Source organism: Platalea leucorodia (assembly GCF_965183815.1).
Source record: "Platalea leucorodia genome assembly, chromosome: 16".
NCBI lineage: Eukaryota > Metazoa > Chordata > Aves > Pelecaniformes > Threskiornithidae > Platalea > Platalea leucorodia.
Window position 1 is genome coordinate 12,593,891 of NC_138838.1, and position 122,916 is coordinate 12,716,806.

Below are 122,916 nucleotides of genomic sequence, written 5' to 3' on the forward strand. Positions count from 1 at the left end.
TGCAGTTATTCGTAGCTCCACAGCACAGATATTTACTCCTGCAGCGATGCACACCGCTGCCCTTGCTGCCAGTCCTTAGATAAGCAGTAAATCCCAGCATCTCCCAGTTCCATCCTGCTACTTGCTTTTTCTTCAGCCTGTTAGTTTAGTAGTATTTCAACCACCTCTTTTCCATCTTTTGTCCAGTTTTAAGTCATATACGATTGATTTATACCAAACCCCACATTCCATGAAATCAGCTTTCAGCTCCCTTTTCTCTGCTTGCAAATAAGCAAATGGGTGCAAGGGCTTTCGGAGGTAATCGTGGCTGTGCCGGCCAGCTGCTCTCCGATCCAGAAAATCAAGAGCACAGCCTGTTTCCTGTTAAATTTTGCTGGTCACATTGATTTACATTGTTTGTCTCATGTTTTACGGCTTCCAAGCTGATGTTGCGTTAAGCTGGCTGGAGTTGAGGCAAGAAATCAAATGCAGGCGCTGGCAGGCTTCCCCAAATGCATTCATGAGGGCTGATCGCAGAGTCACATTTTCTTAGTCACCGGAGGAGAAACAGAGCTGCCCCGCTTGCGTCCCGGCCGGGTTGCATCCATCCTGTGCTGGTAAGAGGCACGTGTTCGACGCTTTTGGAAACTCAAAGCGCGGGACAACGCAGGCGGCGGAGGGGCTGCGTCCCCTGCGCCATGGCTGGGTGCTCCTCCAGCCGCCGGAGCGCTGCTTTGGGGGACGTGGGCCGTCTCCCGTCTTTTTGTCATCTTACCTGCTCCCCTGTCCTGTTGAGGGGAGTGAGGGAGCGGCTGGGTGGGTGCCCGGCAGCCAGTCAAGGCTACCCCACCAAAACCAGGGACTGGGGCAGAAATTCTCCTATATATGTATATAGAATCATAGAATATCTCAAGTTGGAAGGGACCCGTAAGGATCATCGAGTCCAACTCCCTGCTCCTCACAGGACTACCTAAAACTAAACCAGATGACTACGAGCATCGTCCAGACGCTCCTTGAACTCTGACAGGCTTGGTGCCGTGGCCACTTCCCTGGGGAGCCTCTTCCAGCGTATGTATGTGCATTATATATATATGTAACAGCATTTTAGGCAAAGCAGGATGAGGTTCTCGCGCCCTTGCTTAGGGCATGCCCCTGCGACTCCGCGACTGCGTGTCGCTGCTGCTGGCGGCTGCAGGTCAGCGCTTTGCCGGGCCGGCAGCGCGCAGGCGGCGGGGAGGAGAGAGCTGCCTTTCGCCCCGGGCGGCGCGGGGACGTCGTTCATATGGGTGCATTTGATTTGAGGTGGCACCTTGCAGATCTGGGTCCCCGCTGGTTTGCTACCATTGTCCCTGCTGGCTCTCGGCCGGTCTGTGCAAGGAGCTGTGGATGCATCCACAAAAAACCAAACCCCAGACCGACTGCTTTCCACCCATCTCGGGTTAGTCAGAGGCTGTCTGCAGAGCCAGGCAGGGATTTCTGCCCAAAGGAACCCAAAGTATTTGGAATCAAAAGCCCTGATCTAAGGACAAAAGCTTCTCGCCGGCCACACGAGTGAAGAAAGTTTCTTATTTCATTTTACAAGCGTCAGCAGCACGTTGGCTAGGGAGTTCTGCCCTTTTTGCTCCGTTTCTGGCAGAGAAAGTCTCATTTTTCCTTAGGAAAACAAGGAATAGAATATTCTTATAGGATTGAATGCAGGAGAACGTGCAGAAGTTAATATTAGGGAAGACACCTCCAGAATTCAGCAGGTTCCTGTGGCAATAGGTCGAACAGCATTTAGCATTAACTGTAAATTGTCTGTGTGTGTGTGTGTGTATTTGGAAATAAGGGAGAAGCCGTGCGGGGGGGTTGAGGCAGGATGGGCCGAGCGAGTCCTGATTTTGCCGTTTCTGTTCATAGAATCATAGAATCACAGAGTCGTTAAGGCTGGAAAAGACCCTTAAGATCATCGCGTCCAGCCGTTAACCCAGCACTGCCAAGCACTGTTCCCTCTCTCTCCGTCGCAGTCTGGAAAATCGGTGTATTGACGGCTGCTCTCCTTTATTGATTTAAAAGCACTATTGCAGGAAGATGGGGTCATTCTTTGCCTCTGCTGGTGCAATTTTGGTTTTCTTACGAAAAAGAGATTGGTTCTTTTTGTGCCCTAGGCTTTTTGCATAAAGGTGCAGAAGCGCAGCAGATTATTTCTTTGGTGCATTTTATTCCCTGTGCTGCTTTTTAAATTTAACATCTGTTCTATGGTTGAGAGAGATGTTATGTGGTGATCAGAGCAGGGGACGGGGAGAAAGGAGGTCTGGATTTCGTAGCTTGTCTACAACGAATTTATAGTTTCATATAGGCCATTCTTTGGCGGGTGCAGATTTCAGATGTCTTCACACCCTCAGGTTCTCAGCGGGGTCTCAGCGCTCCCATCACCTCTCTAGCAAAGGTGCCGCTCCTATTTTCCATCAGGGCGATTTCCCCTCCCTGTAGCAAACCCAGCAGCGTCTCAGCGAGCTCAGAGAACGCATTAAATGCCGCGTTCCTGTTTCGAAAGGCCGCCATAAAAATAACTGATTGATGGAGACCAAACAAGAAGGGGAGCTCTGCAGAAGGGACCGCTCCTCCTCCCCTGTTTGCTCTTCTCCCAGACTTTGGCCCAGGGGCTCCGCCTTCACCTGTTTCACAACGTGCCTCGCTCAAGACCTAAAGATCCGGCCTCGGGAACAAAAAATAGGTCTAAACCAAGGTTTTTCAAGCAACAGCCCGAGCCGAGCTCTTCAGCTACTGCCAATGAGGATAAAAAACCCAACACTGCCAGGGTAGGGTGCTGGATCCCGCAAGTGAGCCTGGCCCCCAAAGCAGTGGGATTCTATTCATTATTTTTTTAGGGCCTCGCATTACCCTCCTCATCCCCCCGGGTAAGGCGCCAAACTCCAGCCGCTGAACCGACGCTGGCTGGCGATGAGCCTGAGGGCAGCGGGGCCCCACGCAGCCCCCGTGGAGGGAGAATGAGGGTTTAATTCCGTTTCTCTTAGCTGACAACTCAAGCTCAGCCATAAGGGAGGCAGGGGAGGATGAAAATAATGCAAGTCTGGAACAAGAAACCGTGGCGGGGATGGGATTTAAATTGTGTCTTGTCTCATCTTTAATAGTGTGAATTTTAACAGCACTTGTAAGAAGCTCAAAGACAAGGGCTGCACCACGCACGATTTCATTAGCAGCATTAACGGTGTTCCTTCAGAGCTTTATGTAATTTTAAAACTGTTTACACTTCTATAGCTGCTTGCCAGCTGGCCAGCTAACGAAGGGACGCGTGACGGGCCCGCTGGGCGCTCGCTGCACAGTCACGGCTTTCAAAACGCCCGCGCCTTGCGCGCGACGGAGATGCCAACGTATTGAGACGACGGGATATTTTTGTTTTCAGAACCGCCGCGGTTGTGAGAGCCGAGTCCTGCAAGACCAGCCGTGCCGCCCGCCCTGCTCTGGAGACACTCATCACACGCGCCGCAGCCGAGCGCCGGGCACGGCGTGTGCGGCCAAGGCATTTCACCGCTGCCTCACTGCTGCTTTTTCTCCCTTTCCCCCGCAGACGCCCGTGAAGGTGATGAACAAGCGTGCTGCGGACGGGCGGTGCGGGCGCAAGGCGGCTCTGAGGAGCATCGCTCCTCGCTGGCGGATGAAAGCCCGGCGCTTTGCTCCCTGCCTCCATGACCGGCCACGCAGGGCAGCTCGGCAAAAGCAGCGAGAGCATCGCCCACCGCTCCAAGCAAGCGCCTTCAGCAGCGTGGTACTGATCATACGAGACTTTATAAGAGCTCCAGCTTAGCCGGTCGCTGTGATATCGGATTATTTTTAAGTTTTTTTTTTTTAGGGAAACCTAAAGGAGGGGAAGGAATTAGGCAATGGCTTGTTCTCGGATGTTCCTGTGCCGGAGATGAGCGCTCCGCCTGCACACGTCCGTCGTGCCACATAGGCAGCTGTCCGCAAGCCAAGAACACGGGAAGATGCCTATAAATGTAAAAGAGGAGAGTATTCACTCCTGCTTTCTGACTGGAAAAACAGCTACTTCTATATTTATTGGATGGCTAGGACTGCCTACCAGCTGGAAAAACCCGAAGACTCTGCACCTCCAGAGGCTCCTACAGCTGGGGAAAAAATCTCCCCGTGAAATAAATACATCTGATGCCTAAAATGCCTCGCCTGCAAGAACAGGGACGAGGACTGCATGGAGATATTCCTAGCCCCATAATTATTTCTCCAGGCACGTGGAAAGATCAGTTCTGAGCTGTCACATTTAGAAAGCAGCAGACACGAGATCAGACAGAGACGGGGGAATATGGAGCTATTTATCACACAGAGCTGCTTTACGGGGTCGGAGCTGAAAGCGCCTCGGTCCTCTTTGAGCTGCAAGCGGGTTAAGGTCGGGTTGCAGCTACCTAAAGAAAAGTCCGTGTTCTCCTGACTTCGATAATCTCGGTTTAAACCCTCCTGAAATGGTGCTTCAGCAGAAAAACCAGCCCTGCCTGGCGATGGAGCGTGGTCCTGCTGGGATTAGGGAAATAAGGGGTCAAAGCTGGGGCTGGAGCTGGCGGGGAGGTGGCTTTCTCGGGCTGCAGCACCCGGGTGGTTGGAGCCGGGAGGGTCTGGCTCCGCCACCGGGCCCAGACCACTGACAGGGATGATGCTGTGTGTGCAGGTTTGGTGGATCCCTGTGCTGGCAGCTGAGGCTTTTTGCAGGCAAACACCGAGAACAGCACCTTTCTGGTCCCGCAGTGATTCCCAGGGCTTCGTTTTGCTGGCTTTGGCTGTGAAATACAAATTGTGGGGCTATTGAAAATGCCCAGCGGGACCCCAGCACGTTGGTGCATGCACCACATCTGCTCCGGCATCCCCTGGGGCAAGCTTTGCACTGCTAACATGATCGATACGCGAGGCAGCCGGGTCGGAAAAATAATAGCAGTAGCAGAGAAAAGCAATAAAAATGAGCGTGCCTCTGGGAAACGCAGAGAGAGACATTAGCATCCTTCCAAGTTAAAGGGTGTCCTCGCTGGGATCGCAGCTGACAGGTTTGCTCTGCTCATAAGACAGACTGCGTTAAGTGCAAGGCGTGATTCTGGATGCAGAAACATCTATTCAGCAGAAATATCTTATTCTCCTGCTGTGAGGGGATGCAGAGGAATGTCATCAGCTTAATGTCTTGTGGGGCTTGTTTTCCCTAAACTCGGAGGCTCGTGGACACAGTCCTTGGATGTTCTCCTCCTCTGGGGATCGTAAGTCTTCCCTGAATGCCTAGGCTAGGTTTCTTTGGTTCAGTCTGCACTTACAGACACCGCTGGGATCCCTTTGTGGTGCTGGGTGCCAGCTGCCCCCGTTGCTCCCCATCCCGCCACGATGTGCAGCCAGGAGCAGGGTGTTTCTGTCCCCTGCCCCTGCTTCTGGGGTCTGGAATAGCCCCAGCCCAAGACAGGCTCAGGGCATCTCAGAGGCCGGGACGCGGCGGGCGATGCTGCCCCGCAGCCCTCCCCGACCAAGGCACCAGCCCAGGGCTTGACGTCCGTGCAGGTTTAACTGTCAGCAGTTTACTTTGCCGGTAAGGTGTTAAGTCCATCCTTTTCCCTAGTCAGAGGGCAGTTCGTATCCATAAAGGCAGAGATAACAGGATTGCCTTAAGCAATCTGTGCCTTTGACACAGAGCCAACTCAGCACTTAAGCGGGGTTGCCTGGGGAGGAAGGGTGCCCGGCCGTGCTGCTCACAGGCACACGCGGGGCTTGGGATTTCTCAGTTACTTCTACCTGAAGGCCAAATGAATTTCCCAGATGCACAGGACAAGCTAAATCCAACTGAGTTTCTTTGTGCTTTATCGAATCAGTATCCTCCTCCAAATTCCTCTGTTCCCTCAGTCCCTTCTCTAATGGATCTATCGATATATAACCTTCTGTAACGGAGGTGACCGGGAGATTTTTTGAGGCAGAAGTGACAGCGCAGCCTCTCGCCCCGCTGGCTTTCAAAGCCGCCTTTAGTGAGCATGGGGACGAAAGCCACAAGCACCAGCCCTCCTCCATCTGCCTCTCAGCGAAGGAGAGAGCCTCCCCGTGCGAGATGGCCAGCGAGAAGCCGGGTTGTGCAATCGCTGCTGAGGCATTCGAGGAAAAAGAATATTATTTAACAGTTCTGGCAAGAACGTGCATAAGCCAGCAAGCGCAGCTCTCCTCGCTCTGGGCCGGGGAGTGAGCTGGGCAGAGCCAGAGCGGAATTCTTTACATTCTTAGGAGGAATTAAGGTAAAATACTCCTGGATGAAGGCCAGGATATCTGGACCAGCAAGCTTTCTCTTGCTATTAAGCATCACACTCGAATTGTATTCAGGACTACTTTTGGGGTGGAGTTGGCGTCAGGAAAAGCATTGTATTGGATGTCCAGGGAGGGGAAAAGAGAAGACCCATTTTTGTCCCCGAACGTGCCAGGTCTGCAGCTAGCAGAGGCCAGGGCAGCGCGCTGGGGACTGCACTCGCTCGCGCGCTGGCCCGGCGACTCGCGCGCTGCGGTAGGAGAGCTGCCGCTGCCCGGCAGGCCGTGGGGCAGGGTAAGGCGGCAGAGCCTGTCACTGCTGCTGGATCTGTGACAGCCCGCGTTGCCCACGGCTATGCGGGACGACTCCTGGCTCCTCCAGCGTGCCCTGGCCCCTGACGTGCCTGGACCCGATGCGCAGAGGGAGCGTGGGCACAGCCACCGGGCTCGGTCCCTCCAGGCGATGTCGTATGGCTGGTCTCTGCCATAGCAGTGATTTGGATCAAAAAGTTGGGTTTATCTTGTGGCTCACATTCGGAAATAACATGAAAAAAACTTTAATGTCTCCTGAATAGCACCAGCTTTCAGGACTCAGGGCTGCTCTTCCCTCCTCCTCCTCCCACCAGTGGTCCCAGACGCACCGTGTGGCACGGCTAGAGCTCAAAGCACGGGAACAACCGCAAGCCGTGCCGCTGCCAAGGGAAAACCAGGCAGAAAGCAGCACAGCCACCAGGACCCGCTCCGTTTCTGTTAGAGCTCGGCAAGCCCTGGGCTGCGGCCCCGCAGCAGCAGCCCCGCTCCCCCCAGCGCTGCGGCTGCGGGCCTGGGCTCATCCTTCATCCCACGCGCGCGGCTGAGCCCCCGGCGAGGAGGAATTATTTCCCAGCTTTAAGGAACAAAACAGGAACAAGCCAACAAGGAGCAGCCAATGCAACTGTCAAATAATGAGCAATTAAATGCTATTGCTTCTGGTAGTGTTTATCCACCGGCAACAGCAACTTCACAGCTGAGAGTTGCGCCCTGCCCGTACCAAGGCTTTGCGTGATGCAATATTTGATGGGTTATTTGAGCCGTGGCTCTCAGACGAACGCAGATTAAAGAAGGGCCCAGCGTGGGGCACCCGCTATGCACAGTAGCTCCGTCTGCTTCGTACAGCAGCGTCGTGCTTTTCCCCTTTCCCTTGGAGAACGGCATTTTTTCCCCCCTGGAGGCACTGTTTGATTGCCACAGATTGGAAGCCTTTAAAAGGGAAGATCTGTGTGAGTCACAGTTAAAGCCATAAAAGAAAAAACCAATAAAGCGATCTGAAAAGTGCTGTTTAATGGATTGAGGCAAACTTACTGGAAACAGGATACAGACTGTTTCATCTTTAAATCATTACTTCAAATCCAGCTGCATTTGGGAGCAAATAACATTTATTCCCCATCAATAGCTGTCAGAGAAAAGAAATTTGAAAGGAATTTTACCATCTGAAAGGAGCTGCTGGTTTCTCTGCGCTCCCAGCGGCTCCCTGAGCACGCCCGAAAGCCGTACAGACGTTAGGTACTCTTCAAGCTCAGGCCTTACAGGGCAGAGCCTTTCCCGACATGAAGATACTTGTCCTGCATGTAGGACATACCTGCTCACACGGCTGCTTTCGCTTCATTTTCTTAGCAAATAAAACACGCGTGAGCCACACCACGTTCGCCCCACTCGATAGCGACGCTTCTCCGTCCCCTCGGTGAAGCAGAACAGGCGCTCGTCCGTATCGGCTCTCCGGGCAGCGCCGCGGCGAGCGTTGGCTCTTCGGTATCGGTGGAAACCACGTCCTGACAGGCTCATAAGAGTTTTATGATAGGTGCTTTGCAAGGGCTATCAGACAGGAGGTAATGGGCTGTGATTAATTCTTGCATCCTGGCGGTATCGCTGTCAGCTCAGGCACCGTCGCCCCGCATCTCGTGAGGCTGGGGCGGCGGCAGAGCCCAGCTGGTTATCTCCCCAGCCGCGCAGGATTTGTACCGTGTCTCCAGGAGATGGGACAGTGACTCAGACCCCATTTTAGGGCTTTCGGGATTAAAAGGGGTTGTTCTCCCACATAGCGGTTTCCATCATTTTTATACCAAGGTCTCACTGCTGGTGCTGTCCCCCAGCCCGGTGTCCCCGGCCAGCCGAGCCCTCACCGACGCCGGTGGCACCGAATCGGTGGTGGCCCTCGTTAGCTGCCAGCCCCCGTGCCGCGCTGCCGTGCTGCAGCGACGGCGGAGGCGATGCCCCAGCCGCAGCAGGGCTGGGAGGCAGAGGGCACAGGGCACAAACACCCCTCGGGGCTGAGCAGGGATGAGTGCCGATTACCGCTGCTCGTTGCAGAGGCGGCTTTTCCCAGGCTGAATTTTGGGTGGCATCATGTTAGAGGCATAAATCCCTTTAGCTGATTTCCTTCCCCCCCATTTAGCAAGCAACACGAATTTGGGGATGTCCCATGGGATTGTTCTCTTTGACAGGACCCTGAAGCAGCACCGACTCTTCCATGGGCTGTTTGCCTGCACGCAGTGATGGCAGCTGGGCCAGAGCTCCTGTATGGAAAGAAGTAGTATGTTTTCAGTTTGATTCAGCCTTTATGTATCAGTATGTTAATGTTAACAAGTCAAATCCCACCTATTTTCCCGCTCCTTAGGGATAAAAGCTGTCTTTCTGCATAGAGCACTGAGAAGGAAGGGGTTAGGATGGCCTAGGGCCAGTCTTTGTTAGAGGGGCGTTAACCTATAGATGGGAGTCTCCTGGTACAGCTGCACCTCCAGGGGCAAAGTGCTGGCGCAAATCACCCTCGCTTCACCCAGCTGCGGGTCAGAGGAGCTGGGGGCTTGTGCTCCAGCCTGACGCTACTCCAGATGTTTCCACAGCTGCACACGGGGTGGGCACACGGCTTGTGCTTCCCCGCTGCCGCAAAGCAGGTGCGCGAGGGCAGAGGACGCCGGCGCCCCGAGCCGGGCGGTGCTCCCGGCTGCCCTGCGCTCTCACGCCTCGCGCCTATGGCAAGGTTTACCTGTAGCTTTGCTCAATTTATAGGACACTCGCAGCGCCGCACCTAAAACCCGTTTGCCCAGGTGTTTTGGATGGTTTCACCCGCAAGGCCGACCTCCGAAAGCCAAGCCAGTGGGCAGCGTTCGGCAAAGAGTTTTCTTGTCAAAACGTTCTTCCAGTTCAAGCCGTTACCCTTCTGCCTTAGCAACGGCGGCGTGCGTGCGGAGCGAGCCGCGACAAAATCCAGCTGTTCCCGGCTATCAACATCTGTCCGGCACAGCTGTCCAGACGGGGGTGCACACGGGCTCCTCCAGATGCTCACGTGGCGCCACCGCCCAGATGCGCGCCCCGCCCGCGCCAGCTGTGCGCTCCAGCTGTTTCCCGCCGCGCCCGCAGGGGTTAACGGCCCCACTCCCGCCGTCCGGTCCCGCCCCTTCAGCTGTCAATCTTCAGCGCCGGCCCAACCGCGTCCCGCGACACATCGAGGCCCGCGACCAATCAGGGCGTGGTTGTGATTTCCATGGCAGCCGCAGCCGCGCGGCTGAGGGGAGGCGGCGGCGGCGCAGCCGGTCCCGGCCCCGATCGCGATCGCGATCCCGATCGCGATCCCGGTCCCGGTCCCGGCCCACTGCGATGGTGCCTGAGGGGAGCCGCGGCGGAGGAGGGGCAGCGGTGCTGCTGCTGCGCGGCTCCAGCCCGGCCCTGGCAGCGGCCGCCGCGGCGCGGGGGCGGCGGCAGCGCAGGTGAGGAGCCGCTGCGCGCCGCGCACCTGAGGCGAGGGGCCGCGGCGGGGCGGGGCGGGGCGGGGCGGGCCGCCGCCGTTCTTCCCCCCCCTCACCGCCCGCGCAGCCCCGGCGGCGGCCGCTGTGCTCCGCCCTGCCCCGCCCGGCGCTGGGGCGGCTGCGGTGCCGCCGGAGCCGTTGCTTTTGTCGGCCGGGCTGGGGGGCGGCCGCGGCCTGAGGCGGCGGGGAGGGGGTCGGCGCTGTGGCCGTCGGGTGCCCGCGCCCCTCAGGCGCCGGGGCGGCCGGGCCGGGCCGGGCCGTGCTGCCCGGGGCGCTCGGCTGTGCGGGCACCGCCGCGGGTCCCGTAGCCGCAGCCGGGAGCGGCCGAGGATGCGCGGCGGGAGCGGCGCGCTGCTGCTGCCGTGGCGGGCTGCGAGGCGGATCCGAGCCGGGTAAGGGGAAAGTTTCCGTGCGGGCGGGCTGACTTGCTTCAAGGAGCTCCCAGCGCTCCTGGTGCCTTTGTTCAGCGCCGAGATGGGTCGGGAGGCTGGCGGCAGGGTTCCCAGCGCTGCCTTTGGCGCCGCGAACGCGACCTGCGATAGTCGCGACCTGCGATAGTCACGGCCTGCGCAGGCAGCTTAGCAATCGTTTTATAGCGGTCGACCTAAGGCGTCTCTTAGCTGGAAGGGGTTTTGCTGGTGGTATTGCTGGAAGAAGCCATTTGCATGTGTTATTGTGAACGTGATGTGCACGGTTGTTTGTAGGTCCATCCCTTTTTAGTGTTATTAAGCAGTTTGATTCTTTGAAGTGCCTTATTGCAGTACAAAGTGCTGAAATCCCTCTTAGGAGGCACAGTACACCTGAAACTGCACAGAACAGTAGCTCATCTGCTATTAGTGTGCTACTGACTTTTTCCTCTGTTTTTCCTTAAAGAAAGAAAAAAATTAAAGAGCTAGAAATCTATGTGTGTTGCCAGTAAAATTCCTTTTGTTGAATTGTTCTCCAGCGGTAACTGTAGTACTTCACAAACACTCTATTCTTGCATAACTGGTAGCATGCTGGTAACTCTTTTTTGACCGTTCAATATGCAAATCCAGATAATTTGCTGTGCGTATTATATATGTAGGTAGAGCAGAATATGTGGAGTTCTTTGCTTTCATTTGAGGCAGAACACTTTAGTTAGCTGTACTTCAAACTCATTGTAGAAGTCTTAAGTGTTGAAAAACCTAGAAGTATTGAGTTTTGAGTGCTTTGGTAACCTCATTAGCTGTTTTGGATCTGGTATGGTTTTTTCTTTACTTGTTAAGAAAGCTTGTAAGCATTAGTAGATCCAGAGGAAGGACAAATGTTTCTGAATTTCTCTTTACGCACAGACAGACAGACAGACACACACACACACTCTCTCATGTGTGTATCTATATATCTGTCTAGTATAGGATTATGAAAAAAGCTGCTTTTTGGGGGGGGGGGGTGTTAACTGGTAAAAGGAAAGGGTACAGCTTGCTTCATCTTTTACCTATTGATTATATGAGGGAAATGCATAAATATGAGAACTTTTTTTTTCTATTCCTTGTAATGTGGTTGTATTAGAAATTGTGCAATTATTACATAGTTGTATGCAGTCTTCCCCAACATGGAAGCTTTTTGGGTTCAGCAGTGGTCTATTGCTGTGAAGGTCAATTTGGCCTTTACAATTTTTCAGAGCTTTAGATTAAAAAAAAAAAAGTGTCGGTTCAAGGGAATGCAAATGTGTGAACGTTTCTATAGTTCCTACAGTGTGAACTGTAAGGGAATGTTGTTCACACGTACGCATTTCCTTATACTAATTTTGTCCAACTTCGTCTCTGCGTGAGGATAGGCTTCGCTAGGTCTGGCTCTCTTTCATCCCAGATGCTTTCTGCCAGGTGACCTACTGCTTATTTCTTTGTGGAGGTGAATAAAAATTGCTCTTTCTGCTTTATCATCCTTTTTTACTGTATAACTAATGGGGGGACAAATCTAGAGAAAACAGCTGCAGGGCTTGAGAGCCATGACGACTTAAAAAGCTAAAGATGGAGTTGGTACTCGAGGCTTCTTGATTTTTATTTCTAGCTTTGCTGAGTGTTTTGCTTGGGGTTTGCTTGCTTGTGCTGTACTTTGGCATTCCTCTCTCAGATTCTGTTACGTGACTGGTGGTAATACATGGTATCCGGTCTTTGGGGAAATCATTAAGGTGATTGAGCAAATGCCGCTTTGAAGGCGTAAAAATGCTTCCCGAATACTTAAATGATTTTTGGAATGATCTTCTAAATGAGCCTGTGACGGTTTGGATAGCTTCTTGAAGTGGCGTGCTGTGAATATTTCAGTCGTGTTCCTTGGTGTTGTGCTATACCATTATCATGTAACTGTCGGCTTTCCTATGCAATCTTCTTTGTGGTAAACAAACACAAACGACCAGAAACAAACCAGTTCATTGAAGGAAAGGGTTTCCGGAATTCCTTTCTTGAACTTTAATTTAGGAATGCTGAAAGACTAACATTGTATGCAAGGGCTTCTTACTTGGACTATTTGATGAGTTTAATATAGAACTTCCTCTAAGAAATACATTGTCTCCAGTCTTCTAAATGTATATTGTTTTGAAGAGGATTCTTGAGGCTTCTCGGTATCTGCTGCCTTTCCAGTATTTATTTTTGCAGAGGAAAAGTAGAGGTGCAAGAACAGGCAAGGAAGATACTGACAGGGTTGATGTTTGCTTCTTTAAGTCCTAGCAGCATTTTTATTTCTCCTACAGTCAAGAGCAGAGAGTGACAATGGATAGCAACAGTTTAGGATTTTTTACCATTCAACTTGGCTACCTTGCCACTGTAAAATTAATTTCCCCTGCAGATTTACACCACAAGCTTTGGGTGCAGGAGTCAGATTGTGGCTGCGCATCTGAAAGCATCTCTGAACTGTGAGAATCCTCTGTTTCTGGAGTCCGTATTTTGGAGTCTGCTGCATAAAGCCTTTGGGGGGTGTCATAGCCCCAGAGACTAAGGGATTGAGTAGACCTCCTAAGTAGGGGAAGAAAATCATAAGAACATGGTAGGAGGACATGAGGGTAAACCGTAAGAGGAGTGTGAGGGGAAAGACAACTTTCCAATAGTATGAACGCTAGCACTCTTCCCCTCACCTCTGTCTTGCTCCTGCTTTCCAGCGCAGGTGGGAGGGCACGGCGTTTTGAGAAGGATGCCTGTGAAGCCTGATGGCCTGTTGACACAGAGCTGAGTGTGATCTTTCCTCCCAGCGAAGTTCTCCAGTAGTGTTGAGGTCAAACACTGCAATGAACACTTGGGCAGATGCAGGAACAAGATATACTCCACAAAAATCCAAGCAGTATGCTTGTTCTGCTATGCTTGTTCTTTCTAGAAAGAGGTCTGGTTATCAGAATCTGAGCCAGAAGTTCAAGAGATGGAAGCAGAGGACAAGCTAATCACTGGAAAATATTTTTTATATATATGTTGGGTTTGGTTTTGGTTTTTTTGTTGTTGTTGGTTTGTTTGTTGTTTGTTTTTTTTTTTTTTTTTTTGGATGGATAATGCCAGTGTAGCTGTCCTGTTAATTTAGCCTTGGAAAAAGCTGCCTGGTTGAACATGAGAAGGGAGGTGGTGATGCTTTCTAGCCTCTGAAGTGAAAGTCTGAGCTCTCGAGTTTGAGGGTTGCTTATTACTGGGTGGTAATGGATCATCTTTTTTCCCCTGGCAGGGAATGCTTTAAATGACAAAACCTAAACTGTTCTAACATAAAATGCAAATGAATTGCCTTTTGCCTGAGCTAAAAATCTTCAACATTTTTTGGATGAACTTGAGGAGAAAAGGTCTTGACCTGCTGCATGTAGGGGGAGGGAAGGAGGGAGGGAGAACCAGTGTGTGCCGAAGGAGGGAACAAAGCAGTCATTTTTGCTTTGCTAACATCATCTCGTGGCTGACTCATAGGTCTGACTTCTCTGGGAATAAAATTCAGTTACATACACTTCTGCTTAGCTGCACTTTCTCATGGTGAAATTTGTAGATCCTAACTCTGTCTTTTTTTGAGTTGCACTTGAATTTTTCTAGGAATTCATCTTAGTCTGTCATTTGAAACTGTTGCTGCTAAAGGCCTTCGCTATCATTGTAGTCATCTTCAGCTTCTGACTGTGTTGTCTGGGGGATGTCTGTGTTTGTTTTGGATGTTTGGGTGGGTTTTTTTTGGTGGCTTGGGTTTTTTTAGTTTTTTTAATTTTTTGTTGTTTTGTTTCGGATTTTTTTTATTAAGAATTTCCTGTGTTTTAGGTGGAGTGGCAGTTTGCTCTTCTCAGGTTACAGTGGGTAAAAACACAATTTTTCAAAGCTCTACGTGAATGCTGACAAGGGATTGCTGATTGTCTTGCTGTGATTTTTAAATGCTGCCAATTAAGTTACTATTAACAGCAGAACAGTAATGACTTGTAATAATCCTTCAGGTTGACAGATGTGATCCAGAGCGCTTACTCATGTAGAGGAGGGAGAAGGTGGGTTTTGTTTGCAAGCTGCTGGAAGGGCGGTAACCTCCACGCGTCATGCTTGTCCCAAAGAGCTTTACATGTAACTTCAGGCACAGAAGGGAGTTTGCTGGCTTGTGGAAAGGATCAGCTTGCTGAGAGGTGCTATTTCTGACCGCTCCTCTGTTGGTGTCCTGACGTACAGAGCCCTGGTCTTGCCACAGTTGATGGCAGTTGCCTGCTCCAGGTATTGCTTCCAGGCAAGAAAACAGTGAGCGCAGAAGGTTGTAGGACAGCTTAACACCAGCTCTTATGGTCTTTCAGCCTTTGGCATCTTTGAACTTCTCAAAAAAGTTACTGCATCAAATGAAAGTATTTGTGGTTGATTGGTGGGGGGTTTTTCAGTCATGTGGATGGGATTTTTGTTTTTGTACATGAGCGATCAATACTTACAGCAACTTAGGAAACGTGCTCTTAGACTGCAGTGTATTTGCATTCACAGCTGGAGTTGTGCTGAGAGTGAGTCATCATTCTGCTTTACCCAACCCGTGAAGTGAGGATTTCAGCCTTCAGTCAACAGGCTTTCCTCTGATGCTGCCTGTTCTTCAGCTTGGTTTGGAAAGCTGGTGCTGGTTTTCATTTATTGTTTTTGGTTTGATTTTTAAAGTGCTATCCTAATACAAATGATCAGAGTAAAACAGTTGATGCACTTGGTCTTCATATGTTTTTCTCTAGTGATCAGCTACCTAACTCTTGCATCTGTAGAACATCAGTGTCTTCAAGGACTAGTTTTTAGTTTGGAAGGTGAAGATTTTTGTGGAGGGTTTGTGGGGTTTATTGGTTTGTTTGCTTGGTTCTTTTTGGGTTGGTGGTTGTTTTTTTTTTTTTTTGAGGAAATGAGTTTTACAGAATTACTCAAACTGAATAAGGTTAGGGATTGTATGAAGTGTAAATATTTGCAGGTCTTATGTGCTCTGTGGCAAAATACTGTTTCTGTTGTGTTAACTCTCCTCTCAAATGAGTACTGACTTTTAACTAAATCTTTACTGTACCTAAAGCATTTAAAGAGATTGTGTACTAGTTGCTAGTTTTAAGCAGAGCAGTTTCCCAATTGAAAGTTAAGTGTTCATGCGGAATCTGTTCAGGGGAGAGGCTCTCTGCTTTTTGGTGCTATGGAAGTATTTACTGAATGATTTTTTTTTTTTTGGAGCATTGTTCAGATGCCCTGCACTTAAATTTCTGGGATTTTGTTCCTTTTAATGTCCAGATATTTTAGGTACAGTTAAAGCCAGCTCTTCAGCAAGGAGAGGTATGTAAGTAGAATGAAACTTGTTACAGAGGATGAACTGATTATAACAGAGTGGTGTTCTGGTAAGAGTTACAGTTCTTAGGTTATGATTCCAATTTAATTTTGGAAATAAAAACTATGAAGCTCAACTTTGAGTGTAGTATTGTGACAGCCGTTGGTTGGAATAAGCTTTGTTAGTGTGAAGGGGGCAAGACGTTCTCTCACAGCTTGGCGACCGGCTCTCTTGGATGCGGTGCAAGAGAAATACCGCCGTGACAGATGCCTGCACGAGGAATTCCCTTCCTCCCTTCTGCCCCTGCGCTGTTATGGCACGAAGTGGGAATTCTGTCCTCTGCCTGGCTGCTGCTGTCTGGTTGCGCAGCCTCATAAAACAGGGACTGCCAAGTGCGAGGCACTTGCCTGCCTGCCCAGAGTTGCAGCAGAATCTGCAGGGCAGCCTGCCTGCCACCGCTGACCAGTTTGGGACTCCCGGGCAGGCCCGGAGAGTCTTGCTCGGATGGTGACTTGAGAATTTCTGAGTTGGAGGCTGGATTTGCGTGGAGGAAAAGGTTAAATGGATAATGCTTTGGAGAGGGGGTAGAGAGCAGGCATAAGCATGTTCTTCATTCAGGGATGTGTCATGCATTGCTGACAGAGATGGAAAAGCTTTGAGGAAGCCAGTCATTTAAAATGTTGGCGGTACCTCAGTACTCGGAGCTCCTTTTGAATTAGAAGCATCTGTGATTCATGCTGTTTGGTAAGTTATTTCAGCTCTGAGAAGCAAGCTCTTATTTAAAATTTCAATGAGAGTACCAATTTCATTTGAATTTTGAGAGGCAGAGTCAGTTTTCAGCCTACCTTATCTGAAAATCCAAAGCTATTGAACTACAGAATACGGGTAAAACAATTGTCTATACACTAACTGTTATGAATTGAAAAAATAAAAGACACAGCGTACAGGGTGGCGTGAACAGATGAAGTCATCTGGGCGGCAGAGCAGCAAATGTATCTAAGCCAGTGTTGAATATAACTCGCTGGTATTCACTGTAAGTCATGGCGTGTTCTTAGTCCTTCTTGTAAGCGTCCACGTTGGAATTCAGCAGACAGATGTTTTTTTCTATCTACAAGTCTTGTTCGGACTCACATGCGTGTCTAGAAATCATCTAATATAGTCTTTGTTTTTCTTCTCATCTGTAAAAATGAAAATTACTTCAAAATAATGCAATTCTAAGAATCCTAAATGAAAAAAAAAATTAAAACCTTGGTTTTATTTTGTGTATCTTGGAGTTTCAGACTTAATCTCTCATTACAGCTTGGATAAATAACTTTTATATACCCCCTTTTTTCAATTCTAAAATACTTAGCAGTAGATGTGTTAGCTGTGCAAACCCTTGATTCTAATAAATGTCTAATTTGTTTTCAAATACTGAATTATACTATCATTGTAGAGAATAGTACCATACCTATTTGAAAAAAAACTTTCAGGAGAAAAGCGGTGGCTCTTGGTGGTAAAATTAACTTTGTTCAAACAGTAGTCATACTGAAAAATCATTCTGTCACAGAGTAATCATCACTGCTTAAATTGTAGATTAGAAAGTGGAATGAAAGCCATATTCTTGATACCTCACAAAATAGATGAGTGGTTGTCCTTGATTAGCCTTTTTTTTTTTTCGTAGTAGTTGTAAGGGTTTAAAATGGACTGATTAATTTAAATGTGATATTGTAGAATCAGAAGGAAGATTATGCTATGACATAAGTTACATTTTTTTACAGTATAGATTTCTATTCCAGGCTGTAAATACGAAATGACTATAACCATAGGCTTCATTAACGTGGGCTGCCTTGATGCTTTATAAAGCATAGTTGTCTTACTGTTCTTGTCAGTTGACTTTGGATTTGCTACATGGGTTCCTGCCATAAACCTTTCTGTGTAGTAACCACGTATTCAGATTCCTAACTCTGAAGTCTTATGTTTTATCTTGGAGGGGGAAGACCCTTGCTGCCATACCAGCAAAAATGCAGACTTACCTAAGATGAAGTAGAAGAGACTAAAAGAAAGAGCAAGCTTACCAGCACTGCTTAAAAGGAATGCAAACCTTCTTATTTGAAGGTAGAATGCAGTATATGCTTTATTCTGGCAATGCTTTATTACATGACTCAAAATTATGCAAGGCTTTAACTCTCTTCCCTGGGGTGCTGGTTGCGAACAGGATCTATTTTTCTTTCTTCCTAATTTATTCTGTTTTTTAGTATTTCAGCTAACATTTATGCAGTGTTTTGAACTCCAGATAAGATGTGGGGAGAGGGCTGTTTTGTGTTTTTTAATCAATGGAGTAATGAATGAGTCTGGTTATGTTGGGTTTGGGTGCGGTTTCTGTTTGAGAGAAATATCTCTAAGGGCCCAACTTTAGGTAAAGAAAGCAATAAAGAAGGAAGTTAGGATGAAATAATTAGTTTTCTTTTGTATATCCTGCTTTGTATTATCTGGATACTGAGATGGATGAAAATTTTTAAGTCTGCACAGGTTGATTCTTTGTTGTTGTTCTTATTTAAATCAAGACTGATCTTACTTTTGGTCTTAGTCAACTTTGATCCTGGATTGTGTTTGTAGTTTTTAATGACTATACACTTCTTTAATCAAAGCTTCCCTTGAAGTAAAAATGGAAGTTTCCCTTACCTGCTGCAAACTATTTTTCTTCACTGCTTAAAGGCCTTGATCAAAAATTGGACACTGTCAGTGTTGATATGTAACTGTGAAACATCTTTTACTATCGTCTCGTATCCTGTGAAGGAAATAGAGCATTTCAAGCAAAACAGGAGATAATGTAGTTATGTGAAAATGTGACAATGAGCAGGATACTGCTGCTATTCAGCAAGCCAGAGTTATTCTAATACTTAAATTCTTCTGTGATTTCTAACGTGATTTGTGTGGGGTGTCTTGTTCATTTGTTTCATCTAAGTGACTCTGGCTCAGAGAGGTAATTTTTTGGTCTTTTTTTTGCTGTAAAACCTCAAGTAAAGAAAAGTGTTTTCTTAATAATTACCTTTTTAATGCATAGAGCCCCCTATAAATGATGTCTTTGCTTGACTGTAAAGTTTAACAGTAGGTATCCAGTGGTAGAATTCTTTCAAATACGTTGTTAAAATGTACCAGAGAACTTCTATGTCAATAGTAATTGTAGTTGTGAATCTTGTTTTGTTTTGTGTTGCTTCTATGGGTAAGCAAAAAGGCTTTTTATTATGGGATGATTGTGTTTAGACTTTGCATTTACTGGTCTTAACATAACACCAGGAGATAATAGTTTTAGTGAATGTTCTCAGGTATTTCTGTTGTTGATTTATCATAGTAGTTCTTAACAAAGTTCTAAAATTTTTTTTTCCCTCACCAGACCTTAATTTATTTTGGATTAGGATTCCCATGGCATGTGAACTAGAAGATAATCTGAAACAGAAGGTCTCTTTATTTTGAAGGGACAGTCTTTATCAAAATGGTTGGAAAACTCAAACAGAACTTGCTGTTGGCATGTCTGGTGATCAGTTCAGTGACAGTGTTTTATTTGGGCCAGCATGCTATGGAGTGTCACCATCGAATAGAAGAACGCAGCCAGCCTGTGAGGATGGAAAGCGTGAGAAGCACACTAAGAACTGCTTCCGATGTAAATGCAAACAAAACCTTTGCTTACAACAAAGACATGCCTTTAATATTTATTGGAGGAGTACCTCGAAGTGGCACTACCTTAATGCGTGCCATGCTTGATGCCCATCCGGATATTCGATGCGGAGAAGAGACGAGGGTAATCCCGCGAATTCTGGCAGTTAAGCAGATGTGGGCTAGATCAAGCAAAGAGAAGATCCGACTGGATGAAGCTGGAGTCACAGATGAGGTTCTGGACTCAGCCATGCAAGCATTTCTATTGGAAATCATTGTGAAACATGGAGAGCCTGCTCCATATTTGTGTAACAAAGATCCTTTTGCTTTAAAATCCTTAACTTATCTTGCTAGAATTTTCCCCAATGCCAAATTTCTTCTAATGGTGCGGGATGGTCGTGCATCTGTGCATTCCATGATATCTAGAAAAGTCACGATAGCTGGATTTGACCTTAACAGCTACAGGGACTGCTTGACCAAGTGGAATCGTGCTATAGAAACTATGTACAACCAGTGTATGGAGGTTGGTTTTGAAAGGTGCATGCTGGTACACTACGAACAACTCGTATTGCACCCTGAAAGATGGATGAGAACTCTCTTAAAGTTTCTTCGCATACCATGGAACCAAGCAGTGCTGCACCATGAAGAAATGATTGGAAAAGCAGGGGGTGTTTCTCTTTCAAAGTGAGTATGAGCATTCCTCCTTTACCTTCTATTGTTCGAAGAGGTAAAATAGTATATTTTGCATGTAAAAGACTAGTCATAACTTGGTTTCAGTTTTTAAGTAGCTAACGATGTCTCAGGAAGCTGATTTATAATGCACATTGTCTGGAAAGTAAGAATGATTATTAACTAACAATTTGCAATTTCAGATTGCTCCTGCTGAACAACTGTCCCGCTAACATATGTGTATGGAGCATATGAACGAACTTTTAATTAATGGTCAGTCTAACTTGAATTTGGATGTCTAGTGTCAGCCTTTCTTCCAATATAGCTTTGCTTTTCCCTGCGCCCCAAAATAAAGCTGGACTGTTTTATCTAGACTGGTGTTATTCATCCTAGCAGGATCACCCGTTTGATTTCAGGAACTGAAGTGTTGTTGTCAATGCAAGAATGGCCTTCGAGTTGTATTTGCCAAGAACATACTCTTCCAGGAAACTTGAGAAACTGTTCCAACAAAATAGAAAGCAGAATTGGCGTGCTCTTCTGTTGGCATGTGCTCCTAAAAGGACAAGCATTTTGAATAAAATTAACCTTGTTGTAAGCGAATCTCTCGGTATTCTATCATGCCATCTGTGCGCCTGACTTAGCTACTTTCAGAAACTAAAATCCAGTGCTGCTTAGAAAACCTAGATAGGTATTGTGAAAGGGGGGAAAAAAAGGCCAATTAATTCTCCAGTTAAGCTACTCTTTTTGGTTTCTTGGCCACTATTTCCAGTGGAGCTTCTGAGATATGGAAGCTGACTAGTCTTTATGGGGGGAAAGGTGTGAACATTTGAAGCTCTCCTCTTCCTTTTTTTTTTCTGACAGATAGGTCTATCAGATTGTCTTGTTTAAGGTTCTTAAATATCGATTACAAAGCCCTATTCCAGCAGCAAGGCATGCCCAGTGAAATTCCTTGGCTTCTGTTTTTTGAATATTCATCACTGGCCAGGTGCTTCTGAGTAACAGAGGCACCTTGCACAGCAAGCAATGCAGGCTGGGTAGAGACATGTCAAACTGTCAAATACAGAGTGATTTCATTTTTTGTAAAACCACAGTTTTGAGAAATAACAATTGGGAGACTTTGTTTGTTTCATGCCTAGGGAAGCGACTGCGTGGATTTTCTCATATATTGTAGGGGAATATGATTTAAAGCAAATCATAGATTTATTAGTGGCTACAAAGGGAACTTAAAACTCAGATAATGGTTATAAATTTACAGTCTGGAGGTTTCGCCTCACCATTCCCGCTGAAGAAACACAGCCACCACCACTGTGTTCACAGAGCTATCAAGAAGACATCTCAGCCTTTTTTTTTTTTGTGGTATTGTTCGTTAGCAGAGTGAAGCCGCCTGATGCTGTTAACCTGAAGCAGGGTACTGTTGTACGTCTCTGCAAGCTGTATCTGTATGTGAACTTCTCTTCCGTTATCTGTATCATGTTACTGCCTCACAGTGGCGGCTGAGGGGGGAGTAAACTCGCTTTTACTGATATAAATAGGTGGTTGCCACGTTTTGTTAAGTGTCCTCTAAAAATAACCACGCATAATGCCATTTCTAGTGAAATATTACTACCTTACAGCTTCCAGATTAGCATTTTTAAATATTAATGGGCCCGTGTACTATGAAACTCAGTAGCCTTACTGAATTCATACAGTTTCAAGTAATATTTCTTGCTAAATCTGGTGGAATGGGATGTGAGGAGCTGAGAATACTTGTTCATGTCTCTCAAAACTAAGAAAAAGGATTGTTGAAGGTAAGATGTGGCTTCATGATTTTTTTAAATCAAACTTTCAAATTTCAGACAAATGAGTATGGAAGTATTCTTGTGACCTTCAATTCAATCTGGTCATGGAATTCTTCATGCTTTTATTATCTCTCATGAGATGATAGGTGAAAGTAATTTATTATTTCAGAAGGCTTTGGCAATAATGGAAGAAGCATGGTTTATTAGTGTTTGTCTGTGGTGTTTATCTAATCAAATACCCTTGAAATATATGGCGAGATTTGTTTTTCAGTTGCAAGAGACCTTTATAATTTGATAATGATTTCAGTGACTCAGTCTTTCAAGGGCTGCAGAAAAAACCAGTGAACATGACATTCTCTAACTTGGATGTCTGTTTTGTGTATTTATATGATACTAATTGAAATTGTGCAGGGGGAGCTTGAGATTCCCAATTTTATTTCGTTGTACCAGTTAAAACCTCCTGCTTTTGGCATTCCTGGCTCCTCGGTGCCCTCTCGTGTGCAGCAGTGCTGTGGACGGGGACTGCTGCCTGCCTGGGGGGTCCTTGCCCAGAGCAGGGGCTAACTGCCCAGAAAAATTACTCTTTGAAAAGATGCTTGCTAGGTGGCTTACTGAGAATTTTAGTCTGCCACAGACAGCTTATCAAATTTTGACAGCTGAACAAAATATACCTTGCATTAGACTTAGTTTTCCTTCTATCAAGTTGCATTTGGCTTGTTCTCAGCTGCAGCAAAATCCTTTATGGCCTCGGGTGTGTGTGGCGGTTAAGTTCTGGGTCAGGTTCTAACCAATGTCGCTCTTATGACTTACAATTCCTCTTCAGGCTTACAGGAGAGTGCTTTTTACTCCACAGAGCGAATACTGTCGTCTTTCAGCAGAAACAACAGAGTCTGGAGCAGTGGAGCTCCATGTTCTGATGAGCAGCTTTCTCCCACTTGACTATCGAAAGGGATGGTGCTGAAGATCACTTCAGAGATAATCTAAGGAAACTTAAAACACTACTGTCTATTACAGCTTTGTCTTCTCACAGAGCTTTAATTTACCACATGCCTGGTACCAAGTGCTTCAGGCTGTTTCATAATAGTATATTAAAATCAGAACACTCAAATTATATTACAGTTTTTACTGGCAGGAGCAGGATATCGCAAGTACCAAATCATCTGTATTGAAATGTGATGTTCATTTAAAAGACACTGCCACATAGGCCTAGCCTCTGTAGCATAGTAGGGAGGGTATGAAGATCTAGATAAAAGTAGTTCCTTAGTTGTCTGCAAAGTATTAGGTAGGGTGGAAGACCTCTGAAGTCAAAGAATGTGCAATATTTATAATCTGCAGAGGCCGTGATACTGTGTAAAGCCTTAAGAAAATGAGCAGAGAAACCTGCTTCAATCGTCTTCCACTCGCCTTCAAGACTTTCAGACAGACTCAGCCTCCACTTCGGAGGCAGGGCGCCTGCTCGAGTCGGGTCCAGCATAAGATGCCTGGAGGTGTTTGAACTGTCGAATGGGTTTTGAAAAGAAATCTGACACGAGTTTATTGTCTTGGAGTACTTAAAAATACTTCGAGAAAGAGATAGCAGTATTGCTAAAAGATTGTTATAATGATGTTATTACCTGGTAGCAGAAAGCGAATGTTTAAGAATATATTTTTAACTCATCTGAAATCAAGATTAACTCTGTCAAATGAAATCTGTATCAGATGAACGAGGCTCTAGGTCAGTGTAAGGTGTTTTGTTTTCAATTGTATATAGAGTTAAATTCTGTGTGCAGGCTGTTTCTCTTCCAGAGGTGAGCTAGCCACCCAGCGGCTTACGGAGTTCTTCAGGCAGCGAGCTGACTCCATTTTTCTCTTATTCCAGACTCAGTCTTATGCAATAGTCTGGTAATAGCAATATTAGATACTAGACAGTCTGTATTTAAGATTCTGACTTTGTTCCCCTGGCTGCTTGATTTGAGGAAACCGTTGGCTGCCTTATTCTCTTCTGCGTTTGCTTAGTAATCCCTGCTTTTTCTGTTGCTCACGCAGCCCTAGCCTCACTGGTGTTCTATTTTAATTAGTATTTTCACCTCTAATTTTGTTTTTTATCCAGCTGCGAGGAGAAACACTGCAAGGGTTTTAAGGATGTGCACCACAGCATTTGTAGTAGTGCGAAACCTGTGGTTTGAAGTAAGTGCCAACGTGGCTGTTCAAGGAATGTATTATGGCTGGACTACATGCTATAACTAGTATTGTTAATACAGCTCTGGCATCTGCCTCCTAACTGAAAACAGCTGTGGTGACCACTGATGCAAAGAAATGTCACCCCTCTTATAGCAATTTTTATTAGGCTTATTATGAAAATAGCTGTCTAGGCAAAATTACTTCAGAATATACTATTTTTAATACATACCTTTCATTTGATTCTAGTACAGATGTAGAAGGATTTGGGGTTAGTCCTGTGTTCCGTGCTACCAGCTGCTTTCAGAGCTGGAACTGTTGCTGCGGTGTTGCAGCGGAGCCTGGAAGCACTGACCAGGCAGCGTTTGCCATGTGCACACATCATCAAATTTGCCAGGACTTGGTATGTTCCCTTGTTTGCTTTGTTTGGATTTCAGGGGGTGTTTTTCCTCCCATCTCCTCTCTGCCTTCCCCTGTACTCCTCGGATCTTCTTTGGTCTGAAGAATCTTTCCCACGAATTGTGTTTTACTTTTCTTCCCACCTTAACTCAAAGGACAGAAAGGGATTTACACAGAAGACCAAATGTGGTATAGTATATTTTTGAATCGGTGCCTAGGAGCAGCTAAATGCTTGTCTCTTGCCAACTGTAAATCACCAGGAAATGTTTCATGCTGAGCTTATTGTTACCAAAGACTGAAGTGACAGTGGGGCAAAACATACACATTTTAAATATGCCTTTGCTTCAGGACGAGGTATTCGTATGTGTACTGATTTAGGTCCTAACTGACGTATAGCACCCATTGTTTTGGGGTTCCAGTAAACTCTTAGCCAAGCCCATTACTTGGTTCTCACAGTGTCACCCTTATTTTAAACGATCAAATCAATCTACAGTTCTGGTGAAGGGATTTTGGGCTTGGCTGGCTCTGAGAGGGAGAGGACCGTGAATCTTGCACTTCTCAAACACCTAGTGGTAAATTGTTCTTGAGGGTCCCAGCCACCGTGGTTCTACGGACTCCTGACTGTTGTGGTGCTTTGTCCTCTGCCTTGCCACTTCCAACTTCGGAAACTCAACTCTTAACAGCTATTTTCTTGCTAATTTGATGTGAAGTCAGGTGCTCATCTTTTAATTAAAAGGATCAAAAAGGCAATGCCCAGACTTTTTAGTTTGCTGTACAGACTTGTGATCTCAGGCCAGGAGCGCTCAGGAAGGCCAAAATTCGGTCACACCTCTCTGGCCCCAAAATCCCATTCTGAGTTCCTGCCTTTGGTGTGAGCTACTGAAAATGGTTGAAGAGAGCAAGGCTGAAAATCCTGGGGGCTGTCTTACAGATTTTTGTTTGTCAGGTGCTTACTCATCAGCTTCCATTAGACACCTTCTGCAGCAATCTGGGAAGGCCCTGCTTGCCAAGACCGTTTCCCATGGGTGACCATTTCCCTGTCTGGTTTGTTCTTTGTTGATTGTGTTTAAAGTACCTAACTTACTGACCTTCCAGTACTGTATGACTAACTTCCTTCCTCTGTCCTGGAAGAAGTTTAGCTATGATGACAAGTAAAAAAGAGTAACAAGGTAAAGACTGGCGTTAAGATCAAATTGAGTTAATGACTGGCAGACACGCACGCATAGTTCGTAATTTAAGGCTTTCATTGCACAGTACAGCGTGCATCTAAATGGGATGCCTCTTGCTATTGATTTAATGTTTGCTGTGCAACAATTCCCAGCCTCTTCTTGGACTCAGGAGGTTCATTAGATAATTGTAATCAAACTTGTTCCTCTTGTAAGGTGACTGATGTCAGTCTTGGGGGCAATTTGACTTAAGTTCAGGCTTCTGGACTCGGAAACTATCAGGAGTATTTCAGGAAACTTCCATTTATTTTTCTCAGAAGATGTTTTCTCATATTCTGCCTGCTGTATAACTGAAGAATTAGCTGCTTGAGAACTAATTTGAATCTCGGTGTCCTCATTCTTTATCTTGTGTAGATGAGGTACTGGTGCTATACTTTGTACTGTTACTTTCCAGTATAACAATTTTGTTTTCTGAGTGGTAGAGCTTTTTGAGATCAAAATTCTTTTTGATGTAAATGAGGCCCAGGAAGGATGGCAGCCGCAAGTGGATGACAGCCGTATGCTTGGCATCGGGGCTGAGGCAGGTACGCCCAGCCGGCAGGAGCTACTGACGGAGTGGCGTGCCGTATGGTATTACTTGCAATGCAGATGCAGATATTCCTTTAGGCAGCTCGTATATACAGACCTGATTTTTAATTTGCCTTAAAAGAAATATAAACCTTGACATCCAAAATGCGTGTGCGCTCTTTCTGAGTTCAGAAAAAAGTTTTAAATTACTTGGAGTAAAAATGCAGAGTTTTAAATTACTCAGCCTGTTCCGAGTCCTGCTGGCCTGTTTCAGAAATAAACACAGTACAGAAGTTGTACGTCTTCTAATCTAAAAGAAGCAAGGAATGTGGGAAAACAAAGTGATGCCAGATTTCTTCCCTTAAAAAAAAAAAAAGACAAAAACACACAACAAAACCAGGGTGCAAGAATGAAAATGATGTTAGGACTGTTGATTAAATGAGCAAAAAATCAACTACTGAATACAGTACGTACGACACTGCTACAATTATGCGCTTGTCTTTAAGAACTGTGTAATGACCAAACAATCAGTAAAATGAATGGTTATGAAAAATATTATTGCAATCTATAGCTTTGTCATTTCTGTAGGTTTCTCTTTTATAAAAAAAAAAAATTAGTCGGGGGGGGATAAATGGCACATGGATTTTAATTTAGAATACAACTTTCAAGAGCATTTAAGAGAATGAAATGGCAAATGTGGGAATATGCCAGTGGGAAAACAGCTTTATATTGTAGGTGTGTGCGTGCTTTTCACTTAACAGCTCTTTGGCTCTCATTGCTGTCGTTATGTAAAGAACTTGCATCAGTACATTCTGTGTGAAAGCCTAAACCAGAACGCATGTGTGAATGTTGTGCTAGTTATTCTCATTTTAGCCTTACGTAGTAAAACTTCACTTCTCATCAGCTCTGTAGAAACATGAAATTTTGAGAGGGAAAGAAGAGGAAGGGGGTAAAAAAATCCCAAACAAACCAAGCTAAAGGTCTTAATGCTAGTGAGGAAGCAAGGATTGGTTGGAATGCAAAATATAACCTTTCTTTCTCCCCCTGCAGGGTTGAAAGATCTACTGACCAAGTAATCAAACCAGTCAATGTGGAAGCACTGTCAAAGTGGGTTGGGAAGATACCTGCTGATGTTCTGCAAGATATGCCCGTGATTGCACCCATGCTAGCAAAACTGGGCTATGATCCGTATGCTAATCCACCAAATTACGGAAAGCCAGATCAAAAAGTTGTGGAAAACACAAGGAGGGTAAGACGGTTTTGTGTGTTTAATTATTGACCAAATGGATGTGACCTGTAGAGCAGAAGTGTCTTGTTTTGTTTGGTTTTTTAAGTCTGTTCCTAATACCTTTTGATACTTAGCAATATGTTTTCCTTGCCGTGGGGGGAAGAAGGAAGAATTCTGTGGGACCTTGAACACTGAAAGTCTGGCTCCTGCTGTTTGTCTTCACTTTGGTTCATCTTCCTTTACCCCAACCCCAGGCTTGAGCTGTGTTCTTTGGTGTATGTAGCTGAACCTCTCGAACTGTCCAGATAGTTGGGGAACTACTTAGGCATGGAAAAAAGCTGGCTTTCTCGCCTGGGCATCAGACTTGATTGATGAGCTCAGCCTTTTATACATGAGGGTTGGCAGAAGCTCTGTCACAAAATTACACCCCAAATCCTTGGTAGAATTTGAAAAGTGACCCATGGAAAATGGCCCCAAATGATCAAAATGTCAGATTTTTCCAGTTCTTTGTCCTTTGTAGAACAAACAAAAGATGGAGGAAGGTCTGGTGCTGATTAACCTAAACTTAAGGATTTTAGTCTGAATTTAATGTTGTTGGAATTTGAGTAGTTAGGCTATACAGCTGTTTATCCCTGGAGGTATCCATTGAAAAGCTAATTACCATTGTTTGAAATAAGAATAATTAACTCTATACTTCTGTTCTTTTGAGAACGTATACTTTATTAAAAGAAGGTGACTTTTGCTGCTGCAGCAAAGTAATCATTGGAAAAATTGAATTAAACGATTTAAAAGGACTGTCTTCCACTAGCCTTCCAATGTTAAAAAAACTGGTTGGTATGCTGGTGGGCTAGACACTAATGGAAAAAAAAAAAATCGCTTTTTGTGAAGTCTGTAAATGTTTTGCATTATTTCTTTTTAGGAGCCCTCCCTGGGAAACTTTCATTGAACAGCTGATCAATGTATTAACGGATGGCAGGTTGACTGTTTTCATAGTTGTTAGCTCAGCATGGGAAAGGTAACCCACCTCTTCTGGTGGGGGTAGTGGTTTGCATCTTACAGGTTTCCTGGTACTTTACTGTTTTAAAAGGCTCACAAACAAACTCTTCTGCACTCAGCGGGAACCCTTTAAAAAAAAAAGTGTTCAGTACTACTTCATGGAGCCCTGAAAACAAAATCCTCATGCACCTACTTGAACGTATTCTAAACAGTGACTCAGATTCAAATTTGGATTGTAGTGCAGTAATTGAAGGTTGGTTATCTCTTACTGATACAACTTCAATAAGTTTTTACAGCATGGTGACCTTTCTGAGGCCTCTACCTGTGCACGGCAAGCTCAGTCCAAGTTGTAAAAACTGTGTGGATTTCAGTTGCTTACTTTTGGGTGGCTTCTTGAAATCTATTTCAGTTCAAAACACAAGAGAGAAATTCAGGTAATAAACAAAGCCACAAGCATACCTTTAAAAAAATCAAAGCCTAATTTAAAAGGCTGAAGTGCATTGAGACTTTTTCACAAGTTTACTTTGAAGCATAATTAGTTTGTTTACTAATGTTAAAAACAGCTGTGAAAAACTGGAGGTTACTGTTGTTATAGCTGATCCAAATACTGCAAGTGTATGGAACACTTGTTAATATTTTGACTGCTGTGTTTTAATTTAATAGTTTTACTTACAGCCCAAGATAGCATTTTAACTTTGTTATTTATTGCAGTACCCAGTATATATTTTCCTAGTCACTTGTTCTTTAACAAAATTACTTTTGCATATATGGTTTGTATAGATAAAATGAGGGAGATGTCCTGAATTAAGACTAAAATCCAAAAAAGCAAAAGGATTAAAGACTGCTGATCTTCAAAACTCACAAGATTCCTTTTGAAAACAGAGAAAGGAATGAGGCTTTCAAAATGTTGTGTACCCCAAGGAGCCATTTAAAACGACGGCTCAAGTCGGTGTTCGAGTTTGCATTAGGACGGCTTGAATTCCTCCCCAGTCGCTCTGCTTTGTGTCCTCCCAGCTGGCTCCCCGCAAATCCCTGCTCAGACCACCGGGTCCCCTGGCTTCCTCGGTGACGATGGAAGCACTGATGGCCTGCCTTCCTAGGGTCTCAAGATTTAAGGCTTCCCAACTCCCAGACCAGTTTGCTGCTTAGGTTGCCTGGCTCTCAGGGCAGGAGGCTCGCTGCCCTCTCGGGGGTGCCAGGCCCCCTGGCCACCGCGCCTCTTGCCTGGTGAATTGCCAAAACGCTGGCTGCCGAGCTTGGCCTTGAACCAAGTGAGCTTTGAAAGAACCGATGTTCTGGTTGGTGATCCGCGGGAGCTGACTCACTTCTGAAAAATGCTTTGTTTTGTTTTCCCCACAGCTTTATTTTGGTTTTATTTGGGGAGGGGGACAGATATTTCAAAACACTTCAAGGTGTTTGGGAAAAGTCGGGAGGGGCAGGGAGGAGGGAGTGGGAGCTGTGATGTTAGTTTTGCCTGTCAGGGATAGCATACGCTGCCCTGTGGGTTTCCCCTTCTCTTTCATGAACCTATGCTAATTTATTTCTTGCTGCTACAGCTTGGAGAAGAGGACAGTTATTAAAAAAAAAAATAAATCTTGATCTAGATTTTTCCAGCCTTTAGGAACTGGCACTTGACAAGTTAAGTGTGTTATTGCATACTCTTAGCTGGTGAATTTGCAAATTACTGTAGCACTGATTTTGTTCTTTTAAATTTTAAAATTTCTTCACCTAGGATAGTCTTTCAGAGTTTTGTACTGGGTATACTGTTGGAGATGAAGCTGTCCAAATAAAATCTTCCCAAAGTTACTCTTCAGTACCTAATAAGAATCTACATAAATCCTGCATGTAACCGTTTATCGCATGCTTTGTGTTTGGAAGCTGTTCTATTATGTTTGTATTTGTGGTCTCCGAGAACTTCAAACTGAGCACAGAATTTCAATTTTATTCACTGAAAACAGATGAAGTTTAGATGTCTAAAGCTGACCTGTATTGTGTTAGTATATAACCCCTCAGTGACTGATTTGAAATAATGTTGAATTATCTGACGCTGGCTACTCCAGTAGCATCGGAGTTTCTGGGTCCGTTTTAAAATCGTGGGAGCTACTGCTTCAGCTGAAGGGAGCTGCCCCTGTCTGGCAAACAGAAAGCAACAGTAAGGGGAAAGGACTGAATCTATTTTTTTTGTGTGTGGTTTTGAGGGGGAGAGTTTTTCAGTTTTGGGGGTTATGTAAGGCTGGCGTAAACTGAGTGGGGAAGTTGCAACAACAGGGTGGAAACCCAGCACCGCGGGAATTACTGGCAGGGGAGGCTCTGGCTCCACCTAAAGATGGAACAACACTGTGTCATCTATCTCATTGCTGTCAGATATGTTAAAAAACAAACAAATCGGTTCTTGTTGTTGTGAAGAGCTCTTGTTTTGTATGAGTAAAAGCATTTTTGTACGGTACACACAATCATAAAGCCAAGTGGAATGAAAATAGGAAAATTGGTCAGGATGCAAAACATACTTGTAGCTAGAAAGCCTCTTTTGAATGCAGACAGTTCAGTATTTTATGACTGAAGTCTGTGTATTGTAGAAGAGAATTTTTAAAAATTCCAAACTTTAAACTGCACAATGTCTTTGTTCTAAAATGTGCTTAAATGCTGCTTGTAGAACGGCATTTATACGACACTGCACTAACTGCACTGAGCAAAATCTCTCACTTCTTGGAAGAGACTACACGTTAGACTTATACTCAACAGTGCAAATACCCTTCAGCTGCTGCTGTTAGTCCCAAAGGTAAGAACCGCCGGTGTCGGGGTACCTGAAACAAGGGCTAGTACTGGAGAAAAACGGACAGGAATGGCTAGTGTGGTGCAAAATCTTGGCTTCCTCCAAGCTTTCGAAGCAGTTAAGTCCTGTTCTTGTTTTTCTTTTCTCCTTTCTGTCCCCCTGCCGGTGACTTGCATATGTACAGGTTAAATATTTCTTTTTCTTCAGTCTGGAAACAAAATGATGATTCTCACCAGCTTAACAGTGTGCAATGCTTGAATTACAATTTCCAAGTGTTTGAAGGTAATGCAAGGAAAAAATGCTCTGCTGAATTCAGATTTTTCACTTTAACGTTACCTGCCTAGGACACCAAGATGTTCCGTGCTCCTGTAATACAGCACAAAAATAATAAGATGCAACCAGCGTTTGTACTTTGTTTGTCATCTTAGTTCTGGTTTTGTTTTATGAAGTAGCAGAGTGTGAAGCTAACTTAATCTCTTCTTGTGCTGGTCTCCGAGTGCTCTGTGGCATTACGAAATAAGACCTCTCTGACAGTGTCTGCACTCGTGAAGTACAAATCTAACAAGTATAACGGATTTTTCTGATGCTTTCAATAACAAAGCCATTAACTTTTTGTGTATCTGTTTTGTTAGGCCTAACAGTATTACCTTTTATGACACTTTCCCTTGCCTCGGTTAAGGAGGGCAGAGCAGAGGGACCAAGGTCTGAATAGCGGCGTGCAGATCTCTGCATGGGACCTGCTCAAGAGGCAACCCGCAGTTATTCAGTGACTGCGGAGTTGTGCTGTCTTGTGGCTTTCTTGCAAACCTGTTGCTGGTCTGTTCATTTTACTATGATTGCAAGTGTCCCTTCCTTATAGATACGTAACTGACTGCCCCCCCCCTCCCCCCCCCGAGTTGGAACAAATTCTACATCCTGAACATAAAGGAAAATAACATCCTGTAACTAAACAGAGTTTTCATCTGCAAATGATGCAGAAAATGCAAATAACTAAGCTGTCTGAACTGGTAGCCCAGTCCCTGTATGATGAATTACAGAAGCAGAATGGCTCCACGTTAGAAGAATGTCTGATATGTCCGTATCAATATTGGGGGTTTGTGTAAAAGTGTGTGTCAGCAGTTTAACAGAATATACCGAAAGCGGAGAACAGCTCGTCACTGCCAGACTGACTTGTGCCCAGCAGAAACTGGCTTATTGTTGTTATGATTGGCTAAGTGGTTTCCTTTCACATCTGTAACATATTACATCAGATTTTCTTTGGCACATACTTCCCACTAAATGAATTTGTATGCTTGGAATACATATTCCAGTCACTACTTCTAACTTCTTCATGAAGTTGTGTTCCTTGCCCTGGAGAGACGGAAGTGTACAGAATTCTATAGAAAAGCTGTGGTTTTCATCATGACTGTTTAAATACGTGCGGATTCTTCTAATCCCATCTGAAAGCTGTTCTCTATCTCTGTTTCGTGTTCTGTTGATGGTACTTTCTGCAGTAACGTCTAAAGGAAAAAACAGAGTTCTATTAACCCCTGGTTTGTGCCTGTTTAAAATTGTGAGGAAATGTCTCCCGCTGTTGAGTCAAGACCTCCAAGACAATCACGATTTCAAGACTTTGTATTTGAGGTTTTAAAGACAGAAACAATCTATGATAAAGGGTGCGAAGTACATTTATGCTAATGCATGAGAATAATTACTTACGTTGTCAAAGATGTGTACTTGCGGAGGTATGCTGCAATGACAGGCTGCTCAAGGCCGTGCATCTCTCTTTATGCTGGTTAAGCATAAAGGCATTTGTCTTTGTGGGCATTTTCTCTGATATTTAAAACAAAAATGGGGGTTTCTATTTCATCTGACTTGTGACCACCAACAGCACAGACTTTCTCAGTGTCCTTTGCATTTGTTTACTACTCTCTTTAGTGGGTGTTTCTTCCAGCATGTGGATTCCCAACTGCATTGTTTTTCTCCAGAGGTGCTGATATTTTTTTTTTTAACCCAACTATGCATATATATGATTAGTAAGGTGTACAGAGTTATTAACAAACAAAATACAAAATTAGCTATGCTTGCAAGCTGCCTCTTGGCAGACATTCATAGGCCTGTCTAAAATCTTGCTCTTGTTGCTCCTACTGGGTAAATATTGACATCTCGGATGTCCCCTGTCTTGGCAGTTCCAGCAAAGAGGTGAAGAATTGTGGAAGCTGCCTGAAAAGTTAAGGGAAGTCTGAAAGAGCAAGATGAGGGTGCCTCCAGGTACTGTGCAGGAAAGGGTTGTCTCTAAAAGGGGCTCTGGTCTGGTTTTGCCAGTGCCCCCCGCCTTTTTTTTTTTTTTTTTGACAATTAAACATCGATAGCTTTGCACTCTGCAACTTTGATGTTTTGGAAATCCAGCAAGCCCAAGTACGCTTACTTGCAGGCTAACTTTTAGACAAAAAGACCCGTTATCTCTGTGTGCTGGAACTGACCAAATATAACGTGACTGTTTCTAAACCAGGCTTGAAAGTGGGTGAAAAGGAGCGCTTTAATCTTCTCCAAAGATGAATTATAGGTTACACTTCTGAGTTACACTTCTGTTCTTACGTTTTCCTTGTGTATTCATAAAGGTTTTCTCAGAGAACTGGATGTGAAATGTGTTTTCTGATCTCTTTTTGAGAATAATATGCATTTAGTTTGGTTATAAGAATTGCTTTGTTTTGTTTTTTTTAATAAAACAGCTTGAATACTGCCAGCACTGAACAAGCTGACACAGGCTCCAGATTCCCCCCCCCCCCCTTGGAAATCCATTTGGACTTGCAAAATAATTCCCTTAGAAATAGTAAACACCACTTCTGCTCAATTTTACTGAATTCTTGCTTAGACTGGAAATCATTCCAGTGTTATGCTTCTGCCTCTCTGCTGCCACTCTGAAGAATGTGTTTCAGACTTAGAAATTGGTCAGGAAAGAATTTTGAATCTGAAACCTCTTAATTCCTTTGGCTGCACATCGAGTCATTGTTTTTAGAATTTCTGGATTGCAGTTGATCCCTGGGTTTTGATTCAAAAGGGACCACTTACTGGTTTTGGAGCTACTTTAAACCAGTTTATATACAGTCTCAATCTTGACAAAACCAGCATTCTAGATTGTCAGTTCTGAACCCAAATGAGGCACACTTGTGTTTTAAACCTCATCTAGACACATCTTCTTGGGCCTGTCGTTGGTTAGATTTGCCTTTGTAAACTGTGGTGTGTAAATCGTGATAGGTAATGTGAACATAATATCAAATGCCCGGAAACACTTTCTTACCTTTCCAGGCTATGACATTAGAGTCGTCATTTTTCTTAATATTGCTGATGGGTGAATCCCCTTGACTATCCACTCTTGATGCTTATTAGGAGTAAATGCTGTTGCTACAAAGGGCATTACAATGGTAAGGTTTTTAGAGCAGACAAATGTATATGTAGATATAGGAGATAAAAATTAGACCAAGTCATAATTGCAGGAGAAGGAAAGAAGCAGGCCTCTGGAGAGACAAACATGGCTTTGGTCACTCTGGCTCTGAACCAGTCGCCATGTACCATCATCACCAGTATTAACTGGTTTTAAGAATTCCCAGAGAATGGCTGTAGTGGTTTGCCAGCACAGGTGGCGTGGTCTGCCTGTTTCTTCCAACATCAGCACTAGTCTAATGGAAGACTCTGGTTTTTCTTGTGAACCTTGCCTGGGTTGTTCGGTGGCATTTTTTGATGTGATAATATTGTTGATTTGTAACTTCCATTTCTGCTCTCTAGAATACAGCCTGCATTTTAGTGGCTTGGTTAAAAGCTGCAAATATGAAATACTCTCCTTCATTTATAAATATTTATAGTATATCTAGGCTCCAGTAAGCCACATGCTGAATTTTTGACCAGTGTGGCTTTCATCAAGGTTTCCATGGCAATGACAGTACCCCCGGCTGAATATAAACGAGCGCTGCGCCTATTATTTGGAATCAGCCTTTCTGCCTTATCTAAAACATGGAATATCGGAAGGAAGAGTTCTGCCGCGTGTATACAACAACTCCTACTCTCGTGTTGGGACTTAGCGAAGCCTTGTTGTGTGGGTATGTTTAGCCTGGTGATAGAGTAAGGAGAACTGCTGGCTCGCAAGCCCGCTCCAGGTGAGTCGGGGTTTTGTGCTGCCGGCCTCTTCTGGGCTGCGGCGTCCTGCAGAGAGGAACCGCGAGCTGCCTCGGCTGCAGCCCTGGGCCGCTGCAGCATCTCGGCAGCAGGAGTGCGTCTTTATCCTGGTCTTTATCTAGTCACAGGAAAGCGGAGAAAATAGAGATTGTTAATAAGCATCCCTTCACTGCCCGAATCTTCTTCCTTTGCCGCAGTTTGCAAACCAGGGAGCGCAACTCTGAGCGAGGCTTTAGAGTAGCCCCGTTTCCATTTTATGGCTTTATAGAATTTTTCTAACTAGGTTTGTGGCTTTTGATTTTTTTATACAATTACAGCTATGCAAGACTACAAAGAACTCCTGACATGAGGGCGTTTGGTCTTTTTCTTTCAGTAGATAGTAAAACTCTTCGAGTATGCTTATTTTGGGGGGGGGAATGAATACAGAATACTTCCCCCCCGCACCCCTCCGGGATATATTCCAGTTTAATCTTGGAAGCAAACAGCTTTTAAGAAGTATCCTCTAGAGAGAAGACAGTATGTTGCCCATTTATCTCCTAATTGGTCCGATAGTGCAAACACTTGATGGCATGGCTTTTGGAGTGTTTGAGGACGTTTATTGCTCGCTCTTTCTCCAAAGAGTGTTGTTTTAAAAGTAATATTATGCTGTAAAAGATCAGAAGCTGTGGTAATGACAAATTCTCATGAACTCAGGCTGGTAATGAGGCTACAATTGTAGAAATTCATAATCATAAGAGTTGCTGGCTGTAACTTTGTGAAACAAAGTGGAACTCTTCTGTACTCGTATGTGCAGCTATTAAATCTATATGCCTGTTAGTATAGGAAAGGATTGTCCCACTGGTTGTTTTCTTTTACGTTTCTGTAGATGAAAAGCAAATTAATGACTACATGGTATGAAAATAAAGGAAAAGTTCAGCCTTATCCAGCCCTGTGTTCTCCCTCCAGGAGCCGGGGGTTTCAGAAGTGCGGTTACAGCCTGCAGGGGAAGGAGTTACGGGTCTGGTCTCGCGCGGTGTTTGCTAGGTGACTCACGGCCTGACACGGCGTACGTGGGGGAAATTGCTAGTAATACATCCGTACCTGTTATAATGGTATCTGTGTGTCTTTAGGGATTAAAGCAAATATATTAACTTCCTTATAATCTGAAAATTACACCAGCTAGATAGGTAGAATGAAGGCACAGATACGTGTAAAATAGGGTAGAAGGAGATGCTGATGCTCCTGGAGCATTGACCGTTTTAACAGAATTGAGAGCTAAGTTACTGGCACTTCCAGCCTTCGATGGTAGTTGCGTTGTCTCCATAAGCTGTGTGAAAGCTAGCAGAGCTTTCCTTTGCCATCACAGTAAGGTGGGGTCGGTTGTTCAGGTGTGATTCTTCTGTTTGCATGAATGATATGTATTTTGTACGTGACAAACACCATGATGCATCAGAAAATGTTGTATTATGTGACACTTGTTGATTTTCTAAGCTGTAAAACATAAAAGTTTGAGAACTGAATGTTGGTCATTGCCTGGCTGGTATATCAGTTCTGACGCGGTCCCCGAGATCATGACAGGTAGCTCTTTCAGAAGACTTTAAATGGAGACTCTTTTAATTCTAAATTGTAATTAAGCCCAAAAGGAACTTCATTTATTGAAGATGCTAAAATGTGAAGCAACAGATTTGTTATATGAACTTTGAAACGAAGTATGTATTGTAGCAACTCACTCTTGGCGTGTTTAATCATCCTATTAAAATTCTTTTCCTAAAAGCATAGTGAATGGATTATGCAGGACTTATTACGTTTCAAGCTTGCTCAAATTATTATGAGTTACATAGTTCTACCATTTTAATGCAAACAAGGGCAGAGTGGTGAGTACAGAGCAAGCCCGGGACTGAGCGTACAGCCGTAGAACTGCTTCGGACGACCAGCCTCATGAATAAAACGTACGTGTACAAATCAGTTGTGCTCCGCTCAGGTAGAGCTGTTTTAGCATTACTGGATGCAATAACCCAAAGAATCCTCCCCCCCAACAAGCTCTTCAGCATTTCAAACAGCAGTGAATGCTAGCTTTGAGTAGTATATTCTTTTTTGTTTTTGCAGGTCTATAAAGGTGAATTTCAGCTTCCTGACTTTCTTAAAGAAGTGCCACAGGTACAGTATTGGATTAGTTTCCTTTTTGTGGGTGTAGCAGCAAGTCAGCATGCAACCAGTGTTTGTAAACCACGCCTTCGTAAATTTGATTGTGTCTTTGCTCATAAGAGAATATGTGACTAGAGATGATAAGAGAATAGCTTATCCATGAGACTGACTCTCCAGTGCTCTTGCACTCGGCAGTCCCAAGCCTCGCTTGAGTGCGTGCGTAACTCCAGCGTTAATAGTGCGTGCCTGCCAGCCGAGGCGACCGAATGTTGCTGTGGAGCTCGAGGGAAGTTTGACTCTTGTATAGACCAAACTGCAAAGTTTGTTACTTGTAGAGCAGCTTTCTCTTTTGTTGCCTTGCATAGAAGGGTTTAAAGCAAGTATGGTACAGAGAGCAGAGATAAGTAACGAGAGATTTTTAAAAAGAAATACTGCTGTATCGGGCGAAACAAACAGTTCGGCTATGTATAGTGATGGTGTATTGACTTAATAATGAAGCGAGCAGAGGAGAGCAAGAGCACCCTTCAAATGCTGTTGACTGTCATCAGCTACCTAAGGGACCTGACCTTCGCAATAGCGGTTGGAAAAGCCGAATCCTTATCATGGAGCGCTCTCAAACTGCCGGGTCTCCTGGTACCTTCCCCAGCTGTGCGCACGTGCCCAGGGAGGCATGCTCCCCGCCTCGTGCCCTTGCCTCCTGTAGAGATGATGGAGAGGCTGTGGGCTGTAACCGCCAGCCCGTTCACAGGCACAGGCGTTGGTGTGGAGGATGGCATCCCTTGCTGCTGGGCAGCTCTTCCGTGTCCCCTGAAGGTGACAGAGCAGAGAAGGTGGCCCGGTTCCATGGAGCTGCCTGCCGGAGTGCTCCCTTCCACTCGCTTGAAGGGCTTCTCTCTGTGTGGGTGTTTTTTTTTCCCCCCTCTCCAATGTGTAGTGAAATTAATTCTCCCTCCCATAGCCTTGCAGATCTAAGCTCTGCTAATCTAGCCATGAAAAATCAGAGCAGATGAGCTAGACATGGAGCAAATAATTTAATTCACCTTTATCAGAGAAATAACAAATATTTGTATTTTATTGCTTAAATGAAATATTTTATATAAGTAGAACATGTAGCAATTGGTTTTGTTTTCTTGAGGAAGAGCTGCTCAACTGGGCTTATAAAAGTACCAGGTTTTGTAGGCTGTATAATTGATGTTAAATGTCTAAGTGCCATCTAAAGCGCGCTCTACACTGTGCTTTGATAGAAAAAGCAAGAAGCGGCTCATCACTGTTACTGTCGCAGGGTGTTCAGGTAAAGCCAAGTAGGAAAACACTTGGTGTTTTTCAATTCCTCCTGCCTCTACAGGAGTACAGCGTTGCAAAATGGGGAGAGAAGGCATTTTTAGGGGCACTTTGCCTCCAGAATCGTGTCTCTCTGCCTGCATTACTTTACATTTCTACTCTATTTCCCATCCTTAACAATACATACAGTACAGAAGTTTATTTAGAATGTATGTGTAAGTAGCCTTACGAAAGTAAAAGAATTTGCAATATATTTACTTTTAAAAGGAAAAAAAACCTAATGGGCACAAGCTTTCTTGACCTTGGATCGCCAGTATTAGGAAAAGACTCTTTGATGATGACTTTTGTTAGATGTAGAGATTGAAGAATACACAGGAGAAGCTACCACATGCAAACAAAGCATTTGACTTATTCCGTTCATTCAAACGAAAATGAATTGATTAAAAAGGAAAATTGGTTTCTTTTGTTCCAGCCAAAGAAGACGGTAGAAAGGAAGTCTCGTGGCAAGATAAAATGAACATGGATCAGTAAAGTCGAATAGCTGTAGTGTCTGTTTCATGTTTTCAGAACATAACTTCCTGCTGTGGACACCAAATCTTTCTGATAAATCTTTGTGTGATCTCTAATGTGGGCTTTGCTCTTTTCCTGGATGTTTGCCTGCTCTCACCTCTGAACAGTTAGTGCTCATGCTTTGCAAGCTGTGCTCAGCTAATAGAAAACCATCAAGAACCTGGCAGCGTGCAGCTCAATGTGCTGTTGCTCACAGCATTGTTCACTCTCAACTGCTGGCCACAAAGTCTATGCAGCTTAGCGGCAAGACAACTATTTAAGTGTGTGCTGCTTAAAAGTTACTGTCAGCAAATTGTATTGAGAAAATGTGCTGTAGTTATTGCTAATGCCTTCAAATGCAATTATAGGGGTTACTGCAAGATTATCTACGGCCTTACAGCTAAAGCTGCAGCATACATGGCTGCAAGCGTAGGGTGTGTCAGAAGAGGAGGAGATGAAATATTGCTGATAAGGATTTTTGGAAAACGCAGGGAGCTGAGCTATCTTTAAAACTTGGCACACTGCGTGTAGATAGTGTGCTAGCAAAGTTAATGATCCTTGATCTGCCTACGGGATCCGTTTGTTAAATTACGCTGTTCGTATTTTCCTGCTGCCTTGTGATACGTCAAAAGAACTTGGCCCGCAGTGCCTAGCGCCTGTCCTCTTGCAGGCCATACGGTAGGGAGGTTTCAAAATGGGACTCTGCTAAATTTCAGGAGCTGGATTTATACAGTCAGCTTGGTATGATTACAGCATTTACCAAACTCTGAGCAGATTTATCCAAAGTAAAGAAAGTTCATCTAAAAAGCAAAAATAAGCTGTGTGAAATAGTGAGAGTATATTGCTTAAAGCACAACAACTGATGCTGGAGTTGAAATTGATGCTGATAGTGTTCTCCTTTAGTATTATACTAAAGATAAAATGAATGTAACTAAACAGCTAGATGGTTTTGAGTACAAACATTGTTGCTGATGATGGTATTTTTTCCTCTAATGTAAAATAGCTAATTTAATTTTAATTATTTACTTGACAGACTGAACCTATGGAATAGAAGATACGATGGATATTTCTTGCACAGAAGGTAATAAAAGAGCAAGCAGCCCTGCTCATTTGCTCCTCTTGATTTAGTTAAGGTGATTTTTTTTTTAACTTGTGTAAATCCATGTAAGATTCTGGGTAAGAAAAATATGAAGATCTGGATCTTGATTCAGAATCTGTGAAAATCACATTGAGGTAAGTCCTAGTGGTGAGGGTTACAAAAGCATTGTTTGTGTGCTTTAAGAATCACTGCAGTTCTCCGTGGCTAATCACAACTCGCAGTACTGGGTTGTCGGCACGATTTTAGAGCTTGGAATTGAAAGGAGTGCGTAAAACTGTACCGTGCTTCGTCCAGGCGTTCTGCAGCAGAGTTTCCTGCTCGCTTTGGTGTCTGTGCGTCTTTCAGCACTGTGGCATACTTGCACAACAGATTCCGGTCCCCATTTTAACGGAATAGTGAAACTTTAAAGATGACTCTTAATCATTGTTTTCTTCCTTTAAATCTATTGCCCGTTCTAGATAGAGGAAGTGGCTGAAGATGAGCTGATTTGTATCATTTGCTTTTAGTATGTCCCATAGCCAGTATTTTCAGTAAACTGTATTTTAGTCGTTGAATTAACAATGGCAAGGTTGTCCAGGGAAGTCGGTAAATTCCAGCCTAGTCAACAAACGAGTGGCGCCAGATTTACTGTATTAATCCAGGATTTTTACTTGTCAACCACGTTATCAAATGATCTAGCTTGACAACAAAAGATAGCAAAATGCATCCAGTTTAAATATAGCCAAAAGCGGCATGCCACACAAATCTACCTAGCGTAGATATTTATTATGTGGCCATAAAAATAGCTTGCTCTCTAGCCCTAAATGTAACCAAAAGCATCATACCAATTAGAAATAATGGATATAAAAGTTTTCCAAAGGTTAATTGCAGGCCTTCATTCGGAAATCGATAGAGAAACCATAACCTTTTAATGTAGTCAGTGTTAAAATGACTGAAACATCTACTTCATTGAAAAATGTATTTAAAACTACAATATTTCTATCTAAAGCTGCTGTCCGGTTTCTGAGAAACCAAATTGTTAACTCCCTAGCAGTAGCTACCACTGGTGCACTGCAATGAAAGAGACCCTTCCAGCATGTAAATACAGCCCACTGTCACAGGTATTTTGAATGTAAGTGCAAATTCAGATTTTTTTTTTTTTTTACATTAAGTATGCTCCAAGAAGTAACTCTAAAGATAAATGATGGAAAAGGCAGCCGCGTTCCTTACAGGGAAGTTTTTAGTGCCTGTGGTCAGTCTTGACAGTGACTTTTTACCTACGGAGATGATGGGGATTACACTTAATTATGCATTATTTCTAATTACAAAATGTTGTCAGGGATAAAAACAGAATATTACATTGAAAGCTCAAACATAACTTTTATTTTTCTTCTTCTTTAGAAAAAAGACTGCTGCCTTTTCAATGGAAGTGACCTGACAAGGACTGTCCCACTGACATCAGTGAGGTGTACTGCTCATGGCCTGCTTTTTTCAGAATTTTCTCCCGTTTCTCTCATACTGTTTTTGTTCAAAATTTTGTTGTTGTGAGCGCATGTAAACCTGTCTTAAAAAAAACCCCACTGATGTTAATGTAGAACTGTATTACACCCGCACAACTATTTTTTTAAGGTTTTAAAAAACACAAAGCAATGCCTGTCTTTGAAATTGCTATTCTGTCTTAATTCTAAAACTCCATCTTTGAAGATTTTTTTTTTTTTTTTCCCCCGGTAGTAGTTTGGTTTTCAATGTGTGCAGCTTTCAAAAGAGTGGTCTGTGCTTGCCCTAAAAGATTTTTGGTGGAACAGTTGTTTGTTTTATTCATGTGTGGAAATTAAGTATCTTTTATTTAAAAAAAAAAGGTGATAATGTACGTATAATTACAGTTCAATGACCTTTTGTATTTTATTTTTCAAAATAAATGCTTTAAATGTGATTTTTTTATTAATGTGTTTGCATCAGAGTTAAGATTTAAATAATTCAAGATATGTATTACTCAAGATATGATCTAATATCATAGATCTGATCTAATATAGTATGATCTAATATCTAATATCATATATAGGTTTGGATCTCTCTTTAATGCGTTCAGTTTGCTTTTAATAGCTGGGTGATGAGAAAAAGTAAATTGGAGTATCCTTCTGAGAGGGATAAGGAAGTAATATGAGATTTGCTTACTGAAGGAAAAAGTAGGTAACTCTTGGCCTGTTGAATTTGTTCCTCAAAAGCCCGTTTGTTCAGACAGGTGCTGCTGGGTGCAGCTGCTTCCGAAAGCCCTGCTCTGAGATTCGTATCCTGAAGGTCGGAGCGTCCGTCGGTCAGCGCGGAAGGCGATGGCTCCAGTAAGGGTGGCTGGGAGGGCTTTTGGCTCTTGCTTTCTGCTCGCCGCCCTGACGGTGGCCTCGGCCTTCGCTGATTTTAGGAGTTCTTCCCAAAATGTTTGTGTCTCCACAACTTCTGCCTTAGGATTTGAAGCAGTGTGGGTAGTCCTTTCTTTTGTTGCTACAACTGCATCTTGAGATCGTGACCGTGTATGTGTAAAACCAACAGTGAATGAACGCGGCTTAAGTGCCTTCAGGAACCGAGTCAATCGTACGGTTGGGTACGGATTTACCCTTCCTTGCCGAGGGCCTCGATGCAAACGCAGGGCCGGAGCCTCCCCTGGTGCCCCGGCGGGGCAGCGCTGCCCCGCGCCGCCTCCGCCTCCGCCCGCCCTCTCCCGGCACAAGCGTTCGCTCCCGGCGCGGTAACGAACTGATGAGCTTGGGCGTCTCCCCTCACCGGTGAGCAGAAATGAGGGGGAGAAACCCCACCCCGGCCCCAGGCGTGGTGGTGCGAGCGGGACGGTCCCGGCCCCGCTCCCCGCCCCGGCGGCCCCGCCCGCGCGGGACCCGGATGGGCCCGAGGCCGCGCTCCGGCGCCTCAGCAGGTGAGGGCGGGCCCGCGCCTCCCCCGGGCGGCGGGAGCCGGGGGCCGGGGCGGGGGAGAGGCGGCGCCGCCCCCGGGACGGCCCTTCTCCCTCCCCCGGCAGATGTGGCGGCGGGCCGGGCGCGGCGGCGGCGGCAGGGGCTTCCCCCGCGGGCCGGCAGGCGGCATGAGCCCCGGTGACCGGCCGCCGGCAGCCTGTCAGGTGAGGGGCGGGAAGGCGGCCCGCGGCGCCGGGCCGAGGCGCGGCCCCGGGAACGGGAGGGCGTCGGGGGGGAGCGGGGAGCTGCCGCCCTCCCCGCGGTGGCGGCGGGACCGCGGCCTGGGCCTGCCGCAACTCCCGCGGCGGCCGGCGCTGCCCGGTGAGCTCCGCTCGCCTTTGGGCTGCTGGGAAGCACCGAGCGACAGCTGATAGGCGTCAGTGCCTAATTAATAACGTAATTTGCCGGGCACCTGGCTTACCCGCGCGTCCGGCTCGGTTTCTGAGCTGGCTCGGGACTGCGCCGCCCCGTCCACAAGTGGGATGATGCCTCCGCACCTCAGGGAGGTGAGGCTGGAAAGCTGCTTCACGCTCATGGAAGCTTGTCCGTGCTGTGAAGTTCTGCGTAAGGCGGCAGTCGCTGCAACCCGTGAGTACAGCCCGAGTGGCCTTTATCCGCTGTCCTTCGGCAGCCTCCCGTTAGGCCTCCCTGCCGCCCTGTTCCCGCCCAAGAAGGTCCCTGGCGATGAAGCATCCCATCGTATCCTCCCCTGCAGCGTGTCTTCGCTCTCTCGTACAAAACTGAAGTTACAGCATCCCTTCATCATCCTCTGTGTTGTCTTTTGCTAACGACCAGAGATGCCGAGCACGTCTAGAATTTTACAGTCAAACGTGTAGCACAGTTTACTGCCGCTCAGGGATCCCTGCCTGTTTTCAGGATGTTTCTTCTCTATTCTGACGCGGATTCCTTAGAGTTAACTGGATGTCGTGTCTTTTCCCGCTTTGTGCGCACAAACCTTTGACCATCTGAGTCTCTTGAAGAATGCCATGGAGAGACTGCTAAGTCACGTCTCGTTCTGCGTCCTCACAGGGACCCAGATTCTCTGGAAGCAGGGAGAGCCTTCCTAACGATCCGGTTTGTATCTCCCCAAAACAAGCGTGTTCCAATGAGTTAGCTTGGAACAGCAGTTTGTGTAGGTCTCCTATGACAGAGTCGTACATCAGTACCTTGATGAAAAAGACTTTGACCGTGTAATCATTATGTCACTTTTTTATAGGTATGTAACTTTGCCAACACCCACGTAACCTCAGAAGGTATCTTAAGAGGAGGTTGTTTAAACCCATATGGAAAAGTTGAGGGAACAGCAGAGCCTTGAAAAGCTTTTTTGAATCTTAGCATCAAGTAAAACGCGATGCAGCTCTAGGGCTGCTATCATTCCCTAGGGAATGAGGCAAAACTTGCAGCTCCCGTTGGTTTAGTAAGCTTTCTTTGGTGTGTGTACGTGCGACAGCATCCGAGCTGTCGACAATAAAGCTCTGGGAAGTAATCTCTGCCGTTTAAACGACAGGTAGCGTGTGAGCTGGAAGGAGGTGCTTCTGGTAGAGTGGGATGGTGCTGACGTCTGGTTCCATTAAATATTTAGTACTTATTTTGTTTATTGGTGACGTTTTCTCATTAATTATCTGTCGATCTGGACCTAGACATATTTGAAAGTGAAATGGATGCATTTACTTAGTTTAAACAAACCAAACAAACCCTGTAACTTCAATGAGATATTTAACAGAAATATTTTTGTGCCTAGTTAATAATAATTATTGTGCACGCTTCAAGTGGCAAGAAGAGGATATTCAGATGGATGCATATTCCTCATGAGATGACGAGAACCAAAATGCAGAAGATTGTATGTCAGAAAACTGGCCGGTGATTAGCTTGTGTTTTTCTTCTAGGGAGACTCTCTGTTCCAGTCAGCATACTGGTGTTTCACTTATCCGCGGATGAACAAGAAGTGAAGCAAACCTAGAGAGGAACTTCACTTACCTTTTAATGAACGTCAGAAAACAGGTTAAACTTGTCAATGATCAGTCTCTTCGGTTTACTGCCACTAATCTTATTCTTGAAATCCTGGACTAATTATGGGCTGAGGTCTTGTAAGCTAAGCCTCAGTCTTTAGGAGGTTGTTTTGTGTGAATGTTCCAATGGCAAAGAAGGTTATTACTCACGAGCATAACATAGTTCATGTATGCTCTCCCATGTTTTTTTCCTAAACCTTGGTGTCATGTTGAAGGAGGATTATGAGAGAGGAAGAAGAATTCCTTTTTCTCAAACCTCTACTTCTGTTGGGAGAGAGGACCTTTTTGGTATGGTGCCAAATGGATGAACGTACCCACAACACATTCTGTGGTCCGTGGTTCCGATACGCTTAATGGAGCTGAATGTTGTTTCCTCAGAGTATGCTCCATTTATGTGAAATCTATGGGACATTCTTGAAAAATGTAGACAATTAAAGATCGCGTTTTTGGTCAGTCTTGAGTTCTTTTGAATAGTCTTAAGAGAACTGGAAATATTGCAGTCACAGCACTGGTGTCAAGTAACAGCATTATAAATAATATCGTCACAGTAAATACAGGCTCACACTCAATTTTGACTATGCATCTTATAAATTAAGCCTCTGCAAGCTGTTTTTTGATGATAATTTGTTTACCTCCTTAAAGGAGTCCCTACCAAAATAATCTTTCATTTATGTTGTATATGTTCTTTATCTGTGAGGCATCGTTGGCTTGTTTTGATAATCGACGATGTCAGAATAAATGTTGTTTCAGGACAAACATTAGAATTGTTCATAGGGTGTGGACACTGAGAAGCCCTTCCGTCCTTGTTAATCTGCCTATGCGTTGTACTGTGGCGGAAAAACGATTATGAAGTGGAAGTCCATCTTTTGAACTGTAGAGAAGAGAAATTAAATCCTATCTCGAGCTGAGACAAACCTCTTAACAAGCTGCCGTTTAAAAAGAAAGGTTTGGAACTTTGCGGTACCTACTTATCTAGGTTTATTAGGGTGTTAAACAGGACCTAGAATTCACCTCCAGATTGTGGTGAAAGGAGGCTGTGTACAGTCCCACGGAATGTGGAGGTTGTGACCGCGTTAGCTCTCGAGAGTGTCTGTTCTGACCAGGAGCATCCCACCTCTGTCTGGGTTCATTTTGAACTTGCAGCTTTTCCTTTAGGAGCTAAGAGGTACAGCCTGGCGATGTGCATAATGACTGTATTAGCAGAATTAGTAAGGCAGAATAATTAATCGTGGCTATTAAAAGTTTATGTCATTTCTGCTTGTTGATTTTGATTGGAAGCAACCTTTATGAAACATTTATTTAGTCAATAAATAAATGTACCAGATGCGCTTGTGCAAGCGTTCCTTCTCTTTTTACATTTTATAGTGATTCGAGAGAAGGAGCTTGCAGGGTTAGAGAGCTAGCTAAAGCACCCGGTAGTATAGTGTCTGTTAGGGTGTTGTGATGCCACTGGAGGCACCCCAGCAATCTTGTAAACAGAGGTACTTTTTACATAAGAATGCAGCGTTACGAGAACAGCAGGGTTTCTAGTCTTTCCTACTCTGCTCTTTCAATTATTATTTTTATAATGCAGCTTATTGTTAGTCCTTCCCGTCTGCTGGTTGAAGACGGCCTGTGAAAGCATTGTAGTTGGCGTTGCTATGCGTTTTTGTCTGTGCAGGAAAGGAAATGGGTAATTAGCAGTAAACGCACCAGATAATACGTGGAGTTAAATACATGCGTATCAGATGCGTGTGTTTGTGTACAGCACGGTGTGATGCAGTGGGCGGGAAAACGCCTGTTTTCTCTGTCTGGTGAGAAAGCTCAGTTTTCACATTTCAGAGGAAACGCTAGAACCAAAGAGAGCCTTCGCAGCGCCTGGCGTTGACCAGAGCAGGCTCCGATCCGCTTTTGCAGCTGAAGGTGATAGACTGGGAGCTTGGCCGGGAGCAGGAGCGCGGGGTGTTGCACAGCGCAGGGTGTTGCACAGCGCGCGCGGCCAATGACAGCGTGCATTCGGGACGTGCTTCTGCAGGCGGCCTATTGCGACGGACGGGGTGGAACAGCAGCCACCCAAATTCGCCCAGCAAATGACATTTTGCTGCAAAAGCGCGGCGGAGCCAATCACGCACTGCACCGCGCGGCCAATGGCCGCCGGTCTCTTACCCAGCCACTGGCAAGGGCTCTGTGACTGTAGGACCTTGGCACGGCTCTGCAAACTGCATTCCTGCAGAGACAGCCCTCGCCGAGTTTGCCTCTCAGCACAATAGTCATCCTTGCTGTGATTCATTCCTCAGTAATAACAATGCCATCGTAAATAATCGGCGTAACGCGGGGGAGTGCCGTGCCGTGCCGTGCCTGCCGCGTGATCTGCAGCTGGTGGGGAGAGCGCCTAAGCAATTTGGGTCTTGTTTCCCATTTAGCATTGCCACGGCTGCCTACCCAGCAGACCTGCTTACGAGAGCCAGAGGGATGGTGGTAGTTACAGGGCAGAACAAAGTGAGTGGAAACCCGGATGATGCCATGTCGAGCTCAGATGCAGAGGATGATTTCCAAGAGCCAGCCACTCCTACTGCAACCCAGGCAGGACAAGCACTACCTCTGCTGCCTCAGCAGGTAAGAGCTCTGGTACTCTTCATCTGATAAGGTCCAGTTATTGTAGCACGTATTGCTCTGGTGCCAGAGAATTCAGGATTTCTTTGTTGGAGTATTTATGGCTGTCCAGCTCGGTTTCCATTAGTACCTGAAGGGTTGAATAAAACTAAATCTCTTGACTATTTACTTCAATAGCTTGGCAGCATTACTCAGAATTTCCATCCCTGTTTGGACTTGGCAAACCCAAGTAAGTTTTTATTCTGGTCCCGAGGCATCTTAAGGTGTGATACTCAGATTTTAGGCCTGCTGTAAACCTAATGTAAATACAGAATCACTGTTTTTTTCAGTGTATAGTATAGTAGTGTAAAGGAACCAGTAGAGTAGCAACTGAGTGCAAGTCCCAAGGTTGGCCTGAGATTTCCTACCTGTGTTTTTGGTGTGTCTGTGTATGGAAGGGGCGGCAGGGGGGTGTTTGTTTTGTTTTTCTTTCCCCAGAAGAGCGAAGAGGAGGCATTCGTGCTTTTAATGAATATCTGGTTTTAAAGCTGAGTGATTACTGCTGTTTCAGATGTCCAACTGAAAGGAAAACATTCACTGATTACACCCAGAAGCCAGCTGAAGTATTCAGGGTATTAACCCTTGAACCTCAGCGTTTTGTGGCAGCAGACCAGGAAAGAAGCATTTGTTAGACCAAATTATGTCACGGTGGCAGAGACTGTCTGCTGTCTTCTAGAAGTTGTAACCCTTTTGGCCTGAATGTGTCTGCAAAGGACTGGAGGCTCATTTCTGATGATGTGATTGCTTTTGCAGTTTCCAGAAGTTGTTCCACTAAACGTAGGAGGCATGTATTTTACAACAAGACTGTCAACACTGAGACGTTATGAGGACACAATGTTGGCGGCTATGTTCAGTGGAAGACACTATATTCCAACGGATGCTGAAGGCAGATACTTTATTGACAGAGATGGCACCTACTTTGGGTATGTACGGTGTCCTCAGTAGCACACTTTCAAAGTTGTTACCGAAGAAAATTATTTTCAAAGAAAAATAAGTTTTAACTTTTTTTTTTTTTCCTTCTAGTTAAATCGTATTTGTGTAGTAGGTCAATGTGACTGGCTGGCATCTGCGCCTTCAAAACGTCTCAAGAGAAGAGTATATTGCAATTAAAAAACTATTTGTTTTATTCTTACGGGCTTAAGTTTTACAATGGGAAAAGAAAAACAAGTACTGTTTTGAATTCGTGCATTGTCTCCTCTAGAGTACCTCCTTTCACGGTATCAAGTTCCTTTGATGTTTTAAAAAAGAATGTATTTGGCATTGCTTTTCATAGGAAGTTCTTTTGTACAAGACCGCTTTTTTAATTGATATGACAGTATTTATGATAAAGAGGAAATGGAAGGAATGCAGCTAGGTTTCTTAAACAGTTGAAACTATGATGTGTTCAGTGTTTAAACAGGATATAACATAACTGGTAAAAAAGCACAAGCCTCAAAGAAATTTTTTAAAATTATTTTTGCTGGTAGTGCCATATTCCTTCACCTTCAGGGTTCCTTCTTATGTGTTTAGCTTTTGTTTCATTTTTAATTAAACTAACCATGATCTTACCAATATTCTGGGTGAATGTTCTTGGGTTAAGGTCTTTGCCCAAAGCACACTTTGCAGTTTAACTTCCGTTTCTTGTTTCTCCTTTGTAGACATTTCCTTCATCTCTTCAACAGAGGAGGATTGAATTATTTTCAAAGCACATTTGGTCGATTGTACCATAATCTGGGACAGAAATAGATTAAGCCACTATATTTATTGGAAAATAATTGTTTATTTACATTTGGCGGTTTAGAAGTGCCTGCCGCTTTGCTGGAAAATCAATTCATTTGTGATGTTATCAATCTGAACTGAAAATAGAGGGGGAACAGAGAGGCAAGTTAGCACTTGCTGTATTTGTTGACATTCTAATGAAGATTGCAGTAATGCTTGTTTTATTTGATATGGTCAATAATAATTTTGTTGGTTAATGCTTATAAAGGGATTTGTTGTTAAAAATCTTGTAGCTTAAGTGTTGCAGAACTACAAGGCAACGTTCTCTCTTTATTATTATTATTATTGTTATTATTATTATTGTTGTTGTTATTATTATTATTATATATACTACAAGTGTGTATGACACTGATCCTGTGAAGAGAATACTTCCTTTGCAAATATACCATCTGTTCAGTTAGAATCCTGGTTCTGTGTGGGATAAAATGTCCGTGGATATGGTTCTCCAGGAAAATGGAAAAGATTGTTTTGTCACAGACCTAAATTTGAAATTCAGTGACTATGATCTCTTTCTCATGGAATACTGGGAATATACATACTGGGAATATATGGAATACTGGGTCCTGTTCTATTTTAATTGGTTACTCCACCTTGAACTTTTTGTTTAAAATATGATGGTGTTTTTTTGAATGAGTTTTGACATTAACAGAGGCAAAATGTGAAATGCCCTGGAAACTGGAACACGGCAAATGCTTTTAAAAACATCTGTTGGAAACATGGCTCACACTTATTTCAGTTGCCGTCTAAGCGTGAGGATTTCCGTCTCAATAGAATACACAATGAATATCCAGCGTTTTCTCTCCTTTCCCACCTGCAGCAGTTCTGGTGGAAACTTGTTACCTAACAGTATTTTTGCCCTTTTTTTAGAGACATACTTAACTTTCTACGATCTGGTGACCTGCCACCGAGAGAACGAGTGAGGTCAGTTTACAAGGAAGCTCAGTATTATTCCATAGGACCACTGCTGGACAATCTAGAGGATATCCAGCCTCTTAAAGGAGAAAAAGTTAGACAAGCTTTCCTGGGCCTAATGCCATATTACAAAGGTAAATAAACAACGTAGTATTGACTGTTTCTTCTAGCATGATTGTAGCAGTACCCATGGCGCTTTCAGCTTTCACACCAGTTCCGTTGTATTTGAGAAGGTTTTTGGGTACCTTCCATGCTCTTTAGATCTTTGAGGTCCCCACGCCAGATTGTTCCTGCTGTATCCAAGGATGTGGATTTTTATGCTGTCTTAAAAGGGAGCAAGATCTAGGCCATAACATGCAAGGCTTATTAAACGAGAAGGTTTTTCTGCCTCTGCATTTGTTCCGCTAGGACCTGCAGTTGAATAAACTTGGGCGTATAGTGAGAACACCAAGCTCACAAGATAACTGAGATTGATTTAATTACTATATATCTAGCTACATGCAGCTTCCTGTTGCTGCTAATATTATGTTAAGAATAACTTGTTAAACGCTGCAGTAATATGTTTCACATGAAATAATTGCATTTGTTTTCTTTTACTAGGTGCTTCATTGTTATTTTCAACTTTTTTTTTAGATCATTTGGAACGGATAATCGAAATAGCAAAGCTTAGAGCTATGCAAAGAAAAGCAAGATTTGCAAAATTGAAGGTCTGTGTCTTCAAAGAAGAGATGCCCATCACTCCCTACGAATGCCCGCATTTCAATTCTTTGCGTTTCGAAAGGAGTGAAAGCGAGACAAAGCTATTTGAACACCATTGTGAAGTAGATGTCTCTTTTGGCCCCTGGGAGGCCGTAGCTGATGTGTACGATCTCCTGCACTGTATTGTGACAGACCTGTCTGACAGAGGGATAACTGTGGACCATCAGTGTATTGGGGTGTGTGATAAACACCTGATAAATCACTATTACTGCAAGCGTCCTATCTATGAATTCAAGATTACTTGGTGGTGAGTTATTTTGTCCAGAACAGTGCAGGGAATAAAAGGACTTCTAGACGACAATTGCTTTTAATATTTTTGCAACGTGTCTCTGGAAATGCATTGCTGCTACCGTGTATTGGAATCAGTCTGCTGAAACGTTGGCTAACGCTTAGCTGCTCAGCAAAAGGGAACCTGCTGCAGAGGGTGAAAAACCTCTGAAATCTTCAAAAACCAGCCTGAAAGAAGACTGTTGGCTCAGGTACCTTAACGAGGCACAAAACAAAATCACCTCACGGAAATTACGGAGAGGAGCGTCTAACACCTTTTAAAAGGTGCCACCTACCGTGTGGCTTCAGTGTCGTGGGCTGCAAAATGGATATTGCAGATCTCGCCTGCGTTGTTATAAAGCCGGGGTGCTAATAATGCTGACATAACGTGGTTGAATTTTACCCTCTTAGAAATGTTTTAGTCACTACTTAAACTTACCACTTTATAAAGTCGAGTAACACCCAGCACAGAGATTCTGGAAATGTAATTTTGATGTAATAGACCATTTAAAAAAAAAAAAAAAAAAAGTAGTGTTCCCTATATATTATTAATCGTTGTCACGATGAAGGTATATTTCTTTTTTAATTAAGAATTTACATTGTGAACTATAATATTATATTTCAATTATTTCCATTGTTACAAAAAGGAATAGCAGACTTGGAGTATGTTCCTTAATGCTTTTAGGAATAATAACTGTTCATGGAAGACTTGTGCCTGATTTTAGCCTTAGAAATTCTAAATGTTTACAGTATCTACAAAAAAAGAAGCTCTGTAGAATCAGGTCATTTACAAAGGCTTTTGGTAAATGAGAAAACCCTATATGTATGTTCCTATTAGCAGCAGTAAGAGGAATATTTAATGTATATTCTTTTATTACTGACTGTTTTTACTTTCTGTGATACTAAACTTTGTTCTAGGGTTAGAGTCAAATGATGAGGCTAGGCAAGCGCTTCCTTCATCTCACCTTCTTCAGACAATTAAGCCTCATTTTTAACATTCGTGTTGACCCTTCCTGGTGTAATATCAGGAAAAAAAAATTCAACTTTGATATTCAAATATTTCTCCAATTAGAAACCAGCATACCTGGGTGGTGAATGTCTTGCCACACTGAGAGAGGCAGCCCTTGCGGAATCATGTTCTTTTCAGAAGGTAACGTGTGCTTCTGACGGTAGTAACCACAGCCCGAAGTTGAATTACGTTATGTCCAAAACAGGACAGGTAAACATCTGAAGATATTCCTGTTTTGTGAGGTACAGAAAACTCAAGTCTTTTTCTAAAAGACCCCACTTGAAGTGGCCTCAAACTAATCTTAAAGGGGGAAAGTAAATGTCTGCATATTGCATTCCATTGGATTAGTTAATCCAAGAATATTGCTTAATTAAGCTTTTGACCAAAACACTTCAGAAACGTGTTAATTACAATGATAAAAATTCTCAGTTACCTGAGGTAATTTTTAGAATAATTTGAAGAACTTTATGATCAAATTGTCTTGCAAAAAAGAGGCAAATTGTTTGCACTGTCACACTTTTATGTGTTTAATTAGGAATTTTTAGTAAATTGTCTCTCTGAGGTGGGGGCACATAGCTCTAATGATCTCTTTTCAAATGTTTACTTGCAGAGGATCATTGTCAAGTGCTGAGTTTCAAGTCCAGACCTTAATTTTTGAAATGGAGGGAAGCAGGAAATTACGTGCATTTGGATCTTATTTTAAGTTTGTTTAAATTGTTTTCTTAAATATTGGCCTTTGTGTTACAAGTTGCACTTGTGTTTGACAACCCAAAATTAAAAGTCAGACCGAAACTAGTAAAATTTCCCTCAAATGAGAGGAAGCTTGCATGGTTTCTTCACTGCTCTGCTGGCTTAATTCCCCCCCACCCGGGAATCTTAATCTGCAAACCACAGTTTCTAATAATGTGACGTAAGATCTTAAAGCTGAGGCTTACAGAGGTTTGGCTGCTTGTACACTTCAGACATTGAAGTTCAGGATTCTCAGCATCAGTTTATTTAGAGGCTGCAATGAGAATTGCAGTTTTATTGGGTTATTCAGTGCTTTTTGCCACTTCCCATACACGTGTTTACATGGGACATAACTCTGGTTTGAATTTCAGCACTCCTTGCAGAGATGGGACACAGTCTGATGTAACAGTAGGTTTTTTGGTTTGGCTTTAAGAATTTTTCCGCTGTTGTTCTAGAGAAGCTATGATGACAAAGTTCCTGTTTCAGTCATGTTTGCTATTTCGTAATATCCACACACCGATATTTTATAACTTTTTCCTGTTTATTGCTTAAATAAGGAAGGAGGACTACCTAACCAAAAAGATAAAAATTAAGATCTTGGTCTGTATCAGTTGCATCTTAATTGAAGCTTTCATCCTTCAGATCCTCCAGAAGAGAGCAAACATTAAGTGCAATATTGCAAAAGAAAACGCGAATTTGAGCCAACGTGCTTTCATTAAACACATACGTTCTGTGTTGTGACTTGTGCAAGTTAACAGTATTGTTATTGACTACACTTGTTCTAAGCAGTCTCTGTTTACATTGATTTAGATGATATTGCCTAATATGTACTCATTTTTTGACAGAAACAGAAGAGTTGTGCAGGCGGATGTCAGGGGAGTGTAATCTAATAACTGGTTTATATAACGTTATTGACTTTTCTTGGCGTATAGCGTAATTTTTGAAATTCTGCGTTTGCAACAAAAATGTGAGTAGCTGATCTACTAAATCCATGTTTAAAATGATTGATGTTTTTGTATGTCAGGAATCCTTTATAATTGTCTAATTAAACTAAATGCCTATGTAATACTGTTTGTTTTGTTTTGTTTTTTTTTTCTTTAGGACTTTTCTTTCTAGCTGGCTAGGCCAGAGGTTTGCTAGAACATCTTTACCTATTTCTCTGTGCTTCTACTTAGTTTTTTTGCCACTTTATCATCTACGTAGCTACATTGCCACCCCCACGCTCCCAAATACCCTGTGTTTGCGAGCTGACACCGTAGGCAAATTGGCCACGCAGTAAACGGCCTCATGTCATCAGTATAATGTTGCTATGAATATCGTGTTTGCAGATCGTTAAAAGGACAATGCATGCCAGTCCGTTTAGCTCATTCAGTTTGAAGGAAAGACATTTTTTGTTTCGTGTTCTGAGACGATACATGCCATTTTTGGTTCCAGATCGGTATACGGGAACACGTCTGTTAGAATCAACTCTTCCCCCCCCGTGTAAATAAGAAGTCTCGGGTATTTTCAAAGCGCGGATTGCACATCTGGATTGCAGTGACTACTCCGGTTTATGAATACTGGGGGAAATGGTGGGACAGTTATTTAAAAAGTAGAATTGTTAGCTATTTTGGGGGGTTGCTGTGTGTCTGAGCAAAAACATAACAAGACTTGTCCTTAACGTCCCCTCTATATATGCATTGTCTAGTGGTTTTTAACAGGAAGCAAAGGCAGGTCTTACTGCCAGGCCCCGTGTTAAGTGACGGGGCCGTTTCACAGCACGTTACGTGTTTCTGCGTCTGTTTTACGCTCGCGGAATAGGAAGGATACCTGCTCGTCTCTATAAAGCACTCAAAAATGAGGTGAAAAGATATTTGTGCGCAGCATCCACTTAATGACTGTTGATTTCAAAAGTTAAAAAAAATTTTAAAAAGAACATAACTTTTCAACTTGGTGCGGGCTTCTGAACTTGAATACCACAATACGTAGTAACCTGAAATGCACGTTGCTGAATTTCCCTCCTCCTTGGAGGAAAGCGAAGGTGCTAGCATCTCTGATCTGGGAAGCCTTCGAGCCATTAGCAAGGTCTCTTTTGTCCTCGTGGTGCGTGTTTTCTTCTGAGACTGCTGGATTTTTTTTTTTAAGCTGATTTTAACCAGAATCTATACTGAGGGATCAGTTTCTGCATTGCTGAGGGTGTGGGTTCTTTGGTTGGTTTGGGGGGTTTCAGGTCTTAGTTACCTGTGTAGCAAAAGCAGTGAGTTACTGCAGCAGAAGGTTCTGCACAGCCCCTTTTGACGGATTTTTTAAGCTTTAGGAAGTCTGCTGGGGAGACACCTCATGATGTAAATATGCAAATACCTGAACTTGTTAACGGGAATATTTTTGAGATTGTTGTTGCTGTTGCTCAGTTGTGTAACACTCTTTCCTAAAACGAGCCCGAGAGTTAAGGGTTGAGTTAAGCATTGCTTTTCTGATAAGCCTGCTTATGCCTTAGATATCCCCTGCCCCCATTTCGTAAAATCACTTATCCCAGAGGTGTTCAATATATGAAAAAGCAAAGGCTTTTGTAGTTACAGGAGAATCAGTAACCTTCCTTGAGTCTCGGCAATGCGTCCATTTGGAGAATCAGTGCTCGTTAATCCAGCTGCGGTCTCCTTTCTGCCCCGCTGAGACGCCTGTCGCTTCGACAGCGAAACAGCGCGGTCGCGGGGCTGGGGCCAGCCCAAACCCTTGAAGGCAAAAGTCGGACTTCTGTCATGTGAGAGACGTGCTGGTGTGCGTAAGGACGTAATCTGGCCTTTGCTGAAGTGACTGCTAAAATTCCAGCAAACTCTGACCGACGTTGGTATTTTAAACTGCTCCAAACGATAGCTTTGTTAAACCCTGATCTGCTTGGAGCCAGATCCTCCCAATGTGTGTGTTGTGGAAGAGGGAGAGGTTGGCCAGGGCTTTGGTTTGTGGTTCTCGGTGTATCTGTGTTTTCCTAGCGAAGTCTGCAGCCGAGCGAGGTTGCTGATCGCTGCCCCCCAGAACGGCATAAAGCCCGTTTCAGATGTATCCTGCGCACTGAGCATGTGCTGGGTTTTGCAAATAGGAAAGTGGGAGGGAATTAGTTCTGCAGCGTGATTCCCCCGGGACAGTCCTCGCTGGCTCTGCAGGAGGGCTTCGGTGAGCTCCCGCTCCCCCCCAGCTCCCTTTGCTGGATGCCGTGCAAGAGGCACGAGGGGATGAGGTGTCCGGTCTGAAGGTTCACCGTGGGATGACGGCTCTGCCTGGGTTCCCCCTTCGTCCTCACCCCTTCCTCTGACCTTTAAGACGTACAACTCCCTGTGCAGGACAGGTTTTACTTCTCTCTGTTGCACCCTCAAGTTTGTTTGCAAGATGAATACTTAGTCCGTTTTAAACGAAAGGGATTATTTTAATATTACAATATGGTGACTGATAGTTGCTAAAAAAACAGTGAAAATCCTATTACTGACAAAAATACCTGAATAAATGAATTAAAAAAACATATTTAGAGCATAATCACTTTAATTTCACTCTTCTGCTTTATTTTTTTCTAAAGACTGTTAAGTGATGTAACCTCTTCTTTTAAAGGCTTACATCTGTTTCATAGTAATACGTGTTCAGGCTGTACCTGTACCTCGGGGTTTGAGGGCCTTGTTGATTGCTTGCTGTGAGCTGAAGGATAAGTGCATGATCTCATCTGTTTGCTTTTTTTCTTAAAAAAGAAATAATACTGGTATAATTAAACATCATGATTTCCTAGCTTCGTTTGGCACTTGCGAGCCCTGGGACCCTTCCTGCCCAGCTTTATTCTCACTGCTCGTTCTTGTTTATAGATGACGCGGGACAGGTGACGCGATGAGGACGGCGGTGGGAGTGCCCCCAGGGAAAGTCTGGTGCCAGAGCGGATTGTTTGCATTGCGGAGCCGCCTTTGCGCTTTATTTCAACTCCCGTGCTGCGTGAGGCAGAGGAACGTTCATCGCCGTTGACGTGAGGTCAGGCCGAGGATCCAGGCCGTCCCGCAGCCCAGCCGACCTCGACGGTGTTCATCCGGTCTCTGTGTGAGTTGATGGTATCGCGAGGCATCGAGTTAAGCGGGTGGGAAAACTCGGTGGCTGTGGATTGCACTGGGAAGTCCAGCAGTGACGGGGAGGTGGCTGTGGGGTCACGCTGCTGGCATCTCAGCATCGTTGGTTAGAGGCCCGAGGACCTTGATGCCACAGCTTATGCACTGGGTCTTTCTTTGCCGCGTGGCAAAGCACGGTAGCCAAGTTTGGGACGCACCTGCCTGACAGGTAAGAGAAGACTTCGGAGCAAAGCCCGTAGAAAGATGATCCCTTATCTCATCACAAATCTCTGGGACGTGCTATTTCTTTCACTTTCTGCATTCAGTAACTGCTTTACTCTGGACAACTCATAGACCCCGCTGGCTCTAAGTCATGACTGGCATTACTGAGCCCTGGAGTGGTATTGATCGCTCTGGTTATTTGTAGGTAAACAATTGTAAATGTTTTCAGGTTGTGCTGACACAGCAGAGAGCACCCAGGATAGTCCCGAGTTTTGGAAACATAATTTCATTTAGCAAACAGAAAAAACCCCTCCAGTCTTTCGCTGTCTCTGCAAATAAGTTAGATTGCAGAGGGCAATGTTGTTCTGTTGTTATCTTCTGTACGTAGTGCTCTAACTGGAAATGGCTTTCCGGCACAGCAGTTGTTACTCACTTTACTTACACGAGCTTGGTATAAGTTTACCTCCACTTTCACTGTGACTTTTATAAATGGGTATTGTTTTGCTGAATTATAAATTGTACGTGTCTATGCATCGTAACCCGTAATGCCTTTGAAAATCCAGCCCGGATGCTAACGATCAGGGTTCGGAATTATCTCCAAATGTGTTTTGCTTTTACGTAAGCAGATGTGCGATGTTTAATACTGCGGTACTGTCGTGTATTGTTTCTTACTACATTTGGCTTTTCAGTTCAGGTAATATGTAGTCTGGTTTTTATTTAAAATACATAGAAGAAAATGTGGATATAGAGTTTGTGTTGTGCAATAAAAGTAGATTATACTGAAAACGGTCGGAATCTGGCTCATCGGGCCTGCAGCCGCTGCCGTCCCCCTCCTCGCTCCCTGGGAGTTTGCTTTGCCCGACTGCAACTGAAGACGCCGGTCTCTGTCCCAGGCTTCGTTTAACCGCGCCAGCCACTAACTCCTCATCGCGTCCTTCGCCGATGGCGCTTAGGCAGCGCCCGCAGCCTCCGGGCGGGTATCCGGCATTCGGGTCTCCTGCCTCCCCTCCCTGCGGCACAGCCCGGGAAGGGCTGGAGCTGGCCCTGCTTGTGCAGCGCTGGAAAAGGAAGGGTCTGGGTTTGCTTGGCTGGCTGCTCAGTATTACCCCTCTGTTTCCGAAGTCACTAAAATAACATTTCCCTTGCCGTCCCGTTGTCTCGCCAAAGCGATCTCTGCTTTCGCAACTGGGTGTCTGCGTTGAGCTGGGGGGGGAAGACACTGAAACCAGCACTGGACAGGACCGTGTTAATGGGAAGGGAAAGAGGAATCGGTTTTAAACAGCAGCCGCTGCCTCCGGTTCTGCTGCAGGCAGCGCAGCCAGCCCTCAGCTCCCGGAGCAGCGCCGGGGCCTGCGGGACAGCGCGGCGGCGGGCGGCCCGGGGGCGCAAACGGAGGCTGAAGGGAAGGAGGCCGCGTCTGTTCCCCTTCCCAGCCCGGACGCGGTGCGGAGAGCGCGGGCAGCGCCGGTGATACCGCGCTCGGGCAGGCGTGCGGCAGCCCTGCGCCCCCGCCGCGGCTCACGGCGACCCCCGGCCCCTTCCCCTGACCAGGCTCCGAGCCCCGCGGCCGGGAGCCCCGCGGCCGGGCAGCCGGTCGCTTCCTTCCGGGAAGGGCCCCGCCCCGGAAGTGACGGCACGCCCTTCCGCCGCCGCGGGGAGGAAGCGCCGGGCCGCCGTCAGGGAAGCGCCGCCGCGGCAGGAGCGGAGCAGCGCGGAGCGGAGCGGGGGTCGCCCCCGCCGCCCCGGGGCAACCGGTGAGCCGCCGCTCGGACCCGCCTCGCCGCTCGCTGAGGGGCCGCGGGGCCGCCGGGTCCCTGTCAGCGGCCGCCCGGTGCCGCCGGGCCCGGCCGCGGGAAGGGGATCCCCGCTGCGGGAGCCCCCTGCGCTGCAGCCGGGCGGGCGGTCGGTCGGTCGGTCAGTCAGTCAGTCGGTCAGGGGCTGGCGGCTGCCGGCGTCCCCCCGCCGCCGGTCGTTACGGTTCTCGAGGCTCGGCGAGGCGGCGTCGGAAGCCGCGCCCGGCGCCCCGCCGCGGGGCTCCCCCCCGGGCCTCTCCTGCGGGGCTGCGGCGGTGCCAGGGGTCCGCCGGGCTCCGGGAGCGGGGCTGTAACCGGGCTCAGCGCGCTGGCCTACGGAGAAACTCGGGAAGCCGCTTCCCTCCCTGCGCAGCTCCGAAAACTAAGCTGGTTTTGTAACGTGTATTTTTAATACTTTTTAATTCTGTGGGTACCTTTCAAGAGTTAATCAGGGTGAAGGTGCCGCCGATAACTTCGCGAATCTGGCCCTCGGCCTGTTTCCCTGCTAAATTCCTTGTGGGTCAAGGGGGTTTTGACTCTTTGCTTGTAAGTATTACCGCTGCGTGGCTTCTTATTGTAAGGCTGGGGACCAAAGTCCTTTAAACTCCAGCCAAGCGAAGTCTGGAGTGTATTTAAAATGCTGAGCAGCGCGTTTTGGATGCTTTTGTGGGTGTTTGTCCCTGCGTGAGCACCCTGCGCGGGGTTTGGTTGTTCCCTTGAAGTAGGGAGTGGCTGTATTTTCAGAGCGGGTGTGAGGTACAGAAGGATGAATGACGCACTCGGAGTAACAAAAAACCTCTCTGAGGGGTGGTTCCACGCTGCCTTCAGTCCTGCTGCTCTGGGCCGCCTCGGTCTGCGGCGGGGCACCCCCCTTGGGCGGTGGGTTAACGGAGCGGGTTGTGACAGGCAAAATTCAAACCATTTTTTGGGGCTGAGCGGGGCCCTGATCTGGCCCAGTGCTGGGGATTAGTGGCGCTGCACAGATTTGGGAAGAGGGCGGCGTTACGGAGGCTGCGATGTAAATCCATTATTGGCGTGACTTGCCGTGCTTTTCTTGTTTGGCCTCATAGTCACGGAGCTGTGTTCGAAGCGGTGCTGTGTACTGGCAGCTCCTCGTGCCAGTACTCTGGGCTGTATAACTGGGCAGCTCTTGGTTTTCCAGTTACCGGAGACTCCTTTGAGACTAATGACGGATCAGCGTAGAAGGCCGTGGTGTTTTCCCGGAGCAGTGCGTTACTCGGGAAGTGGATGTGTTGGCCTTCTGGACGTGGTTACACAAGTGAGTTGCAGGGGGGAGGACTAGGAAGAGAATGGTAGCTCAGTGGAATGCTTTGCTGACAAAAAACCAAAACATCATGCCATAGAAGGGAAGAATAGGACGTAAAGCCAATTATACCAATTTATAAGATCACTTTACACAACAAACTATGATTATAAGCTTGAAGATAGTCCATGATTCTGGTATTTAATTTTGTTTTGCAGTCTAGAACAGTCTTTCTCAGCTCCCTCCTTCCCTGCCTGATGTTTGCTATATAATCCCCAATTATGCTTTTTTTTTTTTTCCTGATGATGGACTACTTGTGACCTAAAACTAGACCTAAAAATCGTGCTTGTGAAGTCCTGTTGAAATGCCGTCAGTAACAAGTCAGGCACAAAGCGCATAAGATGCTGAGAAGTTTTTCTCTGAGGTTAGAGGAAACTTAGTTTTAACCTGTATCCAGGTGAGCACGGTTGACGTGTTGGCAAAAACCACGGAGCGTGTAGAAGCCGATCGCTGCTGTTTCTGAGGAGATTTTAGAAGTTTTAGCTCATCTTCTTCATGTTCTTACTCGAATTCCCAGTCAAACAGTACAAAGCAGTTTTTAGATGTTTCTTGTGATTTCATTTAAAAGTGCAATTATGAGTCACATGTCGCTGGCGAGACAGTCTGTTAGTTCATGAATACGCTCCTAGCTGAGCGGTCATTGCTGCGGGCGGTAGTTAAGAATTTGATGCGGACAAACAAAACCGTAGCTTAAGGTCGGTACTGACGTTGGAGGGGGAAGATGCATCAGGCTGGAGTGAGCGGTGAGCTCTGCGGGCAGCGTGTTGAAGCCTCACGGCCATTAGGTTTCAGCGGTTTTAAGCAGTGGCTGCAATTTCCCCTGCCAAATTACAGTACCAAGGAGCGCGGTTGTTTCCAGGTGGCTGATCGGACTGTGCGGCTGTCATCGCAGTTAACAACTGTTCCTTTTCTCAGGATCCTTAGTTAACAACTTGTACGGTTTCTACTAGGAAACAACCGCTACAGCTGAAATGTCTTAATTGCCAGAAAGATGCCCATTAGAACTGTGAAGATGTATCTGATCTACTCTGCAAAGATAGCTACCGTCTTTCTTTCCTGGTTCAGAAGGTGTCTCATGGCTTTCGTGTTTTCTGTTCATGAGTCGCTTGGATCATGTTGCCCCACCCTTTCCTTTGGAGGAAGTTAACTCATGTTTAATTACCTCTCTGCTAATTACGTGCCTGAATGTTTAGGGTTACACATGAATCACGACTATTTCAACGCTTACATGGCTCTTAAGAATTTTGTGGCATTTGGGTCAGTGGTTGCTCTTTGAAATAAATCCATGTTATTTTAAGGATGTTTTTCCACTGGCAAAATTTGTATTTAGAGACCTTAACCCAGTCCCATCCTTCCACCCCCTCTGTTCTGAGGCACTTTCTCGTCTACCTTGTAAATTTATTTTCAGTCTCGGGAGTTGCCTGCGGTTTTAGATGGGACTTGCTACTCGCTTGATGTGGAGTACGGCGTACTGTTCAGGCACCAGCAGAGTGTGAATCAGCAACCACTACTGTAAGAATTGCGTGTTTGGAGACTTCCCCGGTTTTTCTTCTTTTCCTGCTCTAAAATCCCGTGCCTGGGGATGGCCGTTAATGACCAGTTTCAGTGCGTGATCCTGCATCAGACATTGCGAGCGCTCTTTGATGCTTTTTAATGAGAAGAATTAATGCACCGTGTTCATTTAGTGCTATGAAGACTTAAACTTGAAGAACCAAATCCCATTTGCTTCAGTCCAGTGAGAAGACTGGTGTAGGTTGTTGCTAAGAGTTGTGCCAAGATTTTTTTCAGACGACTGTTGATTTCAGGAAGTAGGGTGAGATAAAGAGATGAGGGGGGGGGGAAAAAAACCCACAAAACAAACCCAACCCAAACCAAAAGCAGGCGGAGGGAGTCAGATGTCAGCAGACAGGTTTTTTTCGTTCGTGGTCAAAAGCGTAGAAGGCTGGAATAGGATTCGCAGAAGTCAAAGGTGGTTTCGTACCTTTGTGCCAGCCTGCCTGTTTCGAAGCTGCAAGGTGAAGTCTTTTCCTGTTTTTAGATACGGTTAATGAATTTGGTGCCAATATTGAAACTGATTTACACAACGGTCTTACAAAGCTACTGCTTTCGTTTCCAGAGTTAGCATGCAGAGTTATTTAAAAACTGTTTTTCATCGCTTGTAATAATTATAAACTGACTTGCAATTACCCCTTACTAAAGGCGCCTGTAGGTTGATTAAATGAGACCCTTTTCTACTCAGCTTTGATATGTGAGCTTTTTCAGCCAGCTCTTCCATCAAAGGTGACCTAAACAATCCAGGACTAATAAATAGTTTATGAAAAAGTCAATATCTTGTCGTTGTGGCAGCGATGCAGTCTGCACGGACAATAAAGGTATCTGTTTGCAGACTCGGTCCCTGGGAGGTAAGGTAGGTACGTGTCAGAGAGGAACAAGAAAAACGAGCCGGTGGTGTCTGAACTCATGATAAAGCGATACGACTTCTACACCTTATTTCACACGCGGTGCTTCTCCTGAAGCCAAAGCTGTGTCTGCAGTCTTTGGAAACCCTAATGTGTTATGAAAATGATCTTAGATTTATTGCTGAGAAGAACGTGTTACGTAAGAATCGTCTTTCATGTGTGCGTTAAAGCAGCCCTTAGTGACAGATCCTATTTTTGATGAAAGGAGCCCCTTTTTCATATTGCGTAAAAGCTAAGAATGCGCTTGCTCTTGGCTGTGACTATGATACCTGCCTTAAATACGTTTACTATGAATTTTTCCAGCTGTTTTGTAATCTGGTCTGTGTAAAAATTAGAATATAGTCTTTTGCTGTTGTCGAGAGCTTTGAGTCTGATCTGAAAAGTACAATGTCCTGGAGCAATAATTGCTGCGACTTCAGTCCCCATTACGGGATACTGACAGAAATGGCCTAAGGGTTTATGGACTTAGAATTGGAGGAGAGAGCGCCTTTTGGAAACTTAGAGCTAGTTTTGTGCTTTGTGTAACTGGCCTGCACGTCAAGATACCACCTGTGATCATCCGGTGTTGGCAAACTTCTCAGCTCTCTTCTTATCCCATAGTTTTAATTGTGAAATAGGACTGATTCTGAAGGCTTTATCTTTAGTCCCATGGGAATGTAGTGGAAGATCATCAGAGAACAAAAGTAGTAAAATAGCATGATTGCCTAATTCTGTGTCGGTGCAGTCAGGTTAGTTCTGCACTGGTGGGGGTGAGCTTCACTGTCTTTTCCTATGAGCAGTCAGGATGCCAGAGGTCGGACGTCCAGCCTGATGTCCTTGGGCCTAGACCCGTACAGGAACGTGGGCATCTACGGTGAGATGTAGGCAAGGTGTTGCTGCCTGAGCTTTGGTGGCTGTTGCGGGTCGTGTTCGGGTGTCTGTAGCTGTTTCCCAGTGGTGTGTAGGGAGTTAAGATTGTAGACTGCAAGCGTCTGAAGACCGAATGCTTTGATGGCATCCCTTTGTAGAGTTAGGTGTATCCTTATCGCTTCCCATGAGAAACTTGGGCTCCTGAGACCTGAAACTGAAAATCCTTGAAAACTAGAATATGGGTTTTATTAAGCACCCGCGTTCAATGAATACTGTTGCGCTTCGGGTCAATGGAAAACATTTCTTAAAAAACCACCCCTTCCTCTTTCCTCCCCTCTCCCCTGACCCCTCCGGCCGACCTGAACGCTTTGGTTCTTTTTCTTTGATAATACTTGAAACAAAACGCGTGTTTCCTGTGTCTTAACTCTTTCTGTGTTTTCCTTAGTAAATCTTCAAAGAGGGATTGAAGTATGTGACTCGGGGAAAGTGATGTGGCTGTCCGCCAGCAGTATTTTGCAGAAAAGTTGGTTTTTCTGGTTTTGGCTCAGATGTCTGCTGCCACGACTGTGGTAACCGAAACCCCGTGCTCTTTGCACATACGTCTTCAGCTGCAGCTTTGACAGAGTCGCAGAGGAACTGTTGGGCAGACAGCTGGTTTATCCTTCCTAAAAAAAAATGATGTGAATTTCCATTTTCTGAAGCAAGAGCTATGGTTTATTGGATAGCCTTCTTGGATGACAAACTTGACAGGAAAAATCAAGGGGTGTGAGCAAGGGACGAGGAACCTCTGAGTTGGTATTGCACTTCTTAAAAAGTATTTGCTCTAAGTAAACGGGTGCTCAAAGTACTACTGAATAAAAAGGAAAAATTTAAATGAGTCTAGGTACAGCAAGAAAAATGTGTCGATAGGAAGATGTATTCAAGAGCTTCAGAATGAATTGCGTTAAAGCAAGTAAAAAGCTAATTTTTAATTAAACCACAGTGGGTTTTTTTTTCCACGTGCTAGACATAGTAACAAAACTAAATATTCTAAGATGTTTATGAAAAAGCTTCAGAAGGCGATCTGATCTGTCATTAGAGACCTTTGATGTGCCACCCTTCAAACATATCTGACATAACATGTATCGTACGCCTCATCTACCAACGGTGCACAAGTATTCATCTGCTGTTGATATCACTGCAGTTTGGAAGAATAAAGCTCGACATCTAGAACAGCGTGGAACGATGCAGCCGATGCCGTAGCTCAGAGTTAGGACGCTGTCAGGCCGGGTGGGTACCGGCCCAGGGTGTGTGTGGCAGTAACACCAGGAGCTCTTTGGTGTCCATACAGCCTGGTCCTGTGTTCCTGTGGTACAAAGGCGCTGATGGCCAGCAATGGGACAGCTTTCCGTGTCGCAGTTGTCCAGGATAAACCCGCTTTCGCAGCCATGATGGAACAGCACACGTTGGCAGCGATCCTCTGAGCAACCGCACACGCGGTGTGTTAGGTGGGGTTTAAAGATCGTCATCGTAGAAAGAGGTGTTTTCCATTTTTTCCATTTCAAAAGAAAATGGGAGCGAAGAAGCTTTTACTTGCAAATCAGTAAAAAGGGTAAAGGGATTTTTTATAAATTAATAACTAAGTTGAGGAGCCTCTTTTTCTAAACTTTTCAAAGGGGTGATACTAATTAACATAGATATTAACCTTTGATGAGGTCTAGTACGGGTACAGAAATGCAGATTCTGTATCATGGTATTTCTGAGGAACTGCGTAAGAAAGCGTCACTTCTGCTTTCCCTGACGATGCTCGCAGCAGAACTATTTGAAGCACTTACTGAGCAAAGCCGCGTATGAGTATGCTTTAAATCACGGGCGTTTGCTCCTGGGCGGGAGATGTGCCTCTTGGAGTTGTTGAGAAGTGTTTTAATTGGGATACAGGAGATGTAAAAAGGACGTTTGGTGCAGTGCACCTCTCCAAATCGTACTAGTTAATTTTGTTTATAAGCTTCTGGTACTTTGTCCTTCTTGATTAGGTGATTTTTATTTTTTTTAATGTGGAAGTTTATCTTCCTCACTCTTGTTTTGCTGACCTCTCAGTGGTGAGGCAGCACGGATGCTGCTCAGAGCTGCCTGCCTCCGCGACTCCAGGAGAACAGCACGTTTGTCCTTTCTTTTGGGTTACGTTACTCGGAAGCGAGCTTTGAACAGGTCACGCAGTCAGGGCAGGAATGAAAAGAAGAGGTCTGACCATGCAAAATAAGAGGTGTGGCCGTGCAAATGCATTGAGTAGTTGATCTTTGAATGAAGAACGATATACCTTTGGCTGGAGAGGGAGGGAGAGAAGGGAGGAAAGAAGGGGAGGGGAAGCATTTCAAACACTCAAAAGTTCTGACTAAACGTTTTTAGGAATGAACGATCATAAAGTACACAGCGATTTAGTTGCAGAAAGTTGACTTGAGGTGGATTTTTTCATATTCAGTTTATGAAAACTTGAGTTGTTCAATTCATTAAAATGTAAATGCTGGCCTGCAAAACCTGGCTGTGAAACTTTTTGTGTCGTGGCCCTCTGTCCGTAGAGGAAACGGAGAGCCTCTGCTTTAAGTGCAGCATGTGATTGCTTCATATTGATTCAGGGTGACCTCTTTTGTCCCTGCGTCCGAAACTGATGGAACTGCAGTCGAAAATACTTGACGGGGAGGCAGCAGAACAGCTTGCTTTCTGGTGGCTTGGCTTTGCAGCTCTTTGCAAACCTCTCGCAAAAGAATGCGGGGGAAAAAAAATGTCTTGCTACTAAGAGGCCTGCGTTGCTTACTCCAGGGAAAGCCGCCGAAGTTGGCGGCTAAACAGAACCGTATGTTTAGTTCTGATGTACACAAAGGGCTAGCAGGATGCCAGAGGTAACTGTGGCACTAGCGTGTGGTTAAAGCTCTGCGGATCCAGAAAGCTAATTTTTGTGTGGCTGTATGGAGATCGTGAAAGCGCATCGTTGGTATGCTGTTCAGCTTTCAGAAAGCAAGGCGTTGATGTGGGATAGAAGCGAGGTCGTGTATTTCATTCCGCTCCTTTAGTTTTCAAAAACTCTGAGTGTCCGAAGCACGGTGCTTTTGAATAACAGGCACCTGAATTCGTGGAACTGGCCTACAGATGGCAAGGGCAAACCGTTGTGGCTCACGCCGTTGTAGTGGGTGATCGGATCGGGGGTGTTAGGATCAGGGATTTATTTCCTTGGATGATGGAGGTCAGTGTAAAATTTTTCTGAAGTTTGTGTTATGAAGATGTTTTTACCTGTTGTGTGTTTGTGGCTCCCTGTAGTTTACAATGAAAACATTCAGGCTGATCAGCTTTCCCATTCATGGCAATATTGAACATTTTATGCATGGTGGTTTTTTTCCTAGTACAGGCACCCGCAATAGCGGTCTCTAATCAAAGTGCTGCTGCGGCTCCTGTTCTTAGGAAGCGGTCTTTAAACTGGATCAGGAGTAACTGAGGGGTTTCGAGCTTTTGCTTCCCCATTCTGTTCAGAATCGGTGATGAAGGGCACGGGCGATGCCCTGGGAAGGGGCTGTGCTTCCGCGTCCTGCCAAGGTGCTGTTTCTGTCCCAGGCTGTGCAGCTGACAAGCACCTGATGTTTAGTTTCTGGTCCGCTGGGTAGGTTGTCCGTCAGCACATCCGTGTACCATTCTAGTCAACATAAAGACCTTACGTGAGGAATCAGAAAAGGAAGATAGTACAGAAACCAGAGGATTTTTGTGAAGGCGATGGACTTATTTTGCCTCGTTAATTTGTCCATAGGGGAATGAAGTAAAGCGCTCTCAAATATTTAAAATCTAGGGTTTTTTCATTTTGCTTTGTAGAAGCATATTAGTGTCTGTTTAACTATCAGACATTTCTGTGGGGAAAAAAAGAGAGTATTCAGCTGCTCTCCATCTATATAAATGAGAAAATGTGTCTTTGTAAAGTATGCTGTTAAGAAACCGATTCCCTTAATATACAGGTCTTTACAATGAAACTGTTTTCAGATTATTTTTAGAAACTCATTACTTCTTTCAAAGATAGAAAAGATGTTAGTGGAAGAAGCCTTAATACTTAGGTAGATAAGATGGAATATTTAATTTGTTCCCCCCTCAGAGAAAATCATATGTGTTTTCCATTACTTAAAATAACTTCTTTAGATTAATGGGAAATGTTAAACGTTATCAGTCTTTTAAAATGGTTGATCTTGTATAATTCAGCTTGGAACAAAGCAGCTGTTACTTCTGACGGGGGCAAGCGGTCTTTGGTCACGACCGCGGTGCGTATCAGCTCTGTTTTGCTGGATGGCCCGGGGAAGAGTTTGGGGCTCTGCCTGAGCCTCTCGAGCGCAAGAGCTTCCAGGGCGAGGAACCTTTGCTGGGCAGAAGCGTGAGCAACCAGAGATCCAGGTTCCTCGAGCATACGAACTTAAGGATCGTTATGAATCTCGGGGGAAAACAAGATTACTCTGACAGCTACTGACATTCTTTGATTTCAGGAAATCACTTTTCATCTTGCTTTCCATGCATTGCATCTCAATGTGTGCTCCGTTTTCCGCGTGTGATCTTAAGTAATGTGCTGGAGGGGAGGGCAGGGTTGGTTTAAAAATCTTCTGGCTTTCCCGTGAGAGGGAAGAAGTCCTCACCGCGCCTTTGGTTACGACTGTGAGAGCAAGAAACCAAACAGCGAAGGTGCCTGCTCAGCTTACGCGAAGCACTCTGTGCTGAGGATCGCAGGAAGAAAACGGGGCTGGATTTGGGGCCCAAGACCTGCTTTCCACTGCCACGCTGCGATATTTCCAGTGTCTGTGTGCGTCAGTATTGCAATCCAAATGTCAACGTTTTAATATGCGGACCTTAAACTTGTTGGCGCAGGTGATCCTGTGCTGCTTTTCTTCTACAATGAATCCAGCATTTAGAATTAGAATGCAGGAGTTGAAATGCCCCGGGGAGCAAGCTGGCACGTGGGATGGTTTCTGTCAAGCAAAAAAGGAAAGGGGAGGGCTGGATCGCTGGAAGACAGGCTCTGCACAGCGGTACTGTAGGCATGAAAATAAATCTTTTTGTTGCAGTCACTATATATAAATTCCATAGAGCTGTTCTTTATACAGATGCCCAACTTAACCCTGAAGTAGCCTGAGCGCTGAAGGAAATGGAGGTGCACCTCGTCCACGTTAACGTCCCCTGCTGAGTTAGCCGTGATGCTGCGCTGCGCAGACGTAGGCTTTGAGGCCAAGGATATGTTACCTAAAGTCTCGCTAGTGTGATTTTTGCAGAGACAGTCTCAGCCTGAATACAAACCTATTTACCTTTTGTCTCTTACTCAGTTTGCTTCTCTTTGGTGGTGACTGTAACTTTCTGTATTTCTTTTTTCCTCCGTTGCTTTGTGCCTCTGCGACTGTTAGAGCAATGTGCTGGTGAGATCGGAGAACTGTGCCTTTTTCCACGTGTGTGCGTAGCTGCGTGACTGGTACCGTCTGCAGGTCAAAGCTATGCAAACATATGCTAATGCTGCAGCTGGCTGTCGGGGCTGTGCGGTTGTGTAACTGTGCCCTTCCTCCTGTGGCCTTTATTTTGTTACTACGGAACTATTCAATAATTAAAACAGGTGACTTCTTTCTAAAAGACAAGCCTTCAAGAGAAATCATTTCTAGCAGGCTGTTATCATGTTTCTGCCTTTAACCCTTTTCTCTTTAAACAGGAAGAAAATGAACCTGAAATCTGAACGCAGAGGGATTCATGTCGATCAGTCAGAGCTACTGTGCAAGAAGGGATGTGGTTACTATGGCAATCCTGCTTGGCAGGGATTTTGCTCCAAGTGCTGGAGAGAGGAATACCATAAGGCCAGGCAGAAACAGATTCAAGAGGATTGGGAACTGGCAGAGCGGTAAAGAGCCCTCTTTATTCCTTCATCTTTTACAGTAGGGTGACTTCACTGAACACTATTCCTGTCCCCTGTTTTCTGGTCCTATTTACGCTGGCTCAGTTGCGTTGTAAGTTCTCAAATTTGACCTCTCCAGCAGGAATTAAAATCTTCCTTTTGATGCAAAGGTGAATATTTATGACATTCTAATTTACAAGGTTTCAAAAGAAAGTCTGAGAAGTAACAAATGTAAACACCCCCCCCACCCTCTCAGCAAATACTCTGACCTAATTTGCATACTGCAATCTATAATTCTAACTAGCAGTTGGAAGGGTGGAAGTGACAGCTTTGATTAAAGTACCTCTGCCTCTGGAGACCGCAGTTGTGGTCTTGCATATAGCCAGCACACTGGTTTTACATTTCAGCTACTGGTTTAAAAAATTGGGTCTGCAGTCATTCTTTTAAACTGCAGGGTTAAGCCCAAAAGCATGAAAGCTTTAGCCTTAATAATTCAGGTCATTTTTCTAAGCACGTATTTTCTGCAAAACAGTCTAGTTTTCCTAGTGTGATAAATGCTTGACCCTGAACATGGGGGTTGGAGGAAATCTATGCTTGAGTGAGAAAATAAGAGCAGCTACAACTGCTTTTTGTTGGATTTGGGTAGAAAGCAAAAGCGTTATCCACTGCCTGAGAAAGAGCAAAGCATCCTCCTTTGTACTACAGCTGTCCTTTGTGTGCTTCCAGGCCGAGTTACACGGCATCCCCTCAGAATTAACTGTTTCAGGGTTACGTCAGTTCTTGAGATGGAGGAGCATCTAGCTGTGTATTAAGAGCTGACTGGCCGTTGGCTTGAGCTGGCCAAGATGTTTGTTCCTATTGACGCAGATTCGCTCTATACACGTACCTTAACGTATTAGTGGTGTATACCACAACTCTAGGAAAGGGTGCCAATGACAGACGCGTGCCTGCACTCCAGTCTGGAACCCTTGGGTGAGCTTGAGTTTACCTAGCGATATGTTAACCAAGGTCATTGGGGAGCGAAAAAGGAAGGCGAAAAAAAAGAGGCGTTAAGTGCAGCGTTCACATCAGCCTGCCTGAAGAAGGTGACGTCTGTGGAAGCTCTCTGAACTTGAGTTGGGTCCAAACTCACGGTTATGGTTTGGAAGCCCCAGGTTTTCTGGTATTGAACTACCCTGGACCCTCTTAGCTTAGGCCTTGAAGCAGTTTGTTTGTTTTTAAAGTTCTCTTTACTGTCTGGCACTGGAACAGATGAGCTGCACAGACAGGTAGAAGGAAGTGCTTGAAGCCTTTCCTAGCCTGATCAGAAGGTGCCAGGTAAGCTGTTGAGTACAGTACAGAGGACACGTCATTTTTTTCATCTGCCATAAATTTGGCTTAAACAGTTAACAAGGACTTCAGTATTACTAGAGCAGATAGTTATGCTGTCTTATAACATCTATGTACAATAAAACGGTGCATTTAAGGAATTCTTTAATAAGTAACTGTGCAGTAGGAGATGCTAAAGGAACAGATAAGCTGTGATTGTTTGCCGTAGTGAATGGACAAGCTTGTCAGCACAGATAAGACCCAGTTCCTGCCTCAAGAGATTACAAATGCAAGACCGTTTATGGTCCCTCCTAAGCTGGATGGATTTTTAAAGAAAATTGCTCAACCTTTTAGCATCTTGAAGGGCAATATAATTTAACCTATTTTCATGCTCCTGCACGGGAAGAAAAGTAGCCATTGAAGGATTCGTACGTTTGCCCTCCCCTACTTTGTACACATAGATTGAAAGATGGGCTCGGTCTTTGCAAAGCACCCATCAACGTTGCAGTGAAGTGATTTGCCTCGTTCGTTCAATCAAGCACGCGTATTACCAAAGACTTTGAAAACAAATCATGACAGCAGTAACGTCTCCCAGGATATTTCTGCGATTGTGACGGGGTATTTCACTTGCTCGGCTGCGGGCCATGGTTTTTATCTTCAGTAAGATGGTAAAGGACTGCCTGTGGTAATGGGTGATGGGCCTCGGAACAGGACGCAGGGCGGAAGGCGACTGAATCCATCGTTGGAAGCGCTCCCACAGTCTTTCCCCTCACCTCTGCCTCTGTAGAATTCAGGGCTGTGGCATGAGGGGCAGGAGACCATGATTATACTTCAGTCTCCTCCCTTTTGACCTTGCTATTTAATCCTCCCTGGCCATCTCGAGCTTTCCCTCGCTTCCACCGTTACAACATGGAAAGAGTGGACTTAGTGTAGTGAAGGGAGATGTGGTAGGAAGCAAGAAATGAAGATGGGTGCAGAGGGCAGTTAGCATGTCAAATGAGTAATTAATTTATTGCACAGCAAATTAGCTTATTTGTGCTGCTCTTAAGCACTTAAATGAGACCTACTTTTTTCTAATTCCAGGCTTCAGCGTGAGGAGGAAGAAGCGTATGCCAGCAGTCAGAGTACCCAAGGGGCACAGTCCCTGACCTTTTCAAAGTTTGAAGAAAAGAAAACCAATGAGAAAACACGAAAGGTCACTACTGTGAAGAAGTTCTTCACTGCTTCTTCCAGAACAGGAGCTAAGAAGGGTAACTTTCTCCTTTGCTCTTAATGGTTCTGTACTTTTTAACTTAACGTGTTGTATTTTTGATAGATGTATTGTATGAAGAGGCAGAGTAATGTTCTGTGACTTGACTTTAAAAAGTTGCAATAATGATGCTTCTGGAGAGCGATATGTGAAGTCTTACTGAAAACACAGAAAAACGTGAGCTTTTGGGTGATGCCAAACAATCTTTTAAACAGAACAGTGCACTTCTAAATCGGTGGCCGTGTTCGTGTTAGTTATACAGGAGCGCTTCCGCTAAACTGTAGGATGAGCGTATTCCTGGTGGTGGTCCGCCACCGCACTGGTGAGTGGAAGTATCTTGTTCGTATGACGCACCTTCTTGCTAGATGCATGAGTTGGCCATAGTGTGATACAAGGGGAACTCTTCCTAGAAAGCAGGAGAAAAGGTACTGGCTGTCAGTCACCTCAGACAAACTGGCATGTCTCACTGTGAAAGAAATGCTGATATAAAATATCAGATGATGCTGCCATAATGGATCCCTTCAACAGCTTTAGCAGAAAAATGGAATGTGTGAGCAGGGTGCCTTTAAATGAAAATAAATGTGAAAGGAAACTTGTAGTGTTTATGCGTATGTGGGTTGTGAATATCAAGTTAGTCGTTGGCCGAATGTTTATTCCACAGCATGTGTTACAAGTAAGAATGATTAATGGCACTGATGCCTTTGCATAGCAATAGCTTACACGGGCAGAAACTGGAAAATGCTAGACTGTGGAGGAGGCATTCCAGAAGAAAAAGCAACATTAATGTGTCTTAGCCTTATAGATGATGCATTTCCTTAATAAGAATTTCTAAATATGTCTGGATTTCATCTTAGAATTGGTGCATGGGCAGCAGCTGGCTAAATGAGGGATTCAGCTATGTATTAAGAAGAAATTTTTTTTACGTTCATTCTTCTCACTTTCCATATTTTCTTTTTTTATCCCATTCACCGTCTCTCCTGACATGCTCCCGCTCTTGGTGTCTTGCTTGCTTTTGCATTTATTTCAGTGGCTCAAGAGAAAATCGTTAAGCAAGGACAGCTTGGGAGGGAGCGAAATGCTGATAACATTCTCAGGGACTTGAAGGAGATTTTTACTCCCTCCTGGGAACTGGCTTCCCCTACTGAAGGTAATGCAGTACAGCTTGAGCAGGCTGGCTGCTTGATTTTAGTAAGCTTATTTCTTAGCTGGGCTTTGCAAAATACAAACTAGGGTTGTGCCAGTTATAACTTGTGCTGTTGGATATGAAGATGACAAAAAAAGCAAGTCTAGCGTCTTGAAGTGAATTTGAATCTCTAAACCAATTCTTTGCTTTTTGGTAGGGAGGGCATAGGAATAAAGCTGAAGCTTCTTTGAGCTCTACTTTGGCGTGACATCCGAAGGATTACGCAGTTTCAAAAAGTAAGAATTTTGGAAGAAGCAGCTAGATCTTGTGCTGCTTCGTGTCTTTATCAAAAAATAATTCCAGGTTGCCATTATAAATCTGATTATAAGTTGAAACTACTTCAGTTTAATAGTTCACGCTTCAAGAACTTGTGCATTCTCAAAACATCTCCAGATGTTTATGATATTAGTCAAGAAGACAATTTCAAATCAAGAGAAGACATACTGGTTTCATTTAAACCAAAAGGATGCCAAAACCCGTGATGCAAACAGTTTTAGGATCTCGTCCTATGTTATTTGTTTGCAATTCTGACGTGTTCTGCTGACTAAAGACATTTGAAGATGTACCATTCTTTATTTTGCAAATTAGATGAAGATGATGAATGGGTGTGTGCAGTAGACCTAATGACAACACCTTTTTGTATTCTTTCCTTGGACTCAGATCCATGACCATGGCACAACCATAGTGAATCACTGGAGTGCTAATGTTCTGCTGTGACAAGTAGCATTTTTGTAGAATGCCTTGAGAAAGCTTTTAATATTAATAGTGTTAATTCTTTGTAAAGGTGATCCTTTCTTAACTCTTCCCATACTCTTTCTTTTTGTTTTGGCATATCTCCTCTACTAGGTTCTCTTTAACTTGTTCAGATGGAATTTCTTTTCTGTAATCAGCTTCTTTTTAGTTAGACTTAATTCTTGTAGAGTACATGACAAAGCTGAAAATATGTTGTTGCTGAAGGTACACGTGTTCCTGCAGTCCTTAGTAATCAGTGCGCATTGTACAGATTCATTGTCCTTAAATCAGGATTTTGATGCAGAGATTAATGAAGCTGCAACACTTCTGAGTGACCGCATGTAGTTCCTGGTGTGACTCGTTAAAAAGATTCTAACCTGCCTCAGTTGACTACATCTCTCTAGTAACCAAAAAATAATCTAGTTTCAATTTGTGACTGAAAAAATCATAATCATATCCCTTAAGCAGAATGAGGTTTGTTATTTTTATAATACAGTGAACACAATGTTGAAATGAGTAAATAAATCTTCAGCTGTTCTTTGAAATGAAGTCAGTAATTAATTGTGGAAAAAATATCTTACCATTTTAGCCTTTCAAAAGTGTACCTGCTTGCTTTGTTTATTATTTCAAAACTATGCTCTCTTCTTCGTGGTTATGTAATATTAAATGTGACAAATTTAGCTCAATCTGCAGTAATGGTTGCCCTTCAGCTTGAACACTGCACAGGCGTTCTACGTTGAATCTTGGGTATAAAGAAGGTTGGAGGAAATCCCCTCTGGAAAAAGTGGGCTTGTGTAGCGAGAAAGGAGATTGACTTGCACTTGCTGTCGATTGCTACAGTTAGAATGTAAATATTTGTAAAACCTTTTCCGTTCTTATCACTTAAATACCATAAATGGTCCAGTGGCACCTGAGCAGGTTACCCGGAGAAGGTTATGCTGAAGGGTAGAGGTCCTAACGAGCCTTGCGCTTTGGCCAGATGATCAGTGTTTGTTAGGCACTGGATCGTGCAGCTATTTGCTCTTTAAAAGCAAATAACAACAAACAAAACCCCCCCAATAAGCTACCTCAAGTTCAAATGAAACATACCACTTTAAATATACTAATCCCATTTATTTCCTTCTATTTTGGAGTTCTGCATGTGTGCTCATTGAAACAAGGCTTTTTTGTTGTGCATGTTAGTATTTTCAGATTGAAAGATACGTTTGTATCATGTTGATCATGAATATTTTCATGTTTTCTGTCTCTTTGCTGCTTGCTTTTCATCATGTTCATTTACATCACCTCTATTCAATCCTTCATTTTGAACAGTGTTGGCTGGCAAGTTGAAAGGTGGGTGAACTAAACTTGGGTAGTGAAGGTATTGGATCAGTACAATTGAGTTGCAACGTACACCTTGGAAAGGCAGATGTGTTTGTGTGGAAAAGCCCGGTGGTTGCAGCTATATAAACTTGCATCCAGTGCTGTGTGCAGTCTGTCTTCCTCTCCTTCTTGAGTGCCAAGCAAATTCTTCCCAGAACAGATGCGGTGCTTCTGCTCTGGCTGAAACACAAATGGCCACGTTCTCATTTACACGGCGGGTGCGATGCCGGCATCTGCTGCCCAGCCAAAGGAGGCTGCGGCGCTTGCCCCAGCCTCGTGCTCCCGCTCCTTGCCTTGTGCTGCTCCTGTGACCTGGGAGGAAGCCGGCCTGGGGAGCTGGTCGGGCTGAACGATAGCCCCCTGAGAAACACCCATTTCTGACTCGGGCTGCCCTGAACTGCGGCTGCTCCCTGCGCTGGTTCGTGAGCCAGCTGCTGCAAGCACAGGAGCAGAAGTGTAAAGGTGAGGGAGAAGGAAACGGGACCACTCCGTTATCTTAAACTGCTGCAGAATCCTCTCTGGAAGCCTTGGCCTTACATGGAGATGCCTTACCTGGGAATGAAAGTGTAAGAAGCCGGAAAACAAACCCATGTTACAGTAATTTGCTAATATAAAAAGGCCATCAGTGTAAATGAGTGTGTGGCTATCAGTGTTTCGCTTCAGTGGAACACTCCGTTTCCTAGAGTTCTGTTTAATAATAGCCAGCATTTCACTGGTAAAGCTTGGAAATAAATGCTTATTCATCTGCACAGTTGAAAAAAACCAACCTGAAATTTTAATACGCATTAAATGCTTCCTGAATTCATCCATCAGTGTAAAATTTTAATCTGATATGCCCAAATTTTCCCAGCAGAGATCCAAGAAGCCAAGGCTCCCAGCCCTTCTATCAACAGGCAGGCTAGCATCGAGACAGATCGAGTGTCCAAGGAATTCATAGAGTTTCTCAAGACATATCATAAACCTGGACAAGATATCTATAAGCAATGTAAACTGTTTTTGGACACAATGAATCATAAGAGGGTAAGTTTTGCATGCTTTTTACATAAATAAAATGGGGAAATTAAGGAGAGCTGGAGAAAATGCTGCTCTCCTTCCAGCAATTTGGGGTTTGTGTATTGTATACCGGAGTCTTCAGCTGATGTGCTTAGTCAAATGAAGATCTAGTGGTGTCTTAAATTCTGAATGCCTTCCTCTTTGGTATGGTATATGACCAAAGAAACCCTCAAACCTCGGTATCTCGGGCGTCTTGGGAGAACTTTCCTTGCATCCTGGATAAATTAGTTCTGAAAGATAAAACGTCTGTTGAACAAACAATTTTCTAGATAAATATGACTTGTGGAAATTATAATATATTACATAACAAGTTTTTAGGTATCTTAAGTCTAAAAAGTTATAAAGATATACAGTATCAAACCACATGTCTCCTTTTCTTTGGGGAAGGAGAACTTGACTGTGTTTGTTGGGGTTTTGTGGGTTTTTTTTTAATATGGAATAAGGGTTACATCTTCATTCTCCATATAAAAAATTCAAGGTTCTTGAAATATTAATGTGTCTGTAGTGCCACCTATGGTTGAAATGAGTCAGTATTCAGCACGCTTTCTCCCCCCCTTCCCTATTCAGTAGGTAGTTACTCAAATTATATCCTCCAGTTGGGCTGGAAATTAAAGGGGTTCTGATGGAATCTTACATGCCCTCCACTTTGACAACATCTTGAAGTTGTTTTTTCTTTTAGAACTGAATCATTCTGAGCACTGAGTTTGTGACAATCGTGTGTTATTACTGCTTATAAACACCGAAGGTACTCTCGTTTCCCGGTTCCTTGATAGCTTGTGCTAATCAAAAACTTTCTCAGAACCAATTTGCTCCCACATGTAAACCAGGCCTAAAATGCAGCGCTGCCATCAGAGCTGAGACACTGTGTTCAGGGTGACTGTCTAGTTTTTGGCCTTAGAGAATCCAGAAGCTAAGTTCTCTCTCCTTTTTTTAACGTATGGTTTTATGGTGCCATTTAATGGTGAAACGTGACTTGATCTGTAAAGTTAATTTTAACCCTTCAAACCTCCATTATGCTCTTCAGTAGCTCCATTAATGCTCAAAAGACAATGTTGTTTCACAAATAACATTGTGAATATATTTCGTAGTAACTTTATCATTAGAAGTGTTTACTGTATAAATATTCTTTCACGTACATGATTTATGTTCTTGGTTTTTTGGTATGCTGTATTTCATCTTTTTAAAAGTTATAGACACAAAATTGGGAGCAAGCATTCTGCTTAATAGTCTGAATTCTTTTGTCACCGTTACTCAGGAATGTGTCTGGGGAAAATGGCATTGCAGCTGTCCAATTCCATTGCTAATATACATCTGTTCAGCAAGTAAACGTAAGTCTTTCACATGTTACAGAGCCAGTGTGTCTTGGCTTCTCACGTTTTTGAATATAATTTAGCCAACATAAACACCTCTGACGAAACATTTGCATTCTCAGACTGTTACTGCAGCTGGACACTTTCCTTAAACAAAACCAAAACATCGGAGGCATTGCTGCCATTTCTTCCACACATGCACACTTAATCGGTTTTCTGTTACAGGACCTAAGTATTGAGGAGCAATCTGAATGCGCCCAGGACTTCTATCAAAATGTAGCAGAGAAATTACAGACACGTTGGAAAGGTATCACTCTGAGAAAGTAATGATTTGAGGATAAAGCCTCTTGCATTTTCCAGTAAAAATGAAGCATTCCTAACCAGCTTTCAGAAATGCTGTTAACAAATTCTAGCGCCATAGTTAGAGCTATTCCTAGCTGCATCACTTCTATAAAGTTTTGCAGTCCAAATTATTTGTTTTTACGGGTTGTTCTTAAACTCTCAATTAAATGTGGTTCAGTTGTTTTCATTTCTTGTTTTAAATTCAGTACTATTTGTTTAAAACTGAGGTTGAATGTGTAGGCTCAACCCACTTAACGGGCTGTGAGCCTTACGTTACACGGTGATGCACGAGAAGCCAGTGAGACGGGAGCGTTGCTGTTGCGGACTGCTTTTACGTGCCTGGCTTGTAAGTGGCACAGCTTAAGCATACCCAGGGGATTTTTTAGACATAAACAGGAACAGAGGACTTGGAAGACCTCACTGGATTTGTTCTCAAAGACTCTATTTTTGAGAAATAGTCTTGTAAGCTACAAGCAGCTGAACCTGATTCGCGTGTTGAATGTGCTTCGTTGTGAACCTGTGGAGGCTGCCCAGGGCCGGGCTTGAGTCCCCGTCCCTGGGGGTATTTCAGAGATGGGGAGATGTGGTGCCTGGGGACGTGGGTGGGCTCGGCAGTGCTTCCAACCTAAACGATTCTGTGATTCTGTTCCGTGTACGTACTTCGGCATGTCACCGTGGTGTTCTCGCCGTTATATTTTTACTTCTGCTGTAGAGAGTGCAAATACTCCAAGTATATCCATTCTGTAGTAACTCCGGTTGGCTCAAGTCAGTAGCCCTGACTTGGTGCTATTGGGACCAAACTGTGTTAAATCTTCCAAACAGCCACAGAACACTTTATTTACTGTATTGGGCTGGGATTTGTACCTTTCAGTGCCCCCTGAAAAAGTTGAGAAAGCAATGGATCAGATTGAAAAATACATTATGACTCGACAGTATAAATATGTCTTTTGCCCTGAAACAACTGACGATGAGAAGAAAGATCTTGCTGTCCAAAAGAGAATCAGGTAAGTCTTTGAAAGAAAAATAGTTGCGTAATCCACAGTCCTGTGAACGAGCTCTGAATCAAGCACGTTAAAAATCTTTCGCCGTACATACAAAAACGACAAGCTTTTTAACCAGAAAGTTAAAAACACTTTATTTAAGAAACAGAAGGAATTAATAGAACGAACAACGAAAGCTGTTACGCTAGGAAAACTGATTGGTGTGCTTTTGTTAAACTACAGCAAAAAAAGAAAATATTTTTTCTGAAAATAAATTACTTCAGTGGAATAAACTAGGTTATAACTGGACTAGTGCCTCATTACACAAAGCGCTCCTTGTGCATTGAATTCAAGAAGCAGCTGGTTTCAAACACCTGAATGTTCCTGGCACAGAACGGTTTCACATTTTTTCTTGTCCTAGGGCTTTGCACTGGGTAACTCCACAAATGCTGTGTGTTCCTGTCAATGAAGAAATTCCAGAAGTCTCCGATATGGTTGTAAAAGCAATTACAGGTTTGTGAACGACAGAAGTTTACATTTACAGCTTTAAATTTCAGATTTCTTGTTCCCAGAAATTATTTTCTGCTGTCATCAGAAGGGGGTCCAGGCTTTCAGATCCGCAGTAGTCTCTGTGGTGTTGGACTAGTGTATCATCTGTGAAGCGGGAATAATTTTTCCATCACAGAAGCATTTAGGCTTACCTGATCTATTTGAAATACTTGGACTGAAGCAAGAGAAGTTGAATAAACAGATACTTTTATGGAACATCATCCACCACAGATAAAAATGATGCAATTTTAGTGTTGTCTAGTAAGCGTCCTACTCATTCGGGTGTCTGATTAATATGGTTTTAATGATTTGAGAACTTTTTTATCTTACAGACATTATCGAAATGGATTCAAAGCGTGTCCCTCGTGATAAATTAGCATGCATCACCAAGTGCAGCAAGCATATATTTAATGCTATTAAAATCACAAAAAATGAACCAGCTTCTGCTGATGACTTTCTTCCAACACTTATATACATTGTTTTGAAGGGAAACCCACCCCGCCTGCAGTCTAACATCCAGTATATAACACGCTTCTGTAATCCAAGCAGGCTCATGACAGGAGAGGACGGCTACTATTTTACCAATCTGGTAAGTGCAGGAATAGCATTGACGCTTTATACAAGAAGACTGGCTTTTATTTGGATGTAGGAATTTCCAGTAAAGGCAAACACAGCATAACATAGAAGGGAAATTAAAACTGCTCTTCAAATAGTGGTTGAGGTTACTTAGAGTACAGCAAGCTCTTTTGCTTTATATCCCCTCTCTCTTCCTTCTCTGCTTTCCAAACCAATCAGTGCTTTGCTTTCTTTATAATATTAAAGCCTTTATCTGAACAGTCTGATGCTAAGACTTGGGTATATTTTTATTCTGTAGGGACATAAGTACTTTCTATTCCTAAAATCCTGAGTTTGGACTGTGCAGGTGTTAGAGGTGCAGAGTTCCCCATTTAAGCCCACGAGAGCTTCTCTCTCGAAGGGACCGCAGACCTGGGCCGTTGGTGTGTGGAGGTAAACGGGCTTTTTAAAGCTTCTGCAGGAGAGGCGTGTGTTGGTGTGCTTGTTTATATTAGAAGGGATTATGATTATGAACTTGGCTTCTCTGCATTTCATCGTAAAGCAATTCTCGAGAGAAAATATGTACTTGAATGAAATATTCGGAATGTTAAAAATTCCTTTCAGTAGGAGGAAAGCCTCCACAAGGTAAGACGGGCATTTGGCATTCCTTCCTTCAGCAAATGAACAGAGAGCCTAGCAGATCTCTGCTGATCAGATTATTGAATATCAATATAGTGCTCCCGTCCAGTTGTCACGTCCTGTTCTTTCTGGTCTCTCAGCTCCAAAATGCAGTGCCCCTGCCGTCTGTGGTGGACGTTATCCAGTGAGCCCGTAGCGTTCAGCTGAAATGGTGTCTTCTGTATCGTTCTCCGAGGTTTCGACTTCTTCAGACTTTGGGGAGAGGAGAGAGGCGTGTGACCTGTCTGATGTAGTTAGCTTCTGGAAAAGCTCTTTAGGAGCAATCTGTTGAGGCATTAAATAAAATAATCAGTTACTGGTCTAACGGCAGGATAACAAAATAGAGCGCCTAAGTTCCGATCTGTACCTCGCAATGATGCTTACTCTCTATTTTGTTCGTAGTGCTGTGCTGTGGCCTTCATTGAAAAACTGGATGCTCAGTCTTTAAACCTAAGCCAAGAAGATTTCGATCGCTTTATGACTGGCCAGACATCCCCGAAGAAGCAGGAATCTGACAGTTTTTCACCTGATGTGTGCCTGGGTGTTAAGCAAATGTATAAAAACTTAGACCTACTATCTCAGTTGAATGAGAGACAGGAAAGAATTGTCAATGAAGCCAAGAAGCTTGAGAAAGACCTAATAGATTGGACTGATGGAATTACGAAGGAAGTCCAAGATATTGTTGAGAAATACCCGTTAGAAATAAAACCAAAAAATCAAGCCTTAGCAGCTATTGACTCTGAAAATGTGGAGAATGACAAGCTGCCCCCACCACTGCAGCCTCAGGTTTATGCAGGATAATTGTCAGTGTTAACTCTGAGAAGCATCCGTCTCCTCCCCTAGTACTATCTGCTGCTTGGGAAGGGAAGTAAGTTTAAGGCTAAAAATCAGATGAGCTTAAATCAGTACATTTTTAAAGGTACATTTTTTTTGTTAAGTGTAATGAATTGTATTTATTTTAGTCAAGTAGATTTCTATTAGGCTTTTGTGGGTTTTTGAACTGAATTTAAATTTTCTACACAAACCGGTGTAATTTTTAAGCAACACTAGTCCATTGACATCTTTCCTGAAAGCTTCCTTCTAGGCATGCACTTACTTGTTTTTAATAATTAGTTTAACTTAAAGAATTCGAGTTGTAACAGAAACTCGAACGGTACCGATGTTAGTCTGAATTTATTCTGTAGCTGTAAAGATGAAATATATATTGTAAAATATGTAAAATTGTAAATAGATTTAAAATCTAATGTCTCGACTGTGCATGACATTTTGTGTAAGAGTGAAAATGATATAAAAGTGTTCATTTTGGCACCTTTCAGTTAAATCACGTTGCAGTATAAAGGCGAGTACACTGTTAATGTTTCAGTAAGCTAGATGGTATAACTGATGAATTGCAGTCAGAGAGGATATTGTAGTGATTTGAAAACTTGACACTCATCTTGTAATCTGCTCTGTAAAAAAAAAAAAGTGCTATTTAAAATACGACATTTCTTCATGTAGACGTTCTCTCTGCTTTGTCAGTACACCTGATAGCCGTCGGTGGTGCACGTAAGTGCTGATATTACTGCTTTTGAAGAGGATGTTGAGCCAAGCTTCAGAAAGGCAGGAAATATTTTTATTAAAAATTGCATAATGTGGCACAAAAAGGGGGCGGGGAGGAGAGAGTGCAAGAGTTGCACCAAAAGTGGCGTTCTTTTCTGGCATTGCCTAGTAATTTCCATCAGTGGTTTAGGTCTCGGTTGCTTTTTTTTGACAATCCTGGTAGATAAATAAGTTCATATAATTAGGGGCTGCTTTTTGGAAGAAGCATGAGCCATTGCTCTGAGCAGAAAAGTGCACTTTAGTTTCATGAAACGGCAGTCTTCTGATGGTTAGTGCCCCCCTTAGCAGAGGGAGTTCCCTTGCTAAGTATCGAACGCCAAGGCAAATACGGCCGTATGTCACTAGAAGTGTCACGGGCGTATTTCAAGTTAAGGAGGATGGCTCATTCCACAAAAAGTAACCTCTTGCGATATAACTTTTTTATGCCAGTGAAACATTTTTATATATCATTTTCAATATCTTCCAGTGAATCCAGTCTGCCACGACTTGTTTGTGTACCTGAGATATCTAACAGAAAGCTACTTAGCTCGAACTATTCTTAAGCAATGTTAAATTCCTAGCATTAAGGAGGAAAGTACCTACCTCTCTATTACGTTCCACTGCTCTGAAAACCCTGCTATTTTAAATTTGCACTGCAATAATTTCAGACCACAACTGTGATTTGTCCCCCTTTGTCAAAGGTAGTTAGCCTTATGAACTATGCATTCCCAGTGGTTCAGAGAGAACCAGTTACCCAAAACTCCACTGCTGAGGTTTAGCAATGAGCTAATTGGATGATCACAAGAAATTACATTATTTAACGTATCCATGTGTCACTGCGCCCAAATTGCTTAGGATCTGACCAGTGCGTGCAGTAAATAATACTGCCAAGTCTTTATGTTCTTTATAAACACTAGGTGCTAATTCCGATATCCAGGTACACAGGTTTTCCTGAGGGGGTAATAAAAAAAAAACAAACTTTTAGCTATTGTGTAAATTGCCATGTTTAAATAAAAGTGTGTACATTATGCCCTTGTTAATGAGTTCCTAAAGATCTCGTCACTGGGTTTTGTTACGCTGTTAATGATTAATACGAATATAATTGTGACTGCTTCTGCATTCTCTGTGTTGTGGGAGACAGAATTGCGAGCCGTTCAAGTGCAAGTCTAGGTGACAATGTCTTTTCCTTTGCAGAAAGGTCACTGTAGAGATTAAGTACTTCAGAACGACTTGCTGGTGTGTTTGTAACTAAAGTATCTCTTATTCCTATGCCATCTTGTTATCGAGCCGCTAAGGTGGGAGTGTTTTCAGCAAACGAATCCTCCGAATCCCCCGCAAGGCAGGTAAGATGGGTTTCCGTGCTCCATCTAAAAGTTAGCAAGCAGGAGTGGTTCGCCCCCAGCCACGGTGTAGCCTGAGCGGTTACAGCTCCGGGAGCAGCTCTCGCAGGAGCTCGCGTTCTAGCGTTTGAGCGCTTTAAGACCTTGTCAGTATTTTATTAGGCAAATGACCTGTCTGTAGGTGAAGCAGGTAAATAGTTTTGTCTTGCTTGAGGTAAGGTAGTTCAGTTGCCGTAGTAATAACTGCAGAGTAAGGTCCCGCTGTTTAAAAACTCAGACTGGGCAGGCCGTCGCGCCCAGGGCGCTGCGAGGTGCTGCCGCGGCGCTGGCTCAGCCGGGGAAGCCCCGGTAAGCAGCGTCCCCGCGGCTTGGGACTGGCTGCGGGCTCGGTGCGGGGCACCGCTGCAGCGCAGAGCTGCTCTGCCCCCACCCGCGAGTTTGGGATGAGATACAGCGAGAAACCCCAGGGATGCAAAGAGTTAGGAAATGGTGTCTACGAACAAGTTACTGGTCAGCCAGAGAGTTTAACTGAAATACTGTCTTGAAGGGAATTGGAGCACAGGCTGCTGGGCTTTGGTGACAGTCGCAGTATCAGAAATGGGTTTTTTCAGCAGCCCGCTCCTAGTTGTGTGTTACTCAAAATGGGGACCCTGAGCTCGTGCCTAGGAATCGGAAGTTGTAAATACTTCTGTGCATGTGAACTACCTATTTCTTTTGCTGTAGTAGAGAACCTATTTTACAGGAAGTTCTGGTTAATTAAACTGTACGTCTTTGGTTTCACATAACTGAATTATGAAATTAAATTGCTGCTTCTACCCAGTTATCGTCAATGTTTACAAATTCTCTGGTGTCTATTCTCTCGTGGCTGGAAGGCAGGGAGGCACAGATGAACGCTGATGTATGTAGCTAGCGCTGTTTAGCAGCAATTTGAAAAAAAGGGTTACAGTGGTTGCGGGGAGAGGAGCAGTGGTCCATCCGATAAAGACCTGAACCTCGGAGGCTGATATGTTGTGTATAGTGGCTGCAACGCAGGACAAAAGGGTTTTGCTGCTTCATCTAGGTATCCGGCAGGGGAGAAGGTGTCCTTGGGCTTTATCTACAGCCACCCTCCTCTTGTCAGAGACGTGTACAGAACGAGCGTATAGGGTTTTGGCTTTAATCGTCGCAGAGGCTTGCCAAACGTGCATTGGCACTGCTGCCTCCTGCCTTCCAAAAGCCCCAGTCAAGGAGGGAGCCGGTCGTTAACCAAGGCGAGTAATTCAGTACTGTCCTTGGACGCCTTCCAAGACGGGGCGATTTCTGACCTTTCTCATCTTCAGGAAAATACTGTCGTTTTGCCTTTCCAAAGTACCACAACTGTCGCAAGTCCTTGCGGCTGCTTTCCTTCCAGCTCGTCGGACGGCTGCCGCTGGAGTCGGAGACAGGCCAGCACCAGGCCCTGGCTGGGAAGGGCAGGGTGCTGCCGCGGCCCTGGCTCGGAGCAGCAGGCTTGGGATGGAGTAGCTGGCTAAAACAGCTCGGTACCGCTGTCACCTTCCCCCGCATCGCGGCCCCTTGCCTGTGTCCCTTCCCGGGATGCCACAGGGAAGCGCCTGGCTCCGCGCCCGGCCCTGTTCTCTTTACCCATCCCTCCACCACCTGTGTTGCCCTTTGCTGGATCCGCTCCGGCGTTACACCTCCCAGGGCTGAGGCTTCACCTTCTCCTTGTGAACATCGTTGTAATTAAAATGTTATTCTTCTGGTTTGTTCTGTTAAGCCCTCTGCTTTAAAGATTTCATCTTGAACACTTTTAGGTATTGGACACCTCTTAAAAAAAAAAAAAAAAGAGGTGTTTTGGATAGTAAAACTCACTAAAAGTGAGAAAGGGGGTAAAGGGAAGAGGGGCTAGGAAATGCATTGCCCTTCACCACAAGGACACGGAGGGGCTGGAGCGTGGCCAGAGCAGGGCAGCGAGGCTGGGGCAGGGGCTGGAGCACAAGGCTGGGGAGGAGCGGCTGGGGGAGCTGGGGGGGCTCAGCCTGGAGAAGAGGAGGCTGAGGGGAGCCCTCATCGCTCTCTGCAACGGCCTGAAAGGAGGCTGGAGCCGGGGGGGTCGGTCTCTGCTCCCCAGGAACAAGCGATGGGACGAGAGGGAACGGCCTCAAGCTGCGCCAGGGCAGGGTTGGGTTGGGTACGGGGAAAAACTTCTTCCCCCAAAGGGCTGCCAGGGCCTGGCCCAGGCTGCCCCGGGCAGGGGCTGAGTCCCCGTCCCTGGGGGATTTGAAAGCCGGGAGATGTGGCGCTGAGGGACGTGGGTTAGCGGTGGCCTTGGCGGTGCTGGGTTACGGTTGGACTCGGTGATGTTGAGGGTCAGGCGCGGGCCCCGGGCCGCCGCCTGCGAGCCCGTTCCCGCTGCCGGGGCCGGGCCGCGGGGTCCCCGGGCGCTGGGGCCCCGCCCGCCGCCCGGCCCCGCCCGCGCGCTGCCGGCGCCGCCGCCGCTTGTCCCCCCCGCGCCGCCGTCCGCGCCGCCGGCCGGGGTGAGAGGGCGCGGCGCGGCCCCGGAAGCAGCGGGAGGCGGAGGCGGGTGTCCGGGCAGCGGCGCCGGCAGCGGCCTCCCCCCGCTCCCTCCGGCCGGCCGCGGCCCCGCAGCCCCCGTCAGGGCAGGAGGATGGTGCAGAGCCCGCCCGCACGGCAGCCCCGCCGCCTCTGAGCCCCGCCGCCGCCTCCGGGCCTCCGCCCGCCCGGCCCGGCGGCCTCTTCCCCGCTTCGGGCGCCGGTAAGGTGGGGACGGGGGCGGCTCCGGCTGACGGGGCCCGCGGGGGTCCCGGCCGTCGCCAGCCTGGCGGCGCGGTGGCCGTGGGGTCGCCGTCGCCCTCCTCCGCCCCGGGGGGTCCTGCCGGTGTGCGGCGGGGGCGGCCCCGGGCCTGGGCGGCCCGAGCGGGGCGGCGGGCGGGGAGCTCCGGCGGCGGCTGCGGAACGGCGGGAGCGGCCGCCGGAGCCTGGGCCCCGCCGGAGCCTGGGCCCCGCCGGCGGGGGCGGGCGGGCCGGGCGCCTGCTGCCGCCGCTGCCCCGGCCTCCGCCGAGGTTTGCCGCCGGGCCGTTTGTTTTCAGAGCTACGCGGCGGTGTGCGAAGCGGGCGGGATTCGGCTTGGCTGGTGTATTTTAGCGTCAGCTTTACTTTACTATTTACTTTAAATTTTTTTTTAAAAGGCTTCTTAGCTTGAACTTTGTACGTGTGGCATCGTCCCAGGAAAAAATAGTGAGAAAGAGTAATTCCGGTAGCACTAAAAACATTTCCATTTCAAAATAGCTCCTGAGTAGTGATTCCTTCATCGTTTCTTCGCTATTCGCTCCAGATCCATATTTTATTCTCTTTTGCTTTTTTAATTAAACTCATCTAAAGATGTCATGATGTTTTTAATAATAAAATTTCTGGTGCATCATGCCTAGAACATGGCTGCTAGATCCCTAACGCTAAATCTGAGCCGTACATCATGATCGCAGATATGGGCACCCTGGGAAACGTTTCTGCCTGACAAGGCAAAGAACAAATTACATCTCAGCTTTTTTTTTCTCTCCTTTCCCTTTGTTTGCTTTTTAAGGGCTTGTCTTCTCTGGGGAAATTTGTTTGCATGATTAGCTCTCGTGGTATAATTATACAGGTAAATTTGCCCTGCTAGACAAACCTTGACTCTAGATAAGAGTTCGTTAAGGATTACTCTCCACATCCCCATTGAACTTCTCAGAAGTTCTGCAACTGGCAGTAGGTCGTGGAGGGAAAGCCTGTCTCTTGGGGTAAATCATTAATGCGTTTTTATAAGCGGTTGAGTTGTAGGAAATACGTACTACTCCTTTCGCTTCTAGGCTGGAGATAGAAAGTGGTTCTAGGTTCATCTAGTGAGCTGCTGCCACGTCCACCTCCCTGCTTTCCCTCCGGTCCCTGGGAATAAGCCGATGGCTGCAATCCGGTTTCTGGTCAGCAGGTGTCCGCAGGACAGGGGACAACGTCTGCAGGCAGAGCGAGCCGAGAGAATACTGAATTGAGACTGAACTGAACGCTCTTTGACCCCAGGTTGAGTCCCATCAAAGAGGATTAACACCTTTATAGCTTTGTTACTTCTCGTGTTTTGAGGAGTGGCCCAGGGCCGGTGGAATGCGATTCTTCTTTTCCACTTGAAAGACAAGAACTTGAAATGCCGCCCGATGATACAAAACAGCGGGCTCTGTCAGCGGCGAGGAGCATCTGAGGGCACGGACAGACAGACGTCGGTGGCCTTTGTGTGAGCTGGATGCATCCGGCGCGAGAGAGGCGGGAGGCTGGCACGTCCATCGCCCGGGTGGATGTCACCAGAGGAGCGCGGCTCCCTGACAGTGTTCCTGCAGATCTCTTAGCTGTGATCGTCTTTTTTTTCTTTTTTTTTTAATTAAATAGCATAATTTTTTTTTGTAGAAATGCAGCTGTTTTATCAAATGAGCCCTAAACTAAGTAGTAATGAAACCCGCTGCTGTCAGAATTTTGTTGCTTTTCCCAAATCTCCCCTTGCCAAAAGCGTGTCTGTATTGGGAGTTACATTTTTTTTGAGAAGACCGTTCTGACCCGTGAATAAAGCTGGTTCCCAGGACTCGCAGCTCCCGGGGTTTGTTTTGAAAGAAAACTTGGCATGTCGGGTTTTGTTAATTATCTGCCCGTAAAATGGAGGCTGAACTTCCCTACGTGCGTTTGGGCTAAGCAAACTGAAGTCGGATTTCTTTTGCCCGGTGGGGATGACGTATAGAGACGCGGTAACACAGCTGCCGTATCGGCGACAGCCCAGCCATTGCCCCACTCCCCGCTTCAGTCGTTCCTGCTGCTCTCTGCGCTCTCTCCTTCGCTGGTGGCCGCTGGCTGTTGCCCTGCCTCTCTGCCCCAGCCAGTGCTACCTTCCTGCTGCAGCCAGCACTCCCGCTGTGCCATTTCCACTAACGCTGCCATTTCCTCAACTTGCCAGTCGCTCTCTGCTTGCGGGTCAAGCTGTGTGTCTGTCTGCGCCTCCGTCGCCTTACAGTGCTCGTTACCAGCACCGCCCCTCGTTACAAACAGTCCGGGAGCCTTTTTCTGGCTGTTTTCTGTACTTCGGCTGCTGAATTCTGTCCCGCGTTCCTTAATGGGCGGCCTTAATGAAGTCAACGATTAACCTTCTTCAGTTGGTCACTAAACCAGTTTCTGATTATTAACCTGTTACTGAGACTTTTCATGCTCCCGGGGTAAAGCCCTTCTGTGAACTGCGTTTGCTTGGCTGTTGTCAGTACGGTACATGCAGAATGTGATTTCTCATGGGACTTCGACAGATCCCATGCAACGGAATCATTTTACTCCTGCCGTCCTCTCCCAGGTTCGCCTGCTAATCAGCAGTAACCAGAATAGCATTTTTTAATACACCTTCAAAGCCCTTAAGTCTAGTATGGTATGGTTTACTGTAGTCCATGGGATCTAGATTGTGACAAGTCACGTTGTAGTCACGGCTTTGACTTGTAAAAGTTGGAAGGTTTCAAAAACGCCGAAGCCAGAACTCTTGTATATGAAAGGGTACTCCTTCCCCTGCCGCGGGCTCGCTTGGCAAACAGGGCTGCCTTTTTAAAGTCTGGCAGCAACATGTCTGTTTTCAACCAAAGCTTAGGTTTACTTTCACTTTGCAGCTGGGTATATTTTAAATTGTGGTTTTCACTTTTAAAAACAGTCAGAATTTGGGGTTCATTGAACCAGTGAAATAAGGCTTTCCTCGCATCATCTGTATTTTCTGGCTTATAGCTTTTCTGCCCTTTTCTGGTTCTTCAGTTTTTTAAAACTCTTAGCATTTGAAAAAAGTATTGGGAAGGCATCTGTGTTTGTTTCTGCGTAAATTTTTCTTTAAGTGGTGAATTACAGTCAGCTTTGCTGTTGCAGGGGCATCAGATGACATACTGCTCAGGTGCTCGCCTTAAATCCCCCCCAGACGTTTTGAACTACAGCAGGCATTTGTCGGGAAGGGCTGTGAATATCTGGAAGCGTTGCAGACACAGACCGAGTGACGTCTGGGCCACGGAATTTCCTTTTTCATTTTTTAACTCATCTAGTTTTTATTGTAAGTTTTCTGTCTTTAACAAGAGCTATAGTCAGGAGCTTGGGTGTTTGAAATTCAGTACCAATTTGATCCTTAACGTGTACTATAACTCTGACCAAATTACTTCCCTTCCTTGGCTTTGTTTTATGGGTAAAACTGAAATGTTTGCTGTTTATGTAGCTCTTGGGGATGTTGAAATGCTTAATTATGCTTTGAAAAGGGCTGTGAGAGGTGAAAAGAAACATTTCACGCAAGTATGAAGCATTTTGCTTCGTTCTGTTCTTGCAAGCCCCCGGGCTCTCAGGCTTCCGAGCGTGACCTGCCTCCTGGCCGGCCCCGCGGCCAGGGCCGGGCAAGGCAGGACCCCTTCCCAGCAGCTCCCGGCCTCCCTCTCGTTCCTGCTGCACGGCGGCTGCCGGCTCCCCTCTTTGCACGTGCAAAGGGCCGGGCCATTTCCCTGCCACGCTTTCTGCTTCCCGGCTCTAGGAAAATGAGTTTTTTATCAGTAAACAGACTTCCAGGATAAAACAGCTCAGAAACCCGTGATGAGCCGCTGACTGGTTTGAGCCGATTCACTGTTATCTCCCGCTTGGGTGCCTTCTCCCGGGGGAGTCGAGGTGTTTGTGCACATCTGGCTGCTGCGCTTTCGGTTGTATTTGGTTGCAGTGGATTGAAGGATCCGAGGTGATGTTTTCATCAGCTTTCTTCCTCCGCAAATCTTGATTACTTCTCTTCCTCTACTTTGTGAAGGAGGCCGATGGCATTTACTATGAGTCTGTTTCCTTCGGTTTGTTTTTTTAACACTGAAGGACAGGAGAAGGGGAAGAGGCTCAGCCGGACAGAAGAAGCGCTCTGCTCGGGAGGATTGCCCTCCCTTCGCCCTAGGAGTCAGCCCTGCCTGCCCTGCTGCTGCTGCCAGCTTTGGGCCGTACGACTCCATCCCGCAGGGCCTTGGTACGCTTCCTAAAAAGATGAACGGAAGCAGCGGCAGGTACTGGCACCCCGTTGTTCCAGATGGCAGTATGGTAAAGTAAGTCTTCCTGTAAAATTAGTCGGAAACGCTTCTTTTCCTCCCAACTGCATGTTTTGTGATAAAAATATTATGTTGTGAAATTCTAACGAAGATTTAAAATTAAAAAAAAAAAAAGAAAAAATCTTGATTAGCCTTCCCCAATTCCTGAAAGAAACTGGCTGTAAAAGCTCTTGATAGTTTACGTAGTAGAAATTAATAGTTCATTTCGGGGCATAAAAGGGCAGCCTTCTGGTGAGTTTCGCAGCTTCTGTTTAATTTGAATTTTTATCCTGTTTTCTTTCCCTTAAAAAAGGAGGGGGGGATAATTGCTGCTGCTCCGAGAACCAGCAGAGGCTTTATTTGCAGTTGTAAGATCAGCTGCGGTTACTTTTGCTGGTTCTGTTCGATAGGCTGGTGGCAGTGGATTAGAGATGCAGACATTCTTATTCATTAGTCTTTGTAAAGCTTTGACAGATCGTTTTGAATATTTTGAACTTCAATAGGCAGCTTCACAGGTAACACAACCGATCTATTTTGCTTTACTATTTTTGTGTTTTAGGTGTTAGACATCAAGTTCGGTTTGAAGAGAAAAAAACAAATTAAAGATATTTTTGGTACCTGCTGCTGTTTACTGTTCTTAAGTGAGAGGCACTTTAGTTGGAGATCAACACCGTTTCTTTGTTTGCATGTTATTTACGGATGGTTTGCTAGGAAGATCAGCCTTCGGTTGATTTGTGTTTATGACTGTTTTTCTGGCACGCAACGTTATTTTCATTCAAAGTGGTTAACCCTGATGTGACCCATTTCCAAACCCCATTGTACCCCTAGTAATGGGGCATCTTTGAAAATATAATTGATTTATAAACAAACTGAACTGCACGGTTAAGATTAAACGCTATTATGTGCAATAAGATGTTCGGGCTTGGAGAACACGCGAGGTCTTAACGGAGTGCTGTTGGGATGGGCCAGCGCTGCCCTTCTCGTCCACCCACAGTTTTCTTCCTTCAGATATTTCAGTGGGGTGGTTTTAGTATTTAAACCCCTCCAAATGTTTTTCTCCTCTGGACTGACTATCTTACATGCACCACAAGAGGGGGAAATATTTGCAAGGAAATTACATGATTTTAAGCTTTCTGGGGGAAAGATGGTAGTTGACGTTATGGCAAGGTACGTGTAAAAGTTGCCACAGGTTTATTTTGATCTCTGTAAAATTCACATTTTCGGGTTTTTTCCTTTTGGTGACTGCAGTTTTACTTTTAATACCTGCTTTATTACAGCATGCTTTTTTTTTTTTTTTTATTGTTGTTAGGAATTCAGTTCCTTCAATATTAAGCCCCAAACCAGGGATTTAATGCTCCTGCTATGACTCATTTCATTGACTTTTTGGTCTTTGCAATGCACTTCAAGATTTTCCTTGTTTGTAATTTATTCTTGAAAAACCTCATGGGTCTGTTTCAGAAGTTACCTTTTCCATACTCTTTCATATACAAATAAGGAGGAATTTAAAATGTTCCTTCTTTGAGGTTGCTGCGTATGGTCTTGAGCTGTACGGGAGGAAGACTCCCTAAACTGTAGAATAAATGACTATTTCCTTGCTTTTTGGATGGCTACGCAATTCTGTGTGTGCCTGGGACTGTGAAGTATTAACTGTTTTGTATTTCCATCCTTTACCATTTTTATCTTTTTAACTGTATAACAGAATTTCAGGGGTTTGTAGGGCCTGATTTAAGAGCGCAATATCTCTCCCGTGCTTGTCGAGTGTTTCCCGGTGCGTGCCGTCAGCTGTAACTCTGCCCGAACGCGGCATTTGGTCCCGATGGATACACCCCACTGCCGAGCAATTACTTTGGAGTTGGTGGCCGATGTTCCAGGCTGGCAGTTTTCATTCTCCCCGTTGCGCTTGAGCTCCTTGTAAGGCTGACTGTGGAGATTTTTATTGCAGGAGTATTAAAAGGCTTAGCCGGAGCGGAGAGAGGCAGGCAGCAGTTATTAGAGCCGCTTTCTAAATTATTTATTTAGCTAAAAAGTGAAATCTGATCTTGCTTTCCTGACCCGCCAGGAGGTAATAGCATTCGGTTTCTTCTTTTAACTGGGCGAAAAAGAAATAAAAGTTTAAATTATGTTCTTTAGGTTATTAATTTACACAGAGGAAGTTGTTAGTTACAGCCGGAGCTGGTAGAAGAATCGTGTTTGCGTTGTGTTTCTAGCAGGTCCTAACAGAAAGGAGGAGTTTAAGTGTGTGGACCGTTAACCGAACCCCTAAAATCTGGTGGGAATAGACATTTTGACTTACGTGCACTGATCTGTTTCACAAGTTCTTTGATAATTACTGTTATTTAAGCACTTTATTTCATAAAAACCTGGTGGTAGTTCAGGCAGCAGTGTGGAAACGTTCTTCTTCGTTCTGGTTTGCGCTAACCGTGGCCAATTGCTATTGGCACGTCAGCTCTAGTATTGAAATCCAGAGTTGTTCCCTTTCCTCTCACAAATGCTCAAAAGGCATATTGCGCTTCAGAAATTGCAGCTTATAGCATTTTCTAATTGCTTTCAAAGCCGCTGAGTTGTGGGAGCCTATTAAGCAACTGGCACTTAAAAGCTGGTGATCTCTTACATAAAAATATTAGCCCAAATATTTTTATATGTATGCTTTTCAGCACATCCAGTTTTACGGCTGATTTTAGACCCTGTGGTAAACAAGCATGCTAATGGCGCTGTTGGAAGCCCCTTTAAAAAGGAATGACAGTGCCGTATATGCTGTGGGTGACATTCAGCTTTGATTAAATGCTGTAATAAAGCCTCCATCTGCGGTGTTATTTTCAAAAGGAAATTCAGAAGGGAACACTGAATACAACTCTGCTTTTGGTTTATCTTTTGATCTTTTTCCATCTCAACATGTGTCTCCCATGTTTCTAGGTGGAGTGTTTGGGATTTTTACCTAGGGCTCATTTAAGAAATTTGCTGCCAGTGACAAGAGAGGAAGCAGAGCCTGCAGAAGTGGGGATCGCACCCAGCGTGATCCGTACCCACGCCAGCTCTCCCCTTCCCTCGCTCCTGCCTTCTCCCGACACCTCCGCTGGCCTGCTGGGCCATAGCGCAGCTGCTCTTGGCCAAAGAGAGCGGTTCTGGTACGGCGCACATCTGTCATCGCCTTTGCTTTCCCCTCTTCTCCTTCTCTCCATCCCTTCTCTGCACCGTGCTTTTCACTCGCAGACACACTATGTGGTTTTGTCGAGGTGTTTGTCACCCAGTCGTTCTTGCTGGCTTTCCTGGTCTTTGCAGAGTGGATGAAAATTGGTCGACGGTGCAAAATAGTAAACCCGGGACGTGATCTTGGGCTCCGGGGTGAGCCCTGCTTCCGCAGATTTCACCGAGGCGAGCAAGTAGGTGGGGGGGGAGACGGGGAAAGGCCGCGGGCACAGCTGGGTGTTGGGTTATTGCCGCGGCATCTCGGGTCTCTTCTCAGCGAGCTGGATTTTCCCCTCTGGAGCAGTTCTGCAGGTTTTGTCACTATTCTTTCTACAAAGAATAACAGAAGCATTTCTGCCGGTAAAATCTTGAGCATACGCAAGAAAGTTGTGATCATTGCATGCTGTGTGATCTGAAAAAGACTTTGTCTGAAAGCTTGTCCTTTCCCCTTGTCGTGCTTTCTTTGAAATCAGTACATCAGATCAAAGGTTGCTGTTTCCCTCCCTTGCCCTCTTTGTCAAGACCTGTCCCTCTCTCATCCTCAGACCATGGCTTCAGCCGTGCTACATCTGGGTTGTACCTGCCTTCCCATAAGGGTCAGTGAGAATCACCCCGACCTGCAGGGAGCGGAGTCCTTGACTTAATTAAAAGTTATCAGATCTGTGTGAATGCTGACACGTTAACCATTGCAGTGCTCAGGTCTTTAAATACTAGTCTTGAAGCTTGCCTTTTCCTATGGATTTTGGGGATAAGCAACGCATTGCTAGGAACAGTTACAGCCCTTCTGGTTTATTTGGGGTTAAAAGCCTTTTCAGCCAGGATTGTAGGTAAGGCAAAGATAAGAGGTTTGCTTGAAGTTCCTTCCTTGCAGAGCTTCTGAAATAAATGCCGCAAGGCTGCCTCTTAACATCAACATCTGTTGGCTTTTGGTGGTGAGTGGAGGTGGGGAAGCTGGTACAGCAAACTTAGGTTGGGTCTTCTGCTCTGCAAATGAAAGGAAAATTCAGACGGGGAATCGGACAAAATATTTTGGACAAAAATTAATGATTCGGTACGTTTCCTCCGCATGTGTAAGGTCCTGCCTTTGTTTACAGACTCTAGCGAAAGTTCTCTAGATCCTGCAAGAATCAAATAAAGACAGGAGTCTTCCAGCCTCCACCCTGATGCAGTTGTTAGGTGTTTCTGAGCGCAGGATTCTGGATGCAGAAGCCTAAAATGATGTGGGCTGCTTTTCGGATCCCGTTTTGAAGGTCTGGCCCTTCGGGGCTAGGGACGGGGGAAAGGGGGATCTTCAAGGTTTCAGCCTCAGTTTTGAAAGTACGTGCAGGGATGTGCAAGGTTTGACCTGTGGGCTGCATTACAACTCCATCCGCACGGTAATTTGATGAATTCAAATATTGCTGGAATTAAAGTGTAGCAGTGTATATCCTGCCCAGGTATGCGGGGAAGGAAAAGAAGTGGTTTCGTTGCTTATCAGCAATATTTGGCTGTGCCAGAAGTTGTCCTCATTTCTTAAAATCTGTTCCTAGCTGGCAATTCAGGCGCTGAGAAGGTGAAGTCAAGCATGTTTTGATTTGTGCTTTATTTAAGGCGTGCTGAGTCTGTGTTCAGTGAACAGTACAGAGTCATATAATTGAATCTCATTTTAGTATATGATGCCATTTTTTGTTGTCACACTTTTGTCTTACGTGATCTGCCAGCCCCACCCTGGAACACACAGCCCAGTCACTGTTGAAATATTCTTTGTTTTCAGGTGAACAATCAGAATAATGTTCAACATAAACCTGTTGGAGAACCTGAAGGTTTACATCAGCAGTCGACCTCCGCTTGTGGTCTTTATGATCAGCGTAAGCGCTATGGCAATAGCTTTTCTGACACTGGGTTATTTCTTCAAAATCAAGGAGATCAAGTCACCAGAAATGGCAGAGGTAGGTACAAGAAGTTCCTGAGCTAAACAGTGGGAATACTAGTTTGAAAAACATGCGCAAAGCTAATGAGTTATTTTTTTTTTTCCTCCAAGAACCCTCTCGTGGGAGTGCACAAAGTCTTACGGGAGATTCTTCATTTATGCTCGCCTCTGACTTCCTAAGGAAAGAGGCTATTGGTGTGAATGTTTGAATAGTCGTCTTTTATTAGTTTCAGGCCGAATCATCAGACAGGGATCTTCCCTGCTATGGCTAGGAGCCTTTCCTTTCCTTATCCTCTTGTGCCAGCTAGCTTGTTTGTGAAACTTCTGATCTTACCTAGTAGTACTGTTCTGTAATGAGGGAAACCTTGCTAGAAAGGGCTCACGCCCCCAGCGTGGTGAGAACGGCCCAAGTTAGGACGTTCCTTCTGTAGCGTAAAGGACATTCTGCTGCTGTCCTGAGCTGCGGTCAGGCGGTAACTGCGATTGAACGCGTCTGACTCCTGTAAACAACTTGCCCCGTGGCTGAGAGCGCCGCGGTGGCACTTGTGCTCGCTTCGTGAGCCATGTAACTCCCGTCAAATGGCTGGGAACTGCGGGCGGGATGGTACGTGGCAAGGGCTGCGCCGCGCTAGAGAAGCGGCAGCCAACACTTAACGTGCTAATCTGGTTGAAACCTTCACGTTTGTTTTAAGGACTGGAATACTTTCCTTCTGAGGTTTAATGATTTGGACTTCTGTATATCGGAGAATGAAACCTTAAAGCATCTCATCAACGATACCACAACTCCAGAAAGCACCGTGACCAGCGGCCAGGCGAGATCTTCTACACAGTCTCCACAAGCGCTCGAGGACTCCGGCCCAATAAACATCTCTGTTACAATCACGTTGACGCTGGACCCGCTCAGACCGTTTGGCGGATATTCTCGCAATGTCACACATCTAAGTTCCACAATTTTTGGACACCAAATCGGACTCTCAGGTATGCAAGACTTGACCTTTATAAATTTGAATGATGACTATATAATCAAATAAAAACTCAGCAGCTTATTATTGGTGAGAGAAATCTTTTGCTTAGAACATATATGTGTTTCCAGATTTGTTGTGAGTCTGTTCCTCTATAGACCCCTTTCCTTGTTTGCTAGAAAAACTTCTCCCTGCATTTAGAATGGAAAAGAACCTGCAGGTTTGCCAAGATTAGGCTTTGCAGTTTTAAATGATTAACCTAACGACAATGGAAGGTCATTTTTAAGCCAACAAAATTCCAAGCAGCAAAAGCTTCTGCAGTGACTATCTTCAGTTCTGACTTGATACATCTTGAAGTCCTCTACTCACACCTCAAAGGCATTAACGTATATTAGAGATCAAGTAGCACGTTGTCTAAAAAATCGAGTTTATCTAAAATGCATACACGAATAAGCTTTAATATCGCAAACAGCAACAAATATGGTTGAAATTGATGGTTACGCTTTCTGTGGTGTGATGAGACTGATCTGCTATGTGGCTGCCCTGACAATACGTTTTGACGGGAGATTGTAGAAAATTAGTAGAAATTGATAATGGAACCTCATTGAATTTTAGCTTTTAGCCAGGGTTGCACTTTATAACAATGCCTGAAGGTGTCTTCAGCCTCAGAGACCTGTGAAGAGACATTTGTCATAGCTGTAAATCTGTATTACTGTGTCTTATGTTGTTGTTTTGTTACTGCTTTAAGAGCTATCGAATGCAAGTTCCATTTCCAGTAGCCTGGATTTATTTTCAGTATGAATATATCCACATGGAGTTCTCGTAGACTACTTATTCTGCAGTTCAATATCTGCTAGCACCTTTTTGTCTCCATGAATGTCTCCAATTTGAAAAGTAAGTGTCAGAAAAAGCAAATGTGGAATGAAGTCTTTGGGAGGAGAAAGGCTGAAGATCCGTGGTTTTACTTTCTAATGAAGTTCTCTGAACATGCACGGTACGTGGCGAGGGCTGCGCCGCTCTAGAGAAGCGGCAGCCAGCAGTTAACTTGCTAAGTTTATGTTGAAGGTTATTCTGATTGTTCACCTGAAAACAACGAATAATAAGAATGAATATTATAATTCACTTATAAATAGTGAGTTTTTAATTTCTGAAAGGAGCCTGATGACCCCACTTCTTCTGGGGGCAGGAGAGATTAGAAAGACTGGGGGGGTTGTAGTTTGGCTTGGTTTTTAACTTTCTCTTTGCTCTCTTTGTTGATAGTAAAGATCCCGGATGACTTCAAAGGTACAGATTCAGGGTTATGGTTGCTGCCTTAGTCCTTTGCGTGTTGTCCTTATCCTAGCGATCGTTGCTCAGATACTTTTGTGAACGGAAAGCCGTTTTCCTTCTCTCTTTCTCAAAGGCAGAGAATCCCACGAGGAGATAAATATTACCTTCACCCTGCCGGCTGCCTGGAATTCAGACGACTGCGTTCTTCACGGCCACTGCGAGCAGGTTGTGTTCACAACCTGCATGACTGTGACAGCAGCCAGCAATGTTTTTCCTGTCACAGTGTAAGTGCACTTTAAACACTCCTCCATAGCCTGGTTACCGGGTGATTAATTCCTCAGCGGCTTCCTGAGGTTGTTCCTTCTGACGAACGTGGAGATGAGGTACCTGTCTGCCTTCCCCCCCAGTAAAAACCCAGTCTTGAGGCTTACGACTCTTGCTGTCTTTTAGCCACGCTAGATTTTTCCGTGGATGTTTTGAACTATAGCCCCTACCTGCCTTTCAACATGCTACCTGTGATTTAAACTTCACTGGGAACAAAAGAATCTGTGAATATTTAAGAAAGATACCCTATAATTTAGTTTCCCTACCTTGTGTGAGAGCTAAGCTTCCCTCTAAGGTTCTTATCCTCTTCCCTGCGGAGAGACCAGCGTAAGCGGGGTGCGGCTTTGCTGCCATAGCCCGGCAGACACAGACCTTTCATCGGAGTAGCTTCCCTTTGCCTCCCTAGCCTCTCTGACGCTAGGCTGGATACCCTGCAGAACCGCCGGGGAGATTCACGTGACTGCGTGAAGCCTTATGAAAACCAGTGGTTTTCTAATTAAGCTGTGGGTTGTTGACTTACTGGGACAACATGCAGTTAAATTCTAATCTTAGTATAGGAATCATATGGTTTTTGTAGACCCTTTTGGTTAAGCTTAGTTTTTTGTTGTTGTTTTGGAAGGTCCAAAATAAAACCGTGTTTTATGCTGCTGTTGAGAAGACTGGGCTTGACTCAGTTGTAGAAGTTAGCCTCACCGAACGTGGAGAATGGCAGTTGGGGTGCTAATTATGTCTGTTTTTCTGCAGTCAGCCACCACATTGTGTTCCTGAAACATACAGCAATGCTACGCTTTGGTACAAGATCTTTACCACAGCAAGGGACTCTAATACGAAATATGCACAGGATTATAATCCTTTCTGGTGTTACAAAGGAGCAATCGGAAAAGTGTATCATGCTTTGAATCCCAAACTAACTGTTATAGTTCCAGATGTAAGTGCCGCGGTGGTTTTGTGTGTTGTGTTGGATAAATGCCTAGCTCTCTTTTAATTGAACAGGAGTTTGTTCACGTCCTAAAATAGTCCTGTTCAGCGCTGGTTTATTAGGTAGCGCAAGGGCTGAGACAGGGTTGGGTACGCTTTGCCCCCGGTGGGCGTGATGGTCTCCCTGGAATCCCCATGTGCCTCACAGCTTTAATAACGAGCGTTTGTTTTGAAAGCCTTTGACCAAAGACGCTGCCAGTATATGGGGAGAGATCTCAAGTACAGATTTTTAACACGAGGAACATTTTTGCTCTTTATGGGCCACAATTAGGAATCGCTCTCATTACTGCGCCAGCTGCGCAAAGGGGAGAAGGTTGATTCATGAAGTCATTTCTGTGCTGATCGGATAATTATTGCTTTAATATGAAACGCCCATTATTGGTGCATTGTCAGTAAATGGTTTTAATTCTCTGTGCAGGATGATCGCTCTCTAATAAACCTGCATCTCATGCATACCAGTTACTTTCTTTTTGTGATGGTGATCACAATGTTCTGCTATGCAGTTATTAAAGGCAGACCAAGCAAACTGAGGCAAAGCAATACAGAATTCTGCTCTGAAAAGGTGAGTCTGTGTAATAACAGAATGTTGACTCTGATAAGAAAACATAGAAAACCTCTTTTTTTTTTTTACATAGTGCAGACTGGTTTTTCTTATCTCTGGAGATGTAGATTCCCTTTCAGAGAGACAAGGGTGTTTCATTGTGGGCAGTACAGACGGGCGCTACAGAATACACGTCCGTAGGTCCTCAGCGTCAGGCTTCTCTGCCGCAGAAGCGGGTTACTGCGGTTCAGTAGGTGCTGTGCTGCAGCTCCTCTGCCGTACTTCTGAAGCTACTTGCACCGGTTTGTGTGAAGCATTGAATAGATAGCACTGAGCAGTTGTATTTCTCTTTTATCACAGTAGACTGAAAACTTCAGAATTATGTATCGTGTTTTATTCAATGGTTAAATTAAATTAAAATTAAATTAAATAATGACAAAGCTATTGAAACAGTCATTATTCAATACTGCTTTGGAGAGCTGCACTTTGCTTGAAGGATTAAATGCGAATATATTTAATTGTGAAGTAGGAAGCTAATGTTGGCACCTTTTGATCTTAGTGATATGTTGTAGTGTAAGCTGGTTTGGGCTTGGGGGTTTTTTGCCCCCCGCCTTTTTTTTTTTTTTAATTGGTTAAGCTAAGTACAAAACACCTTCAGACTTACTTTGATTTCCTTTCCAAGTTTGACTTGTCAAGGCTCTTTGAGAAGGCAAGGACAGATAGGCCAGCTGCATGGAGATAAGTAATATCACTGTTACGGGATTAAGAATCTGACTTTAATTAAATGTTTTCTTTTTTTTAGGTTACTTTGTCAGAAGCATAATCCATCGTCTCCTTTTACTGAGAACGACTGAGAACCGTAATCATTGCCTGCTGAACCCAGACTGGGTCTTAACACTCTGTGAATACATTATCTTGCAATGTTGGTTTATTCCAACCAAAGACATTTCAAGTGCCTGTAATTGATTTGTACATATTTATAAAAGTATATCCAGAATAGGTCAGATGATGCACTCGTTCCGGATTGTAGTGCGGCCGGAAACTTTCAGTCTTTACCTGTGGACATAGCCGAATGTTTGTGTAGATATGTTTAGTGATATGGCTACATATAGTCAGAGCAAGATATTTTTGTCTAGCTGCATCTGGGCAGGTTAAGATGCCTTTGCAAGTGTCTCAAACAAACCAACAGATCTTTGTTTTTTGCCCAATGATATGTACAGTGTGTTTGAAACAGTATGCACCTTTGATATAATACTGCATTTCCAAAGCCACCAATCTACTACATGAATTAAATGTGTATTTGTGTGGCCTAATACTTTCTTCCATTTGTTCCTTGCTTGCAAGAAAAGATATCAACGTTTTAGATTTTTTTTGAAAAAAGGAATACATATTCACATTTTAATAGTGCTGTATTTAGGACAAACTTGTGCTTTTATTCATAGTAAAAACATTAAGAAGTGAAGTCCCATTTTAAAATGTTTCTCATTGAAAAGTGCTAAGTTTGAATTTTTTTCTTTTTTTTGGTCATTTGGCTTGGTGAATGGCAGAGAATCAGTCAGCATAGAGACTATCTGGAAAGCTTTCCGCTTGGCCTCCCGTCCGCAGCCCTCAAACCAGGATTGTGCGTCTCTGCCGCAGAGCAGCTTGCTGTAAACATTTTTTCCTAGAAAGTGAAACTTAATAAAAAGATGTGTTGTATTAACAGTCTGTTGGGGCTCTGCACAGCCTCGGGCAGGCGCAGATAATGAAAGGAAAAGAAATCCCATCGTCTGTTAGAGAGCCTGGCTTTGGGATGCTCCATCCATCTCTGAAGGGCGGCTGAAGACGACACTTTCATCGGCTTTGTCCGATTTCCATTTAGCGCTGCCCACTCGGGGGACGATGACAAGGAGAGGACGAGGGCTGTCTGATTAAGGTCAAAGAAGCCACCCAGTTCACTATGTCCGTTCTTAAATCAGAGATTTTTATTCCGTGCGTTGCTCCCTTTCCCATTCTGGCTTTTGCTCTTTCTTTCTGGCTCCTTGTGAGTAGCCTCCTTAACGTTCAGGCGCCGGGGTTTTCCTGCAGACATTTCCACCGCCGCTTTTAAAATCTCACTGGTTGCCTTAACTGACCTTTCCTCTTGTCCTTCAGCTTCTTGTCAGCTCGTGCCACTGTAGGGCTGCATGCACACACATCCGCTTTTTTTCTCCTCCTCCTTTCGCTCTAAACTACACAAAAGAAGAACCCCGAGTCAAAATCTCAGTCTCTCAGTTACGCTGGCATACGATTCTTCGTTTATTACCGATGGACACTATTGACTGGCACCCTGCTGGTCTGCAGGCCTGCACCTACGGGACTTCAGTGAGCTCACAAGTCTTCGGAGTGTTTGAAGCAAAACAGTCACGCTTTCCTTCCGAACATGTTTCCTTTATAGAATTTCAGTTACTTCAGTGGTGTTAACTAACGTGTTTTTCTCTGGGGATGTTAAGGCAAAGCTTTAGAGATGGCCTAGTTTGAAGTCTAGGGATAAAATGAAGCTTCCAGTTTTCTCCTGATGCTGCTATGGGCTAACGCTGCCTCGCTGGAATGAATCGGTGAAGTCCAAACAGGTAGCGGCTTCTCATGAAAACGGTCCGAGCTGTTCCCAGTTCACGCATAGCCAGCCTCCTGCGTTAGCGCTGACTGCTGGAGTCGCCTAGGAGGGTGGCTTGATCTGGGGACCAAAGGCAGGAGTAGGAAACGGAGTGGGTTGGTGTTGCAAATTCTGGAAATGCGTAGAGAACACCCAACATAACGCAACTCCTTTAAAAAAGCAAAGCTGAGTCTTTCTGTTTCAGCAAATTAAAAATCAAACTCCCAATGTTCTAACTGGAATTTGGTCTGTTGGGGGAAACAAATCTTTTTTAGTCTGGTTTTGCTATGTGGTAATTAGAGGAGCCTGCTTTGCAGCTTGTCCCGAACTGTACCGAAGTACCCAGGAATCCTAGGATTGCAACCCGCAAACGCAAAAGGGAAAATGTTAGAGTTGTGCTTTTTGGCCTTAGTTTATCGCCTTGCACCCCTGTATTGCAGCGGAGAGGTAGGGGTGTCCATCAGGTTGGAATGCTGTAATACTGAGGAATATTGGATTGTTCCTAGGCACGATGTACAAAAGTTAAATGCAGCCAAACAGAAGAGTAAAAACTTAATATTAAAGTTCAGATCATATTGATCTTTCCTTTTTTGTTTTCTTTTTCTTTTTAACTATGACTTGAATCAGTTTTGATTCTATTTGTATGTGTTTTCTTGTTCTTAGAAAGCTGCCATTTTCTTCTGCGTTTTTCTTTGGCATTACATAGAAAATCTGAGCCTTGGTTTTCAACCCTCTGCAGGTGATTGTGGGGTTAAGATGGCTTTTGTTTTGTTTTGTTCTTACATTTCACTTGTCTTGTTGCATGATGGTTAATAGCTGATTTGGAAATGACACTTCTCTCCTAGATTAATTTTGTGTTTGTAAGATGTGCATATTGCTTTGCAGAATAAAACCGATGACGTTTATCCCGTTGTCTTTATTTCTACGGCCCAGTTGCCGTGGAGGTTTCATAAATCGCCTCCGTTGTGTGGACCATCGGAGGAGACTGGTAGTGAAAGTCCGCAAGAGAGGGGGGTTTCAAACCCTGGCTGTACCTGTGGTGCAGCGAGCACCCGGCGGCGGCTTTTTCCTCTTTGCGTGACGGGGCGGGGAACGGAGCTGGTGCCCAGCGGGAGAAATGCGGAACGCGCGGCCTCCATCCCTCTCTGCCGTTGCTGTTCCTTGCTGGTGATGGTGCCGTCCCCTGCCTCCTCGCCCCAGCCGCCGAGTGTTTCCGAAGGCCCGCGGGGGGCTGGCGACGGTTGGAGGACCTGCACGGGCGGCTGCTGAAATCGAGATAAGGCGACCTGTTAAATTCTAGCTCCGGTTACTGGGCCTGTTGCCTGCACGCTTTCAGCGCTTGGAAGAGGAGGAAAAACAACCTCGTTTTGCTCTTGGAAGCTTGTTGGAAGCGAGGGGCCGCGTGTTCGACAAGCGCAAGGAGGCCAGCCTGCCCTGCTTCTCTGAAGGACAGAGCTCAAAGCATCCAGACGGTGCCTGTTCAGATCTGGTGGCGAACGCTGTTTGAAAGCAAATCTGTGACGTTGTTTTATAACTTCCACTGGGGAGAGGGACTCTGAGAATTAGGAGAAAACAGTGATTTCAATAGAACAGTTTTTACAAATCCCCTTGGTCTGGCTCTGGGAAACCCGGCTGGTTCCGAAGCGTCCGCCCTGGATCAGCGTTGGTGCCCTGTGTTCGGAGCGAGCCTGCCGCTGAGTCCGCACGGCAGCCGTCTCGGGCCTCCGCTGGGTGCTGTCCCTCGGCCAGCTGGGAGGAAGAGCAGGGCCGTCGGACACGTATTCACTTGTTTTCTGTTAAACAAACTCTCTTTCATAACTCGAGCAGCCGCTATTTGGCAAGAGCACGGCTTTGTTCAGTGAGTTTTATACGAGTGCAACTTCCTTGAAGAAAATCCTGTTTTCATAGCTCTTGCTGCCTAGAGTTACGCCTGAGTCAGCTTACAGGGGGATCTATGGTGAGTTCCCGTGAAAAAAAAGCGCTTGGCACATCCCTACGCGATTGAATTCATTCTGTCCTAAGTAAAGGTGAGCAGCCTGCTGCCCGGACTATTTCCCCAGCCTCTTGCATAGGGAAAGTCTCGCTGTAATTCAGTGCCGTCGCCTTGAGCCGGGTTCTGTCAAGGCCTCCTGGCCCGGCGGCAGGAGCAGCTTACGCCTAGGTGCCGCGAGCAGGTAGTGCAGCGCGGCGGGGAAGCCGTTTTGCTGGTATAACAGGACATTTCCAGGTGCTGGGAAGGGTGGGGTGCGCAGAGGGACTCATTTGTTAGCGCTGCAGTCGGGCTGTTTGCTCAGAACAATGATGTTTGTTAACAAACTGAAATAAGGGCAATGAAAAATTATGTAAAGCTTGCTCATCTGGAAAAAACGCCCGCGCTGTGTTTGCAATCAGATTACATCTAACATTAGCAGGCTGCTACAGATTGGGATGAGAAGCACCATCTGCCATCAGCGGTGGCATTTCTTTAATCGGGTGCTTCGTGCCAAATATTTTGGTATTACGTGGAAGTATTGCTGAAAATGAGGAACAGCATCTGTCTTCTCGCAGCAGCGCCTGCCTTCTGCAAGCAAATTTCTTTAGCCGCCTATTCAAAATAGAGCGTTGCAAAGAAATGGCGTTCTCAAAGGTTCCTAGGAACGAGTATGCTGGCGGCTGCTGAAATTCGGATTGTAAATTCTCCTTTTCCCTCCAGCTCTAATCAAAATTTTGCTGGTGTTGAATTGCCTGGCAGAGCAAGCAAATAGAGCTGCAGCTAAAGGTAGAAAACCAAGTACGTGTTTAACTCTTGCGACCTGTTGGTCTGCTGCTAACCAGCGGACTCGGTGACTTTCAGACGTTTTCGTTCCTGAGCCCCCCACCGCGCTCCTGGACGAGCCCCGGGAGGCCGCGCTCGCAGCGGTTCCTTCGTGGCGCCCGTCGCTGGGGATCCGTTCTGGTGGCTTCTGCCGGCTCCTCAGAGGTAGCCCGGGCCCTGCCCTTGGGGCGTCTCATTAACCCGGCGTTGACACCAGCTCGGCTGAATAAATAGCAGCGGTGCCGAGGAGCAAGGTGCAGCTTGCTGGAGGCGGATCTGCCTTCAGCTCCGATGCCAAGCGCGTCCCCGTCCCTCAGCGCGCTGCACCCGCTCTCGGGAGATCTGGGCGCCTTGCTGGGTGACTGGGCGCTTGCTTTGTGCTTGCAGGTCTCGGTTTCTCCTTCATAAAGGGCTTTGTCAGCTCTGCTAAGTGCTGTGGCCTTTACTGATAGAAGTAGTTTGCCCTCGGCTGGCAAAGGCATCTGATTGACCGTGCTGCCGCGGGGAGGGGGAGGCCGTGGCCTCACCTGCAAGGCTCCCAGCAGAACCAATATTCCCTATTTACCTTTCGAAGGGGTTTCTTTACAGGATGCTAAAGAAACAGGCGGGACCTAAGCGTAGATTTCCTTGTGTTGTCTCTATTCCTTGCAACGTGAGTCTTGCACCTTGATTAAATAAGTGACAAGATTTAATCTGTAGCTACAAAAAAAAAAAAAGAGTAGGGCAATCCATTGACCGGCCTTTTCATAGACCTTATTAATGTTTGTGAATAAAACATTTCGCAATGTGCTACATTATCATTTATGCTTTGAAAAGATGCCTTCTGGTAATGACCTGGCCCGAGGGGTTTCACAGCCCGGAGGATGGCAATGTCCTCTCGGCGCTCTTGGTATAAACCACGCCATGCGGCTCTGCCTGCGGGGACAGGGCGAGAGCCCAGGAGCCGCTCGGGTAAGGCGAGTGACTGGAAAGCGTGGGTAAACCCCTTACGTCCCGTTCCCATTTCACCCCAGAGCCCTGTATGAACAAAACCATCATCTCCTAGCAGGCACAAACGGATAAGAAACGCGATGTCGTGGCCCGCAGACGGGGCCGTGGCTGCGTGCAGCTGCTCCCAGCAGCGCTCGCCGCGGCTCGACGCCCCGCGCAGGGTTTTCAGCCGGGAGTTGAATTCTGCTTCCCCTGGGCTCTCACCCTCTCCCGCCTTTGGCAGCAGCACCTGCGGAGCGGCGGGCGCCGGGTTACTGCCTGCTCTGCTCTGCAGGGTCCCGGCTGGGTGGATTCACCATTTTGCAGAGTAACGGTGAGCAATCTCACGCGTGCCACCGAGGCAGAGCCGCTCGGGTTTTGCTCTGGCATTCAGCCGCAGGCCGGGAGCCCTGGCCCGGCGCAGCTGGGGAGGCTGCGAGGTGGGGCCCGGGGGTTGCCCACAGGAGATGCTCGTTACCCCTGATTGCTCCTTAGCTGGGCAGCGGGAGCAGCCAGCACCCGGCTCTCCCTGCTGCACCCTGGCCGGCGGGGTGCCTCGTCTCCCCGGGGGTCCTTGGAGAGGTTATTTCGGGCAGTAAATCGGTGGTTTGGGTGCGATGGCTCAGCGTGATACCAGTAACCGCTTGGGAGCGAGCAGGCTGCGCTGGAGCTGCTGGATTCCTCCGGCCCCGGTGAGTGCCGGGGCGGGGGGCTGCGGGGCCGGGGGCTGCGGGGCCGGGGGCTGCGGGGCCGGGGGCTGCGGGGGTGCCTCCAGCCGCCCCTCTGCTGTTCTGGGGCCAAACCGGGCTTCGGAGCGGGCTCAGAGGGGCTGCGGGAGCGGGCTGAGGGCTCGCTACGGGGCTCAGAGCCACGGCGGCGGCTGAACGTGCCCCTAACCTGCGAGCCTCGCCCTCCCGAAAGCCTGCTGGTGCTCGCTAGGGCTCGGGGAGGGAGCAGGCAGCTTGGAAACGAGGGTCCCCAAGGAAATCCTCAGTCAGGTCAGAGCCGAGAGCCCAGGAACACGGAGAAACCGAGAGCTGCTCTGGGTCAGGCAAAGCAGCCGGCAACCCCTGCAAGCCAATGATTTGAAGCGCTGAGAGAAGCCGAGAGCTGGCAGCTGGGGAAGGGGGTGCAGCTACCGGGGCCGCGCCGGGCGGGCGAGGCGCGGCTGCCGGCTGAGGCGGCGGGAGAGCGGGCGGGGCCCCCCCCGCCGCGCGCCGCTAGATGGCGGCGGGCGCTCAGCCGCGGCCCCGCCGCGCTGGGCCGGGGGCGGGGCCTCGGGGCCGGGGGCGGCGCCTCGGGGGCGGGGGCGGGGCCTCGGGGGCGGGGCCTCGGGGGCGGGGGCGGCGCCTCGGGGGCGGGGGCGGGGGCGGTGCCTCGGGGGCGGGGGCGGTGCCTCGGGGGCGGGGGCGGTGCCTCGGGGGCGGGGGCGGGGGCGGTGCCTCGGGGGCGGCGCCTCGGGCGGGGGCGGGGGCGGCGCCTCGGGCGGGGGCGGGGGCGGCGCCTCGGGCGGGGGCGGGGGCGGCGCCTCGGGCGGGGGCGGGGGCGGCGCCTCGGGCGGGGGCGGGGGCGGCGCCTCGGGCGGGGCGGGGGCGGCGCCTCGGGCGGGGCGGGGGCGGCGCCTCGGGCGGGGCGGGGGCGGCGCCTCGGGCGGGGCGGGGGCGGCGCCTCGGGCGGGGCGGGGGCGGCGCCTCGGGCGGGGCGGGGCGGGGGCGGCGCCTGAGGGGCGGGGCGGGGGCGGTGCCTGAGGGGCGGGGCGGGGGCGGCGCCTCGGGCGGGGCGGGGGCGGCGCCTCGGGCGGGGCGGGGGCGGCGCCTCGGGCGGGGCGGGGGCGGCGCCTCAGGCGGGGGCGGGGGCGGCGCCTCGGGCGGGGCGGCCGCACCCCAGCGCCGGGCCGGGCCGGCTCCTTGTGCGGGTCTGGGAGCGGGTGTCTGTCCTGCCGCGGGTGCCGGGCACACGAACCCCTTTCTGCCGCTTGATCCTGCGGGGAAAGGGCAGGGGGAAATCGATTCTGGCAAAGCTCGGCAAGGAATCGGCAGCAGAGCCGGGGTGCAAGGTGCCCCGAGCCCAGGGCACGCAGGCTGGCGGGGTCGGTCTGTCTGTCTGTGCCGCCACCCTCCCCGCTCGGAACGGAGCTCGGGCGGAGCCCCCGGGGCCGCGGGCCAGCAGCAGGGGCTCGTGGCCCCGCCTGCAGCTGTGCGGGCCCCGTTGGTCTCCAAGAGCCGCAGCCCGGGGCCCCCGCAGCCCCCCGGTGCCTGTGAGCCCCGGGCAGGTGGGAGCATCCCTTGGGACCGACGGGCGGCCGGCGTCTGTCGGGCGTCGTGGCTGCGTCTCCTGAACGAGCCCACGGAGCAAAGGCAGGCTGCGTCCCTCCGTCCCGACAAAGGCGTCCTTGTCAGATGTTCCGGACCCCCTAAAATAGGGGGGATTCGTTGAGGAAGGGATGGAAAATGGTCTGAGCAGCAGCAGTCCCCCAGCCCTCTCCCCCGGTGCTCCCAAGTGGTCTCTCGGTTCATGTGCTCCCTGGACCTGGTCAGAGCCCAGGTTTTGTGCAGCGAGCTCAGCTGTAGGAGCAAAGACGGGGATTTTTCAGTGAGGTTGGCTTTATCTGTAGCTTCCAGTCGAGGCTGTGCCCCTCGGCATCTCCCCTTCCACCAGACCCAGCCAAGGTGCTGCTGGGGACAGGGAGAGCTGCGGCATCCCAGGGCTGCTTTGTCGGGCTTTTAGACTGGCTCAAAGCTGGTCCTACAAACCGGTGCTCGCTCCAGATGAGCATCGGAGAGACGTGGCTCCTCGACAGGTTCGGTGCGGCAGAGACAGCCCGATACCTCGGCTCGGTTCTGTTCCCACAGGTCCTTCCACGCCTGCGGTTGCTTGGGGAAGGTCTGGGGAATTGGTTCATTTTTCCTGGGCCTTGCTCCCAGGCAGGGAAAGTGAACAGCAGGAAATCTGGAAGGAGTAAATTGGGCTGGTGGATCTCCCCCGCGGCAGCCCAGCCTGGTGAGCGGGAGGCTTACCGAGCAAAGGTCAAAGCAATTAGACAGGCCTGTTCCTGCTGTCAGTTAAAGGAGGTATTGCGGAGGAGATCTCCCTTTCTCTGTTGTGACAGTCATAAACCTCAGCCCCCCAGGTCTGACGCTGGTGCTGGCTAACAAGCACAGGGTCTGTCCTGATTCAGAGTTAATACCAACAGCGATATGGGGAGGAGAGAGGCAATGTTTCCAGGAAGATGGCTCAAACTCTTGCTGGCAGCAGGACATCAGTATCTCTTGACCAGGACCCACCTCCTGTGCCTAACTTTGCTCTGAAGGCCACAGGAGTTAGGTACCCAATTGTTCTTTGGAGGATTTGAGCTTTCCCCCATCTCCTATTTTAAATAAAGCCACAGTCCCCGTGTTTCCCAGCCGTGGTGGATGAGGGCACTCTTCTCCTTTCTCCCACCGCTTTAGGTCTTGCTGGAATGAAGATGCTGCGTGCACGGTTCCTGCTGGCTGTTAGCAAATAAGGCAAACTCCCGGTGAACCGTGCTGCGCTCGGTGCTCCGGGAGCACAGCCTGCTTGTAATTATTTATGATACTCCATCATGCATGAATAAAATGGTTTGTAGGAATACAGGAAGCCTTCATCGCCGGAGATCTCCCAGCAGCGCCTGCCCCGGGCACGCCGCTCGCACGAGGATGCTCTGCCGTCGCCAGAGCACCGCGATCTGCCCGGTGCCAACGCGGCCCTTCTGCAGGCATTACTGCCTCCGCAGCATTTCGTGTGCAGAAGGGATGTAGACCAATACAAAGCGGTTTTTCAGCAGAAAAGCTCCCTTCACCAGCTGGTTGCCCGGGCATGACCGTACATGCGTAAAACAAACAAGTGACCGTAGCGGGGGGGGAGCCCGTACCCTGGCACGCAAGGTGGCCGTCATCTTCTCAAAGCCCGGGCACAGCTGGAGGCTGGCAGGGGCCCCAGTGTCAATTAAAGCAGCTTGAAAGCTGCTGTGTTTGAGCTGACTGGCTGGAGGAGGGAGTCCAGGGTTGTTGGAGCCCAGCGCTGCCAGGACTTGCTCAGCTGGGGTAGCTGAATACGCTGGAGGAGATAATGGCCCCCTGGAACGGTCGCCCTGACAAAGTCAAAATGCTTAGAGGAGCACTTCTCGGAACACTGAGAACTGGGATCCGAGCCGATCTGCTGAAAACTGGAGGGCTAAGCGTGAGCATGCACTGACTGCTACAGCCTCGGGTCCGCGTGCCAGCTACTGCAGCATCAAGATCTCCTCGAGTCATTCGTGGCATCGTCGCAGCAGATAGAGCTAAATTCGAGCTAAAGTTCGTAGCTGCCCAGCAATGAAGCCGAGGCTGCCGTTCCCGGATGGGATGGGATGGGATGGGATGGGATGGGATGGGGGGAGGTGGCGATGCTCCCCAGGAGGAGCGCGCTGCGCAGGGAGGGTGCTCGCACCCTGCCGCCGAGGGCGAGGGGCTTCTCCCGTTGCCTGCCGTCTGCTGCCGGCATCTCTGCTAAACCCTCGCAAGCCCCAAGTCCCGTGAGGCCGTCTGGTGCTGCGCTGATCTGGCCGCCCTGGGAATGTCTTAACCGTGGATGAGAGCTGAGTGGGCTTTACCCAGGCGTGGGGAGCGTTCGCCTTTGGGGGCTGACCGGTGTGGGAACAGGTCTGGCGAAGGTTTGCTTCAGGGCATGAGCTGCTGTGTATGAACAGGGGTGGTGTTTAAGGTCATGGGCAACAGAAAATTGCTGAAATCAATGTTTCTGGTAGTGTTGAATCCTTCCAGGTTCATAACCTGCTTTGAGCAGCCGGTGACTTTGGAAAGCGCCGTGACTTCAGAGCCGCCGCTCCCTCTGTGTGTTGGTGAGACTTGGATGCACTCACGCCTCCAGGTTCTTGTTTGCTGCCGTGCTGAAGGCAAGACGGTAGCGTGTTTTCCACCGAGAGCATCTCTCGGAGGATCTTCCAAAGCAAAGAGCATCTCTCTGGGTACAGGCATGGCCCGTAGGAGCTTTTAGCACTGAGACAGCTCGCCGTGGCGTGACGGAGGAGGCTGGTGAATGGAGTAGGAGCTGCTACGGGTGCTCTCCACGCGAGTCCCACGGTGCGACTTCCCATGGTGTGACACATGGTGTGAGGGCCAAAAGCTTGTGACTCTTGCGGATAGCACAACGTGCCTCCTATTTGTGGCCAAGTTTCCTGAGAGCAGCTTGCAAATGTTGACGTTGCTGGAAGCACGATGTCTCCAGGAGCTGCTGTATCTGTATGGGACAGCCCAGGAGAGCCATCAGCTTTCTGCCGGAGAGGTCTCTCCGGTGGGCTCTGTCTCTTCTGGGGCTTCTTAGTAATGCTGCTAACGCTGCTGCCTCCTCCTCCCAGCCTTATTTCATGTGCCACGGCTTTGCCCATAAGCGTGCCATTGACTGCAAAACCAGATGGTACCTTGCTGCCGAAAGATTTTGGGAAACCTCCCTCCATGGTGCCCTCTCCGCAGGGAGAGGGTGCTCTGAGCACGGTTCTGCTCATTTCCCCAAAACAGGTCGCTTCCAACCGCAAGCATCTGGGCTTTTTGCTGTTGCAGAAAGCTGCCGAGAAGACTGCAACCTTCAGCATGCCTGTGAGCGAGCCCGCTCCTGGAAATGGGAAACCCTCCGCTGAACCGGCTGTCCATCCATCACATCACCCACGCTTCTCCATGCCAAGCGTTCGTAGGGGTTGCTTTTCCTTCCAGCAAATGAAAGTGTTTGGTTTTGCCTGTTATTTGTTTGTTTTAACCTTCCGGGAGAAGGTGCCAAGGATGTGTTAGAGGAGTTTAATTTCTTGGGCTTCCAGAGGTGCTGAAACCAGAGGGTGAATCGCTGCCCCGTTCCGTGTGGGCAGGCAGGGATCTGCGTCAGGCCAGCGCGGGCGTCTGGGAACGAGGGGGGCACTTTCGAGACTGACGTAAAGAGAGAAAGCAAAGCGATTGAGTGATTTGCTACCAAAGCCACGATGGAGAACCACCCCCTCGGCAGCGCCAGAAAGATCATTTAAGCCAGGAATCCCTTTGATGGCTCTGGGTTGGTCTGGGTCTGTGTTTGGGGCTTCTCGCCCTGCTTATCCAGGGCGGTGTCAGCGGCGGGGCGGGCTGCTGGTGCGCGGGGTCACCTCCTGCGGGGTGGGAAGTGCTGCGTGTCCGATGGGCGTGGGCAGGTTCACTGGTTTCATTTTGGGTTTTTTGGGGTGGTTTTGGGGCTGTCATAGCTTTGACAAATGCTGATACCTGCGTCGGGAAACCCTGCTGTGACGCAGGGCCTGGCCAAGGTGACTCCTAAGTTGCAGGCAGCTCCGCGCTCGCCGTGGATGGGCTCTCCCTCGCCCACCACAACTATTTGCTGTGGCTGTGTTTAAAAAAAAAACCAGTAGCACCTCTCACCTTGTACAAGCCTCGCCTGTCTTGATGCCTTGGTGCTGAGGGATTGGGTTTGTGTGTATTTCTATTAAAATTCATGATGCACAATAAAAATCGTGGCGAGACTAACCGCTGTTCATGAAGAATTTAAGACTGCTGTTTCTGGTCAGGAAATGCTTTACAGAGCTAGGGGAGCGTTAAGAGAAAGCAGGCGTGAATAAGAAGCGCAGCCGTGCCTCTGCAGTGTAGGGTTTTAAATTAAAAAAAAAAAAAAAAAAAAATCAGCTCTCCTGTTGTGGCAAAGATACGAGCTTGAGTGAATCCGAGAGAGACCCTGACCTTGGCTTCTGGAGCCCACCTCGTGCCCCTGCTCCAGTCTGCCTCTTGCTTCATGTCCTCATCTGCACAACAGGGATAAAACCCCTCCGCCCCAGTGGCTGAGAAGGCGGAAAGAGCCCCGGATTGGGACCGGATCGATAGACTCGGCAGGGAAGAGCGTCGGCGGGAGGCTGCTGTAGTCGTAGGTGGCAGTCTCGCATCTCTGTATCCATGTTTGTTAAATGAGAGGTTGCATTTTGGAAGGATTTTGTGGGGGTGGCAAGGTCTGCAAGCCTCCCTGGGATAGCCAGGAAGAAAGGCAGGGCTCGGTGCTTCCCGCCGCGCGCCGGGTTAACGCTGCCGGTGCTCGCTGCTCTGCGCCGCCGCTTGAATCCAAAATCAGATGTTCCGAGCCCTCTCTGCAGGAATTCAAAGCGCTCCTGGATTATTTCAATGCTGAAGGTCGTAGCGAGAGGGAGAGCTGCAGCATTTAACTTTTGTTTGATTTCTCTTTCTTCTTGTGCCTTCTAAGACTTTCAGGGCCGTAACTTTCCCTCCTACCCCGCAGCATCCACCCCGTGTCCATCTGCTCGTCCCTTATCTGCAGCTGCCAGGCACCCGGCTTCTCTCCCGTCCTTGGCCGCAGAAATGCGGCTGGTTATGTTGACAGCTATCTTGATAAGCAAGAGCGAGGACTAGGAGGTACCTGAGAGGGGAGGTCTCCCCGTGCTTTCATGAGTTTTTCCTCCTATTTATGGCCAGGGCTTTCCCACGCAACAGCACGGGGAAACCCGGTGTGTCTGTTGCCCATCCATGGGCTGACCTTCCACTGCCAGACGTGCCGCTGGGGTAACGTGTCCTCGTACGGGTTTGCTTCTGAAGGTGCCGTATGGAAATCCAGACTCCGTCCCCTGCAAACAGCCTTCAGAGTGATCCAGAGAGGCACGTGCTTGGCTTTCCCCCAGGGATTTGCTTACGGGTGGGCTTACTCTAGCATTTGGAAGCCTGTATAGCCTTACAAACCTGGGTCTGAAATGTCTGAAAATGCGAACACACGTCGGCAAAATTGTTATTTCGGGGGTCCGAGCCATGGTCACAACCAACCGAAATGACTTTGAAGAGCTTTGGCTCTTCTTTCCTGATGGGGCTGTAGGCTATCCCAGGTCATCTACTGATTTGCCCCCACTTACAAAGAAGGTCAAGATTGGGAACATTTAGTACAAGATCCGAGACAGTTAGGTCTTGGGATGTCTCATCACCTCCTCTAAAGAGCAGTGCTCCCCTGGCTCTCCAAGATTTAACACCCTCATCTTCTTACTGCGGGAAATCAGCTCTTTGCTCAAGAAGCGAGGGCTTTTATCTAGATTAGGGCTGAGAAGACTAAGCAGGGAAGAGGCCTTTGAATTTGGTCGGGACTGCTACCATCTGGCACTTGGATGAGCTTTGTCTGTTCTTTGCTGAATCTTTTTGTGGCTTTGGGTTAATTTGTGCTCGTTGTGCTGGGGGAAAAGAAATCAGTGAGTGTCTGGACTGGTTGTCTCAGCATCCCAGCTGCTCTCGCCCCTCTGATGGCAGCTGGTAATAGCAGAGGCTCTGGGTCGTTGAAGAGCTGCGAAGCGATGGCTGTTATCGCTGTGCTGATGATAGAGAGCCCTAAAAGCGCCGCTCTGGGCACGGCAGCCGTTGGCTCTGCAGGGGAGCTCTGGCACTGGCTGGGGTTTGGAGGGTGGCCTCCGTGCTGAGCCTCCGCAGAGGCGCGATGAAGGTCCCATCCATCGGTGGTTGATTTCTGTCGTGGTTTTTAATGTTCATTTTGCTAAGTGATGGTGGCTATTGGTTTTAATTGCTCTGAGATTAAGTCCAGGGACTGCGTTTAAAAATGTCGTCGTTCTGATCCTACCGTACTGTCGCGTTTGCATTGCTCTCGCACGCGGTATCGCGGAGATGCTGAGCGATGCCACGAAAGGAGCCCTACAGTAAAGGGAAATCAGATCTGCACTTCTCAACACTGTTTCTAAATTTTCCTCAGATCTTAGGTCTAAATTTTGGGCTGTGGCTCATCTGCACAGCTTGTCTTTTCTTGCTAAAGTGCCCTAAACTCTTGACGCTCCCACGTGCGAAGGGGAGAGGGCTGTCCACCTGCATCCTCTTCCTCTAGCCCCATTCTTATTTTTCCTTAAGAAAGCTGCAGTTTCTTTCCTTCTATTTGCCTTCTTCAAAAGGTTTGTGCTATTATTTCCTGGCCCTACCTCCCCTTGTCATGATGAGAAAAATAATCCTGTTTGTGCTGTTGAAAAAAAGAAAAAAAAAGAAAAGAAACTGAGAGGAGCAGATTTTGGATTTCACCTGCAGCGTGAAGGCGGCGAATTGCGCTGCCCCGGCTCTTTCCCTTCCATTCCTGCCCTTCTGCATTCCCCCCCGAGTTGTTTTGTATTTAACATCTTCCTTTTATGAACACATTTTCCATCTGGGCTGGATTATTTAGGCATCCCAAGGAATGTTTTAAGCTGCCTCTCCCCTCCCCCTCTTCCCGGGAAACAAGTATTTTATGCCAAGGACTTCGCCGGCCCCTGCTGTGGTGCTGGATAACTCATTGCCTGGTGCTGGACGGGGCTGTCGGACCGGGACAAGCCCGGGAGCTGGAGCTGGGCGAGCTCCGGTGGCTGAGACCTGGGTCTGGGCTTCTCTGCCAGGTTGTAAAAGGGGAAATCCTCAGCTCCGTCAACTCCTCCGACCCTTGGGGGTGACCGGAGGAGGAAGGGGAGCGTTCGTCAGCAAGGTTAAAGTCTGAGCCATACCCACTGCTGCGCTGACGGGGGTCTGGGGCAACTTGGCTGGGAACTGGGGCTGCTTACCTGGGGATGTGCTCGGGGACCAGACCGAGGGAGCGTCCGGATTTTAATGCCTGCATAAATCCTTTTGATATAATCTAAAATCAGGCTTGGTTTCGCAAAGCTCTCGGCCGCTCTGCTCCCCCGCTGCGGTGGGAGGGGGTGGAGGCTCGTGGCCCCGCGAGCCCTCGGGATTGCTCGGCAAACTCCCCTCTCCCCAGGGCTCTGTCTTCTGCCAGGGGAGCGGCAAGCGACTGTATCGTGCTGGATCAGGTCAGCCCGACTCGCGTTACCCTGTTTTGCTGAAATGACCCCAAAATGTTTGAGTATTTCAATGAAATGGAATTGAATCTTGCTGCTGGCGCATTGCATGATGCAAGTTATTTTTTTCTTGCCTATGGTACCCCATGGACGAGGCTTCCCAGCAAGGCCCAACCCTGCAGCGCCAGGCAGATGCCCTGTTAGGTCGGCTCGGAGAGAGGCATCGTCCCGGGTTGATCCCTGGAGCCCAGCCGGGCCAGGACCCTCCCCGAGAGGGAGGACGCCGGCAGGAGGAGACGCGGTATTGAACAGAAACGCCGGGTAACGTTGATGCCAGCTGCCTTGCTTCAGTCACTTCGTCACAGTAAACCGATAAGAAAATTAGTGTTTCCAAAATCGGAAAGTTTTCCTTGCGCAAGTGAATGAAAACTTTGATTTATAATTATTATTTTTTGAAATATCAACTTTTTACTCCAGGTTGGAAAGAAACCCATGGTTTAAGCCTCTCTGTGGCCGGGAAGTCTTGGATTTAGGTCACTTTTACCCCATGCTTGAGAGATTTGAACTGCAAACACAAAAGACACTACTGATTCCTTCTCAAAAGATGGCTCTTTTTGGTTTTATGAATAGAGAAGGTGCCCGAGCTGGATCACAGCATCACTTTGGACTCTGGGAAGGTCCAGATCTTGGTGCAGTCCATGCTGGGGGTCCTACTCCTGCTTGGAAAAACATGCCATGCCTCTCTTTCCTCTAAATAGAATATAATTCTTTTTAGCTTTAACAAAGTTAAAATGAGGAGGGTAAAACTTAATTTTGCAATTAAACTAAGACTAGGCTGTTGTGCTGTGCAGGATGGAGTTTGCTTCTCATAACTGAGAGTTTAAGCCTAAATTTTCTGCTCTCTTGAATGCACTGAAAACAGGTCCTTCATCCCAGGTAAAGCCCCCGCCGACAGCACAGCTGGCCGAGGAGACATCCAGTCAGCGAACGTACGCAATCCAAAAGGGAGATGAAATGATGAGGATTTATTTGTTGCCCTCCCTGTCCCGTCTGCACTTATTTTCCTTTCAGGCTGTGTTGAGCAGCAGGTAACTGAGCCTAGATTTTTTTTTCAGTTATTTATTTTAATCCTGGAGAGCTGCAAATTTCTAGCCTGCTTGGAATGCAGCCCTCGGGTGTCGAGGCCGATGGCAAACCCAGGCTGTAAACTTGCTTTTCCCTGACCCTTATCAGCAAACATGCCCAAGCCCTGCGCTGGGCAAAATGAAAAGGCTCTGAACAAGGGGGTTTAAGCAGCTTTGCACAAATAGGATTTGCACCAGTTTGTTTCTGATAAACAACCCCCGAGTTCAGCTCCTCCTACGCAGCCTGAACAGCTCGGGTGGGCAGAGGTTATTTTGTGCCTCCTCTAAACAAAAGGCACCGGGAGCTCGGCTGGCAGTTTATTGTGCACACTTGTAAAGGTAACCGGGCTGGCATCGCTCCTCCCCTGCGTCCGGCGCTGAGATTTGATGGGGCTGAGGCTGCCAAAGAGCAGCAACTCGATCTCCGGGGCTGGACTCCGCACCCTGAAGCAGCAGATGGAGCAGGAGGGGCGGGATGGAGGGGCTCGGGGGCACGCAGGGCTGGGGATGTTGGTGCCCCTGGTAGGAGAAACCTTTCACCTTTTGAAGCCACTGATCCGAATTGGGAACGGGCAGTGGTGGCTGGAAAGGCAGTGCCTGTGGTGTGAAATGGGCCGGCGAGCTTGGTTTGTGTCCTCGTGGCCCCACGTTGTCCCCAAAAGCCACCTCAGCCTGGTGCTCCCAGCAGCACATCCGTCGCCCCAGGCCAGCTCACCAAACAGGCAATAATCCCGAGCAGAAATAGAGAGCAAAGAACCGGAGTGCTTAATCCAGAGGCACCGGCATGTGCAAAACAGACTTTATTATAAACACCCGAAATGACTGATGACCCCTCTTCCCAAGGCCAAACGTGGTCAGAGTTGGGCTGTGGCAGGGACGGATGGGGTCGGCCCCTCCAAAACATTTGTCTTCACATCCCGGCTGGATGCTGGGAAACATTTGGAAAGCATCAGGAGCGTGAGTCAAACTGACTCGTGGCTCTTGGCTCCGACCGGGCGCTGTGCTCGCTTCTCCCTTGCCGCAGAAATGGTGCGGAGCGGCCGGCGGCTCCAGGAGGGCTGGGTGCCATCCTGGCAAAGCGCTCCCCGAGCGCGGGGCTGGTCCTGGGGGGGTTCCCCTTCCCGGCGATTCACCCAGCAACCAGCCCTTTGGTTTAGGAACCAGCCCTTTGGTTTAGGCTGCGTGCCACAGCCCTTGGCACCCTCCCTCGCTGCTAATGCAGGCACCCCGGCACCTCGCTCGGCTGCTGATGGATTAACGCCTCCGGCACTGTGGGGCATTCGCATCCCATTACGGATCGGGTACCGGAGCCCGGGAGGGGGTGCGACTCTGGGGCACGAAGCCGTCTTCGGGAAAAATTCAAGAACACGCTCCCGGAGTTTTGACTCCCAAATCCACATCTGAATTGGCCATTTCCCTGCAGGAACTCTAACAGCACAAAAGGATAATTCTCCATGAAAATGCTCACTGATCTCTTTTTACTGCTAAAGCATCTCAAGGCAATAACTTTTCCCTATGGACCAAAGTGCAGAAAACTGTCCAAGCATGTTTAATCCTGCTGGAGGGAAAGCAGAGGGTAGTTTTCAAGATGACTCCAGAAAAATATTTGGCAGCTTTAACCTCTTGCTAAACAACTTTTGGACAGTGTGTAAACAGTCTTCTGGTTTTATAAACACGGCATCCAGATTGTTGAGTGGAAAAAAAGCTGAAGGCATCACGTGAAGGGAAGATGTATTGCTTCCGACAGCTTAAGTATTTTTATATTCTCTCAGGGTTAAGGGTTTGAGTTTGGACATATTTTGCATGGGAAATCTGGGAGGAGAGAGAGGTGGCACTGGAGGGGGAAGCACCTGAATCTGGAAAAATCTGAGGTTACGGAAGCGTCTCTGGACAGCCATCCCCGTGCACATTTGACACCGAAGCGCGGGGGGCAGGCGGGCCGTCCCTGCTCCCCTCTGCTCCGGAGGGATCAGTGTGGATGCAGAGGGGTTCGTCCTCCCAGCACCCATGGGTGTAACGCAGGCAAGCACCCCTCCGCGCCGGCCCTTTTTATTGAGGAAATGCTGCTGCTGTCTAACAAATATTTTTCTACTCTTCTGATTGGGCTAAATGATTGAACGCTCACCGGGGCAGAAAAAACAAACACCCAAGCCCCCCCAAAACCTAAAGCAATAAAAACACCACCAACCCCCCCGTGCCTTCTGTGGGAGATGAACAGAGCCTTTGCTGGGTTTTTTTGGTGGGATAACGGCCTGACGGCACGTTTTGGCGGCCCCCCAGCGAGCCCGGCTCTGCGAGGGGAATGGGGCATCTGGAGGTGAAACGGTTTGGCCAACGGTGTTGTGTGAAAAATCTCAGTTTCCTTCGGTCGCAGCAGAATTGCTTGGAAGGGGTCTAGGGCTTGATTTGAATGCTAATTCTTTTCTTCTAAAAACGCCTGTGTAGGTACAGTTATTCTAGTGCAATAAAAGTGGTAAGGCGTAGCAACTTCATAATTAAGAAGAAAGCTTTCCACATCGTGGCATGGGGATTTTGGCAGCTCTGTGCTCTTGCCTGTAGTAACTTTTCCCCCCCCGGTGCCCAGGCCTGATGAACACGTCTCTGCTTTCCTCGTCCCTGGCCCGTCTCTGAGCATCTCCCCTGGGCTCTGCTGAAAAGACGCCCGAGCCCAGGACAGATTTCCAGCAGCAAGGACGAGCAGGAGGAAGGTGCTTCCCTCTCTGTTGCACCGATATTTCTCTGGCTGCTCAGGTTGTGTTCTGCCTTGCTTTGGAGGATGAAGACAGGGATATTTTTTTAAATCCTTTTTGCTTGCCTTTTCTAGCTTAGGCCAAATGTGGAGAATTAATTCAAAGGTGAATATGGGAAGACTTCATCCATTGCCTGGAGGAAACACAAGTGCTCCTACCTGAGATTCTTTCATTTCTCCTTAAAAACATCTCTCAGTACATGCAATGTTTCTCATCATTATATTGTCCCGTTTATCCTGGAGCTTAGCTCATCCGCAATTACATCTTGCAGCATTTCACAGGGCCCTTCAACCCTGTCTGACTGCATGCCTTGTCAAAGCCGAATTGAATCAAGCTTAGGATATGGATAGCCTTTTGTTCTTTTAAAATCATATTTTTCAATTTGGCCTTCTTCCCCAGAGACTGTCTGTTGAGGCTGACTGCTCTCCTCTTGCTGGATTTGGTGGTGTCTTACAGGAAGGCTGTTTTGGTTTGGTTTTTTTTTTTTAAGTAAGAGACAAAAATCACATTAACGCTGGGATTCCTTTAAATGCCATCTTGAAAGCAATATGTCTTGTAGTCAGCTTAGTCCTTTCCACATAGCGAGTAGCACTAACCTGAATCTGATGCTGACATTTAAAATTAATCCTAATCATTCCATCCCTATGAAGAAAAATCAGCAAGTCCTGCGCTGCCCTCCGAAGCAAGAGAGTTTGATGAGAAGCCCAGCTCGGTCCCAGCTCCGTCTCTGGTTTGAACGCCCGTGAACGTCTGGGGAAGGGACAGACGTAGATGAGATGGTTGGTGCTCCCAGTGCTTCCAGTTGCCGTGGCTTTGTTCAGTCCTGCCAAGATCTGTGTTGTGGAAAAGATTTTTGGGGTGATGAAATGGTTAAAAGCTGGGGGGGTGCCCTGACAAGCAAAATGAACAACTGTCCTTCATTTTGGGGGTGTTTCTGCTCTGTTTCTTAGAGAAACAGTAACTGTGGGGTTTAGAGCACGAGCTGAGGAGTCATGAACACCGGGGTTTCATGTGGCTGGGTGTCCCAGTGGAGCATGAGAGCTCTCCAGTACAGAAGCGATGGCGGGGATGTCTTGCGAGACACCCGTTTATGGAGGTCTACAAGCATTTTGAGCAATATCCCTCTTTTGAATATCCCATGTTGGACTGTACTTGTCCAGAGTGGATTTTCCAGTTTAGGGTGGGAGTTCTGGTCAAACCCTGGGATCAGAAAGGGGTTTTCTACCTTAAGCAAGCTGCAAAATTCATCTCCCCCACCTAAGCCTGTGAGTACGTGGAGAGAGGGGTTAGCTGCAGCACCTTGAAAAGCACATTGCAAAGGACAACACGAGTGGGCTGGCAAGAGAGAAGCGTAGCTAGATTGTGATCTTCCAGTAAAACCAGTCAGTCCTTCCTGGAAGCGGGAAGTTCGTTTTATCTGTGACTGATCTGAAACCACATGTGTATGCGTACGCGTGTGCCAAGCGGGTTGGTGGTGGGTGCCCGCGCCGGGGAGGTCAGGGAACTGAGGCTGCATATCTCCGTCTTCAGGTATTTGATGTTGGATCTCCTGCACACCAGTTTGGTCCATCAGGTTATTCCCTCATGTGGTACGGATGTTCCCTGGCTTCTGCAGAATGCATTGAAAAGCCTTAGTTTCATTTTGATGTAGAAGCGAGAACGTTCTTAAATCTGAGTTTTGTGGGAGAGGAGCAATGGTTTTCTTCCATGGTCTCATGATCTGAAGTTATTTCTTTTTAAAGCAGTGGACATTTCTAACATAACCTTAATATTAGATATCATAAGGAGTATGAAGGGGGGGGAGCAAACTTCCTTAGACAAACATCTACTAATTTGCAGTTTGCACACATCTGCACTAAGGAAAAAAATGCATATTGGCTGTGGATCCACTAATGAGTTTAGCAGAATATTTCATCGGTCGGAGAGCTGCAGAGCGAGCTCTGGCCCGTGGAGAGCGGCGGGGCAGGCCTGGTTTGTACACGGGTGTTTTGAGAGTGTATGGAAAATTGTGTGTGTTTGTGAAAGCTGAGCGTTGCCATGAGGTTGGGTCTGTAGCTGGGTGAGACCCTTCTGTGGGTGTAGAAGTGAGTAACGCCCCGGGATGGAGCCTTGCGGAGGGATCTGCAGGTCTTGTACCGTCGAGCCACCGGCGCTGAGCCTGGAGGTTACTCTTGTGCTGCCCTGAGCGGTCACGGTGCCTTTGCACGCGCTCACGGGGAGCACAAACCCGACCCGGCAGCGCTTGGCATTTGCTTTGCGTTGGTGTAACAAGAGTACACACCGCACTCTTAGGGGTTTTTTTTTTTTGCTGGCTTTGTCCTGTGTGCTATAAATAAGCCTGCTCGGGAGCAGCAGATAAACTCTCTGCCCTGTTGACAAAAGTGTCTTAAGTGCAAAGGTTGGGTTTTATTTATTTACTCGGGGCCGCGGTTGCTGCGCAAAACAGCCTCCTTGGCCGGGATGCGGCTCTGCCTGGCTGGGCTCCCCGGGGGCTGAG

General features: G+C 46.5%; 4 protein-coding genes across 14 annotated transcripts; all 4 read left to right on the top strand.

Moving 5' to 3' along the window:
- The first annotated feature begins 9,913 nt into the window (after positions 1-9,913).
- TPST1 (tyrosylprotein sulfotransferase 1) lies at positions 9,914-42,119 on the top strand. Of its 4 annotated transcripts, XR_014229885.1 has the most exons (7): positions 9,914-9,992; positions 19,126-20,069; positions 27,172-27,370; positions 37,356-37,406; positions 39,148-39,223; positions 40,258-40,305; positions 41,704-42,119. XR_014229885.1 is itself a non-coding variant. In XM_082327923.1 (6 exons), the coding sequence occupies exons 2-5, from the start codon at positions 19,225-19,227 to the stop codon at positions 40,273-40,275; spliced, it is 1,113 nt and encodes a 370-aa protein (XP_082184049.1). In that variant the 5' UTR covers positions 9,914-9,992; positions 19,126-19,224; the 3' UTR covers positions 40,276-40,305; positions 41,704-42,119. The 4 variants fall into 4 exon arrangements, 2 of the variants coding, with proteins under 2 accessions (XP_082184049.1, XP_082184048.1); XR_014229884.1 differs by having other exon boundaries at positions 39,148-40,305; XM_082327923.1 differs by lacking the exon at positions 39,148-39,223.
- A 5,536-nt stretch (positions 42,120-47,655) lies between these two features.
- KCTD7 (potassium channel tetramerization domain containing 7) lies at positions 47,656-51,585 on the top strand (the record flags this gene model as incomplete). The annotated part of the gene is made up of 4 exons (XM_082328050.1): positions 47,656-47,869; positions 48,659-48,828; positions 50,531-50,709; positions 51,209-51,585. The coding sequence occupies exons 1-4, from the start codon at positions 47,726-47,728 to the stop codon at positions 51,583-51,585; spliced, it is 870 nt and encodes a 289-aa protein (XP_082184176.1). The 5' UTR covers positions 47,656-47,725.
- Positions 51,586-59,280: 7,695 nt separating this feature from the next.
- RABGEF1 (RAB guanine nucleotide exchange factor 1) lies at positions 59,281-83,755 on the top strand. 7 transcript variants are annotated; one of them, XM_082328327.1, is made up of 10 exons: positions 59,281-59,370; positions 69,734-69,919; positions 72,305-72,471; positions 73,498-73,617; positions 76,598-76,767; positions 78,336-78,417; positions 79,324-79,456; positions 79,854-79,945; positions 80,314-80,570; positions 81,617-83,750. In XM_082328327.1, exons 2-10 carry the CDS (start codon positions 69,741-69,743, stop codon positions 82,013-82,015), a joined length of 1,599 nt encoding a protein of 532 aa, XP_082184453.1. In that variant the 5' UTR covers positions 59,281-59,370; positions 69,734-69,740; the 3' UTR covers positions 82,016-83,750. The 7 variants fall into 7 exon arrangements, with proteins under 7 accessions (XP_082184453.1, XP_082184454.1, XP_082184455.1 ...); XM_082328328.1 differs by having other exon boundaries at positions 76,601-76,767; XM_082328329.1 differs by lacking the exon at positions 73,498-73,617 and having other exon boundaries at positions 81,617-83,745.
- A 299-nt stretch (positions 83,756-84,054) lies between these two features.
- TMEM248 (transmembrane protein 248) lies at positions 84,055-103,873 on the top strand. Of its 2 annotated transcripts, none has more exons than XM_082328338.1 (7): positions 84,055-84,135; positions 96,143-96,317; positions 96,991-97,276; positions 98,663-98,813; positions 99,598-99,781; positions 100,250-100,393; positions 101,175-103,873. In XM_082328338.1, the coding sequence occupies exons 2-7, from the start codon at positions 96,159-96,161 to the stop codon at positions 101,193-101,195; spliced, it is 945 nt and encodes a 314-aa protein (XP_082184464.1). In that variant the 5' UTR covers positions 84,055-84,135; positions 96,143-96,158; the 3' UTR covers positions 101,196-103,873. The 2 variants fall into 2 exon arrangements, with proteins under 2 accessions (XP_082184464.1, XP_082184463.1); XM_082328337.1 differs by lacking the exon at positions 84,055-84,135 and adding an exon at positions 86,668-86,887.
- Positions 103,874-122,916: the final 19,043 nt, after the last annotated feature.

Coding starts and splice junctions, on each gene's coding strand:
- TPST1 (XM_082327922.1), top strand. CDS start 19,225: ATGGTTGGAAAACTCAAACAGAACTTGCTGTTGGCATGTCTGGTGATC. Junction 20,070..27,171: donor GGGGGTGTTTCTCTTTCAAA/GTGAGTATGAGC, acceptor CTCCCCCTGCAG/GGTTGAAAGATCTACTGACC. Junction 27,371..37,355: donor TTGTGGAAAACACAAGGAGG/GTAAGACGGTTT, acceptor TTGTTTTTGCAG/GTCTATAAAGGTGAATTTCA.
- RABGEF1 (XM_082328327.1), top strand. CDS start 69,741: ATGAACCTGAAATCTGAACGCAGAGGGATTCATGTCGATCAGTCAGAG. Junction 79,457..79,853: donor GCTGTCCAAAAGAGAATCAG/GTAAGTCTTTGA, acceptor TTCTTGTCCTAG/GGCTTTGCACTGGGTAACTC. Junction 80,571..81,616: donor GCTACTATTTTACCAATCTG/GTAAGTGCAGGA, acceptor TTTTGTTCGTAG/TGCTGTGCTGTGGCCTTCAT.
- TMEM248 (XM_082328338.1), top strand. CDS start 96,159: ATGTTCAACATAAACCTGTTGGAGAACCTGAAGGTTTACATCAGCAGT. Junction 96,318..96,990: donor AGTCACCAGAAATGGCAGAG/GTAGGTACAAGA, acceptor GTTTGTTTTAAG/GACTGGAATACTTTCCTTCT. Junction 98,814..99,597: donor AATGTTTTTCCTGTCACAGT/GTAAGTGCACTT, acceptor GTTTTTCTGCAG/TCAGCCACCACATTGTGTTC.